At 35.8% G+C, this 125,440-nt stretch overlaps 4 protein-coding genes and 1 long non-coding RNA gene across 7 annotated transcripts; 3 read left to right on the top strand and 2 right to left on the bottom strand.

Moving 5' to 3' along the window:
* The first annotated feature begins 17,133 nt into the window (after positions 1 to 17,133).
* On the top strand, positions 17,134 to 25,788 carry LOC127861282 (uncharacterized). Of its 2 annotated transcripts, none has more exons than XM_052399731.1 (7): positions 17,134 to 18,681; positions 19,091 to 21,666; positions 21,998 to 22,114; positions 22,846 to 22,971; positions 23,400 to 23,486; positions 24,336 to 24,465; positions 25,265 to 25,788. In XM_052399731.1, the coding sequence occupies exons 2-7, from the start codon at positions 21,613 to 21,615 to the stop codon at positions 25,396 to 25,398; spliced, it is 648 nt and encodes a 215-aa protein (XP_052255691.1). In that variant the 5' UTR covers positions 17,134 to 18,681; positions 19,091 to 21,612; the 3' UTR covers positions 25,399 to 25,788. The 2 variants fall into 2 exon arrangements, with proteins under 2 accessions (XP_052255691.1, XP_052255690.1); XM_052399730.1 differs by having other exon boundaries at positions 17,144 to 18,681; positions 21,992 to 22,114.
* Positions 25,789 to 39,902: 14,114 nt separating this feature from the next.
* LOC127860538 (AP-4 complex subunit epsilon-1-like) lies at positions 39,903 to 61,621 on the top strand. The gene is made up of 19 exons (XM_052398646.1): positions 39,903 to 40,160; positions 42,261 to 42,332; positions 42,542 to 42,665; positions 43,216 to 43,289; positions 43,594 to 43,715; positions 44,577 to 44,736; positions 44,992 to 45,158; positions 45,623 to 45,696; positions 46,015 to 46,137; positions 49,794 to 49,903; positions 51,287 to 51,426; positions 53,230 to 53,342; positions 54,767 to 54,879; positions 55,308 to 55,529; positions 55,939 to 56,104; positions 56,761 to 56,896; positions 60,256 to 60,346; positions 60,525 to 60,608; positions 60,999 to 61,621. Exons 1-19 carry the CDS (start codon positions 40,032 to 40,034, stop codon positions 61,563 to 61,565), a joined length of 2,787 nt encoding a protein of 928 aa, XP_052254606.1. The 5' UTR covers positions 39,903 to 40,031; the 3' UTR covers positions 61,566 to 61,621.
* An 8,068-nt stretch (positions 61,622 to 69,689) lies between these two features.
* Positions 69,690 to 80,521, bottom strand: LOC127859754 (60S ribosomal protein L35-like). The gene is made up of 3 exons (XM_052397263.1): positions 80,516 to 80,521; positions 79,625 to 79,686; positions 69,690 to 69,953 (listed from the first exon to the last, which is right to left on the bottom strand). The coding sequence occupies exons 1-3, from the start codon at positions 80,519 to 80,521 to the stop codon at positions 69,722 to 69,724; spliced, it is 300 nt and encodes a 99-aa protein (XP_052253223.1). The 3' UTR covers positions 69,690 to 69,721.
* A 1,373-nt stretch (positions 80,522 to 81,894) lies between these two features.
* On the top strand, positions 81,895 to 91,812 carry LOC127860646 (uncharacterized). Its single transcript, XR_008039874.1, has 3 exons — positions 81,895 to 82,016; positions 87,248 to 87,402; positions 88,790 to 91,812. It is a non-coding gene; the product is annotated as an uncharacterized LOC127860646 (long non-coding RNA).
* Positions 91,813 to 93,718: 1,906 nt separating this feature from the next.
* On the bottom strand, positions 93,719 to 120,588 carry LOC127860091 (uncharacterized). Of its 2 annotated transcripts, none has more exons than XM_052397892.1 (11): positions 120,300 to 120,588; positions 116,984 to 117,237; positions 113,929 to 115,607; positions 112,449 to 112,554; positions 111,467 to 111,670; positions 110,699 to 110,802; positions 107,989 to 108,122; positions 106,518 to 106,689; positions 105,147 to 105,497; positions 101,100 to 101,216; positions 93,719 to 100,650 (listed from the first exon to the last, which is right to left on the bottom strand). In XM_052397892.1, exons 2-11 carry the CDS (start codon positions 117,199 to 117,201, stop codon positions 99,035 to 99,037), a joined length of 4,701 nt encoding a protein of 1,566 aa, XP_052253852.1. In that variant the 5' UTR covers positions 117,202 to 117,237; positions 120,300 to 120,588; the 3' UTR covers positions 93,719 to 99,034. The 2 variants fall into 2 exon arrangements, with proteins under 2 accessions (XP_052253852.1, XP_052253853.1); XM_052397893.1 differs by lacking the exon at positions 120,300 to 120,588 and adding an exon at positions 119,969 to 120,188.
* Positions 120,589 to 125,440: the final 4,852 nt, after the last annotated feature.

Consider the following 125,440-nt stretch of genomic DNA (forward strand, 5'->3'; position numbering starts at 1 on the left):
TTTGAATTAATGAAGAAATTATCAGAAACGTACCTGAAGCGATGGTTTGCTGACATCCGATTGTCCCACACATAGCCGAAAAAGTCACGTGGTACAGACACCTTGCTTTAGAATATCTACTATCTCCCCAAAACACTGTTCTTACGCTCCAGCAGTTTCGAATCTATTTCTAACAGTGTTGTGAGGGGTTGCGTGGGTGTGTATGTGTTCGCACACATGCGTGCGTGCATGTGTGTGCATGTATGAGAGGCTGCGTTATGAGAGTACATAGAATTTTGTCCCTGTGCTTCTGTCCTATTTCCTTACATACTCACGAGGATTGGTATTTATTTTCAATTGAATATGTTGCGATTTCCATGTATTTGCTGTAGTTTGGTTTAGTGACAGGCTTATCAGAAGCCCGCTTTGACTCCCTTATTGAGCGAGTCCCATTTCCAGACAGAAGCCCGCTTTGACTCCCTTATTGAGCGAGTCCCATTTCCAGACAGAAGCCCGCTTTGACTCCCTTATTGAGCGAGTCCCATTTCCAGACAGAAGCCCGCTTTGACTCCCTTATTGAGCGAGTCCCATTTCCAGATATCCACTGACAAAATCGTTTCGCTGATGGCTATGTTTAAATAATGCAAGCTTGTTTTAACTTAAATTAACAGCTCATCTTTATACACCCTTGCCTAATTAAAACCAAAATGTTTGAACCGTATTAAATTAATTTGTAAAATAATGTTTTTTAAAATCATATGTTGAACTCTGCCGAAAAGAACCAATTTAAAATCAGTTTTTTGTTTCAAAATTCATTATTCTTAAATCAGACATAACAATTGGTAACAAAAGTGTATTTTTCAAGTCATGAATTGAAAAAGGTGTTCATTTTGTCGGTGACTTGATGCACAGCGCTGAAGATTTAACCTTGTACAATTATGACGATTTTTGCAAAATATTTTACTTCAATCCGAACTACTTACTATTCTTATGAGTTATTAATGCAGTTAAAAGGTACATGAAGCTCAAAAACTCTAATGAAACTTGCCTTACAAAGCCTTTTATTCCCAATAGCCTAAGGTCTATCTTAGTCAACACAAAAGGTACAAAACCGATGTACGAAATAATTGCCAAAGATGAGTCTTTGCCGATGTGCACAAATAAATGGTCGATTTTATTTTTATTTTATTGAAACAAAATAATGGCGACATATTTTTGCAATGCCTTTCCTTATTACACAGGATACGAGTTTGCAGTGGTTTCAGAATAGAATTATACATAGAATCATAGTTACAAACTCTTTTTTATTAAGAATAGGATATGTAACATCAGCAAACTGTTTTTTGTTAAACTGGATGTGAAACTATCGAACATTTATTTTGGGAAAGTAAGTACGTCAATAAATAAATAGTGGATTTTTTTTCTGAATGTAATCGTTTTCTTTTGTTTGTATGCCTTCCTTTATAATAGGACATGCACATACAATTGGACCCATAAATCTATGTTTATAATACTATAATAAACAAAACTAGAACCACACTTCAAGCGGCTAAATCATACCTGTCCTTGAATTTCAATTTACTGAAGAAAATTAACTAGGTTAATGATATGCGTCAAAGTATTGAATGGGAACTTCTATTACCCCTTTGTCGGTAGGTGTGGTAAAAGAAGTCATGCTTTCATTAAATTTTTCTTTGCCAAATATAGATTGTATTGTTATGTAAAAGTTAATATTGTTAAAATGTACAATTTTGCGTTGTATTATGCATTTATTGATAGTTAACTCTTTACGGTGTGGAGTGGGATGTCCTCGATCCACACACACCTATTCACGAGGAGAATACAATATATTGAAACGGGAAAAAAAGGTAATTATTAATAAAATCAATATCCTAAGCTGTGATGTGATCTGATTAGATTAGCTTAATTTAGCTTTCTAAGAAGAGATGAATCAAGGTTTCTAAGAGGATCTTATAAACATATTTATCGGGGTATATACATCTTATTCAAATAAATGAGTACTGATATTACTGTGGTCACCGTTGTTGTGCCATGAAACCTTTCTGTCGTCGTTACCTGGAAAGGTTCAGAGTACCATAGCATGTACATTAAAGTGCGTATTTCGAAATGTAAAGGGTCCTTCCATGTATGGGGATGCATTTTGTTAGGACTCGAGTACAAAATTTACTTACAAGACTTAAGAAGGTTTGGACGAATTTTGTATTATTACCACAATAAAAGCTCTTTATTTTTACTGGCAGTTGTTCAATGTATGTACCGTTTTTATGAGTGTTGAAACGGAATATCCAAAGGAAGCCATAGTTGTCCTGTATTGTGACCACTACTAAGCTATCATGTGGGGTGGGCGGAGATTGAACCCTGGTCGCATAGTTCAAGAGCGCGTGTACAAATAACTGTGCTAACCGGAGAGCCACCTAAAGTGTGCATATGCTATAAATATAATACATGGTTGGTGACTTTGGAGAACATGTGATATCACACGAGACTATTATGGCGTAGGAAAAGGCGATGCTTGCCGAGCTTTTTCATACGCCATACTGGACGAGTCTGATATAATATAATATTAATAGTCACGTACCGTATATAATATTTATTACGCCACTATTTTTTTCTTCAAATTGTAATAAATAAACATATAAAATAAAACAAACCGAAATATTGAGATATTAACATTTAGGCGCAATATGCAAACGGGATAGTCTGGTGACAATAATATGGAAAGATGTGTGTATTGATCATTAAACACGCTAAAATAGAAAGATAAAATCATGAACAATTATACACTTCGTCTAGAGCGATTTCTGCCTAAACACAATTCCACCGTGAACAATTTTTCGTCAGCGTTGACAAGCACCGTGGTCTGAGCGTGGTCCCATCGTGATAGATCGCGATAACAGTGAGTGAGCACCGTGAACGTTATCGGGAAATCGATCTCACGGTGGTTCGCGGTGATTACATGTAAATGTATAGTTTCTGCATGACGTTTTAATTAATGTTTATTTAAAGAATTGGTTTATTAACATTTCGGAATTGTTCTCTCGTTTGTGTACAAATAGCTTGCCAATAATTGCACGTTAACATGTTTAATGTACATGTAATTTGTAATCAGACTACCGGTATTTTAGTTATTTCCTGTGTCTATTGTTACATGTACTGATTCGAATGTACATTCGGCATTAAGTATTTAATTCAGTGATATTTTAATGAAAACAAATCAGTTGTTATGTTGGCGAGTAACTATGTATATACTTGTTTTATTAGGTAACAAGTTCATTTCGTTCATTTTATTTATAAAGAAAAACGTATTAATCGAATGAATATTGTGATAAATATTGATGTATTTAATATCACAACTTTACATATGTATCGAAATCAGTGTATCGTTTTGTCGAGTGACCATTTAGAGTTGATTTTATTTAGTATAAAAGATCTGTCGGTTTGTAATTTGTGTATGTAAATGCCAAATTAGAGTTTCTTTACTTACCAATTAACCTACCATCAAAATATATCGCCGTCATAACGAGTAGATGAGAGTGTGAATATTTGTTGTGATTGTAATATTATGTACAGTCAGAAGTGAGAATAGACTTGCAAATACCATCTGTACAGGTCTGTTTTGTGTAAATGGATGTGAACATCAAATTCTCCATCATTTATTAGATATAGTTAAATGATGTTGACATCAAAATTTCCATCATTTTTTTTAGTAAAAAAATGTATTCGTATTTTAATACGGGACATGTACAATACAAATTTATGAACATGTATTAAAAACTCTGTTTGTAATATGATGTACTTTAATAAATGTTTATGATATAAATAAAAAAAATATCGTCATCGTTTTTATTACGTCCTTATTTTCCGGAAATCATATTCTTATTGCTCGATAACACCCGCGCTCGAGTTCTTGTCAACATATTTGATCGAGCCTGTCATCGCGATTTTCCACGGCGACATTACTGCGTTCCACGGTGTTCCACGATGTATAGCGGCAACGAAAGTAGTTGCCACGCTGGGCTGAATCACGGTGGCGGAAGGCAGAAGTAGCGCTATTTAACGCACGTTTTCGATATAAACAAAACAGAATAAAAACTGTTTACATGACATGAGATTAAACGAACGTTTGGGTTCAGAAGTGTTAAATGTAAACGCTAAAACAACACCAAATATGCAATCATACGGATCAAAATCATCACAACACGAGGGCATGACTAACAATGGGTTTTACATTGCGGAGAAGCATGAGGTCGTCTCGGTCAGGGGTAGACTACCACTTCAAAAAATTGCGTCAAAGTTTAAAACGTAATGGTGCACTAGCTGCATAATAAATTCCTGTATATCTTCCATCAACAGCTAACGGATCTACAAAGATCTTATTTGTTTAGAGGAAAATGTAGTTAGATGCATTAGTTTCTTGAGTTTTAGATCTGTCATTATATTTTACTGACGCATGTGCTATGGCAATTAGTTGTTGTAAATGACGACACACAAACTGAAAATAACTGTCTAGGCAAATGAAGTCATTGCTATGTTTTCTGGCCTTGGTACATAGGTCACAATACCATATATTTCTATCCGCATTTTTTCAACACGTGGTTTCAACCTCGGCACACAGATTGAGATCAGTTGTAGAATCTCCATCCTGCAGTGTCGGGACCAGAACACGTGCAAGCACGGGTCAGCCGAGGCATTGAACAAATGAAAGAGGTTAGCAAAGATAGTTGACTGAAAATGATTCTTTGTAATGTGTAAGAATACAAAAGTAATGCCCACTAACATCATTGACAGTGTAATCGATATGATGTAAAACAAAACCAACACAGTGGATCGACCAGGTGTTCCAAAAATGTCATCAAATCGTCACGGCCCATCGTTTATTTTCCCCATTTTTTTATTCTGAATATTATGAATATGTAAGCTGTGTACGAAACACCAATCACAATAAGACAAAGGACGCTGGTGTGGTACTTCATGTACGTAAAACAAGAATCCGAAAATTCGTATGAAAAGGGGTCACAGAAATAAACGTTTAGTGTAGAAATGAACGAACCAAACATGATCAAAACGCATATTGATGCATTTCTCGCCCTGCTGTATGTTATATACAGAATGTAGATCCTGTTGGCGGCAAAAAGGACCAGTCGATCTAGACTCATGAGACCCAATATGACAAATTTTACCGGCAGTAATATTCCATTCGCCGCCTGTAGTAAGCTTCTGGAGATAGTATCGTATAAACTTTGTTCTATTAAGAAACACAACGATGTCAGCACGTGACACAGTATTAGAAAGCGCGAATGAAACCCTAACACCAGTTTAGGTGTGCGCTTCGCTCGGTGGATGGCATAAAACGCTTCCGTGTTAAGAAGGAGCGGCACAGTGTTTGCGATTGCAAGCGGCAGATCACTATGAAGTCTGATGCCTGAAGAACCGACTTTCGTAAAATTCAATAAAGTTTCAGTTGTATTAACTGTTTCATTATTTTTAAGCATGTTTGGCACGGTTTTATGCTTTTATCATTGAACAAAATATCTCTCAAGTTGGAAAACACAGTTTGCGAGAAGATAATCATCCATCGTCTGTGTTTGGAACTGTCATTTTGGTCCCGAAAATTAAAATAATGGCACTGTGTTAATTGTCAGTGCCATACAGTCCATTTCAAGCTTTTACACAATATCTTCAACAAATACTGTGCAGTAATAAACAAATAAATATTTTCCAAAATGATGTTATTTGATAGCATTTAGAAACACATTCATTTCTATTGATAATGTCGGTAATAAGCACAGATCCACATACATCAAGGAAGAATTATCAAATGAGTTTCCCCTGTACACTTCTCTTCGTATACATCTCACGAATTTCAAATTATCACTGTAACAAGGTTCGATTATTTTAAAATATACATGTATATCCATCGAAACGAATGACAGGTTGCTATCCAGAGATCGCGGTTTATTGGTGCGTCGTGCTGCTCAGCTTAGTGAAGGTATAATCGGTCAGGGGTAGAAAAACACTGCGAAATATTGGTGTCGCGTTCTGAGAAAACTGGGCATAATGCATGTGCGTAAAGTGTCACCCCAGATTAGCCTGTAGTCCGCATAGGCTAATCAGGGACGACACTTTCCGCTTTTATGGTATTTTTAGTTTCAATGAAGTCCCTACTTACCGAAAATCAAGTGTAGGCGGAAAGTGTCGTCCCTGATTAGCCTGTGCGGAATGCACAGGCTAATCTGGGATAACACTTTACACACATTTGGATCAGAGTCTCAAACGTAGTAGTGCACTAGATGCATAATAAATTACTGTATATCTACCATCAACAGCTAACGGATCTACAAGATCTTATTTGTTTAGACGAAATTAAGTTAGATGCGTTAGTTTTTTTAGTTTTAACCGTCTGTTAATTAAATTTCACTTGCGCATATGCTATGTATATCCGTTGATGCAAAGGACGACACACACACTGAAATAACTGTCGAGGAAAATGAAGTCATTCCTATATTTTAATCCCCTGTTCCGACGGTCATTACAGTTGAGCACTTGTATCTTGCAAATCAGTGGGGGCATCAGAATGCAACGAGCACATTTAGAGTATCGCCATCATCATGCACGTGATCATATCGCTTCACTTCATCTTTTGTATGTTTGTTGTGATCTAGTTTGTCACGTGTTTCTCTGTTTAATAAATCATTAATTTTTGCATGATGCGGGTCTTTTGAGATATTTCTAATCACGAATCGATTAATGAATATTTAAAACAAAATTTGGTACGTTAGAACGATATTTGTATGCTTCAGTGAAAATAGTTAATTTCCAGTATCACGAGTATAGACCAAATGAATAATCTGCCCAAAACCAACATTTTTTTTATTTGGCTTTTACAACATTTTTATGATTAAAATTTAAACACATTTTAACCAGGGACCTATTTTAACTGAAGAATTTTGCTGGGCAAATGCCGTCATGAGGTAAAAACGATGCCGTTTCACAATTTAACTATTGTCGCATAATGATGTATTTATCTTGTTCACTATAATGCAAGCCCTGTGGCTACGTCAGTGTTGCTGGGGACCAATAAGTTGTTGACAGCAGATACACGCTTTCAACTGGCTACAGTCCGTTGTGATTATAGGTCGTGACCCGACTACATGATAAATGGGTGTTTGTTGTCATGCATGTGCAATTACCAGATAATAAATACGCCCGTATATGCATTTCAATAAATAGGTTTGACCCATCAAGTTGACATGTTTATGTAACGATACATGTATATAAACAATGCTTTTTTGGACACTAAAATCAATAAGGTTTTAACACATAGGAGGGACGCTAGAGGTTTATCTTCAGGGACCTCTTAGGGGTGGGGTCCTATCAGGATGGATTTGGACGGATTTATTCATGTCTTGGAAACGTTGTTAGTTACTTTGAGAATTACATGGACTTGGAAATATTGCATTAACAACTAATTTAAATAATTACATGGACCTGGAAACTTTATGTTAACAATTGAATAAAGAGCAAAGAACTATGCATCGAGTTTATTTATATATGTGTCACTACGGTACACCATGGGCGTTATTGATTCTTTGTATTGTTATATTAAAGTATTTTAACAATAAATTATCGTTGGTATATAAATCATATTTCCCTATATACTACCGAAAAGCTTCTACTAAAGGACAAACGTATACGGCATTCTCTTTCTGAAAATCATAAACATAAGTATTAAAAACCGATATTCTATGAAATGTCAAAGAACTATAGATAACACAGATTGGAAACTCTCCTCTTCGCGATAGCGATATGCGATAATATCTAACGGCGGACGCGGGTCACGTGACATTGATTTTAGAGATGCCGGTGTACCTGTAGATTCTTCCCTGTTCCAGCTACTGTCGGCCATTTTGTTATAAAGCAATCAATTATTCTTCGTAATTAGTCGTTAATATTTGTTGTCGTAGGGTATTCTGAGCATGATCTGGTAGTTTATATTATATTGATATTGTTAATAACAATATTAATGTGTTAATTAGTGTTTTTAGCGCTCGGTTGTCAGTTTGCAGAGCAATGAATGTCTGAAAGCGCAACGTTACGAACGTCGCGTAGTGAGCAAAGTCGGTTGCCGAAAAAAGACATATTGAATATTTTTTGTGTTAATAAAAATAATTATTTATTTTATGTGTTGATAATTCTTTAGGTTTTGGTAGTTGTTATTCTAAGTAATTATTAATTTATCGGAATTTGAAAGAGAACACTGCATTCGTTCATTTTCGATAATTTTTGAAAAATTGAAAGGCCCGAAGCATTTTTTTTTAAACATCTTCATTAAGCATCACATATTGATAACGTAAGATTTTTATGCTAGGTGAGATGTTAATCTATGTATGATTTATAAAAAGTAGACGAAAGTGTGGTATTTTAAAGGATTTTGCCTTTGTACAATTTGCACTATTTTATACTGTTATTCCATTCAATCATTTTTCACACCTGTCGCCAAAGTGGTTTGTTTCTTTTTGACTAACTTTGCTAGTTCTCATCCCATATCGTTGAAGTAAGATTTTTTATGCTAGGCAAGATGTTAATCTAAGTATAGATTTAAACAAACCAGAAGAAAATAATCAATTTAAAGTATATGGCCTTATAAAATGTTGGTACAATTTTAAGCTTTTTTCTTCCGTTGAACAAGATTGCTGTCAAACGTGTTTTTGTTCTTTTTGATAAACTTTTTCATTTTTCATTCCAAATAGATTAAGTCAGACTTTTATGCCTGGTGATATGTTAATCTAGGTATGAATAAACTAAACTGGAGGAAAATGTTCATTTTAAAGGCTTTTGGCCTTGTACAAAGATGGTACAATTTTAAGCTCATTTACCCTATTATACACACATGTCGTCAAAGGTGCTTTGGTTCATTGTGAAAAACTTCGTCATTATTCACCTCAAATCGAAGAAATAAGATTTTTATTCTGGGTAATATGTTTATCTTGGTATGAAAAAAAAGATGAAAGTAAAATGTATGGGTTTAAATTCTCATTTAATATCTTTTATTAGTATTACCAGTTTTCCTGTCAATGTTACACATGCAAGTTAATATACAAACATATTTTATCAGATAGCTGCGAGATTACTATTAAAACACAAACAAAAGCTGTGAGATGACTATAATTCGCCGGCCGCAGCCACTGATCACTCAATTAAAATTAATCAACAACGCAAACTGATAATTGAAGTTAGGATCCCTTCTTTTAATTAATTCTCAAGAATAAAAAAAAACACACAAAGCATCTTCTTCAGTTCGCTAATTGATCCGACGATTAACACGCGCGTGAAATGATGTTGTTTTTTTTCTTTCCGCGAAATCCTAGCCCACGATACTGAAAGCTTAATTTAATTACCAAAAGAAAAAAAAACTGGATTACAAACAAAACTTTAATAACCTACAACTTATGAATAAGATCTAAATAAAAAGAGAATTAAACAATTGAAAAAATCTACACAATCAATATTGAAATAAGTCTAATTAAACCGTTTTTGGATCGAACGATCATAGCATTTATTATACTGTAATGTTGTTTTAATCAGAGACCTAGATCTATGTGTCCACATATATCTATCCGTTTTGAAATAATAATATTTTATAAGGTTTAAACTGTTTGAAATACCAAATTATACAAGAATATTTTATCAGCAAAAGCCTTTCAAATAAACTATTCAACAGCATTCTCGCCGCGATTTGGAAGTTCTTAGCGCTATTTCTTCAACGATCGCGGCAGGGCCGTACCCAGGATTTTTTTTACAGGGGGGGGGGGGCCAACCGGGGAGGGTTTGGGAGGGGCCCCCCTCCATATATATATACTTTTGTTTATTTGGCACTTTGCAAGGTGAATTTTAATTCTTATAAAAAACGTATTTTGTGATATGAATTAATGGTAAATAACAAGTAAATCAGCACATTTCGGAAGTCTTAAGCTTTAAACATTGGTGTGAATTCACAACAATATTAAAAGCTTTAGATTTCCGAAACTTACAGGTTGAAACTGACGATTACCCACATCAAATCTCGTATTGCTTCCATCATTTTTTCACAAATCAATAACGTCACAGGTTTTTTAATCTGAATTTTTGGGAAAGACCTTGACATTTTTGAGGAAAAAATTGCGCGAAACGCCTAATTTTTGGGTGAAATAATGAAAGTCTTAAATAATCAATTTAACATATTTTACTGTTATCAAACAAATTGAAGGAAAGAGATAATTTAATTATACAATATTTTTCTACACTGGATCAGGTTAACTTATATAATGAGATCGATTTGTTGTTTCAATTTTCATTTTTTTACCAATGAGCCATTAATAAGTTGATATTACTCAATTCTCGGTACTCAATTATTTTAAATCTGAATTCTGCCAAATTTTATCTGTTGCTCGGCAAATTTATGAATCTGGTTTTCTTTTAAACAAACATGGTAACTATCTCATCGTAGTCTTTTTCAGTGATTTCCTTTCAAAAATTATAAAATTATAAATACTCAGTTTTAATACCTTTGTCAGTGTTTTTGTTCCGGTTCAAATTCAGGGCCCTATTCTCAATGCAAAAGGTATATATTGGGACTTAAACATTCCCAATAAAATGTTAAAAAAACAATTAAACTTTTAGAAGGGACAAACATGTCTGGGGCCTTTTCACAGAATGAAAAAAACTTGCGTCGGCAATTATCAGACCATAGTCTACGAACTCCTGTAGCAGTTGCTCCCATTCGCTGCACGTATCAAAATACATGTTACATCAACCATTGATAGATGAAGCATTCATGATCACAATGGGGGTCTGATCGGGGATGTGTACAAGGCGATAAGAAAACATTGCCTAGAGGCTTATCTCGATTGGCGAGAGTTTATCCCCTTGTTTATCAGGGACAATAAAACATAGATGCTCTTTTGTTTTGAGGGAAAGCGTACTGTGGGCCCTTGCACGAGAAAAAAAATTGCAGTGGGCCGATTATTAAAAAAAAAATCATAGTTCGACAGCCAGCTTGGGGGGGGGGGGGGCCGGGCCACTGGGCCCATGGCCTGGGTACGGGCCTGCGCGGCATTATAAATTCTTATTGTAGGTAAATAAAATCGAGATTTTATAAAAAACAAAAAACAAACATAATTACTCATGTTTCTATGAAACTTTATTTTATAAAAATCGGATCATTATTGACCAAGTTACAGCCGCCTTTCATAGCGCCGTAACATTTTCGCATAACTTTGCTCGATAATCGTAGCCGTTGCTACTGACGCGTCGCTATTTTATCGCAATCGTGATACACCGGCTATCTTCGGACTACACCGATTGATTCATGGAATAAATCGTCTGCTGATCCTCAGTGTACTTATCGGTTTCTCGACCACGTGACCCCGCCGAGAGATAGCCCGATAAGGCGCGAAGTTTCCAATCTGTGTTATCTAGGTCTTTGGAAATGTGTGTAAGACTAAAATATTATTTTATATGTAGAACTATATCGAATATGTTATTACTATAATCACACAAGTAGAAACTCAAAGTGCAACAGGTGGTGAGATCATTTGATCAATTAAGTCCCTAACATCATTAAGGTGAGCAACGCGATTTAAGACGGCTGATTTATTGGAAAAAAGGGAAACAAACAGATGTGCAATCTCGCGATATCCCGTTACATCACGCACAAAAACAGGTGCGTGAGATTTGATAAACTCAATCAATTGAACGATTACTGTATCAATGATGCGTCTTAAAAACGAGTATATACTTAATTAACATCATACATGTAAATATAGATATTAAAAAACACATCAAATTGTAACGCAAAATGTTATTCAAAGAAGCAGATTGTTCTAAAAAACAAAAGATTGATATTAGTTTAATCTTGTTAATTATAGATATTAGCCGCATCGACTCTATAAGCCCAAACTAAACTTAGTTATATGGTTGAATCATAATTACGAATAATCTACGCCTTGTTTGTTTGTCAATCTGTAGATACATCGCCGACTTAATTGTTGAATATATTTTATTCAACGGACCGTATTTCTTCGAAATCTATAACTTAAAATCTATAACCTGCACGCGTTTTATAAGAAATTAATTTTGGCGGAGTGTGCGGTATGGCTTAATAATTGAATTTTGAATATATAATAAATCACAAAAATACTGTTGCGAAATGCGGAGATAACTTTGTGTTGAAATTCGCCGCAAGGTCCGGACGTGGTGTTGGTATATAAAGGCGACCACCGGCGTTTGTGTTTCATGCATGTCAGCACATAAGGTAGTTGTGAAGACTCGGCGATAATCTGTAAATAAACTTTGACATACACACACGTTTGTGTTTCACTCGTTCGTGTTGATGGTTGTTTCAAGTATCACATAGTGGAGCTATTACCTAATGTGGATGTAATCTTTTTTACATTTATATCGCTAGTGTTACTATTTATAACACCGCAAAAAGTTAAACCTCTATTCACACAATAGTCACTGTATTATTAATTGGTATTTATGTATGTGTATCGTCGTTGTTTCTTTGAGTGCATTTCAGATGGTCGTGACGTTGTATGAAATGTATTTGTAATCAATAGTCTCTTTTTTAAACAAATTTGCCGGAATTGTGGCATAGTCATTTTGAATAGTCAGATATGAGGTTGTTTAGTTTCAGAAAACTGAAACGCGCGGCTCTGCATCATGGTCTAAGAAATGCACGTGCATCATAGTTGATTTGGTCGCCATCATTTCCATAGCAACCGGTGCACTTATGACAATCCTAATCGCTTACGTAAGTGGCTTGTTAGGTATGAAAACTATCCTAAACAACGTGCGTTGCATTGCATTATGCGCATTTATGTGTTTTTTTCAAATGATGGTGTTGCTGGTGCTATTCATTATGATTATTACAACTCATAATTTTGATAATGTTGACGATTGCTTTTTCTTCATCTTCTTCTGATGATGATGATGATTTAGATGGCAACTTAAGGCGATAATTAACATTTATAATATTATGATAAGGTTTGTGTTGTTGTTGTTGTTGTTGTTGTTGTTGTTGTTGAATATGATGCTGATGACGATGACGATAACGATAACGATAAAGACGACGAGGACGACGATGATGATGATGATGATGATGATGATGATGATGATGATGAGGAGGAGGAGGAGGAGGAGGAGGAGGCTGATAATGATTATTATTATACATATTATAATTATTGTTAGTATTATTATTATTATACATATGATAATTATTGTTAGTATTATTATTATTAATACATATGATGATTAAGATGAGGATGATAATGATGGTTATTATGATATCCAGTGCAGTGTTTATCAAACACTGAGACGAATTTAAACTAAAAGACAAAATAAGAATATAGCATCTGTAGTAGAAATTCTTCTTGAACTGTACTCCGCCACATGACGGGGCTGTTGTCGATGAGCTTGTGGTCCTCAGAGGGGCGCTTACACTGATCATGGTCAGAGGTCAGGGGCTCATGATTATTGACCATGAACAGGTAAGTTTTAGCGGCAGACGGTGCCATAGGTTGAATAAGATTTATGTTTCACTTTAATTCCGCTTTCCGATGTTATGTGTTGTTTTTTTTTTCGTTTAAAAAGGTCCCTTCTGAACGAAAATCCCTTGTATCCCGAAAATGTTGTCCCTCATTAGACTTTAAAGGCTGGTCAGGGACGACGCTCTACGCACGTGCATAAAGCTCTGTTTTCCCATACGGAGGATCAAATATAATTCTTATTTGAATTTAAAAGCATTCATCACATCATGTTACAATGGAGATTATCGGTGGACAAACAACTCTTTGTTGTTCTGGTGCGTGTCTAGAAAACACTCGGACTACCTCCCTGCACCCGATTGTATAAACGCTGGTTAAAGTTACCGCTCGGCAACATTCAAACCTTGGTAAGTTGGCGGTTATTCAGGTTTAGTAACCTTCAAGGTAACTCGATTGTATAAACACGATATACCGCAAAGTAACCTAACCGCGCTTAGTGGAATTCAACCACCGGTTACTTTAACCAAAACATTCCCACAATGCATTTTCTAATGACGTAATTTTCGCGCGAAGTGTCACGCTAATAAACAGCGACATGTATTATTTTTTATCAAATTTATTTACAAATGAATTCACAATAAAATAAAGTGTACATTTTAACTATGAGTTCATCAAAATGACCAGGGACTAATTGATAATGATGTCGGGATTTGCATCATTTAGCGGAATCCCTGGTGCTTCCAAACTGCAAGTGAGTGCTTGCAAAGACGTCTTTTCTTCTAGTTGTTCTAGATGTAACATAAAAAGTATACATGGTCGTCGTTACATGCTAGCCTATTCTTCTAATTTGTCTTATATCCCGTTTTAATGACTGCGTTATAAAATAATACGGGAAATAATATTTTTCGCAAAATAACGGTTTTTACACATTCAAAGCACAAGCTGAGTATATCATTAACTTAAAATTACATCAGAAAATCACTCTGTCTGTAGTTCAATATTGCATATTGCAGTCGAAAAAAGTGCGAGTCTTTCTGACAATATATTATAAACGCAAATTATTTCACATGTAAATGTACTGCATAACGACATTTGAATTGTCAATTTATCACAATTTCCTTAATTCGTTCAATGTGCATTGTTTATAATCCGTGCATATACTTTTGACATTTTAGAATGTGCAACAAGCCATACAAATATCGCACAATTCATAAATAATCTGCACTATTTGCTTTCCGATTTAATTCACGTTAGGCATAGAGATGTGTAAAGTATAAGATGTTAAAAATAGCACCACACTGGAATTCGGAATGTCCCAATTTGTACACGAGTATAATGCATTCATTTATCTGTTGTGTAATGGGATGTTTTCCATTCTTTGTTTATTAAAATATTTAATTATTTTCTTGTACAATAAGAGAATTTACAAAAGACAAATTAAATATTGTTCAAGTTTAAATATATCTTCGTATGCAGAAATCTGCAAATGCAACTGAGTTCACCAACGGCCATTATTTGAGCCGCGTTCTGAGAAATCTTGGCTTAATGCATGTGCGTAAAGTGTCGTCCCAGATTAGTCTGTGCAGTCTACACAGCTAATTCAGGGACGACACTTTCCGCTGTTCTGGTATTTTTAGTTTCAAGGAAGTCCCTCCTGACCGAAAATCAAGTTAAGGCGGAAAGTGTCGTCCCTGATTAGCCTGTGCAGACTGCACAGGCTAATCTGGGATGACACTTTACGCACATGCATTAAGCCCAATTTTCTCAGAACAAGGCTCATTTGATAAACAGCTCCGGTTCATTTTAACAGCAGTAATGTACATAGAGTACATGACGTAGCGTGTGACGAAGAAGAAAGTTTATCGAGTTCATAAACTCATTTGAATAAAGTCTTCATTTAACTATGCTAAAATAATTATTAAAGACCCTAGATGCAAAATCGTCAATTATTGAATTAAATGGATTATTTATGTATTTTAAAGGATTATTTAAGGTAAGATACTAGTTCGAACGTGTTTTGTTTTTTGTTTGTACTTTTGTCGTTCCCTGTTCTCGGAGAAATGATTTTTACATGGGCGCCATTGATGCATCGGATCACACACGGCATACCCATAACAGAATATAATCAAAGTACTGGCAGTACTGGTGTGACGATGCTTTTGAAGAGTATGGATATAAAACATCAATTTAAGTTTATCTATATCACCACAATTGTGTATGTTGATACGAACATTTGGGTACGATAAAAAATTTGGGTACGAAAATTTTGGGTTGGAAAAAAAATTTAGTACGAAAAAAATTTGCGTACGAAACATTTTTGGTACGAAAAAAAGTTTAGGGGTACGGGGAAGTAGTACCCGTGGGTAACTTGACCCATTGAGCGAAGCTGGGAGGCGGGTCACATTCTTGTTCATTAAGTGTGGCAATACATTCATGATTCTCGAAAGTAGGTTTGAGCACATAGCCGGACCATGTGAGCTCAATCGTATGAGCACTTGACTATCCGAGTTCGCCCACGAACATATTGATAAGTTAACTAATAGCGAAATGGCCATATACTTGTATATGCTGAAATCTAACAATCGAACGAAATATCAAACATGGTATGTACACTTAGGTGGTTGTGTAATTTCTGTTAGAATATCGTATTCAATATGTAAATTTTAAATGATTGTGCCCGCACTTGAGCTTGTTGCCTTGTTTGAGTCTATACGCGCCTAGGCTGCACCCAGTGTGTGTATTTGTGTTTTTCCAAGGTAATGAGTTACCTCCGCGCTGAGGCTGCATAATGTTGGGACCCGGAGTGTGTCCAGCACTCCTACCTAATAAGATTAGATTGACGACAGTTGGGACGAATTTTGAATGATATTCAATTTCCAGCTATTTGTTTTGTACTGAAATACTTGTTAATTTTTTATATGGTCAAATGCTGCGGGGGGGGGGGATGAGATTTTCCGGAAAAAAACAACTGTCAGGAATGGTGACCACAAAACATACAAAATATAACATTGCGCCGGGAGCGTTAATCGAACCGGTGTCGTAAAGGTGAAGAAGCGAACTTCCTTACCACTGCGCTAGCGTGACGGACAATTACGCAAATAAATGTTGTTTTATCTATATATATCATAGCAGTGCAGCGTTTACAATTTGCAGGTTCGAAATCGTTCGCATTCTTTAGTTTTGTGATCACGTAAAAAGTTAATTTTACATGTTTTTATTCGCAATTTATTTACTAAATCGAGAACAAATATCAAACAAAATAGAGAAAATATATAGTTGTTTCATTGGTCCATAAAAATAAAATGGATGTAAAATTACTTATTTGCAATTAACATTCTGATACACTTATTGAATCTGTTTTCCCAGGATATGCTGTTCTATTAATATTTACCTTTATCAACACGAACGACAACTCTGCTAGGAGAATGTTATCAATGAAAATCAACGAGCAATCTCCTACGCAGTGGCGAATGCCAAGGGAAGTAACTGAAAAATCGAGTTATCTCAATCGGACTGGCTCGGTCTTTTACATATGTCGCCATTGTTAAGAATTTTTTTACTGGTTATCAAACCTTGGACGCTGCTGTTCCAGCATCGTCAAAAAACACGTTCTTTGCGTCCTTAAATTCGTCGTCCGAAGTAGGATCGTATTGTCCTGTAAATTAAGTCAAATAAAGTGTCAGTCGCTGCAATTTGTTGTTTACTCGTCGAAATTGTGAAGGTCGTCGATGGTAAGCTTTTTTAATGTCAAGCGCCGCGGCCATTTTGTGTAGGTTACCTCCCGGTTACTTGTACTTACCCACCTAGGGAAGCAGGGTATGTTTTAACTGGGCTTTAACCGATCGGTATAACTAACCAAATTTTATACAAACGCTTACCGATCAGTAACCAACAAGTTACCGACTTTTAACCGCCGGTATGTGTTTGACCGCCGGTTTAACCAATCGGGTGCTGGTGGTTCACATTTTCAGAGACTGAAAGTTCTCAGCTTTGACAACATTTAAGACGCGTGCTATGTGTATAAAATTGACCAAGCCGACAATGATCTGAACACAACGGTGAGTATTCATCAACATCTCTTCGTTGTGAAAATCGAAGCTTAACCCATGTATGCCTAGCGTCTAGAAAAAAGGCCTTGTATCATGCGGCGTCTCATCAGGGTCTGCGCTGCTTGCTTAAAGGAATTTCTGTAAGAAATATTATAAATATAGAAATAAATATACTAGACATTCCTAATTTTGGAAATAAATTGATACAATAAAGAAGAATGGGAGAGTCCACTCGGCATAAATGGGTTAAGATGCAAGTGCAGTTTAGAAGAGGATCCTGAATAGTATACACATCAGAATATAAAACACAGATTTACATTGTTCTTCCTTTCTAGATATAACCTCTTCAGTATATCCAGACTCATTTTTACCACAAGTGATGCATTTTAGTTTAAAGTTTTAGGTCTTGTCAAACAGATAAAGGCAACGTAACTTGGAGATTGAATATTTCCTGAGTAATTCAAGAATTGCGCCCTAGCAACCCTGTGGATTTTCATAAAATATTTCCAGTCGTCATTTTGATAGAAGCACACTAAAAATTTGTATAATTGTTACAAAAATTGTTATATAAACATGTGCATGTACTTTTTATTGAACACATGCTCAATAGGACCAATAAACACTGTCCTTATCATTTTGTGATAAAATTGTCACATCCACACAAAAATCCAAAAAGCAATTTTTGTGTGACGGAATTTTTAAAAATATGGAGACGGCTGAATCCAACGGTAAACCTACAGACAAGAATGATCTGAAGTATTGAAATCATATTCTTTTAATTGTGTCGTTATGTGTATAGTGGTATATGAAAATTTAATACGATGCATGTTTAATAAGAAGTTGTATTTGTGCTTTAGTAATTGTTCGCTTTTTAAAATGTACACATGTTCAAGAATTGAAACGGTGTTAATGTCAACGTGTGTTGATTTGATCGATATTTTTCGCATTCTATTAATGAAATATGCACCACACATAGGTTCTGGTGTCGGACCCGTCTAATACTGTGATGTACGTGGCCGGGAACCAGTCCTTTGAACCGGATATACTGTCAGGTTTTCTGCAGGGAGTCTGTAAAACAGCTTACTGGGTGCATGTGGATCTAAAAGGTATTCGCAATATACAAATTCCTGTATAGTAGAACACTAGAGCAATGCCATCATTATTTGTTATCCCGGATCTAACGCCATAATAAAGAGCACATTCTTTAGTGCTTCTATAGGACATTATGTCATTAAGAAGGACGCAACAGTATTTTCTGTGGTGACATATTTATCATGGGAACTCGCTTTATCAGGTTGGATTCCGTACTGTGAACGCGTATAAAAAACTTGCTCCTATTAGGAAAATGAACTCGAGTGCGTATCAATAAGCCATTGGCTTACTATGTAATAAAGCTTGTATAAAATTAGGTGTTAAATTATCAATTTGACTGATGAGATCGAAGACTATGAACATACATTTGTATATGAATACTGTTTTGTCGTCCATATAAATTGGCATCACGTTTATTTCCAGGCGAAGGATCACTGACTGCACGTGCCAAGCGGAGCTGTGGTAACTCGTGCATGATGGTTTGTACATCTATTGGAGAATGCAGTCGACATTGCGTGAAAAACCCTTGCCCTCAAACCGGACCTGTGTGGGTGTAACGAACTAAGGAATGATGTTTTCTTATTATTACTGAAGATTTTGTTTGCAAAACGGTTTATCTTTGATAATACGACAGGTTTTTATCACTTTTTAAGTTGCGGATACATTAAAGCGAGTATGCACGGTTTTTACATGTGTTAAAATGTAATATATTGATAAAAAATATGTTACAATAACACAAAATAGGCAAGAAATAATGATGAAAATGATGATGGCAATAATAATTGATAATAAATGTACTTCTAGCCTATATGATGTCTGATGTCATTATTTCATTCTTTCATATCAACAGACAATCACACAGCATAAACAAAAGAAAAAATACCCCAAAAAGGTACTTTAATCGATGCAATCCACATACACATCAAAACAAGTTTTGCGTTTGTAGCAACTGATTTTTAAAGTGCCCTTTAAAGGAAATAATTGTAGGTGCTTCTCTTATATTTATTGGAATCTTCCTTATATACATATATGCCGTTTTCATTCAAACGGGAGCGTTAGATGTTTATGCAAATGACTCTACCTATCATGTAGCTGATGTTGACATTAAAAACATTCAAAGTACTTTGCAAAATGACTTAGATATAATATCAAATTGGTGCTCTTTATACAATATGTTAATACATCCAAACATATGTGGTGGTCATATACATAATAAAGTGATAAGAAAAACGAACAAAAATCATTGTTCTAAAATATTCAAATGCATACAGATTCATGCTGTTATTTATAATGTTATTTCCTCTTACATGGTTATGGATATGAATAACATGTGTTATTTACGTAATGATTATTAAATAACTAGATGAATCAAATTCTCACACCGATAGAATGCTCAAAAATAATAATCAATCAGTTCAGCGGTTTTCTTGTGAATACAAAACAATACGTGATTACAAACTAATTGGCTGGTTAATTATCAAATGCACTTTATTTAGGAAATACATATGCATACTGTTTAGTTAAACAGGTAACAAAATGCGGTTATAATTTTTGTTGGGAGATGTGGAGAACAGAATGTGCTTAAATTAATGTTTATGGCACGTATTATCTTTGCTTGGTTGTAACGCTTGGATACATGTGAGACCAGATCGGCTCACCGTATAAAATGCATACGCCTTGCACGATAAACCATAGCCGTTCAACACGCTGACCACCTATTCTCTATCTAATTAATACCATATAATTACAACGTTTTCACTGAAATGTGCTCCCGGACTGTCAAGGACGCATTAGGACGCACAAGGACAATCAATACGTAAATACGGCTGTCCTCGGACCCTATACGGCACGTTGCCATCGTCCCGAATCTTCACGGATCAACACGGCAGTATTGAACTTCCCAAAACTGCCGTGTTGCCCTTCCGGAGCCCCTTTAGAATATCTTTTATCTCCTGAAAACCACTGTTCTAACGCTACAGCAGTTTCGAATCTATTTCTAACAGTGGTGTGAGGGGTTGCGTGCGCGGGCGTGTGTGTGTGTGTTTGTGTGCGCGCGCACGCGTTCATGCGTGTGTGCGTGTGCGCGTGCCTGTGTGTGTGCATGTGTGAAAGGTACATAGAATAAACTCACAATTGGTCATTATTTTAAAATGAATGTGTAGCAATTTCCATGTATTTGCTGTAGTTTAGTTTAGTGACACGCTTATCAGAAGCCCTTATAGACTCCCCTATTGGTCGAGTCCCATTTCTAGATATCCACAGACAAAATCGTTCGGCTGATGGGTATGTAACAATAATTCAAACTTGTTATAACTTATAATAACAGCTCATTTTATACATATCTGACAATAATATGTGCATAGTTAAAAATAAAATGGTTGGACCATATTACATTAATTTGTAAAATGCTGTAGTTAAAAAACGAGTGTATGCTAAATTTTATTCTAATTGTTATCATACATGTAAATTTAAAGAGTAAGATACACATCGAATTGCTTTGCAAAGTGTTATTCAAAGAAGCAGATTGTTCTAAAAAACGGTGTGTTTCCTTTTCCTTGAGTTGTATGGATGAAACATAATAACGATCAATCTACAAGGGGGTTTTTGACAAATTTTTCGCACGCATCGTCGACTTTATTGTTTAATATATTTTATGGACGGACCGTTTTTCTTCGAAATCTATAACTTAAAATCCCCTACACGGGTTTTTTGGTAATTAATGTTGGGCGGAGTGTGCGGCTAGGCTTAATAATGGACTTTTGAACATATAATAAATCACACAAAAATTGATGTTGCGAAATGCGGAGATATTTTTTTTTGTAATTTCGCAAGGTCCGGATGTGGTGTTGGTATAAAAAGGCTACCACCGTCGTTTATGTTTCACTCGTTGCAATCGTGTTCTGATGGTTGTTTCAAGTTTCACATAGTGGAGCTGTTATCTAAGGATGACAGCCGTGTCAGTTGCGATGGAGAAAAAGAATCCTGGTGTTTCGGAATCTGTAAGATGTAATCTTTTTTACTTTAATATCGCTAATGTTACTTTTTATAACACTGCAAAAAGTTAAACTTCTATTCACACTAAAGTCACTTTATTATTAATTGGTCTTTATGTATGTGTATCGTCGTTTATTCTTTGAGTGCATTTCAGATGATCGTGACGTTGTACGAAATGTATTTCTAATCAATAGTCTCTTTTTTTAAACAAATTTGCCGGGTAATGATTTGTCGCTTAGCCATTTTGACGCAATTTATTTGAATTATAATAAAAAGCTATATAACAACACAGCAACTGTTTGTGTAATAGTCAGATATGAGGTTGTTTAGTTTCAGAAAACTGAAACGCGCGGCTCTGCATCATGGTCTAAGAAATGCACGTGCATCATAGTTGTTTTGGTCGCCATCATTTCCATAGCAATCGGTGCACTCATGGCAATCCTCATCGCTAACGTAAGTGGGTTGTTAGATATGAAACTACCTTAAACAACGCGCGTTGCATTGCATTATGCGCATTTATGTTCCTTTTTTCAAATGGTGGTGTTGCTGGTGCTATTCATTATGATTATTACAACTTATAATTTTAATAATGTTGACGATTGCCTTTTCTTCTTTTTTTTTTTTTTTTCTTCTTCTTCTTCTTCTTCTTCTTCTTCTTCTTCTTCTTCTTCTTCTTCTTCTTCTTCTTCTTCTTCTTCTTCTTCTTCTGATGATGATGATGATGATGATGATGATGATGATGATGATGATGATGATGATGATGATGATGATGGTGATGATGATGATGGTGATGGTGATGATTAAGATGGCAACTTAAGGCGATAATTAATATTTATAATATTATGATAAGGGATGTGTTGTGGTTGTTGTTGTTGTTGTTGATGATGATGATGATGATGATGATGACGACAACACTGATGATAATGATGATGATGATGATGATGATGATGATGATGATGATAATGATGATGATGATGATGATGATGATGATGATGATGATGATGATGATGATGATGATGATGATGATACGTATGATACTTATTGTTATTAGTATTATTATTACACCTATGATGATAAAGATGAGGATGATAATGATGTTTATTATGATATCCAGTGCAATGTTTATCAAACACTAAGACGAATTTAAACAAAACGACAAAATAAGAATATAGCATCTGTTGTAGAAATTCTTCTTGAACTGTACTCCGCCACATGACGGGGCTGTTGTCGATGAGCTGGTGGTCCGCAGAGGGGCGCTTACACTGATCATGGTCAGAGGTCAGGGGCTCATGATTATTGACCATGAACAGGTAAGCTTTAGCGGCAGGCGGTGTCATAGGTTGAATAAGATTTATGTTTCACTTTAATTCCGCTTTCCGATGTTATGTGTTGTTTTTTCGTTTAAAAAGGTCTCTTCTGAACGAAAATCCCTTGTATCCTGAAAGTGTTGTCCCTCATAAGACTGTAAAGGCTGATCAGGGACGACACTTTACGCACGTGCATAAAGCCCAGTTATTCCATACGGAGGCTCAAATATAATTCTTATTTGAATTTAAAAGCATTCATCACATCATGTTACAATGGAGATTATCGGTGGATAAACAACTCTTTGTTGTTCTGGTGCGTGTCTAGAAAATACTCGGACTACCTCCCTGATGTTAATTGGAAAATATTTCTCAATGAAATTCGTGTCGAATACTTCATGTTTGTTAGATTTTCTAGTGGTTCACATTTTCAGAGACTGAAAGTTCTCAGCTTTGACCACATTAAAGACGCCTGCTATGTGTCTAAAATCGACCAAGACGACAATGATCTGAACACAACAGTGAGTATTCATCAACATCTCAACGTTGTGAAAATCAAAGCTTTTCCCATTTATGCCTAGCGTCTAAAAAAAGGCCTTGGCAAACAGAGAGGAACTAGATGAGACGCCGCATGATGCGGCGTCTCATCAGGGTATGTGCTGTTTGCTGAAAGTAATTTCTTTAAGAAATATCCTTAATATAGAAATAAATATACTCGACATCCCTAATTTTGGAAATAAATTGATCTTATTTAGAAGGGTGGGAGAGTCCACTAGGCATAAATGGGTTAAGATTCAAATGCAGTTTAGGAGAGGATCCTGATTAGTATACACATCAGAATATAAAAAAACATATGTACATTGTTCGTTCCTTTCTAGATATAACCTCTTCTCCTGTATATACAGACACAATCTACCACAAGTGATGCATTTTACTTTAAATTTTAGGTCTTGTCAAACATATAAATGAAACGTAACTTGGAGATCGGATATTTCCTTAGTAACTGAGTAATTCAAGAATTGCGCCCTAGCAACCCTGTGGATTTTCATAACATATTTCCAGTCGTCATTTTGATAGAAGCACACTAAAAATTGATTGTTACAAAAATTGGTATACATGTGCATGTACTTTTTATTGAACACATGCTCTATAGGACCAATAATCACTGTACTTATCATTTTGTGATAAAATTTTCTCATGCAACATCTAAAATTCACTTTTGTTTTAAATCCAAAAAGCAATATTTGTGTGACGGAATTTCAAAAATATGGAGATGGTTGAATCTAGAATTGAAACGGTGCTAATGTCAAAGTGTGTTGATTGGATCGACATTTGTCGCATACAATTAATGAAATATGCACCACACATAGGTTCAGGTGTCGGACCCGTCTACTACTGTGATGTACGTGGCCGGGAACCAGTCATTTGAACCGGAAATACTGTTAGGTTTCCTGCAGGGAGTCTGTAAAACAGCTTACTGGATGCATGTGGATCTAAAAGGTATTCGTAATATACAAATTGCTGTATAGTAGAACACTTGATCAATGTCAGTATTATTTGTTATCCCGGATCATACGCCATAATAATGAGCACATTCTTTAGTGCTTCTATAGGACATATGTCATTAACCCAATTATGCCTAGCGTCTAGGAAAAGGGCCTTGGCAAACAGCCTGAAAGTTCTCAGCTTTGACCACATTAAAGACGCCTGCTATGTGTCTAAAATCGACCAAGACGACAATGATCTGAACACAACAGTGAGTATTCATCAACATCTCAGCGTTGTGAAAATCAAAGCTTTTCCCATTTATGCCTAGCGTCTAAAAAGGCCTTGGCAAACAGAGATGACCCAGATGAGACGCCGTATGATGCGGCGTCTCATCAGGGTATGTGCTGTTTGCTTAAAGGAATTTCTGTTAGAAATATTCTAAATATAGAAATAAATATACTAGACATCCCTAATTTTGGAAATAAATTGATCCAATTGAGAAGGATGGGAGAGTCCACCAGGCATAAATGGATTAAGAAGGACGCAACAGTATTTTCTGTGGTGACATATTTATCATGGGAACTCGCTTTATCAGGTTGGATTCCGTACTGTGAACGCGTATAAAAAAAACTTTCTCCTATTAGAAAAATGAACTCGAGTGCGTATCAATAAGCCATTGGCTTTCTATGTAATAAAGCTTGTATAAAATTAGGTGTTAAATTATAAATTTGACTGATGAGATCGAAGACTATCAACACATATGAATACTGTTTTTGTCTTTCATATAAATTGGCATTACGTTTATTTCCAGGCGAAGGATCACTGACTGCACGTGCCAAGCGGAGCTGTGGTAACTCGTGCATTATGGTTTGTACATCTCCTGGACAATGTAGTCGGCAATGCGTGAAAAACCCTTGCCCTCGAACCGGACCTTTGTGGGTGTGACGTACTTCAGCCTTACGAACTAAGGAATGATGTTTTCTTATTATTACTGATGATTTTGTTTGCATTAAAATATATTGAGCCAGACTTAATTTGTTTCTCTCTCGAAAACGGATTCGAACTTGTTTCCAGCTTTCTGAATTTGATAGATACAGGCGGGTTGATGTTTGCCCGATTATTATGTGACTTGTTATACCGTTAATAATGAACTTCATATGCATGGACCATTTAGGGACTAAATCAGCATACATAAATTGCATAGCTTCTATTATAATCAACCTAAATATTAAAACTGCCATGTTTTTTTTAAAGATAAACATTAAAAAGTATTACGTTTTATTTTGGTTTATTTACATAAACGTGCATCTCTACTTATATTGATACATACCGGTAATCTGACTAAGTTTAAGTGGTAATAAACGTGTGAAGTACTCGGGATCTTTGTTGGAAGCATATGCATCCCTGTCGCTCTATATCGTTGTATTAATCACTGATCATGGTAAAGACGGCATGTAAACGTTGACAATATATAAATAAAGCATGTTAATATATTTTTAAAAAGCATTACAAAATAACACTTCAGAACGATAATGTTTGGAAATGTCGCCTTTCGGAAAGCTCGTTATAGCTGTAACAATGTTTATGTATATTTGAGACTGCGCGTTCATGCCTGTTAACACCGCCATCGAAGCTTGCGCGGAATGTCACTTCATCATTCATCATGAACATTTTAACCCATTTATGCCTAGTGGACTCTTCCATCCTTCTAAATTGGATCAATTTATTTCCAAAATTAGGGATGTGTAGTATATTTACTTATATGTTTAGAATATTTTTCTTAGATAAATTCATGCGGCGTCTCATCTGGGTCTACGCTGTTTGCCAAGGCATTTTTTCTAGACGTTAGGCATAAATGGGTTAAAATTACTGAAAAAAAGTTCACCATGCGTCTTCAAGACCAGTGTCCCTACTCAGAAGACAACGTAATACTTAGAGGTGAAAGGTCAAACATGGGAATGATGAAGCTTGTCCGCATTTTACTTTTAAAATTACTTATCGATCAGTTATAACATAACTTGAAACACATGGTCACCGATAAATAACAATCAGATGCGTGTCTGGCCTATGTGCCTATCTCAATTGTGACTGTCATAATGCCTGTTCATTGTGTTAATTGGAATTACATTTTTGATAACGGGATCGGCACGTTGCCGACATTCACATTTTATATACAAAAGCTTTATACATATATATAAATATAAATATACATATGCAAAGGAGGAAGACTGTTTCATCAATGTATCATTCAAGCTGAGGTCTTAATACAACGTACATATAAGTAATAGAGTGACAAGAAAAAAACAACAACAATTTTTCTAAAATATTGAAATGCATACAGCTTCTTGCTGTAATTAATAATATTATGCCCTCAAACATAGGTATGTATATGAATTACATGTGTTATTTACGTAATGATTGTTCAATAACTAGTTGAATTAATTTTCCACACCGATAGAATGCTCAAAAATGATAATCAATCATTCCTGCGGTTTTCTTGTGAAAACAAAACAATAGGTAATTACAAAATGATTGACTGGCCAAATAGTAAATGCGCTTCATTAAAGAAATAAATATGCATATTGTTTAGTTAAAAAGGTAACAACGTGTGGTTTTAATTTTTGATGGAAGGTGTGTAGAACAGAATGAGCGTAAATTAATGTTAATTGCACGTATTATCTTTGCTTGGTTTGTAACGCTTGGATTCATTTGAGTCCAGATCGGCTCACCGTATAAAACGCATACACCTTGCACGATAAACTAACCGTTCAACACGCTGACCACATATTCTCTATCTAATTAATACCATATTATTACAACGTTTTCACTTAAATGTGCTCCCGGACTCTCAATGACGCATAAGGACAATCAATACGTAAATACGGCTGTCCTCGGACGCTTTTCGGCGTCTGCATGTACGCTGATTATCCCGGATGTTGCCATCGTCCCGGATCGTCACGGATCAACACGGCAGATTTGAACTTCCCAAAACTGGCGTGGTGGCCTCCCGGAGCCCCAAGGTCATCCACGGTTGTTCAGGACCTACAAGGACCAACACGGAGCTATACGGTGGCTACACGGTTCACATTCCGAATCGTGCCGGATACGATCCGACATCTATATGGGATTGGGGCTTAAGCAATGTCAGACGTTGCCATAATAGATACAATGTGGGGCATTGGTACTTGCGGGCACTAGATCGGTTAAACATTCTAAAATTAACATGTGGCATATTATGAACACTCCATGTACCTCATGTATCTGTACATTTAAGTATACCTGTTACAATAAGATCGTCGGATATAATGGGCAATTGTATATATAAACTATACGATATGTTATTACATACATTTAATATCATTAATTCGGGTAAAAGGAAAATGGTTATTCCTGTCTTGGAGATTTGGTTAAACATATGCATCTATTAGTGTGGCGACACTTTATTGCATATTAAATGTACCTCCTTTTAACCCATTTATACCTAGTGTACTCTCCCATCCTCCTAAATTGGATCAATTTATTTTTAAAAAAAGGGGATTTCTAGTATATTTATTTCTATATTTATAATATTTCTTACAGAATTTTTTTAAGCAAACAGCGCTGACCCTTATGAGACGCCGCATCATACGTGTGCAAGTGCGTTAAGCCATGGAAAGCGACTCTCTGAAACACTGTTTTCATATAAAGCGACAAATATATCGAAACAGATTAACGGGAATGAAATCAAATTGATGAAATCAAAATAAAATACCCAACGCATGGTACTTTGTGTACCTAATGAATTTGAACTATTATTCCCCTTAGATAAATCTTACAAAAAATATATCATTTTTTATGCAGGGGTTACCGCCCTCCATGTTAACCGTTATCGTTGCAGTAACAAGTTATATCCTTCCAGATTCGTATGTCCTTAGTCTCCATGCGTTTGGTATTGTCAATGAAACATTATCAATCTTGACGCAGAGTTGTCGTTCCTTGCTCTCACAGGCAATCTCTGCCATCACAAGAAAATCGTACCAGATTTGGTAGGATTTTTTTTTTTTTTTTTAAGTATTATAATATGAAAAGTAGCGTCTTTTTCTCTTATATTTTGAAAAATAACAAATAACATAAATTTAAAAAAAGAGTAAAAATAACAATGGTTAAATTAGTGTAGGCTATCATCACCACGTGGTTGGCTATGAAGGCAGGCATTTGATCCAGCTATGCTGGTTTCAGTCAAATCTCTGCGCGGAGGTTGAAACAATATATTGATTCACGATGAATAGCAAAGGGAAGTCATTTTGAGGCATATCAACAGCAGATAAAGCAGAGCAGGGTCCTAAACAAAATCAAAGTACTGGCAGTACTGGTGTGACGATGCTTTTGAAGAGGATGGATATAAAACATCAATTTAAGTTTATCTATATCACCACAATTGTGTATGTTGATACGAACATTTGGGTACGATAAAAAATTTGGGTACGAAAATTTTGGGTACGAAAAAAAATTTGGTACGAAATAAATTTGCGTATGAAACATTTTTGGTACGAAAAAAAGTTTAGGGGTACGGGGAAGTAGTACCCGTGGGTAACTTGACCCATTGAGCGAAGCTGGGAGGCGGGTCACATTCTTGTTCATTAAGTATGGCAATACCTTCATGATGATTCTCGAAAGTAGGTATGAGCACATAGCCGGACGATGTGAGCTCAATCGTATGAGCACTTGACTATCCGAGTTCGCCCACGAACATATGGATAAGTTAACTAATAGCGAAATGACCTTATACATGTATATGCTGAAATCTAACAATCGAACGAAATATCAAACATGGTATGTACACTTAGGTGGTCGTGTAATTTCTGTTAGAATATCGTATTCAATACGTAAATTTTAAATGAATGTGCCCGCACTTAAGTTTGTTGCCTTGTTTGAGTCTATACGCGCCTAGGCTGCACCCAGTGTGTGTGTATTTGTGTTTTTCCAAGGTAATGAGTTACCTCCGCGCTGAGGCTGCATAATGTTGGGACCCGGAGTGTGTCCAGCACTCCTACCTAATAAGATTAGATTGACGACAGTTGGGACGAATTTTGAATGATAGCTGCAATTTCCAACTATTTGTTTTGTACTGAAATACTTGTTAATTTTTTATATGGTCAAATGCTGCGGGGGGGGGATGAGATTATCCGGAAAAAAAACACCTGTCCGGAATGGTGACCACAAAACACACAAAATATAACATTGCGCCGGGAGCGGGAATCGAACCGGTGTCGTAAAGGTGAAAAAGCGAACATCCTTACCACTGCGCTAGCGGGACAGACAATTTCGCAAATAAATGTTGTTTTATCTATATATATCATAGCAGTGCAGCGTTTACAATTTGCAGGTTCGAAATTGTTCGCATTCTTTAGTTTTATGATCACGTAAAAAGTTAATTTTACATGTTTTTATTCGCAATTTATTTACTAAATCGAGAACAAATATCAAACAAAATAGAGAAAATATATAGTTTTTTCATTGGTCCATAAACATAAAATGGAAGTAAAATTTGAAATTAACGTTCTGATACACTTATTGAATCTGTTTCCCCAGGATATGCTGTTCTATTAATATTTACCTTTATCAACACGAACGACAACTCTGCTAGGAGAATGTTATCAATGAAAATCAACGAGCAATCTCCTACGGGGTGGCGAATGCCAAGGGAAGTAACTGAAAAATCGAGTTATCTCAATCGGACTGGCTCGGTCTTTTACATAGGTCGCCATTGTGAAGATTTTTTTACTGGTTATCAAACCTTAGACGATGCTGTTCCAGCATCGTCAAAAAGGCCCCACGGTATAATGAATGAAACATAATAATTATTGCAAACTATCAATAATCAGCCCCGTTGTTGCATCAAATATTGATAGTATGACTGTTTTTATCATTCCTGAATAGGCTCATACCATTTATTTTAACTGTTAACCATTGCAAGTCGTTTAAAAACTGAGTGTGTTTGTTTTTGTCAATAAATAATTGTGCTATACATTTCGACCGCCATGTTTTGACGGCAATGTGGCTTTTCTGCTGCAAGTTTGGTTTATCGATGCATAAATGGCGGAGATAAGTAATCAGTTCATATCGATTACCAGTACGTATTCTTTCAGCTTCGCGACACACTTCACGTGTCAGCCGGATCTGTTCTCACACGTGCATAAAGGTGTGCACCCCGTCGGCCATATGCCGCGGGGAGTGTGTACGCACCCCATGCCAGCCGGGAAAAGCGATATGGGCCTAATGTGAACTGATGGAGATGGCGGACGTGTTTATCGTGTTTTCATGTTTGTTATTGTATGCTTTCCGGTGGTTTATAGAGAAATATCAGTGAATTAAAACTGATAATTAACTGTTTCAAACAGTCAAATACAAATAACAGTGAAAATTATCGATAATTTTCACTGTTTTACTGTGAAATGACGTCATTTTTTACGAAATGACGTTATAATTCCAGCAAAATTCTCCTGTAAAACTATTTTAAAATGTAAATAAACGGTGGACAAAATCATAAAATAAAAAGGAAATTTGTTGGATTCGGTGGAATGTCAATTTTAATCACTCGTGATAATAGAAAAAAAAATATTTCACTCGTGGTTGCGCCACTCATAAAAATATTATTTTCTATGATAACACGGGAAATAAAATCGATATTTCACCAAATCCAACAAATATCCTCTATATATTCAAATCGACCAGGGACCTATACAAACAAAGTTAGGTCCCTGTATCGACGCATGAAATATGAAACCATCATACACTGAGCAATTTATTATTCATTATGTCTTTATAAATATCTGACGAAAATGTATTTTAAACTTGAAGTTAACTCAATCCTACAAGGCGTCCGTTGTCTATCGATTTTGTAAGAAAAGAAGATTTGGTATCGATACGGAACGAATGGTGCAGTATAGCATTCATTAACGTAAACGATATCAACTTAAGACTAGTATAAAAATTCAAATACTAGTATGCAGGTCTTGTTAATGCATTTGAATGGTTATTTATGGTCATTTGAAAAAAGATGGCTATACTACGAGGATTTTTATATTCGACAAAAGTTCTTCAATATTTTAATTGTACGTGTTTTGGAAAAACACTTAAATATGTAATGTTAAGTATTTTTGTGACGTCGCTAATTTTATGTCTTAAATTAGCAACCAACTTTTCAGACATATATTTTCTTACACAACCTTTCAGCTCTTATAAACGGTGCAATATTAATTGTTCAGAGGAAAGGACGAGCGCCGGATACTTTCCAAAGCACGTGCATCAGATATTTTTCAATGCGGAAGGCCGAGGAATGCCGAAGAATTTCGAAGAAGGTTTACTTACGTGGCAGCGTGACCATAATTTGAAATACGCATTTACTTATACATTATGGAACTTGTCGATGGTCGAGAACCTGATATCAATAAATTACCCCTGGATGAAACGTACCTTCAATGGATATAGTCAGTGGGTGCAAAAAGTTGACCTTGCCAAGTACGTTATTTTGCACAAATATGGCGGTTTGTATGCTGATTTGGATATATCATCGAAGTCAAGAGACATTTCTGAGCTGTATGGGAAGGTATCCAAAGAAACAAATGTTATATTATATGAAACACAACCATTTGGCATCGGCGGTGACTTCTTTCTATCAAAACCTACGGACCCCTATTTCTGCGAGGTTCTGTGCGCCTTGCCGCAAGCGGATAAATGGTATGTCTTACCGTACGTAACAACAATGATGTCAACTGGTCCGCTGTACCTTACCGTGCGTTACCGTACATTCCATGACCAGCGCACAATCAAAGTGTTATCAAGCGACGAACTTGCTCCATTCATTCGACACACTAAAGGGGCAACTTGGCATCAACTAGACGGCACTATTATGTGGTGGATATTTTGCCATCGAAAAGATGTCTCAAGTTATTTGCAACAACATGCTTTGATTTTTTTATCCGTTGTACTATTTTTAGTTACGTTGTCAATGTGTTTAGTGTTTAAACGCAGGATTCATCTTATTATGAAAAGAAGGTGTTTCTCTCGGATATAAGTGCGATGTAGTACAATTTAAAGGTTCAATAGAGCATGGTTTATTACAGTTATCACTTTGATTTTATTGTGATTTTCTTTCTTTCTAAAGTGAACCTGTAAACACGATAAACATGTACCATAAATATACGTTTTATTCAATAAACTTTAAAACTTTTTAGTGAACACGATAGCTTTTGACCAGACAGCGCGGGTTCGCCGGCTGTTCTGTGACTACGCTGGCCTCATATTGCATAAGACCCATTTTGCATGCCGCGGCTAATTAACACACATGATAACTCTTAGTTCACGTGGATACGAAAATTATGGCCTTACAAGTCATAATGATGTTATTATTTAAATGATAGTCTTTTCTTGTTGTTCTTTATCTAAATAATCAAATAATCCTTCTGGCTATAATTTCTAAGTTTGCAAGCTGTAGTATAATTAACAAAAAAATGCAACGTTGAACATCACCAAAAGCCTATAAGTATAGCAAAATCCACCGGAATCGTATGGTCTTTTGAGTCATGTTCTGAGAGAATTGGGAAAAATGCATGTGCGTAAAGTGTCGGCCCAGATTAGCCTGTGCAGTCCGCAGTGGACTGCACACGCTAATCTGCGACGACAATTTACGCGCGTATGCATTATGCCCAGTTTTCTCAGAACACGACTCTTTTCATAACGCACAAAACACAAGTTGCGCCAATTGCTGGTATAAACACTTCCTAGTTTAAATTTGAGACATCTACACAATACCTTGTGGAGAGAAAGGCATACCAATGCAATTATATAAATTATACTTCAAACATTGCAAGATTAGTATGCAAATGTAAGTAAGTTTAAATGCAATTCACAGGATACAAAGAATCAAGATTGATATATTGCAACCGGATTACATGTAATTTAAAACCCATTTTGGAGACTAAAGTTTCTGCAAACCTGTTTTTGGTGAAATATCTATATATGAGAGACATTGTCCTCTTTAAAGCAAAAGCATTTCGCGATGAAACTCAATCCCCCTTTCAATTATGTATATTCAATGCAATTGCTAAACCTAAATATTCAAAAGGATGTAACATAATCTGCAGGTAAAAACATCAGACAGTCTAATGAGAATCGACTCGTGATTGCACGGCACTTGGGGTATAATTATACTTATGTTTGGTATGAACGCCGTTTATATTACATCCAAATTATCCGTATTGATAAACACGGCCGTTAATCACGCGCTCCACCTCTTTTTGAGAAGCATTAATAAACGAGCAACATTTACAGGGTGGTAAGGTTTTATATGGTGTTTTTTTTTCAACATAGTTCGCATTATTTTTTAAATCGGGCCATGTAGTTCGAATCAGCGAAGATTAATTCATCCAAATATGTACAGAAACATACATTATCAACCCATTTAAAACGTGAGAATCTTTTTAAGTTGTGGCATGGTGGAATTTTAAAGAGCATTTCAATGAATTTTTCATGTGTGACGAGAAAATTTCCATCCAATTAAATCGCTAACGGCATCAAACGATTGCGTACAACATAATAAGATGCTGAATGCACGAAACTATTAACTTCTTGCCGACGTAGTAGATAATTTTGCATTTTTCCAAAAGAGATATTACCTATGCTTAGGATATGGCGCTTATGACAGGAGGTGGCGCCAATGCAGGATGTATCAATTTACAGTCGTATCGCAATGACATTATCGCATGACGTATATTTGATAAATAATTTGTTATATTATATTTATTTTTCAACGTACACACGAAGGCCCAAATCTTTACAGAATATAAACAATTTCTATAATAAATAAGATGTAGTTTTGTTAATATATAAGTGATCAACTCAATTAAGAAACCACCAACATGAATAAAACATATTGTACGATACTAGTATATACCAAAAAAATTGTAATACTCAATAAAACCAATAACTTTATGTTCAACATTATCAAAATAATTCATCAACAGCAATAGTTGTATACAGTATGATATTCACGAAATAAATATAAGATTATACTTCTTCTTGAAACGATGATTTGTGTCCCTCAATCCAAATGCTTAATTTACTAAAAGACCAAGGTCAACGAATCTTAATTAGACTCATATATGTTGTTTCTTCCACTATCAACTCAAAAAAAAAGAGAAAATAGCGCGGTCTTTTTCCGTTAATTTTTTTGTATAACACATGTTAAATGTTCTTATCTTATAAAGACGAACGTTTTAATCCATCAATACATTATTAGAAAACAACTTTTCTAATTAAAAACGCACGCGACTCAAATGCGCTGAAGTAGTCAACTTACAAAAAATAATGTTAGTCCTGTAAACATAATAGAAACCATAACATAAAATAGTTCACTTTAAAAGAGCTATAAATGTGCATTGGCGCCACCTCCTATTCAGAGCGCCACCTCCTTGGCATTTGCCCCATCTCTTTTTGAAAAATGCAAATTTATCTATCAGATCGTCTAGAAGCCGATGTTTGTGTGCACGTATTCACTTGTACAGGTTCAAAGCAATCGTTTTATTTAATGAGCTATTCAAATGGCTGGGGATTTGCTTTTACGAATTCTACCATGCCACAACTTATAAAGATCCTCAGGTTTCCAAATGGGTTGGGATTTTGTGTTTCTGTACATCTTTGGATCAATTTATTTTCGTTGCATCGCAATACATTGGCCAATTAAAAAAAAATATGCGAAATATTTTGAGAAAAAGATATAAAGACTAATCACCCTGTTAAATTATCATTTAAATTTCAAAATATGCGCCACCTTGGAAGTAGCATTGGTTCATTTATCAATGCATCTCAAAAAAGAGGTGGCCCGCGTGATTAACGACCGTGATAAACGAACATCCTTTTTGATGATTTATTGAGAATGGATTAAATAATTCGTGCCATCTTCATAAGATGTTACGGCATAATTTAAAGATATGCACCAGATCTGAATCTGATGTGATAAAACATTGAAATGCACTTGGTCTTGATCAGATGTAAAAAAAGGAATTCAATGATAGGTGCTAGATCTTCAGCAGATGTGCAAATATGAATGCATAGGTACACGCAAAGTCTTCATTGGATGTGCAAATAGGAATGCATACGTACAGTCAAAGTCTTCATCAAATGTGCAACTATGAATGCATAGATGCACGCAAAGTCTTCATCAGATGTGCAAATAGGAAAGTATTGGTACACGCAAAGTCTTCATCAGATGTGCAAAAAGGAATGCATAGGTACACGCAAAGTCTTAATCAGATGTTCAAACAAGAAAGCATATGTGCACGCAAAGTCTTCATCAGATGTGCAAATATGAATGCATAGGTGCACGCAAAGTCCTTATCAGATGTGCAAACAGGAATGCATAGGTACACGCAAAGTCTTCATCAATGTGCAAATAGGAATGCCTAGGTACACGCAAAGTCTTCATCAGATGTGCAAATAGGAATGCATAGGTGCACGCAAAGTATTCATCAGATGTGCAAATATGAATGCATTGGTGCACGCAAAGTCCTTATCAGATGTGCAAACAGGAATGCATAGGTACACGCAAAGTCTTCATCAAATGTGCAAATAGGAATGCCTAGGTACACGCAAAGTCTTCATCAGATGTGCAAATAGGAATGCATAGGTGCACGCAAAGTATTCATCAGATGTGCAAATATGAATGCATTGGTGCACGCAAAGTCTTCATCAGATGTGCAAATAGGAATGCATTGGTAAACGCAAAGTCTTCATCAGATGTGCACATATGAATGCATATGTGCACGCAAAGTCTTCATCAGATGTGCAAACAGGAATGCATTGGTTCACGCAAAGTCTTCATCAAATGTGCAAATAGGAATGCATAGGTACACACAAAGTCTTCATCAGATGTGCAAATAGGAATGCGTAGGGGCACGCAAAGTCTTCATCAGATGTGCAAATAGGAATGCATTGTATTCATCAGATGTGCAAATATGAATGCATAGGTACACGCAAAGTCTTCATTGGATGTGCAAATAGGAATGCATACGTACAGTCAAAGTCTTCATCAAATGTGCAACTATAATGCATAGGTTCACGCAAAGTCTTCATTGGATGTGCAAATAGGAATGCATACGTACAGTCAAAGTCTTCATCAAATGTGCAACTATAATGCATAGGTTCACGCAAAGTCTTTATCAAATGTGCAAATAGGAATACATAGGTACACGCAAAGACTTCATCAGATGTGCAAATATGAATGCATAGATGCACGCAAAGTCTTCATCAGATGTGCAAATAGGAAAGTATTGGTACACGCAAAGTCTTCATCAGATGTGCAAAAAGGAATGCATAGGTACACGCAAAGTCTTAATCAGATGTTCAAACAAGAAAGCATATGTGCACGCAAAGTCTTCATCAGATGTGCAAATATGAATGCATAGGTGCACGCAAAGTCCTTATCAGATGTGCAAACAGGAATGCATAGGTACACGCAAAGTCTTCATCAAATGTGCAAATATGAATGCCTAGGTACACGCAAAGTCTTCATCAGATGTGCAAATAGGAATGCATAGGTGCACGCAAAGTATTCATCAGATGTGCAAATATGAATGCATTGGTAAACGCAAAGTCTTCATCAGATGTGCACATATGAATGCATATGTGCACGCAAAGTCTTCATCAGATGTGCAAACAGGAATGCATTGGTTCACGCAAAGTCTTCATCAAATGTGCAAATAGGAATGCATAGGTACACACAAAGTCTTCATCAGATGTGCAAATAGGAATGCGTAGGGGCACGCAAAGTCTTCATCAGATGTGCAAATAGGAATGCATTGTATTCATCAGATGTGCAAATATGAATGCATTGGTACACGCAAAGTCTTCATCAGATGTGCAAATAGGAATGCATAGGTACACGCAAAGTCTTCATCAGATGTGCAATACAGAATGCATGACTATACACAGACATAATGCTAAATTATACACTAGTTCTTCATCAGATGTCCAAATAGGAATGCATTCTGTAAACTTGATCATCATCATATGCCAAAGTAAGATATTCATCTGAGTTGTCAATACAAATGCGTAGGTAGGCTTTTGATCTTCATAACATGTGCAAATCTGAACTTACAGCTATATAATAGATGACAAAATTAGAAATCATTGTTATGCTCTAGATCTTCAACAGCTATGCAAAACAAAATGCATAGTTGGGCGAATCTCTTCATCAGATGTTAGTATCATAAAGCATATGAATGCACTTGAATGCGCTAGAAAATCAGATGACAAGATCAGAATGCATAGTTATGTATAAATCTTGATTGAATGTTTATTTCATAATCCATAAGTAGGTTAACAGATCTGCGTCAGATGTAAAAATAAATAAAAAATATAAATGCACCAGAGCTTCATCAGATGTTTAATATAAAATGCATAGGTATTCACGTGATCATCGCCGGGTGTTCAAATTATAATACACGGCTTTGAGCTAGATCTTAATCGGATTTTCAGCATAAATAGGATAGCTGCGTTAATAGATGTGCACATCAGGAAGTGTAGCTAAGCCATAGATCCTCAACAGATATTCAAAACAGAATGCATAGCTATGCGCATCAGATGTAAAGATCAAAATCATCGGACATGCACCGATCCTCATCAGATGTGCACAACAGAATGAAAAGCTATGCACTAGATCTTCAATCTATTCACCATCAAAACCAAGTCTTCACGCAATAAAATTCCCCAAAAGTCTCTTATTGAATGTCTAAATATTCATTAATGGGCTAATGGCTAATGAGGTACAAAATGATTTACACAAACTAAACAATTATACAAGAAAAATACACATTTCATTTAATTTTATGACATAACTTAACTCAGCAGCTATACACTCCCATGAATAAAAGCGGATGAGAAAATATTTAATCGAAACCGTTAATGTTATTGCAAAACATGGTCAGAATTTTGAAAACCATACAAACAAAGTTCAGTATAAATAACCCCAACAAATGCGGAGTCTTGTCGAGTCCTTCACATGTAGTCCGTCCACAGTCAGGAACTCTCCTTAATGCGCGATCGCAGGTACTTAGTCGTTTACATTGCAGAAGATCGTTCATGGCATGCTCCAGTAGCGGCGATTCAAGCGAGCATTTTCCTTACCTTTCTTGGAGGGAACCTTGAAAGCTGCTCACGCGATGCCAATGCTCAACCCTACTATACGCTCACATGGCCCATCCTTGAGTGCGCAGCCACAGAACATCAACTAGATTGAAGCTTTACATCGTCGTGCAGGAAGATGTGTCACTGGCAATGCCATGACCGTTTGACGACATGCAGTATTAACCAGATAATTTTAGACCTATTTATTATTTATTTATTTATAATCCAGATTATTTTAGACCTTGGCTGGCTGACACTTTAGTAACGCCAGACTGAAGCATAGTTCTTATGATGTCCATGTTTCTCGTACAACTAAATTAGAATACAGAATCCTTTGGGACTCTACCGGTCCATCACCACTACAAGAGGTCACTTTTCTGAATACCTAAAATTATCATGCAGAGGAATTGTCTACACGTTTTCCTTCTTTCAAGCATCGTTCTATGAAGCGTCTTGTTTGAGCATGCCGCCACATCCAGCACACCATGAATTGCTGCAATGGTCCGCTTGCAACTACAACGTAATGTGAGCTCTGTTTCAACCTTATTTTAAACATTTACATATCGAGGAATCAAAACTAGCATGTAAAATTCACCAGTGAACGATTATATCATATGAACGAAAGACAGTTATTTGGTGGAAGAAAAAGACATCAGGTATTGACAAAATACCAGTAGATTTATATGTATATGAACTTAAAGCGACGTGAATACGGAAAGTTGGAATTACAATTTTCATTATGTCACATATTAAAAAAACAACATGTTGGGCCTACACCAGGGAGCGAAAACAGTTATGATATAGGATTACATTTTCGTTTATGAATAATCATCTTAAAAAATATGTAAACATTTAAAGAGTTATAAACAGGCAGTTGAATAATTTGGATTGTTTCTGTTGATTTCCTTGTATTTGTGACAAAACATGAAATGCATAAACGAAGTGTAAAATGCAATAGGCCTACGCCACAAAGAGTCCGGATTGCTGAGTGGTTCAGCAAATATTAGCTTTTAAAGCCAATGTGGCGGTAAACTTTGTTTTTTATTCTTGTTATACTGGAGCTCTTTTGTTCTGATGTGTACATTTATCGATTAAAATCGCGAACTTAAAAAAACCTGTGATCAATTGTTAACATAAAAATAAACCAAAATCACAACTGTAGTAGACAATCGTGTTACATCGACTATCTCCTGAATCTTGATTTATTCAATAAATCGTCTGCTGATCCACAGTGCTGTAGTAGAATGTAGCCCATTCTTTAATTGCGATAATAACGACAAATCTTAAATTCGAGATGGTAAACAATTCCAAAAAGTGACAGATACTGAGATAGATATGACTGAACGATTTAGGGTTCAAAGTAACCATGCATTACAGCTAACCTAGCTCTTCAATTACAGACATTGTAGATCAGTATGTTTGGTAATCTATTTGGCAAGACGACAACCACTATAGCCACTGGGGGCAGTGACACAAGTGGTGATGCTGCTAGTGCAGGATTTACGACCTTTATAGGGAAAGTTAGCAGGGCGAATTCTAAAAGTGTGCGTACTACACAAATTATTAGCGTTACTTCATTTTCGTCACTAGATCTGTTTGTGTCATTGTACTTTCAATATTGTTTTAATCAGGGATTAAAAAAGACCAGTTTATTCAAGGATAACACATGAATTATGGAGGTTTCGGCGAAACACCAGTTCGGCGAATTGATTATAAATAGTAGGTGTTAAACCGGTTCGGCGAAATGATTTATAGTTGATCACGCCTTTACATAACTACTTAATAGGTGTGAATAGATCGATGTACGGCATTGCTATCACATCCAAATTGTATATTTTAATTAGCGATATTGTTTCACACTTATTATAAAGAACGCTTGGCTCAAGTGAGGCTGTCAAATTTCATCACCTGAAAACAGCTCACAGTTTGGTATCTAGTGATGAATGTCATATTATGCTGACTTCTATAAATGGTCGACATGGTCGCTTGATGAATCACTACCCGATCGACCACTTGATGATATCATTCCCAACGCGGTACCAACAACGTACGAAGTAGTGGAAAGTGGCAGTAAGCGTGGTGGTCGACTACTCGTGAGCAGTGACGGCAACACATACAACGCAAGGAAGACACACAGTGGAAGAACGTACTGGACATGTAGTGTGAGAAATAAACAAGTAACACGCTTCGCTAGTGTAAAACAGTTTGGCGACATGTTTACAGCCAGTCTAAATGAACATACACATCCCGCAGATCCAGGGGCATATAAAAAATCTAATATCAGAACAACTGATGCCATCCACGACGAAGATTGTTAAAAGCTATGCTCTCATGTATATTGAATTGTCTGTGTTGTATCATTTGCAAATTGATTGTCTTAGTACATGGTGAATTGCATAAGTAAATAAGGTAATTATGACTATTTTTTATGTATAATCACTTGCAAGTAAATTTGTGAATATGAACATGTTGAACAATCGTTAAAAGGTATTTCAATAAAATATTACACTGCACACTGTTTTTCCTTTGTTTTATTCAAACGATTAAATACTCATGCATACTGTTTAATTGCTCCTCGTGCGCTGATTTGAGCAATCAACTACAATAGTAATTGATCTGCTGATGGGCAACACAATGGTGTTTGCTAACTCTTCGCCGACAATTTGAATGTGATAGCAATGCTGTACATCGATCTATTCACACCTATTAAGTAGTTATGTAAAGGCGTGATCAACCATAAATCATTTCGCCGAACCGGTTTAACACCTACTATTTATAATCAATTCGCCGAACCGGTGTTTCGCCGAAACCTCCAGTAACCTAACACATTATCTTTCTGGAAACTGTTTGCAACCACCCCAGTGTCAGAGTGTTTGGGATCAGTTCTTCTTGCTACATTGATCTATTTACTGCTCTATCAGAAGTTCTTGATTATTGCCTTTATTCATGACTGTGTGATATACACGCTACAGCTTAAAACACTAAGAAATGGGCCCAAACTGAGCATTGAGATTAAACAGTTAAACCTGATTAAAGGGGCCTTTTCAAGTTTTGGTAAATTGATAAAATTAAAAAAAGTTTCAGTTTTGCAAATTCACGATTAAGTTATGATATTTGTGAGAAAACAGAAATACTGAACATTAACCATGATCTAATAGAGCAATTATATGTATCTTTTGACGATTTAAAAACCTGAAAATTATAAAGCGTTGCAACGCGAAACGATTGAATAATTTGGAGAGTTCTGTTGTTGTCGATATATTTTGTGTAACAACGAGGATTGCTTTCATATAGCATAGAATACATCTTTCATTGTATGCAGAAGGATGGTCGAGGGGTCTAAGTAGGAGACTTTTTACTTCAGGACTCCAGGGGTCAGTGGTTCGAGCCCTGTTCAGGCTTACTTTTTTTTTTTTTTTTTTAAATTTTTATTCTTGATTATTTACTGTAGCTTTTTAGAGCAAATGTTTACATTTATCAATAGAAAGAATTTAATGACAAACTTCAAAACATGCCAAAATCTGTGAAAAGGCCCATTTAAACAACTTCTGAAGTCAATCTGACACTTGTTTTACGGTATGTTACTAATGTAACCTCTTGTGCTTAACAATTGTAAAATATGTAAAAAGTTGGTATGTTTTCAGGATGAAGCTCACGTCGTTGCCACAGAGCTTAAGAATCTGGCAGCTAACATAGCAGCTCCAAATCAGTCGATGGTAAACCATGTTTATGCCTTTCCCTCTGAGTTTGTTAAGGTACAGATGGCATGCATAGACCAAACACAATTGGTTTGATGAATTTTTTACTTAATTTAATGAGCCATATTTGAATGTCTTTATTACTTCAATGCCTAAGGAAGCAGATAGGGATGCCCCTTATTTGTTTTGTGACATTGAGGAGTTAATGCCTGCTTAATGTTATTTAGGTACAGATGAGGGATTATCTGTGTCGTGTGGCGTACATCTGCATGATGGGATATGAGGTGGAGTTTGCCTGTATTCATGCGGTCAAACTGGCACAGCTGGGCACAAATTATGATAAAAGGATAGGTTTGTGCTGTAAATAACCTTTATAACTAATTTGTAGTGGAAAACAACCATTACACTTTCTGGAATCAAACAAATGTATACTAGTGACTTGATTGTTTATTTTATATTAACAAATCTCTTTTTATAAACATGTAATTGAAATATTATTATTAAATGCTAATCATCGATTTCTTTATAATAAGTGGTAAGTTTAAATTTGAATTTAAACACTAACTGTTATATTTTACTTTTATGTAGAAAAATATATTTTATGGCACATGTAAAAAATCTCAATACACAAACATGCTGTCTTTATTTAAGATGCTAATTATACACATTAAATAAAGCCTCATGAACTGGAGGCTTGAATATGAGCTGGTCCTGGGAAAACTGGGCTTAAAGCATGTGCGTAAAGTATCGTCCTATATTAGCCTACGCAGTCAGCGCAGGTTGATCAAGCACAACACTTTACGCTTTTATGTAATTTTATGTTTTAAAAAAGTCCTTTCTAAGAGAAAATCCTTTTTGGGCAGAATTTTGTGTAATCAAGATGAGGAACTAATTATTGCAGGATACCTGGCGTGTTGTCTGCTACTGCACAGAAATCATGACCTTATCCTACTGCTGATCAATACAATACAGAAGGTGTGGAGGTCCTTGATAGATACATTTACACAGAGTTCTCATCCATTAAACAAGTTGAATAATAAAACATGTACTGCATTACACTATTATTTACACTGGACTTGATGTACTTTTTTCTTGTTAAAATAAAATGAGATTAATGTTATTGTATAATACATGCAATATTTCAGGAAAAACAATACAAATAACCACTTAAGAGATTAGATCTACAGCATAATGTTACAATGTATGTATGTAAAGATCAAAGACAATCAGTATGTGAAATGCAATACAATGTCTGACCACCTGTTGTTGATATTTGCAGGATTTGAAGAGCAGCAACATCCTTGACAACCTGGCTGCCATGACAGCAGCCGCCCAGCTGGTACCTGCTGAGCTGATCCCCAGCCTTCTACCAATGATAGTGGCCAAACTTCAGCATCAGAGGTATCTCATGGTTTGGAATAGAAAAATTAGCCTCGCTTTGGGAAAACTGGGTTTAATGCATGAGCGAAAAGTGTCTTCCCAGAATAGCCTTTTGAGTATAAAGTGTCATCCCAGATTAGCCTGTGCATTAAGTGTCATACCAGATTAGCCTGTGCAGTTTGCATAGGCTAATCAGGGACAAAACATTCCGCCTACACTGAATATTTGTAAGGAAAGACTTTCTTAAAATGAAAAATTCTGTATAAGTGGAAAGTGCTGTCTCTGATTTGCCTAGATATTCATACATTTAGGCATACATTTTTGTACTGAAGTAAAAAAAAACTAACTAACTTGTACATGTAAAATCATGGACATATAAATGTACACCGCTTTTTTGTCTCCCATTTTTCATCCATCATCTTTTTAATAATTTGAAAAAGCTGAAAATTTTCGTTTTGTTAAGTAGATCAAGTTTTATTGTTAATTACAATTGATGCAACTTGAAGGTTCTAGGTGTTCTTTGATTCATAGACATTTAAAAAGAAGTTGGATGCATTGTTAAAAATAAGGTTGCAAGCTGAATACACATTAAATTTTATCATATCAGCTATCGTATGACAGCAAACTTTCCATCTTTAATATAGACTGATCTATGACAATTATATTGACAAATGCACAAGGGAACATATAGCATGGAATACAAAAAGGTCATTTTTTCCCAAAAGTACATAATTTCTTGACACTATATTCCACACTTTCCTTTATAGCATTTCCAAATTAGAGGAAAAAAGCTTCGCTATACGGAACTTAAATTTTGCTTTATGCTTGATATCTTTTTGTTTAAAAAAATGTATTTCGTTTTTTTTGTGGTTCTCACTACAGGGAGCTGGTACGTCAGAAGGCTGTTCTGTGCCTACACCAGTTTCAGTTCCTGGCCCCTGATCTGTTGGCTCACTGCAAGGAAAGCCTGGAGAGAGCCCTACTGGACAAAGACCCTGGTGTCATGGCCGTCGCAGTGCAGCTTGTGGCATACAGTATACAGGTAGTCAGTGACAAATGCTTTGTGTTATTTAAGCCATAATAACATTAAGGGTATAGTTTTGGTGTATTCAAAATTGTTTATTTACAAATTACATGATATCATTTAATGTTTAGTGTAGTTTACAACCGTTTTCTTTTGTTTTCTTTTGACATAAAGACAGAAAAGTGCAAAATGGGGTGGGGGAGGGGATCAATAAAATACTATGTTTTATGTTTTTATGTTCTTACTGTGTAAATTTCCTGTATGTGACTGTAGAGAAATGCTGCAGGCTGTATCCACCTGGGGGACCCGCTTGTGTCTGTGTTACAGCAGATTGTTGCCAGGAAGCTGTCGGACATTTTCAACTATCAGACCATTCCGTTCCCATGGTTACAGATACAGATAATCAAGTGTCTCTCAGCATTAGTGCCCCATAGTGAGGTGTAGGTGGACATATGAAGAATAGTGTTTATTGTTAGTGTCATAAGTTATTATTATAGCTCATGAATTCTTTTTTATTATCAATATCATTATAGTGGTGAATTTATATATTATGTTTAATGATCAGATGTGACAGACACCTGTGGTACCAAGACACATGTTTGGACATAAGCACCTACACATAAGAAATAGTCAACACAATCGCCTTATTGAGGCCTCCAACAGTTGGTTATAATATTACGAGATGCTTTGTTTGATGCAAAGTCCCCTTTGTGGGAATCTTGTTATGGTCAGTCTCGAATGACACGTAAGTTTTGTATTAGTTTCAGTTTAGTGAAGGAAACTGACTTTAAAGTGTTTCATTAAGCACGAGCTTTCCACTAAATAAAGGCTGTTATGAATCTGTCAATACTCAGTACAGAACATATTGTTTTCCATCTATCAGTGTATTATGTCATAATTTCAGATTGAAAACAAAGGTATCCAGTATTATCAGAGTAATTCTACAAAGAAACAGTATTAAAGAAAAAATGGCATTTGGTAAGTAATTACCATTAGAAAATTAAAGACCATGTGTGTTTATAGTGAATTTGTAGATAAAATTGTATTCAGTGTCATCTATCCTCTATATTATTGTTAAAAACGTTCCCTCTTTAAAAATCATTTATATTGTATGTGAACTTGTAGAAACTGTTAAATTTGTCAGTAACAAAAAAACCCATCTCCGCTTTTAGCAATACATGTACTATACAAGTGAAAACAGGGCATAGTGATAATTAAAATATATCTATACTTTCAGCTATGCTCTATGAGTGTGTTCAGTGCATAGTTATAAGTTACATAAATCTCCACTTTTAGCTATACTCTATGAGTGTATACAGTGCATAGTGAAGATGGCTCCTGAGAAAGATCTGCTGGATGAGTCAGCCCAGCATGTGAAGAGGTTCGTCAACTCCAGCAACCCCAACCTTCAGTACATTGGTATGTACAACCCCAACCTTCAGTACATTGGTATGTAAAACCCCAACCTTCAGTACATTGGTATATACTACCCCAACCTTCATTACATTGGCATGTACAACTCCAACCTTCAGTACATTGTTATGTACCACCCCCAACCTTCAGTACATTGGTATGCACAACTCCAACCTACAGTACATTGGTATGTACAACCCCAACCTTCAGTACATTGGTATATACAACACCAACCTTCAGTACATTGGTATGTACAACCCGAGCCTTCATTACATTGGTATGTACAAACCCAACCTTCAGTACATTGGTATGTACAACCCCAACCTTCAGTACATTGGTATGTACAACCCCAACCTTCAGTACGTTGGTATATACAACACCAACCTTCAGTACATTGGTATGTACAACCCGAGCCTTCATTACATTAGTATGTACAACCCAACCTTCAGTACATTGGTATGTACAACCCCAACCTTCAGTACATTGGTATGTACAACCCCAACATTCAGTACATTGGTATATACTACCCCAACCTTTAGTACATTGGTTATACAAACCCAATGTTCAGTACATTGGTATGTACTACCCCAACCTTCAGTACATTGGTATGTACAACCCCAACCTTCAGTACATTGGTATGTACAACCCGAACCTTCATAACATTGGTATGCACAAACCCAACCTTCAGTAGATTGGTATGTACTATCCCAACGTTCAGTACATTGGCATGTACAACCCCAACCTTCAGTACATTGGTATGTACTTCCCCAGCTTCAGTACATCGGTATATACTACCCAAACCTTCAGTACATTGGTATGTACCACCTCAACCTTCAGTCAGTCATTTGTTTGTGCAACTCCAACCTTCATCACATTGGTATATGCTACCCCAACCTTAATTTAATTGGTATGTTCAACCCCAACATTCAGTTCATTGGTATGTTCTTCCCCAACCTTCAGCACATTGGTATGTACTACCCCAACCTTCAGTACATTGGTATGTACAACCACAACCTTCAGTACAATGGTATGTACAACTCAAACATTCAGTATAATGTGCAACCTTCAGTACATTGGTATGCACTTCTCCAACCTTCAGTGCATTGATATGTTCTACCCCAACCTTCAGTACATTGGTATGTACTACCCCAACCTTCAGTACATTGGTATGTACAATCCCAACCTTCCGTACATTGGTATGTAAAACCTCAACCTTCAGTACATTGGTATATACTACCCAAACCTTCAGTACATTGGTATGTACCAACCCAACCTTCAGTACATTGGTATATATTACCCAAACCTTCAGTACATTTGGTATGTACTTCCCCAACCTTCAGTGCATTGATATGTTCTACCCCAACCTTCAGTACATTGGTATGTACTACCCCAACCTTCAGTACATTGGTATGTACAATCCCAACCTTCCGTACATTGATATGTAAAACCTCAACCTTCAGTACATTGGTATATACTACCCAAACCTTCAGTACATTGGTATGTACCACCCCAACCTTCAGTACATTGGTATGTACAAATCCAACCTTCAGTACATTGGTTTATACTACCCCAACCTTCATTAAATTAGTTTGTACAACCCCAACCTTCAGTACATTGGTATGTACAATCCCAACATTCAGTACATTGGTATGTACTACTTATACCTTCAGTACATTGGTATGTACAACCCCAACCTTTCAGTTCATTGGTATGTACTACCCCAACCTTCAGTACATTGGTATGTACAACCCCAACCTTCAGTACATTGGTATGTACAAACACAACCTTCAGTACAATGGTTTGTACAACCCCAACATTCAGTATAATGTGCAACCTTCAGTACATTGGTATGTACTACCCCAACCTTCAGTACATTGGTATGTACAATCCCAACCTTCCGTACATTGGTATGTAAAACCTCAACCTTCAGTACATTGGTATATACTACCCAAACCTTCAGTACATTGGTATGTACCAACCCAACCTTCAGTACATTGGTATATACTACCCAAACCTTCAGTACATTTGGTATGTACTTCCCCAACCTTCAGTGCATTGATATGTTCTACCCCAACCTTCAGTACATTGGTATGTACTAACCCAACCTTCAGTACATTGGTATGTACAATCCCAACCTTCCGTACATTGGTATGTAAAACCTCAACCTTCAGTACATTAGTATATACTACCCAAACCTTCAGTACATTGGTATGTACCACCCCAACCTTCAGTACATTGGTATGTACAACTCCAACCTTCAGTACATTGGTTTATACTACCCCAACCTTCATTAAATTAGTTTGTATAACCCCAACCTTCAGTACATTGGTATGTACAATCCCAACATTCAGTACATTGGTATGTACTACTTTAACCTTCAGTACATTGTATGTACAACCCCAACCTTTCAGTTCATTGGTATGTACTACCCCAACCTTCAGTACATTGGTATGTACAACCCCAACCTTCAATACATTGGTATGTACTACCCCAATCTTCAGTACATTGGTATGTACAACCCCAATCTTCAGTACATTGGTATGTAATACTGTAACTTTCTCTCCACTGTTACTGACTTCAACAAAACTCTTCATTGATTTGCAGATCCATTCAAATGTTTAACTATAGAAGTAAAAGCAGCAAATCACCAAAAGGTGGAGAATACAAATTGCTGATATATGTAGTACATTTGTATATATTCCACCTTAGTTTTGCTTTATATCTGTTTAAAAAATGTTAAATATGAGAACATTTACATTACACAAATGTGATAATGAATCTTTTGTAAGTTTTTATTTAACATTAATTCATTTTATGTTTGATTACATAGAGATGGGATAAATGTAGTAAATAATCCAATTATGTAATATAGCATTTACCTGCATGCAATGTCTTCCGGAGTAGATAAAAAAAGGTTGAAGTGTTTACGAATTTCTATTTTCAATCAGAAGTGTACATGTAAATTCAACACCTCCAGTACCAGACAGACCATACATTAAGTATTTTGAATGATGATACTGTCTATACAGTTAAAAACTTATTAACAAGCACATGTACATGTATGTGAACAGAATTGTGAGATAAATTTAATTTTGCTTTGCATGGCTTGAAGACACATGAGCTAGTTCATGCCAAAAAATGGGTCCTATGCCATTTGCAGCCAGTGTAGCTGCATACCAGCTTAACCCTTTCCCACTTAGAAGCAAAGTGAAAATGACTATGTGCAAACAGCATAAAACCAGAACAGCCTTACTTGCAGTCTGTTCAGGTTTTATTCTGTTTGATGCTCATCAATATCTAAGGGTTGGAAATGAAGCCTTTAAAACTTAAATCTAGTAAGAAAAGTCTTTAAGTCTTTAATTAAATTAAACTTTCTAAGGGACTACAAGTGTGTGAAGAGACGTTTCTAAGTGGTAAAGGGTAAAGCTTTCGAACAGTCTGGTCAGGAGCTTAATTTACCGCTAATGCGGCCACAAAACCTTGCATGATGTAATTCTTCAAATAGGACAGGGTAGCTCCAAGCCAGATTATGCAAATGTGCAAGCTGGTGTGGAGCTACACTAGTGGCATTTGACATAAGACCCATATTCGCATGGCATGGTTCATATCATACAATGATATTGAAAACTGCTATGTTCTAACGTTCCCGAATGTTTGTGAAGGAGTGAAGATGCTGGTGTCTTTAGTGGCTCTTAACCCTGCCTATGCCGTGGAGTATCAGGACATGATAGTGCAGTCACTGGAGCATAAGGACACTGTCATCCATAAAAAGGTAGAGGGTTGTGCATAACTGTATTTAATGACTTGTCATCCATAAAAAGGTAGAGGGTTGTGCATAACTTTATTTAATGACTTGTCATCCATTAAAAGGTTAAGGGTTATGCATAACTGTATTTAATGACTTGACTCAATTGTTAATTTACTGGCCAGAGTTTTTATTTGTTGAAAAGAAATGTATCTTTTTACTAATGAAAATAACCGTATCTTATACGGAAAGTACTTTGATCATTTACAGGGTGGAAAGCTCAACCAGTCTGAAGACAATTTTGTAATAATTTGTAAATTCATGTATTCCATCACCTTAGTATAAGATATTTTATTATTTTCATTTGCTTTTGAATATTTGCAAAAATATGATATACTAGTATTTAAAAAGTTTATTTTTAATGTTTTATTATGGATCAATCCCAAATAGGCCTTAGACCATATCCAAACATTGAAGCCCCAGATATGCCACTGCATCCAAAAGGAGTCATAATGGCTGCTTATGAGACCATTAAACAGTATGTGACTTTATAGCAGACATGACAGCTCCAATCCTTACTACATGAAATCGCAGGCTGGTCTAGAGTTAAGCTGCACACATATTGCGCAATACCCATTTTCCAACGCCAGACTAATATCTTAACAGTATTTATTAGTTTTTAGTCCTGTAGCCTCAAAGCACTTTTGATGTCCTTATTGTTTAAGTTGATGGCCTGTAGTAAACAATACTCATAGTAAATAATCTACATTTTCAAGTAAAATGTTTCTAAACAACTGTGTATCTGCTTTAAAATGATTGCTTTGCTAAAAACACACACATATTCTTTCATGTGTGTGAAAATGTGGTTCTTCTGTTAAGTGTTACAGGTCCAGATGGCAGTGTTAGCTGTGAGATTAAATATTTGTTTATCACTCGGAAAACTGGGCTTATATATATTGGTCAAGTGTGGCCCCAGATTAGTCTGTTTAGTAAGCACAGGTTAATCAGGTACAACATAGTCCGCTTAGACTGGATTTGTATTATGAAAAGTTAGACTGGATTTGTATTATGAAAAGTTAGACTGGATTTGTATTATGAAAAGTTAGACTGGATTTGTATTATGAAAAGTTAGACTGGATTTGTATTATGAAAAGTTAGACTGGATTTGTATTATGAAAAGATAGACTGGATTTCTATTATGAAAAGTTAGACTGGATTTCTATTATGAAAAGGCTAATTAAAAAAAATATTAAAAGCATAAAGTATCATGTCACATTAGCTTTGCAGACTGAACAGTATAATCAAAGGCAACCCTAAATGCAGAGACATGAAGTGCATAGAGTGGGGCTCATATCTATTATATATATGATAAATTTATTTGTAAAGTTCTGCAGTGTATCTTTTCCACAGATGCATGGTGTGCTGTATGGTATAGCATGTGAAGCAAACGTGAAGGTGGTGTGCTCCAAACTGCTGCAGCAACTCAAGATCAGCTCGGACAGATTCTGGAAAGCTGAACTTGCTACAATGGTTGTAAGCCTAGTTTCAAGGTATTACAATTTCATCTTTAGGTTACATTATCAGAGTTTTAACCCTTACAGCTTTTCATTTGCTAGGATAAGTTTTTTTGAAAGTTACAGTATCATTATCAACTATAAGTATGAAACACTTTTTCACAATGTTTTGAACAATTAAAAAAAAAACTTTTGTTACTTTTGAGTGCATTGTTTTTATAGATGTCCACTTCTATTACTGGTTACTGTCTTTATGCAGTTTCTGAATTTAGTAGTCTGTAAAGACTTTATAATTAAGTAGATTCATTCATGTTGAAAAAGTAGTGTCATTAATGTAGCCGTTTCCTGTGAAAATAAATGTATATATTGGTTGTAGGGCTCACATGGGTAAAAAAAAGTCTTCGGGTCGGTCGGCGGGTCAATATTTAAATACCCAAGAAAATTCAGGTCGGGTCGGGTCAGATAATACATAAGTTAATTAAAATAAAACTACATTAATTTTCAAAGCATGTTTTAGCTTCTTAAATATTTAACTGTTTGTCAAGTATATTGTTTAGAATATTATACTTTTTATTGGTTTGATTTATTTAATTATGAATGAAATACCAAACTGCACATAACTATTTATTAGTTGTTGAACCTAATCAGCAAATGTTAGTATTACGTGGAAAAGCGATTAACAGTGCATGTATAAGAAAAACAACCTGTCAAGCAAACATTAAGCTTCTCTTATTTTGTGGGAAGAAGCCAAAATAACTTTCATGGTAAGCTCTAACTGCCTTTTTTACTTTGAAGTCAATAAAATTATATTGTATTATACAGGTTTCGTTTTTTTAACGTGGCCGTTTTGGGATGTGAATAGCAAATGAAACTCGAAGTTAATGCTTTTGGTGCGTCACTTCTATATATTTATGACTGTTTGTAATAACAACACTACTTAAAATGATGTGATTTTACTTCACTTGTTTAAAGGAGATGATTTGACAACACCTTCAACATGTAATCTTGTACTTCGTAGCTGGCAACCCGAACTGGTATGGTTCGCAAAAACTTTGACCCGGATCCACGGGTATTATTTTGACCCGTGGATTCATGTTTTTTTGGGGTACCCGTTTGAGCACGAAGTGGTTAGTTTTCTGTTCTTAATCTTCCACTGCATTTTGAATAAACGCTTGGAAAAACTTTTAAATTGAGAAATAAATTGCCTGTTGTCCAAGTATGTGTCACTGTTGCAGCATTGTTGTTCCATGGCTGTTGCTATTCTACTGGCAGGTGAATGTTTGACCTACTGGCAGGTGAATGTTTGACCTACTGGCAGGTGAATGTTTGACCTACTGGCAGGTGAATGTTTGACCTACTGGCAGGTCAATGTTTGACCTAGTGGCAGGTGAATGTTTAACCTATTGACAGGTAAATGTCTGACCTTTTAGCAGGTGATGTTTAACCTACTGGCAGGTCAATGTTTAACCTATCGACAGGATGTCTGACCTTTTAGCAGGTGAATGTTTAGCTTACTGGCAGGTGAATGTTTGACCTACTGGCAGGTGAATGTTTAACCTACATGCAGGTCAATGTTTGACTTAGTCGCAGGTGAATGTTTAATCTATGGACAGGTGAATGTCTGACCTTTAAGGAGGTGAATGTATAAACTACTGGCAGGTGAATGTTTAACCTATCAACAGGTGAATGTCTGACCTTTTAGCAGGTGAATGTTTAACCTACTGGCAGGTGAATGTTTAACCTATCAACAAGTGAATGTCTGACCTTTTAGCAGGTGAATGTTTAACCTACAGACTGGTGAATGTTTGACTTCTGTTTACTGGTTTCCTCTGTTGACAGGTTTCCTGTGGAGCCTCAATGGCAGATCAACAGTCTATTTAACACATTGTGGTGTAGCTCAGGGGATTTGGACAGAACTATGTTGAAAGACATCAAGCAGCTCATTGGAGATAGTAATGTCTTCTTTTGTTTAATAGACACAATTTTAAGAAGAAATATGTTGATAGTTAAGAAACCGTATTTAGTTTTACCTTTCGTAGTTTTTTTTGTTCCCTACCGGTTTCACTGGAGGGGACTTATGGTTTGCGCTCTGTGCGTCTGTCAGTCTGTCTGTCACACTTTTCTGGATTTTGCGATAACTTTAAAAGTTCTTAATATTTTTTCATGAAACTTGAAACATGGATAAATGGCAATAAGGACATTATGCACATCATTTCATTTTGTTCCTACGTCAAAAATTCTGGTTGCTATCGCAACAACAAAAAATTATTTCTGACAATGGTGGAGCCGATAGGGGACATATATTGCTTGGCAATAGTCTTGTTTCTCATAATTTGTGCTACTTAATACCATTCCAATCTTGAAGCTTTCTCAACATCTGAATTTCTGGTGATTTTATAGCTCATTCATGTAAACAAATATGTGTGGATATTTTAAGGATACTTTTAAAGCAGGTTGTTTTATCAATGTATGATGAGAAAAATGTTTAATTTTATAAAGTAACTTGTTCGCTGAATATTTTGTAACAAATACTTGATCAATTGTCTTCAATGTCTCACCTGCATAATAATCTGCATTAATTGTTTTTATGCTCCCCCAAAAATGTTTGGGGGGAGCATATAGTCGCCGCCTCGTCTGTCCGTCCTTCCGTCTGTGTGTCCGTCCGTGCCAAAAAAATTCTAGGCTATTTCTCAGCAGCTAATGACCGGAATTCAATGAAACTTTATGGGAAGCTTCACTTCCAAGAGGAGATGTGCACATTATCAGCGGGTTTTGGTCGGATGATTTTTCACAGAGTTATGGCCCTTTGAAATTTTCCAATAACTGTACATATAGTGCAATTCTTGTCCGGGCTATTTCTCAGCAACTAATGACCGGAATTCAATGAAACTTTATGGGAAGCTTCACTACCAAGAGGGGATGTGTACATTATCAGCGGGTTCTGGTCGGATGATTTGTCACAGAGTTATGGCCCTTTGAAATTTTCCATGAACTGTACATATAATGCAATTCTTGTCCGGGCTATTTCTCAGCAACTAATGACCAGAATTCAATGAAACTTTATGGGAAGCTTCACTACCAAGAGGAGATGTGCATATTATCAGCGGGTTCTGGTCGGATGATTTTTCACAGAGTTATGGCCCTTTGAAATTTTATATAAAAAAATTCTTGTCCCCCCAACTACTGTGCCCTCAAGACTTTTCCTTTATCTGAATATATAGTGCAATGTTGTGACCAAAAAAAATCTTTGAGGAGCATCACCCGTCTCCGACGGTTTCTTGTCTTTTACCAGGTAACGTTATTTTTGTCAAGAATCCATTTCTAAAAAACTATCCAAGGTATATATCTGAAACTTACAATGCTTGATTTCATGTAGGATTCTTGTCTAAAGACTGTGATCCCCAGTGTCAGCAGTACCTGCTTCAGAAATGTATATCAGCCCTCGTGTCCGACAAGACAGCCATACCTTTGCTGCAGATTGCATTATGGGTAAATATGGGATGTAGTTTTATATATGCATTGGAAAATAAAGAGGCAAATGTTGTGAATATTTGCATGACATTATAAGTATATTATGTTATCATAAATTCTAGGTACTCATTGTTACAAATTGTTTACCCTTTTTTATGAAAAATACCAAGATATATGTTCTACCAAAACCAGGAAAGGAAAGCTAACTTAAATCCAAGTGAATAATATTTAGTTTTAATGTTTGCAGTATTTCTATTTTACAATACTTACCTGATTTTATTAGATATCAATAAAGTGATGGACCTACAAGTTTGACTTTGCCTGAGTAGCTTAGTAAAGCTGTGCCCAGATCCATCAGACATTTGAAATGTTCTTGTACAGCATTAAAATATGTGTCAATAATAAGAATGTTTATTCAGAAAAAAGTTTTTTTTCTTTTTCTGCAGATTGTTGGTTCACTGTGCTCATTTCTAAAAAACATGGAGGATGACAAAGTTCTAATGTTGTTCACAAATCTCCTCCTGCAAGAAAACATGCCCTTCTCCATCCAGAGTGCTGTAATTACCTGTATACACAAACTGGTGGCCATGGGGATAGTGGAGCAGGTTTCCATGGCAACGAAATTGACTGAATGTCTGTCACATGAATTACCTCTTGTTATTAAACAGGTACTTATCCTAACTGTTTATGCCAGTACTAAATGAACTAAATTAAATGATTGACTTTAATAAAGCATACATTAAAAAAATAAACATGCCTCAAAGCATACATTAAAAAAAATAAACATGCCATAATTTGTATGTACTTTAAGGAAATAAAATATTTTGGGTTCAAATTATTAAGTCTTACTGCTATCCTCTTGGGGTATGTAAACTGCAAATGTCCCATGGGTCAGATATATGAGAGAAATTTAGCTATGCTATATGCACATGTTAAGCAGCTCATAATATTGCATGACAATGAATGTCTGTATGCTACTTTTCCTTGATAATATATTGTGCTAAGAATTAACAAAAGTGCTTTTATTTATTTAATTTGTTATAACAGTTGCGATAAAGTAATTGATTTCTTTTTCAGCAATTAAATATTATTATCAAGATGTGTTCATTGAAGTTAAAAGTGGATCCAAGTGATACTGTTGTCATGGATTTGACTTTGACCTTTCTGGATGACCTTGTGTGCGCCAGACTGGAGGCAGGGGCAGAGCCATACAGGCCGTCACACCTTAGACATTCACTCCCAGGTTAATTGCTACACATGTAATTGTGCTCAGCTGGGCGCAGTTTCATCAATATTTAAAAAAAAAATTTGGTCATAATTTTTTAATGTAATATCAATGTATATGCGTACACTTGGACATATATTCCGTTTCATGAAACACAACATTCATCTCTGCATACACAGATATATATATAACTGCTATATGCAGTATTGATTTTATGTATGAAATGTGCGTAGTCTGACTTTGATGACACAATTTCAGTGGAATGCTAATTTATGGAAGTCATAGAGTAATACTGGAAGAAAACTTTTGATGAAACAGTTCCCAGTTCTGTATACATAGTAATTTATGGCATGAGCATATTATTTAGTGGACTTTAAAATGCTGTTTCAATGATTTAAAGTGATCTGACTTCGGTACCAGTATTCATGCTCTTATGAACTTACTCTACCCACATAAACATGAATATTCATGCACAATCTGTAGGTACAAGCATACTTATACATTTCAAGTTTGATTGTTCCCTTTATTTTAAGTTTATATTTCTGATGCTACATTTAACTTATTTTCGTATAAAAATGTCTTATCATTGCTAAAATAACTTATAAAACGCCTAACAAACCAAAATTATACCATACTTACCTGCTAATAAACAATACCTTATCAATGTGCTGCAGGTCAGCACATTATACTCACTTCGCAGTCCCCTGCAGCCCCTAGTTCAGGGCTGGAGGTAGAGGAGGTGGATGAGTCCATGATAGGGGACAGGGCCACTGTGGACAGCTCTTCATCCCCCAAGACTGACACAGAGAGGTACAGTACACATTAAGGGTGTCCTGTTGTATTTTCTGAGTCAAATTTTTCTTGGTCATTCTTTTAAATGTTGGATCAATTGATTCTTCAGTGATGCTTTTTGTTATTTAGTTGTTTTTTTTATATAGATGTTTCTCTATCGTGATCAGTCCCTGTCCAAATTGTGCTTATTCCTGTGTGTTTGTCATTACCACTCTAGAGGCCTTCTTTTTTGGACAATCTTGATGAAACTTGGTCAAAATCTTTATCTTTACAATATCTTAACCAATTTTGAAATTGTGTACGGTTAGGTATTAAATAGGTCACCTTATCATGAAAATAAGAGGGTCAATGGCCCTTAGGCACTCGCCTTTCAAAGGACTTTTGTTCTCATGGTTTTAAAACAAAATCCCCAAATTTACAAATTCTTGACAGCCATGTTTTTAACAATCCCCAATCATTTTTAATCCAGTCCAGATGCAACAAGCAAATTTGTTGAATTGATATCCCCCGCCTATATGCTTCTTGACACTAAGGCTTATATTTGACACTGAAAAAAGCATTTTTTCAATATACAAAGGGCCATAACTCTGTAATTAACAGATGGTGTACAATGTCATTTGGCATGCAGCATCCTCTTATCCATATATATACTCATACAAAGTTTCAATGAAATCCGCCAAAGCTCTTCCAAGATATGGCTCCAGACACAAAAGTGCCTATAGTAAAAAGCATTTTTTAAAGATACAAAGGGCCATAACTCTGTTTTTAACAGGTGGTATACAATGCCATTTGGCGTGCATCATCCTCTTATGCATATATATACTCATACCAAGTTTCAACGAAATCCGCCAAAACACTCCCAAGATATGGCTCCGGACACAAAAGTGCCTATAGTAAAAAGCATTTTTTCAAGATACAAAGGGCCATAACTCTGTTTTTAACAGATGGTGTACAATGCCATTTGGCGTGCATCATCCTCTTATGCATATATATACTCATACGAAGTTTCAACGAAATCCGCCAAAACACTCCCAAGATATGGCTCCGGACACAAAAGTGCCTATAGTAAAAAGCATTTTTTCAAGATACAAAGGGCCATAACTCTGTTTTTAACAGGTAGTATACAATGCCATTTGGCGTGCATCATCCTCTTATGCATATATATACTCATACCAAGATTCAAAGAAATCCGCCAAAGCACTTCCAAGATATGACTCCGGACACAAAAGTGCCTATAGTAAAAAGCATTTTTTCAAGATACAAAGGCCCATAACTCTGTTTTTAACAGATGGTGTACATGCCATTTGGCGTGCATCATCCTCTTATGCATATATATACTCATACCAAGTTTCAATGAAATCTGCCAAAGCACTTCCAAGATATGGCTCTGGACACAAAAGTGCCGGATGGACGGACAGACGGACGGACAACGCCAAAACAATATCCCTCCGCCTCTGGCGGGGGATAATAACATCACATTTGTTTATATTCCAAGCAAGTTTCATGAAGAGTAGAGAAATTATGACAACTTATGTTCAGAACATGTTGGGGTTTTTAATAGACCAGTGACCAAGTTTAAAACTAAATTCTAGGCAAGTTTCGTTATGGATCTAAAGTGTTTACAAGCTTTTTTATGTCCCCCAACACTATAGTGGGGGACATATTCTTTTTGCCCTGTCTGTTGGTTTGTTTGTGTGTTTTTTGCTCCGACTTTAACATTTTGCCATAACTTTTGCAATATTGAAGATAGCAACTTCATATTTGGCATGCATGTGTATCTCATGGAGCTGCACATTTTGAGTGGTGAAAGGTCAAGGTCATCCTTCAAGGTCAAAGATTTAGCTTCAAAGCGGCGCAAAAGGGGACATAGTGTTTCTGACAAACACATATCTTGTTTAAAATTTGTCTTACTAAACCAGTTTATGACCCCACATTACCCAATTTTGATTTCAGCTGAAATATCAGTTTGAAAATTGGTCTAACCAAGTTTCATAAGGATTGGGCAATTAATCTGGCCAATGTTTTGCTCACACATTTTTAAAAATAAAATTGATTTTAATTTGTTGATCGCTTGTGACTTAATCTTGAATTCGATCAAAATTTTATTGGTAATAATGTTTTGACTAAGTTGCATAAAAAATGCGCAATAATTTTGACCTCTAGAGTGATAACGAGCATTTTCTGTAATTTCACCTAGTTACCTAGATTTTGAACTTAGTTGATACATCATTATGATAAATTTTCAGAGCTAGTTTAATGAAGATAGGGATATAAATGTCACCTCTAGTGTACAGAAGGTTTAACTATAACCTTAAGAGGAGAACTGTCCTGCCCCTGGTGGCAATGTTTTTCAACAGACCAGATGCATTTTCAAACTTGATCAAGATATAAAAGAACAAATGACCAATGTGATGTATAGAGTTTCCTATAAACAAAATAACAGGAATACTGCACCACCTGCAGGCACCCATGTTCTTCAATTGACAGAAACCGATTTGAAATCAGCCAAGATAGCATTGGGACAAATGTTGTGATCAAGTTTCTCGGATATTGGCCAATAAATGTTGCCCCTTGAGTGTAATTCACATGCTTTTTCTCTCATCTGGACTAGTTATTGATCCCACAAGATCCATTTTTGACCTGGGCTGAGATGTAATTGAAAACAATATCTGACCAAGTTTCACGAAGATTCAGCAATAAATGTGGCCTCTTAAGATATCAAAGGCAAAATGTTGATGAAGGACTAGAGGTTATCAAAAAATGCTCACCATGAGGAAGTTGACACTGTATGAAATCTTACCTCAGTTCAGCAATGGATTCATTGGATGATTTGCTGCATTTGATAATTAACCAAAAAAAAACTATATTTCTCAGGTGAGCTGTATAGAGCTTGTTCGATTGAGAAATATTTGTATGCCCCTGGATCGATAGATCGGGGGTATATTGTTTTTGTCCTGTCTGTCATTCTGTCCCAAAACTTTAACCTTGGTTAAAGTTTGATAACTGTTGCAATATTGAACATACCAACTTGATATTTACCATGCATTTGTATCTCACGGTGCTTCACATTTTAAGTGGTGAAAAGTCAAGGTCCAGGTCATCCTGCAAGGTCATAGGTCAAATATCATTGTAAACTTTAACCTTCATTAAAATTTGGTCATAACTTTTTGAATATTGAAGATAGCAACTTGATATTTGGCATGCATGTGTATCTCATGGAGCTGCACATTTTGAGTGGTGAAAGGTCAAGGTCATCCTTCAAGGTCAAAGATATGACTTCAAAGCGGCGCAATAGGGGTCATTGTGTTTCTGACAAACACATCTCTTGTTATAACATGAAATGTAAAAGAAGTAACATTAATTTGATGGAATTTTAGGGACAGTAGTTTGATTCAGCCAGATATAAAACGTGTGTGGGGAAAACAGGGTCGTTTAGATGCCTCAAAAGAAAAGAAATCAACTCCCAAGGTAAATTTTACTCAGATATTCGTTTAATCAGTTTTATACTTTTCTTTTCCAGAATTACAGCAAAAACTTGTGTTTTAAGTATTTTATGAGTTTAACACACATGTAAATGTTCTTATTATTAGCTTGATTCGGAACACTTTAGAAAATATATATTTCTACATCATAACATATTTTTAAGAATTTAACTGGCCAAAAGAGAACGAGTAGTGAGCAAGACAATCTGGCAAAAGCTCTCTTTGGAGGATTGCAGAAAAACGAAAAGGTAAGAACTGATGTTGGTAAAAAGCTTTTTGATTGCTTTATGACTATGCATTTCATTTAACATAGCCTTCTTATATGTTAATAAACAACTTTCTTGTGTACAATCAGCAGAGGAATACAAGTTATGTTTTTGTGTTGTTGATGTATTTCTCAACTGAATTGAAACTAGATTCCGTTTTGCAACACATTAAGCCTGTTGCCAAGAATGCCATTCATGTTGTGTTACTTTTGAATATGACAGTGACAACATACATGCAACATGTTCTTGACAAATACCTTTTAATATCTTTAAAATGAAGTTATTTGAACGTTGGTTGTCTTTGTGTTACTTATTAGACAGTATCCTGTTCAATATCATATTCAACTTTATTTAATCAATGTTTAATTTTAGGCTTCCTTGAAAGTTTTTACTGGCTTTGAGGATGATGACCAATATGACGACTATCTCAATAATTTCAAGACAGATTTGCCAGGACCGTGGAGCAATAGACTGAGAAGTTCAATACCAGAAAATGTCAATGTCGAAACTATGAGTATACGAAACACTGGCATAATACAAGAAAGTTTCAATGTTTTAAACCAATTTGCAATGTCTAATGAAAGTACTAAAACCCCCAAAGAAAATGAAATTGATTATTTACAACTTCAAGGTGATATTAATCTGAAGAAAGATGCTTCCAATGAGAACAATGGGGAGCAGATATCAGAAGGCAGTTTGTACAATGACCTTAATAATAAACTTGCTGGTGCCGAGGTTGACTTTGACGCGCAACTTTCACAGTTGCTAGAAGCCAGTGTTACTTCAGGTGATGTCCATTGTCTTCACCGTACCGACGGTTTCTTCAAAGAGGATCCTGTGTCTAAAACAGCAGTTAGTGAAATTGCATTGGAAAATGATGGTTTTTTGGATGTGGAAAGCTGTAGGATTAAGCATTCTATATACACAGACAGTGACTAGTTATTGTGGTGTGTTTTAAGGTGATGTAATGAAAACAAATAAATGCTTTTACTTTATTTTGTCATTTTCTTATACTTAATTTAACATGTAATTAATTGTTTAGTGGACACCAACTTACGCATATGGCAAATTTGGACACATTGTTCGATGAATATCATTTGCATATGCTTTCTTTAAGAACCATGTAAAAGCTATGTTTACTGATTTTCTTGGGAAATAATGCCATCTCCAAAAAACTAGTATTTGGCATAATGTAAATAAATATTATAGAAGTTTAGATGAAAAGATAAATTCAACATTCAATCTATGGAGGTAGATTTTAACACTGTACATTTTTACAGTAACATATATTTTCAAAATGATACCAAATATTTTGATAACTGAAAAAGTTATCGTCATCCTCTTGCACAGATCACAGGCTATCGGCATAAGCTGCTTCCCCCCCCCCCCCTCAAAATTGTCCATGTGCTATACACAATATTAAAACAAAAAGTGTGTCCCATTTTTTTGTACTTCTATATATGTAAGTAAAAATAATAAATTTTGACTCACTTTTTTGTTGTGTTATTGTGTATAACAAATGGACAATTTTGAGGATTTGGGATGGCTTAGCAGCTGGGGTAAGGTAGCAGCTAATTCTGAGTGCCTGTGGTGCAAATTGTATCTTGAAAACTACTAAATGGACTTGAAAAAACTATGTACAGAGTTGTTTCCCTTCTTTCATTTTATTGTGCACTCAAATTCATTCTTATTGAAGACTATGATCACGCTTTATAGATCTACATATAACATTATAGGTAAGTGCACAGTGGAAGAACTTATAACTCTTTCTTCAATGTTTTTGCCCTTGGTATTTTTCATCTGCAGTGACCTAATTCATGGCCATTACCTCTTTTTTGCAATGCAACAATACTTCGTCCTAGGTGGCACTTAGACCGGATGTTTTGAAATTACACGGATAATTATTCAGGGTGAGTAGGTTTTATGTGTTCCCCCCCCCCCCCATTATTTGCATTATTAAAAAAAAATCGGGCAATGTAGTGTGATTCACCGATGATTTCTTCATCAACAATTGTACAGAAACATACAATCACAACCCATTGGAAACGTGAGGACCTTTAAAAGTTGTGGCATGGTGGAGTTTTAACAAGCAAATCTAAGTATTTTGTCTGTGTGACGAGCGAATTTCCACCCGAGCAATTTGCTAACGACATAAAACTAAACAATTACATTCAACATAAACTAGTTGCTACATTAACAAAAACACTGGCTTCTAGAAGTGCTATATTAGTTATATATTTTTTTTGTATTTTTCCAAAAGAGATGGAGCCAAAGCCAAGGAGGTGGCGCTAAGAACAGGAGGTGACGCCAATGCACGATAGATGAATCATCACAAGACTTGCATTTGATGGATAATTTTCCTTTTTTGTAAAAAGATTTTAAACAAAAATAAGTTAACACAAATCTAAACAGAACATTTACAAATTCTATAATAAACAAAAGTAAATATATGCGTACAAATAATGTAAGATTTCTCAATTAAGAAGTAAGCAATCTTAATAAAACATTTATAATATAAACCAACAATACATAACACAATAAATCCAATGACTAAATTCTCAATATTCTCAAAATATTTTTCTACAACAAATGTGTTTTTACAGTAAGATAATTCACAAAATAATTAAAAATGTTACTTCTGTTCGAAACCAGGAGTTTTGTCCGCTTGTCAAAATGCTTTATTCCCTAACAGGCAAATGTTAATAAGGCTTAAATATGTTGTTTGTTCCCACTATCCTGTCAAACATGAGTTCTGCAGTCTGAGACATATGCCCCACACACAGGGCTTTGACCTAGTGACCCCAATTTTAATAGGGGTCATCTACTGTCCAAGGCCAATGCACATGTGAAGTATCAAGCCAATGTCGTTAACAAGTTATCTATCAGAAACAATTTTCCCTCTGACCGTGACCATGACCTAGTGACCCCAATGTCAATAGGGGTTATCTACTGTCCAAGTCTAATGCACATCAAGCCAATCTGTCAGTTTGTTGACGGAGTTATTGATCGGAAACAATTTTCACACTTATTGTGACAGCGACCTTAACCTAGTGACCCCAAATACAAATAGAGGTCATCTACTGTCCAAAGCCAATGCCCATGTGAAGTATCAAGCCAATCAGTCAATTCGTTGATGTCAATTCGTTGATGAGTTATTGATCGGAAATGATTTTCACACTTATTGTGACAGTGACCTTTTACCAATTGACCCCAATTTCAAACGGGGTCATTTACTGTCCAAGGCCAATGCACATGTGAAGTATCGAGCCAATCGGTCCATTCTTTGGCAAGTTTTGATCAGAAACGATTTTCACTTATTGTGACAGTGACCTAGTGACCCCAATTTCAATAGGGGTCATCCACTGTACAAGGCCAATGCACATTTACACATCAAGCCAAACAGTCAATAGTTGAGGAGTTATTGATCTGAAACGATTTTCAAACTTATTGTGAAAATGACCTTGTGACCCCAATTTCAATAGAGGTTATCTACTGTCCTAGGCAAATGCACATGTTAAGTACGAAGTCAATTGGTCTATTTGTTGACAAGTTATTGATAGGAAACAAACTGGTCTACCGACAGACATCCAGCAAATCAATATACCCCCTCTTCTTTGAGGGGGGGCATAAAAATAAGGATAGCTTCATCTTTAATTGTTTACCTTTTTACACTAAAGTTTCTTTACACTTTTATAGTATATTCAAGGACAGAAGTCTTCTAAATGTCTTACCAACACGTTTGTTCGTAATAATGTAGACTTTCCTTTTTGATTGAATACTCAACTTGGAATACTTGCGTGGTCTGCACCGAAAAATAAAATAGCTGAAAACAAGCATTGGCACCACCTCCTTGGCTCCATCCCTTTTGCAACAATAAAAAATATCTATTAGATCAATAAGAAGCCAATGTTTGTGTGCAACACATTTTACATGTTCAATGTAATTACTACTGTTTTGATGTAGTAAGCGAATTCAATGGTTGGATTTTCGCCCATATGGCATCATAATACATCGATTTTCTTTTTTTTTTTAACCACCATACCACAACTTAATAAGATCATTACTTTTTTTAATGAGTTGTTTACATATGTTTCTTTACATTTGTAGATGAATAAAGTTTTGCCAAATTGCACTACATTGCCCGATTGTTGTAAACAAGAGGGCCAAGATGGCCCTAGTTCGCTCACCTGAGAGGAGTCGGTTCATTCAATCTTTACCAAACGTCAAACTTCACCTAGATATTGTCCAGACAATCAATAAAACCAATGTTTTGACCAACTTTCATGATGATTGGGCAAAAATTGTGACTTCTAGAGCGTTTACAAGGTTTCTCTATAGCCAAATAAGGAAAACTGCCCCGCCCTCTGGCGACCATGTTTTTCAACGGACCGGAACCACTTTTGAACTCAACCAACATATCATTAAGACAAACATCTTGACAAAGTTACATGAAAATTGGGCATGAAATGTGACTTTACAGTGTTTACAAGTTTTTTTCTTTTTTTTTACGTAGTGATCTAGTTTTTGACCCGGCACGACCCAGTTTCGAACTCGACCGAGATTTCATTGGGACGAATCTTCTGACCAAGTTTCATGAAGATCGGGCAATAAATGTGGCCTCTAGAGTGTTTACGAACAAATGTGGACAGACGGACGGACAAAGACCGGTCACAAAAGCTCACCTGAGCAATCAGGTGAGCTAAAAATGCAAAATATGTTAGAACAAGGGACAAAATTGTCACAAAACCAGGTTTTCAGTTGAAAAAAAGTCTGATAAAGGGAGACAATTCAAAATGTGTATTGTTAACCCTCTTGTGTAAAATTGACCTTGATTTCATTTAGAAAACAATGGCTGTTTGTAAAACATGCATGCCCCCCATATGGGCTGTCAGTTGTAGTGGAATCCATTGTGTGAATACGTTTTTAGTCACTGTGACCTTGACCTTTGACCTAGTGACCTGAAAATCAATAGGGGTCATCTGCCAGTCATGAGAAACGTACCTATGAAGTTTCATGATCCTAGGCCTAATTATTCTTTAGTTATCATCCGGAAACCATTTTACTGTTTCGAGTCACTGTGACCTTGACCTTTGACCTAGTGACCTGAAAATTGATATGGGTCATCTGCCAGTCATGATAAATGTACCTATGAAGTTTCATGATCTTAGGTGTAAGCATTCTTGAGTTATCACCTGGAAACCATTTTACTGTTTCGAGTCACTGTGACCTTTGACCTAGTGACCTGAAAATCGATAGGGGTCATCTGCCAGTCATGATCAAAGTTCCTATGAATTTTCATGATCCTTGACGTAAGCATTCTTGAGTTATTATCCGCAAACCATTTTACTGTTTCGAGTCACTGTGTGACCTTGACCTTTGACCTAGTGACCTGAAAATCAATAGGGGTCATCTGCCAGTCATGATCAATGTTCCTATGAAGTTTCATGATCCTAGGCGTAAGCATTCTTGAGTATAATCCGGTAACCATTTTACTATTTCAAGTCACTGTGACCTTGACCTAGTGACCTGAAAATCAATAGGGGTCATCTTCCAGTCATGATCAATATACATATGAAGTTTCATGATCCTAGACCTAAGCGTTCTTGAGTTATCATCCGCAAACCATTTTACTATTTAAAGTCACTGTGACCTTGACCTTTGACCTAGTGATCTGAAAATCAATAGGGGTCATCTGCCAGTCATGATCAATGTACCTCTGAAGTTTCATGATCCTAGGCCTAAGCGTTCTTGAGTTATCCTTCATAGTTACATAGTTGTTTCAAAATCAATCTATTTTAGTTGTGGCAACCTTGACCTTGGAGATATTGACGTAATTCTTTCGTGCGACACACTGTCCAATAATGGTGAACAAATATGCAAAATGATTATAAAATTTCACAATGAATGACATAGTAATGGCCCAGACAAGCTCATTTATGGCCATTTTTGACCTTCAAACTCAAATTGTGACCTTGACCTTGGAGATATTGACTTGATTCTTTCGGGCAACATACCATCTAATGATGGTGAACAAATGTGCCAAATAATTTTAAAATCTCACAATAAATCACAAAGTAATGGCCAGACAAGCTCATTTATGGCCATTTTTGACCTTCAAACTCAAATTGTGACCTTGACCTTGGAGATATCGACGTAATTCTTTCGCGCGACACACCGTCTAATGATGGTGAACAAATGTGCCAAATGATTTTAAAATCTGACAATGAACGACAAAGTTTTGGCCCGTACAAGCTCATTTATGGCCATTTTTTACCTTCAAACTCAAATTGTGACCTTAACCTTGGAGATAGAAACGTAATTCTTTCGGCGACACACTGTCTTATGATGGTTAACAATTGTGCCAAATGATTTTAAAATCTGACAATGAACGACAGAGTTATGGCCCGGACAAGCTTGTTCCGCCCGCCCGCCAGCCGACATTCGCCAATCTAATAACCAGTTTTTTTCTTCGACAAACCTGGTTAAAAACATATAAACCTACTCAACCTGAATAATTATCCATGGAATTTCAAAACATCCAGTCCTCAGCGCCACATCTGAAGTAGCATTGGCTCATTTATTATGCATCGCAAAAAGAGGTGGCACCTGTGTAATTTTCTATTGAAGATACATGTACTAAATTAATAAGAATTAGACTTCAATCAAAACTTCAGATAATAATAAGGTACTTTGAGAGGCAGTAAGTGATACAAGAATGAGAACTCTATTTTTATATTGACCGAGTTGCCCTGGTTTTGATTCTAGTAAACATTCATACATCAATAAAGGACATAGAGATTTCTGTTTTTCACTCATATATTACTTATCTGATTTCCTAACTTTGAAGTTCAAGATCACACGTTTAGATCAAAACAGTACTTGGGGGTCATTCAGCACTTTCAGTGATAACACATGTATTTTGTGTTCACGAAGTTAACTTTATAGAGGATATTTGTTGATTTGGTGGACTATAGATTTTAATTCATGATTGTTCATAATACCGGTAAATATATTCTTTCTATGATCACGAGTTAATAACAAGGGCTGTTTGTAAAACATGCATGCCCCCCATATGGGCTCTCCGTTGTAGTGACAGCCATTGTGTGAATATGTTTTTTGTCACTGTGACCTTAACCTTTGACCTAGTGACCTGAAAATCAATAGGGGTCATCTGCCAGTCATGATCAATCTACCTATGAAGTTTCATGATCCTAGCCAAAAGCGTTCTTGAGTTATCATCCGGAAACCATTTTACTATTTCGGGTCACCGTGACCTTGACCTTTGACCTAGTGATCTGAAAATCAATAGGGGTCATCTGCGAGTCATGATCAATCTACCTATCAAGTTTCATGATCCTAGGAATAAGCGTTCTTGAGTTATCATCCCGAAACCATTTTACTATTTTGGGTAACCATGACCTTGACCTTTAACCTAGTGGCCTCAAAATCAATACGGGTCATTTGCAAGTCATGATCAATGTACCTGTGAAGTTTCATGATCATAGCCATTAGCGTTCTTGAGTTATCATCCGGAAACCATTTTACTATTTCAGGTCACCGTGACCTTGACCGTTGATAAAGTGACCTGAAAATCAATAGGGGTCAACTTTGAGTCATGATCAATCTACCTATCAAGTTTCATGATCCTAGGCATAAGCGTTCTTGAGTTATCATCAGGAAACCATTTTACTATTTCGGGTCACCGTGACCTTGACCTTTAACCTAGTGACCTCAAAATCAATAGGGGTCATCTGCAAGTCATGATCAATGTACCTGTGAAGTTTCATGATCATAGCCATTAGCGTTCCTGAGTTATCATCCGGAAACCATTTTACTATTTCAGGTCACCGTGACCTTGACCGTTGATAGTGACCTGAAAATCAATAGGGGTCAACTTTGAGTCATGATCAATCTACCTATCAAGTTTCATGATCCTAGGCATAAGCGTTCTTGAGTTATCATCAGGAAACCATTTTACTATTTCGGGTCACCGTGACCTTTACCTTTGACCTAGTGACATGAAAATCAATAGGGGTCATCTGCGAGTCATGATCAATGTACCTTTGAAGTTTCATGATCCTAGGCATAAGCGTTCTTGAGTTATCATCCGGAAAACATTTTACTATTTCGGGTCATCGTGACCTTGACCTTTGACCTAGTGACCTGAAAATCAATAGGGGTTATTTGCCAGCCATTATCAATCTACCTACGAAGTTTCATGATCCTAGGCATAAGCGTTCTTGAGTTATCATCCGGAAACCATTTTACTATTTCGGGTCACTGTGACCTTGACCTTTGACCTAGTGACCTGAAAATCAATAGGGGTCATCTGCGGGTCATGATCAATCTACCTATCAAGTTTCATGATCCTAGGCCTAAGCGTTCTTGAGTTATCATCCGGAAACCATTTTACTATTTCGGGTCACTGTGACCTTGACCTTTGACCTAGTGACCTGAAAATCAATAGGGGTCATCTGCGAGTCCTGATCAATATACCTATCAAGTTTCATGATCCTAGGCCTAAGCGTTCTTGAGTTATCATCCGGAAACCATTTTACTATTTCGGGTCACCGTGACCTTGACCTTTGACCTAGTGACCTCAAAATCAATAGTGGTCATCTGCGAGTCATGATCAATGTACCTATGAAGTTTCATGATCCTAGGCCCAAGCGTTCTTGAGTTACTATCCGGAAACCACCTGGTGGACGGACCGACCGACCGACATGTGCAAAGCAATATACCCCCTCTTCTTTGAAGGGGGGCCTTAATATTGATATTCCACCAAATCCAACCAATTTTCTTTTTATTTTATGCTTACAAATGAATATTTTCGCCATTCTGGACTATATAATTTCCCGTTTGGCACCCCAAAATGTTATTACATGTATGTTCAAGGGAAGCTTATCCGTATGTTTTTATAAACACTCAAACACTGCGGAGTAGTTGCCCTTAGTAACATTGGGGGTCACATAGGAAAACCAAAGATATCTCATAATTTCATTCCAATAGCAATCTGCTCTTGATTAAGGTAACCGTTACTGCAATCAATAACAAACCAATGAGTTGTATTTTTTTCTCTTTTATGCAAGTCACAACTACGCTTTGACAGCAAAATTCCTCATTGGGTACAGACGTTCTTTTCTCTGCTGTTTAGCAGTCTTAATTAACAACTGGAACGGGTTAAAGGCACGCCTCAAAGCGCATGTCTTCTTGGGGCGGAGGTCCTTGGGCTTGTGGGGCTTGTCCCTGTAGTATTTACAGAGGTTCTCCTTCTGGGTCTGGTGGATCACTGTCAGGACTCGGGCGATAGACTTGCGCAGCACTCGGCTGAAATAAACACCAAAATGGCTTGTCTGGTGTAGGAATAGCATTAAAGCAACACAGAATAATGTAGTTGTTTTTATTGCGTTTGAACATTATGATCAGTGAGTAATAGTGGACCATAATTTACTTGCTTTGCCTTGCCATAAATCTATTTCAATAAAGGATTTTAAAGACTGTTCTTGAGAACATATCAAAACAGACATGCATTTAATATTTGCTATGGCATTAGAACATGAAAACAATATATAATACTGTAAAGGTAAAGATATAGCAATAGGATGCCGTTAAATGGTTTGTAGTGTTTAAATTATTTTCGACCAGTTTGTCTACCTTAAAAACATCTCTGTTCGCCACATCAGTCTTATCGATCCAAAATGAAACAAATCTTCATGAAATTTCAGATAAAGTTTGCATCATTTGTGGCAAATCAGAAACATAGAATTGCGAGTATTTAATTAAACTAAATTTCACTACATACACCATGAAGACTTTGGTATATAAATATGGTCAGTTAATCCTAATTATTCATTAGGATTATATTAAATATTAAGTTACATTTCTTAAAACCTTCGCACCAACATTTTGTATAGGTTAATTAATACCATACCATATCTTAAAGCAAATTAATGACATTAGAATTCTTACTGATTCAATAATAATGACAAAAGATGAACCACCTGTCCTTTTAAGTCATATACACCCCATTCTATATGCTATCCCCCCCCCCCCCCAAAAAAAAGTTCAAGACACAACATTATGGGACTATATACTTCCATGAAGTTTAGCCAAAATTGGCATTTACATCAAGACTTTGCAAGTCAAATATACACCCCTCTTGAGGTTACTAATGGCTTGGAGCTTTCAGGTTTGGGTGTATTTATCACTTAATGTCTTTACTTCCCTCAAGTTTAACATGTGTCGTTACAAATAAACATGTACTTTAATTGTTATATTGTATTTTGATTCTTTTTCAACCAAGGGATGGAATTTTACATTATGGTTTGCATTTATAAAAAGTTATTTTAAAATCGATCAATATATGGCAAAGTTGTGGGAGACACAGGAATATTCAAACCATTTTATAGTCAAATGTGACCTTTGACTTAATGTATTATTGACCTTTTAGTTCCGAAGAGGCTGTTACACTTTTTAAAGTGTCTGATGTCACATGATAAAATGATATTGTATGACTATAAAATGAAAGTTAATTAAGCTTAAGACCTGAAAACATCTAAAAGCCATATCTATTCTTGGAAATATCAAGGGTCATAACTCGAAAATGCCTAAGAAGCTTTATATGGTTATTCAACTTACGATTCCATTTTTGCTAATAAACATTTTAGAGAGCGAAAACCAAAAAGTGATGGCCCACTGACTGACCAACAATGAATGAACAATATGCCTCCCTTTGGGAAAATAGAAATCATTAATAACTAGACTATTGCCAAGCAATAAAAGTCCCCTACCGGCTTCACCATTGTCAGAAATTCCACCATTGTCAGATTTTTTTTTATTTGTTGCCATAGCAACCAGAATTTTAGACGTAGGAACAAAATGAAATGACGTGCATAATGTCCATATTGCCATCTATCCATGTTCCAAGTTTCATGAAAAAATATTAAGAACTTTTAAAGTTATCACAGGATCCAGAAAAACACCATTTTCAGCAGTATTTCTAGTCTATTTGTTGCCATAGCAACCATAATTTTAGACGAAAGATCAAAATGAAATGATGTGCATAATGTCCATATTGCCATCTATCCATGTTTCAAGTTTCATGAAAAAATATTTAGAACTTTTAAAGTTATCGCAGGATCCAGAAAAAAAACACCATTTTCAGCAGTATTTCTAGTCTATTTGTTGCCATAGCAACCAGAAATTTTCATGTAGGAACAAAATGAAATGACGTGCATAATGTCTATATTGCCATCTATCCATGTTTCAAGTTTCATGAAAAAATATTTAGAACTTTTAAAGTTATCGCAGGATCCAGAAAAAAAAAACATTTTCAGCAGTATTTCTAGTCTATTTGTTGCCATAGCAACCACAATTTTTGACGTAGGAACAAAATGAAATGACGTGCAAAATGTCCATATTGCCATCTTTTCATATTCAAAGTTTCATTTAAAAAATATGAAGAACTTTTAGAGTTATCGCAGGATCCAGAAAAAAAACACCATTTTCAGCAGTATTTCTAGTCTATTTGCTGCCATAGCAACCACAATTTTTGACGTAAGAACAAAATGAAATAACATGCATAATTTCCATATTGCCATCTATCCATATTCCAAGTTTCATGAAAAAATATTAAGAACTTTTAGAGTTATCCCAGGATCCAGAAAATAAAACATGTTCAGCAGTATTTCTAGTCTATTTGTTGCCATAGCAACCACAATTTTTGACGTAGGAACAAAATGAAATGACGTGCATTATGTCCATATTGCCATCTATCCACATTCCAAGTTTCATGAAAAAATATTAAGAACTTTTAGAGTTATCGCAGGATCCAGAAAAGTGTGACGGACTGACGGACGGACTGACAGACGGATACAAAACCACAAGACCCCTCTGGTGAAACCGGTAGGGGACTAATAATTCTGAAATGGTTAGCAGGGTGATTATGTGTTGCTCCCTAATTCAAAACTACCCAAGTTTGTTTGCCACATCAGTCCTATCGATCCAAAATGTAATGAATCTTCATGAACTGTCAGAGACATTTTACATCATTTGTGACAAGGGAAGCATTAATATTGTAAATACTGTGAATTTGAATATCACTTCATAGTCTTCATCTAACCACTAGCTTCACGGCCTAGGGCTAGCGAAAAGAAATTGGGTCTCTTAGAAATTTAGATATGTATATGAAAAGTTTCACCCATTACAATTGCATTGAGAGTTGGTTTCCTTGATTATAACAATTATTTTGAACACTTGACAAAGCAGTGTTTAATATTCAAATTTAGGCATGGCATAGGTACTGACACTCATTGCCAAATGAAAAAAATATGGGAGGCAAAAATTCCCTCAAAATAATTTTGAAAATATACAAGGGCTGTTTGTAAAACATGCATGCTCCCCATATGGGCTGTCCGTTGTACTGGCAGCCATTGTGTGAATATGTTTTTTGTCACTGTGACCTTGACCTTTGACCTAGTGACCTGAAAATCAATAGGGGTCATCTGCAAGTCACGATCAATGTACCTATGAAGTGTCATGATCCTAGGCAAAAGCGTTCTTGAGTTATGATCCGAAAATCATTTTACTATTTTGGGTCACCGTGACCTTGACCTTTGACCTTGTGACCTCAAAATCTATAGGGGTCATCTGCGAGTCATGATCAATCTACCTATGAAGTTTCATGATCCTAGGCATATGCGTTCTTCAGTTATCATCCGAAAATCATTTTACTATTTCGGGTCACCGTGACCTTGTCCTTTGACCTAGTGACCTAAAAGTCAATAGGGGTCATCTGCGAGTCATGATCAATCTACCTATACAGTTTCATGATCCTAGGCATATACGTTCTTGAATTATAATCCGAAAATCATTTTACTATTTCGGGTCACCGTGACCTTGACCTTCGACCTAGTGACCTCAAAATCAATAGGGGTCATCTGCGAGTCATGATCAATCTACCCATGAAGTTTCATGATCCTAGGCGTATGCGTTCTTGAGTTATCATCCGGAAACCATTTAACTATTTCGGGTCACCGTGACCTTAACCTTTGACCTAGTGACCTCAAAATTAATAGGAGTCATCTGCGAGTCATGATCAATCTACCCATGAAGTTTCATGATCCTAGGCGTATGGGTTCTTGAGTTCATCCGAAAATCATTTTACTATTTCGGGTCACCGTGACCTTGACCTTTGACCTAGTGACCTCAAAATCACTAGGGGTCATCTGCGAGTCATGATCAATCTACCCATGAAGTTTCATGATCCTAGGCGTATGCGTTCTTGAGTTATCATCCGGAAACCATTTTACTATTTCGGGTCACTGTGACCTTGACCTTTGCCCTAGTGACCTCATAATCAATAGGGGTCATCTGCAAGTCATGATCAATGTACCTATGAAGTTTCATTATCCTAGGCCCAAGCGTTCTTGAGTTATCGTCTGACAACCACCTGGTGGACGGACCGACCGACCTACCAACATGAGCAAAGCAATATACCCCCTCTTCTACGAAGGGGGGCATAATAAATATATATAAAACAAGGGACAAAATTGTCACAAAACCAGGTTTTCAATTTGAAAAAAAGTCTGATAAAGGGAGACAACTCAAACTGAACTAATTGTTTATAATTAACCCCCTTTGTTTCAAAATAAATGTATTTTTAGTCGTGGCAACCTTGACCTTAGAGATATTGACACAATTCTTTTGTGTGACACTCCGTCAAATGATGGTAAACAAATGTGGCAAATAATTTTAAAATCTCACAATGAATGATATAGTTATGGCCCGGACAAGCTCATTAATGGCCTTTTTTGACCTTTGAACTCAAAGTGTGACCTTGACCTTGGAGATATCGACGTAATTCTTTTGTGCGACACACCGTCTAATGATTGTGAACAAATGTGCCCAAAAGTGGTTAAAACAAGAGACGTGTTTGTCAGAAACACAAAGCCCCCTATTGCGCCACTTTAAAAATAAAATTTCAATGTATCAGTTGACAGGTTTAGAAATTATCTCCCTTTTAAAGCTTATTACTTACCTTGGATTGTATTTTTTGACTTTTGACCTTGAAGGATTTCTTTGACCTTTCACCACTCAAAATGTGCAGCTTCATAAGATGCACATGCATTCCAAATATCAAGGTGCTATCTTCGATATTGCAAAAGTTATGGCCGATGTTTAAGTTTTCAGATGGACACACAGACAGACAAACGGACTGACAGTTCAAGTTTAACTGCTATATGCCACCCTACCGGGGGCATACAAAAAACAAGAGGGCCATGATGGCCCTGAATCGCTCGCCTGACTAACCTTGCTTCATGAACTTAAATTTTATTAAACCCATATACAATCCCAAGCAAAATTTCATTAATTAATACATTCTGACAAAAATTCATTAAGACGTGATGAAAACTGTGACCTCTTTCATCTACAGAAGGTTTTACTAGAATTGGCCCGGTGACCTAATTTTTGACCCCAGATGACCCATATACGATCCAAAATCAGATATTATCAAGATAAACATTCTGACCATATTTCATTAAGATCATATGAAAACTATGACCTCTTTTGTCTTCACAAAGTTTTTCTATGATTTGACCTAGTTTTTGACCCCAGATGACCCTACTACAATCCCAACCCAGATTTTATCAAGATTAATATTCTGGCCAAATTTCATAAAGATTTAATGAAACTGTGACCTCTACTGTCTACAAATTTATTTTTTTAATCTGCCTAGTTTTTGACCCTAGATGACCCAAATTCAATCCCAACCCAGATTTTAACAAGACAAACATTCTGACTATATTTCATTAAGGTCTGATGAAAACTGTGACCTCCATAGTCTATACAAGGTTTTTCGATTATTTGACCTATTGCCTAGTTGCTGACCCCAGATGACCCAAATACAATCCAAACAGGGCTCCCAAAAATTTCTGTGGCCAACATTTTAGCCAAATGGAATTTTGTGTAGCCAAATTTTAGAAACTGTAGCCGAAGTTTTAGTAAAGCATTTGCAGGGGTCAAAGTTGGATATTTTGAAAATCCTGAACTTAAAGCTGGGGGCCAGGGGGGGGGGGGGGGCGCAGGGCCCTCTGTGGTTCCAGGGGACAAGCGGGCCAGAGGCCCCCGGAAGCTCCTGGATTCAACGCATTTAAACGGTGCCTGTACCTGTTCTGGTGATTCTATTTTCTAAAAAAAAACATACACATATATTTAAAAATCTTCATGTATTAATTGTATTTGATAAGGAACACACAAAAGTTAGTCAAAAGGCAATTCATTCACATGCACTCTCTGTCTGGCATGGACTCGACTGCAGGTGTTGCTTTTGAAGAACCCGATAAAACCTGGAACAGTCGTTACAAATTATTATATTTTTCACACATACTTTAATAAGTCAACAGTACATGTTTAATAAATGCAGAATCAAATGTTTGTCACCATTTATATTCACAGAATCATGCTGCCAGAAGCCTCCACATACACCTAAGAAAATTGGGTATGGTGGCTTCTGCTCAACAGTTAAAATTGAAAATTTCAGCATGGGTTCCCCTAGTTTTTATCCCAATAATTTTGTTTGAATGCTAAATAATTGTATCCCAGTGTGACCCAAATTCGACGATGTAACGGTTACATGAAGCAATATTTAGCTAATAAAGAAATAATTTAATGTTTAATAGCACAAAATAACAAGTTTAAACTCGGCTGTATTACTTTGAAATGACTCCAAGACAATAATCATCCATTTAATCGATAAAAATAGAACATCGTCGAATTTAGGTGTCGTCGAATTTGGGTTACGGTAGGTTGCCCATATTTGATTTACAAAAAGTAAAAAGCTGCTGGGCTCATATGTTGGGGACAATAAAACATTTTATTTTAATAAAAAAGACCTGTCCCAGTCCATTCTATACATAAATGGTGACGTCACTACGTTATTGTCTTTAGGTCATAATACACCAAATAGTTTCCCTATATAATTCAATGTAAAAGCGACAACTTTGAGCGAAAATAAATGCAACATTTTGCACATAGAGACCCCCATAACCATACCTTTTCTTAAAGGCCATTCTAAGCGGAATCGATTTATGCAATAAAAAAGATATGTTATGTACAATGCAAGAAAGAACTTGACACAAATCACAATCGACTGTTTTTGCAACTTTTTTTTTCGGCCGTTTCTTAGTGGAATGTAACCTTTTCTAGTGCAATGGTTTACTATAGTCTTCAAGTGTATCATATTTCAGGGATTCAGTAGTGAACACCTATTCATGCCCTACCATTATCTCCGCAAGATAACACCTGAATAATGGTAAAAAGTGTAAAACATGCCTTCCTGTTAACTATGATATTTTTTTAGAGAGTACAGCCCTACATGAAGCGTTCATTTAGTGTATTGTAACCTATAAGACAACGTTTACTGTTAACATCGCGAAAAATAAGCACTTCTCGATACTTATAAACCTATTTTCTATGTGCATGCCAATTTTCAGACCGATCTTTCACGTAGAAATGCTTGAAAATGCATTTTATTATAACGCCTGATAAGCCATGTGGCTTTCGCGTTCGGAGCTTTGATTTATAACGGGCGTTCAGGCGTAAAACGATTACCCTAAATATTTACAATCGGTCAAAATACTGGAATATTGTTACAAGCTTTGTAGAAAAAGAAGTAAACAACTATTAAAACGTGTTCATGAGCTCTTTCAGCACAAATTGTTGCGATTTGAGATGCTCAAGACGAGTTTTTGTACATTTTTTTTCTTATTTTCCTCTGAAAACGTATTTTTTTCTTAAAAACTCACGATGCTCCTTAAATTCGTGAAACAAACGCATTTATTCCGTGAAATTTGCCAAAACGCATAATATCTCACTAAAAAAAATGATGATTTTCTGTAAATACAGCTTCTTTGTGACTAGGCCTGGTTTTGCGTTTAGGTCATAATACACCAAATAGTTTCCCTATATAATTCAATGTAAAAGCGACAACTTTGAGCGAAAATAAATGCAACATTTTGCACATAGAGACCCCCATAACCATACCTTTTCTTAAAGGCCATTCTAAGCGGAATCGATTTATGCAATAAAAAAGATATGTTATGTACAATGCAAGAAAGAACTTGACACAAATCAAAATCGACTGTTTTTGCAACTTTTTTTTTCGGCCGTTTCTTAGTGGAATGTAACCTTTTCTAGTGCAATGGTTTACTATAGTCTTCAAGTGTATCATATTTCAGGGATTCAGTAGTGAACACCTATTCATGCCCTACCATTATCTCCGCAAGATAACACCTGAATAATGGTAAAAAGTGTAAAACATGCCTTCCTGTTAACTATGATATTTTTTTAGAGAGTACAGCCCTACATGAAGCGTTCATTTAGTGTATTGTAACCTATAAGACAACGTTTACTGTTAACATCGCGAAAAATAAGCACTTCTCGATACTTATAAACCTATTTTCTATGTGCATGCCAATTTTCAGACCGATCTTTCACGTAGAAATGCTTGAAAATGCATTTTATTATAACGCCTGATAAGCCATGTGGCTTTCGCGTTCGGAGCTTTGATTTATAACGGGCGTTCAGGCGTAAAACGATTACCCTAAATATTTACAATCGGTCAAAATACTGGAATATTGTTACAAGCTTTGTAGAAAAAGAAGTAAACAACTATTAAAACGTGTTCATGAGCTCTTTCAGCACAAATTGTTGCGATTTGAGATGCTCAAGACGAGTTTTTGTACATTTTTTTTCTTATTTTCCTCTGAAAACGTATTTTTTTCTTAAAAACTCACGATGCTCCTTAAATTCGTGAAACAAACGCATTTATTCCGTGAAATTTGCCAAAACGCATAATATCTCACTAAAAAAAATGATGATTTTCTGTAAATACAGCTTCTTTGTGACTAGGCCTGGTTTTGCGTTTAGGTCATAATACACCAAATAATTTCCCTATATAATTCAATGTAAAAGCGACAACTTTGAGCGAAAATAAATGCAACATTTTGCACATAGAGACCCCCATAACCATACCTTTTCTTAAAGGCCATTCTAAGCGGAATCGATTTATGCAATAAAAAAGATATGTTATGTACAATGCAAGAAAGAACTTGACACAAATCAAAATCGACTGTTTTTGCAACTTTTTTTTTCGGCCGTTTCTTAGTGGAATGTAACCTTTTCTAGTGCAATGGTTTACTATAGTCTTCAAGTGTATCATATTTCAGGGATTCAGTAGTGAACACCTATTCATGCCCTACCATTATCTCCGCAAGATAACACCTGAATAATGGTAAAAAGTGTAAAACATGCCTTCCTGTTAACTATGATATTTTTTAAGAGAGTACAGCCCTACATGAAGCGTTCATTTAGTGTATTGTAACCAGTAAGACCGGTGTGACACAATGGTCCCAGTCAGCAAAAATGGCGTATTTGATCGTATTTTCAATTACTGTTAAAATTCTTTTCCTGTTTTATGCTTTATTCAAAGGTCAAAATGTTTTAAAAGCTCACAATCAATGAATCATACGTTATTAATAAAAAAAATTGGCAAATTTTTTAGATCTATCTTGCCAATTTTTGATGCAAAACAACCTAAACAGTAAACTTTAGCAACAGAAAATACGACCAAATTCGGGGTGTTAGCTTAAAAAAATAAAAACCCTACCTGGTTGCAATCCCAACCCAGATTTCATCAAGATAAACATTCTGACCAAATTTCATAAAGATTGGATGAAAACTGTGACCTCTACTGTCTACACAAGCAAATTATTGACGGACGGACGCACACACACACACGCACGCACATACGGACATCACACGGTCACATAAGCTCACCAGGTCACTTCGTAACAGGTGAGCTGAAAAAACTAGAAAGGCTGGATGGTTCCAACACTTTATAAACATTAAATTTGGTCTGTAATATTTACAACGCCTGAAATTTCATTGATACTTGCTGGAAAAATTCTTATACTTATATTTCATTTTTTTGAACTTACATTCTTGATAGCTTGGAAGCAGCTCCACCAGTGACCTTGGCAACTTGGGCAGTTCCCAATTCCTAACAAAAGTAACACAGCAATTAGTAAAATTTTGAATAATAAATGAGAAAAGTGGACCTAAACACAAAACTCAACCGGATGCCGATGCTCAGGTGAGGACAATAGCTCATTTTTTCCCCTAAAAAAATAGATGAGCTAAAAATGTGAAAAAAAAACAACAACACTGAAAACTATAACTTAAGTTTAAACTTATTTTTTTTTAGCTCGATTGCATAGAAAGTCTTAGGCTTATTTGAAACGCTCTCGAGTCCGTTTCCTGATCTTGAACCAGTACTTGGTGTCTATCACTAAAACTAAAGAACGCTCCCTCAGTAGGGATTGAACCCGTGACCTCCTGGTCGCTAGGCGGACACCACACCCATTACTCCATGGCACTGAGAACTATAAAAGATTAAATTCTCTCTAAATTCCAAGACCTCATATTAGCATAACAATCAATGATGTTTTTGAAAATTGTTTGTAAGCATAACTGCTTAAGAATTCACAATCCAGGGCTTTCCACAGGCTATTTAACAATCCCTCACCGGGGCGCTTGAATTTCGAAATCAGAGTCCCCGGGGCGCTTGAAATTTTCCGATCAGCGTATTTTTCAGTAAAGAAAGTGGAGATTGTCAAACAAAATCAATGTTTCTCTATCAGTGTATCAATATTCCCTGTTTTAAAAGAGCACTCGGTACCTACTTTCACAAGAAATCGCCATAAACACCACATGGGGTAACGGATAATCCACTGATAAGACGCGCGTATCCATTATTCTAGCCTGTGTGTGTGTATCAGAGTTTATTTACAGGTCCTACCGGCCTCTTCGTGAGGTCTTTGAGGTCCCACCTGCATTATTCTAGCCACATAACACAGTACGTCATTTAAATGCTGACAAGGATGTATCAGGTTACTTTCCAGTCGTCAAACTGTGATGTTCATCGTCCAATCGGTTACGCGAATGCTTATGAGGGCGGGGTTAACTAACGACCATTATTTTTTATTGACGTCGGACACGAAGTTAGAGTTTATCGCAGTTTGATTAGTTAGCAAGAAGTTAAACCATTTACGTAATATAACACCGGTAACTAGTACAGGTACAGTACATTAAAGACGGTTTCGGGCACCATCACACCTTTTTACTGTAAACAAGTGTTACCTATGACTAAAAATTAATACGAGAAATTAATTGCAAGTAGTAAACAATTTATTTGAAACTATAGAAAAAATGGCAAGGTTTTTGTTTAAGAAATAATTGAGAGCCTTTATCGTAAATTTTTACCAGAAAGTGATATAAAAATGGAATAAACGGGATTATCGGGTAATAAATAGAAACTGGAAAAGTAGTAAGTATACAGTAATAGAGTCGGGTCAAAACGGATCCACTGGGGAATCGTTCGTCAACTTCGAGTCGGGATTTTACTATCGGTGCTGTGAAAGTTTAAAACAGTTAAACAATATAAAAAAATGTATATATTTTTTGATGACTGGCGCATTTTCTTGAAGAGTCATAGCGCACCAAATGACGTCTTTTGACGCTGTTTTTCTTTGAGTTATAACGCACCACAGAACGTGAATTGAAACGTTAAATTTTAAAAAATCAACGTCGGGAGGGGACATCCCTCCCGAACCACCCCTATCAGCCCCGGGGCGCCTGACAAAATGCCTGTGGAAAGCACTGCAATCTTAAAACTTTAAATTTATATCAAACACTTGAACCAATTTCACTACAACACGAGTTATATTAATGCATTACAAAACATTAAAAACTGAAAATGAATCAAAACACATTTGATTCCACAAACAAACTTAAAGTCTTCAGATCGAAGAGCTGCTTGTGCAAGTCTTCATTTTTCTTGCCTCGAAGTTCCTTCGCCTTTACTTTTGTTGTGGCCTAAAACAATGGATTTATAATGTTCAGCAGTTCTAAAATATTCAATGATAATATCAACCTATTTCCCCTTAAAGATAAATAAGAATACACATTTCATCAATCCTTATTCCAAATTACTTTAATTTTTCATCATAGTTTTTGCAACTTTTTTTTCGGCCGTTTCTTAGTGGAATGTAACTTTTTTCAGTTCAAGGCTTTACTTTAGTCTCCAAGTAAAGCATATTTCAGGGATTCGGTCATGAACACATATTTATGCCCTAATATTATCTCCGAAAGATAAAACCCGAACAATAGTTTAAAGTGTAAAACATGCCTTCGAGTAAAAGATGATTTTTTTTAGAGAGTACATGAAACGATTATTTAGTATACTGTAACCTATAGCGAATTCAACATTCACTAATGACATTCAACGGAACGAAATAAAGAAATAAACAACAGGGCGACTTGAGTCTAAAGGTGTTATGTCATTAAGACATATTCATGTTATCACGTTCAAATATCTTTTACCAAAGTTTAATAATAAAAACTAGTATTCATTTATATCGCATTAACCAATTATATTGTTTCAAAATTGTACTTGCTTAGTATTCGGTCATGAAATCATTTCGGATACTATGATATTACGTAACCGTTATTAGTCTTATTGCATATTTAAAGGCATTTACAAAGAACAATTCTTTATATGGCAGATATGCACTAAAATTTAAGGTATTCACTTTTTAGGCGAAAAATATCTGATCATGCAATGGTATCCGCACAAATGGCACCCAGACAACCCACCGGGATCTTAATTTTTTTTTACATACTATTCTCCAATTACCTTAAGTCAAGTGGTTAATGAAACAACTAAAATAATTTCTTAACTAATTCAAACAATGCCGCAATAAACTTTGTATCTAAATAGATTTATTGCATTCCCGTTTAATCCATGTCAAAATGTTTATCTACAGCGTGTTTAACCACGCAAAGCCGATAGTTCCATACACACCCGCAAATGACATACACTATGCGCCTTGTTTACCTTGAGTTGAGAGGTGACATCCGGAAAGCGAAAGTACTCAATTGCAATAAGCATAAGGTCAACAAAACTTCTAAAATTATATTCACTGAACAAATTAAGAAAAACTGAAAGATTAATTTAACTTTTTGTATAACTTCTGTTTACCATTTTACAAGTTTCTGTTTTCGGGTTCCTGGTTTTTTTTGCGTTTCCAGACAATCAACACCTCGTAAATTTGTCAACCTGGACAATCGGAACCCCATCAAATTTTCCACTCGGAAAATCTGCACCAAATGAAAGGCTATGACGCATTAAAGGTTTTTTTGCCAAGACATTTTAGTTGATTTGACTGCTTTGCTGTGAAAATTATTTTTTTGAAAGGAGTCGATTGATAAAGCCTGTCAACACTTGGTATATGAAATGATGAATAAATTCTGTCAACAAACTAATTCGTTATCAAATAATTTAAGTATGAACTGATCTGCAAATTGGTTTAATAACACCTGTAAACAATTTAATTAAGTGTTTTTGTCTATTATTAGCTATGCTGTTTTTCTGAGAAAACCCGGGCTATTGTATCGTCCGCCGGCGTCGTGCTAAAACCTTAACATTGGCTCTGAAATCAAAGTGCTTCCACCTACAATTTTGAAACTTCACATGTAGATGCACCTTGATGAGTTCTACACGCCATGCCCATTTTTGGGTCACTAGGTCAAAGATCAAGGTCACTGTGACCTCTAAAAAAAAATTAAAAAAAAATTCTGACAAGCTTTGGCAGACGAGCATGGCACCCGTTATGTGGTGCTCTTGTTAATTAATTAGTTTGCAGATTTTTATTTCCTTTCATAAATTTCTGGTTCATATTAGATTATTGGTAAATGTTCTGTTCATCTTTGAACGTTGGTAAAAGTACAGACTGAATGTAACTTTCTGTATAAAAATAGAATGTGTTCAATTATTTTTAATAAAGTGCAAATATTTATATAAAAGTAATTTATACTATTCTACTTGGTATCACCAAGCAGGTGATATTAGTTATTGACACCATAGACGCTATACTTATTGCATACCCATATCCGATGCAATATGACTATGCACTATATTTAGAGTGTCTCTTCGTTTTCTGACACCTTAATTTTTTGTCTCATAATTTAAGGACACCTGTAGCGATTGAATATTTTTTTGTATCTAATGTTTTGAACAACAATAATTTTATAAATGTCAGAAAACTTAGAGTAATTACGGTAATCAGTCTGACCAAGTCCAACAAAATGTTTATTGGCTTTATCAATCACTTCCTTTCAAAGATTGTATTTTGCAGCCATTTGGGTGCCGTTTGACCAGGTAGAAAATTTAATTGGTGCCAATTGTCCTGGTCGATAAATTTAAGATGTCCGGGAATGCATAAAAACGCAGAGTGCCGATTGTCCGGGTGCCGTTTGGCCTACAATCACATGTATCATTACAATTCCAAACTGTATTCAAATATGTACATTTTAGTTTAAACCTATTTACTTTATCTTGATTATGTACATTTTAATTTAAAGTTATTTATTTTAGCTTGATTGCATCGAAAGCCTTAGGCTTATTTAAAGGCTCTTGAGTCAGTTTCCTGGGTATAACCAGTACTTAGTGTCTATGGAGGGAGATCTCAAGAATGCTCCCACCTTGGGGATCGAACCATTGACCTCCCTTATTGCTAAATAGACAACATATCCAATACATAAATGATCTTATGTACATTTTTAATGCACAGGTCCTTTCTTTCTTCCAGTCTGTTAATGTCATTTTCTGTTTTTTTATAACCATACATTTAATTGTTTTTTTAGGTTGTTTTGTTCATCTATTGAATTGGTTAATAGGAAGTTATTTGGAAGTTTTCAGGGCATGTTTTGTTAAATTTGCACATCATTGAACCATATATTTCTTCAGTTAGACCATACGTTCATGATTAAGGAATAGTTTCTTTCCAAATATAGTGCTTTTTTAGCTCATCTTTTTTTTGAAAAAAAATTATGAGCTATTGTTATCACCATGGCGTCGGCGTTTGCTATTGCATTCAAACTTGGTACACTTACTTAAATAACTTGCTTGCATTTTGACAGAATTATGTGCCCTTTTTATATTTAGAAAATTGAAAATTTTGGTTAAGTTTTTGTGTTTAGGTCCATTTTATTCATTAAGTATCAAAGTTATTGCTTTCATACTTGCAACACTTACTAACTATCATAAGGGGACTGTGCAGGCAAAGTTATGTAACTCTGACTGGCATTTACAGAATGATGTTCCTTTTTTTTTACTTAGAAAATTGAAAATTTGGTTAAGTTTTGTGTTTAGGTCCATTTTTTTCCTAAAGTTTCAAAGCTATTGCTTTCATACTTGCAACACTAACTGACTATCGTAAGGGGACTGTGCAGGCAAAGTTATGTAACTCTGACTGGCATTTTGACGGAATTATGGGCCCTTTATACTTGAAAATTTGGTTAAGTTTTGTGTTTTGGTCCACTCAACCCCTAAAGTATCATAGATATTGCTTTCATACTTGCAACACTCGCATACTATCATAAGGGGACAGTAAAGGACAAGTTGCATAACTCTGGTTGTCATTTTTACGGAATTATGGCCCTTTTTTGACTAAGTAACTTTGAATATATGGTTACATTTTGTGTTTAGATCCACTTTACTTCTAATGTATCAAGGCTATTGCTTTTAAACTTCAAATACTTTCATTCTATCATGAGGGTACTGTACCTGGCAAGTTGAATTTTACCTTGACCTTTGAATGACCTTGACTCTCAAGGTCAAATTATTAAATTTTGCTAAAATTGCCATAACTTCTTTATTTATGATTAGATTCGAATGATACTTTGACAAAACAACTCTTACCTGACATACCACAATAGACTCCACCCAAACCATCGCCCACGCCCCCCGAATCCCCCCACCCCCGAATCTCCACTCAATCCCCCCCCCCATTATTATTTTGTTTAATTAAAGATCATCTTATAAGTGACCACCACACCCTCACACTATACCCCATACCACCTAAAAAAAAGTCAGTCTGTCGGTCCCTCCGAAAAAAACTTTAACATTGGCCATAACTTGTTCTTTTTTGAAGATAGCAACTTGATATTTGGCATGCATGTGTATGTCATGGAGCTGCACATTTTGAGTGGTGAAAGGTCAAGGTCATCCTTCAAGGTCAAATGTCAAATTTATGGTGTCTGTCCATCCGAAAACTTTAACATTGGCTATAACTTTTTCAATATTGAAGATAGCAACTTGATATTTGGCATGCATGTGTATCTCATGGAGCTGAACATGTTGAGTGGTGAAAAGTGAAGGTCAAGGTCATCCTTCAAGGTCAAATGTCAAATATATGGCATCTGTCCGTCTGAAAACTTTATAATTGGCCATAACTTTTTTAATATTGAAGATAGCAACTTGATATTTGGCATGCATGTATATCTCATGAAGCTGCACATTTTGAGTGGTGGAAGTTCAAGGTCAAGGTCATCCTTCAATGTCAAGGTCATCCTTCAAGGTCAAAGGTCAAAAAAAATAATTTCAAAGCGGCGTTCTCATGAAGCTTCACATTTTGAGTGGTGGAAGTTCAAGGTCAAGGTCATTCTTCAAGGTCAGGGTCATCCTTCAAGGTAAAAAAATAATAAAATTTCAAAGCGGCATTATCATAAAGCTGCACATTTTGAGTGGTGGAAGTTCAAGGTCAAGGTCATCCTTCAAGGTCAAGGTCATCCTTCAAGGTCAAAGGTAAAAAAAAAAAAATCAAAGCGGCGTTATCATGAAGCTGCACATTTTGAGTGGTGGAAGTTCAAGGTCAAGGTTTTCCTTCAAGGTCAAAAAAAAAAAAAAAAAAAATCAAAGCGGCGTTCTCATGAAGCTGCAGATTTTGAGTGGTGGAAGTTCAAGGTCAAGGTTATCGGTCAAGGTCATCCTCCAAGGTCAAGGTCATCCTTCAAGGTCAAAGGTCAATTTTTTTAATTTTTTTTAATTTCAAAGCGGCGTTGTCACGAAGCTGCACATTTTGAGTGGTGGAAGTTCAAGGTCAATGTCATCCTTCAAGGTCAAAGGTCAAAAACAAAAATTCAAAGCGGCGTTATCATGAAGCTGCACATTTTGAGTGGTGGAAGGTCAAGGTCATCCTTCAAGGTCAAGGTCATCCTTCAAGGTCAAAGGTCATAAAAAAATATTTCAAAGCGGCGTTCTCATAAAAAAGCTGCAGATTTTGAGTGGTGGAAGTTCAAGGTCAAGGTCATCCTCCAAGGTCAAAGGAAAAAATAATAATAATTTCAAAGCGGCTCAATTGGGGGCATTGTGTTTCTGACAAACACATCTCTTTTTTTTCAAACATGGTAAAAAAACACAAATATTTATTTTTATTATTTTATTTTTGAAATACCGTCCAACCATCCCACCCAAGAATCCCCAATTTTTTTATTATTTTTTTTGCATTTTTTTGCATATTTGGAAGATAATGTAATAAATGATCACACCCCCACACTATACACCCCTCTCCACTCCACCCCTCCCTCCTTTGTGATTGAAATTGAGATAGGTGCCTACACCTTTAAAAAGAAAAATAGATGAGCGGGCTGCACCCGTAAGGCGGTGCTCTTGTCATAAACTTCTGCTCTTAATGTGCTTAAGGTTTTTTGTATGCTTTCAGAAAGATGACATCATGGTTAAGGTCAACGTTTCGAAAACTGCCTCACAAATATGTGATATATGACTATGTGCAGAGAGGAATTGTATATTCTGTTATTTATGTTCTCTCCATTACAACAATTCGATATGGCATAGAACTTCGGCACCACTTTAAAGGTAACATATTCAGATTTTTACTGGTGATTAGTAAGTACCGGTATAAATTTATCCTTTCTTCAACTAAGTCATCAGATTTCAATAAGAGGAGTATTTTAACCATTCTGGCTCAAAGCTTATCTGAATAAATGAAAGCAGTTGGACACAAATCTGCAAATCGGAATAGAACAAATTTATAGTACAAATCATGGTCAACATGATCATAGTAAGTTAATGGCTTCATTGATGATTTAAATCTTGATTTTATTAGTCTGTGTTGAAGAACATAGCTTTTAGTTGGTTTTAATTAAACCAACATTTTGTTTGTGGAAACACAAGGATTGATGACAAATGAAATTGAACGAAACTAATGGCGTAGGATTCTTTTTATGCCCCCCGGTACGAATGGTCGGGCGTATATTGTTTTTGGTCTGTCATTGTGTGTGTCTGTCTGTCCCAAAACTTTAACCTTGGTTAAAGTTTTTCAATAACTTGTGCAATATTGAAGATAGCAACTTGATATTTGGCATGCATGTGTATCTCATGGAGCTGCACATTTTGAGTGGTGAAAAGTCAAGGTTATCCTTCAAGGTCAAAGGTAAAAAAAATCCAAGGGAAGTGATAAGTTTTAATGGGAGATAATTATCTGCACCTTCCAAATGAAAAAAAAAATCAAAGTGCCGCATAAGGGGGGAATTTTGTTTCTAACAAACACATCTCTTGTTTATTACAAAATTTCGATACTTTACATCACATCTGTTAATTGAGGGCAACGCCTCTTTTTTTGTGATGCATAGATAAGCCAATGCTACTTAGAGTTGGAGCTTAGGTCCGGATTTATTAAATTTATTGCAATTCAGCTAAAATGTATCCACAAGTTTTTTTTTACAGAAAATCAATGTAATTCCCCTTAGTGACATGCACATTTCCACCTAATGAAATGGCTTACAACATCAAATCATTGCTTTTAAAATGTACAAGTTGTTGCATGCACAAAACATTTGCTTCCTGTCAATCTAAAAGATAATACCTTGGGTCAATTTCATGTTAAAATATTTTGCCATTTTTCGAGTAATTGAATTCTCGTCCCTATCAATATTTTGAATGTATAAAACCTGCCTGTTGAACTTTGTGACTCAAGATTGCTGTTGCAGGTGAAGATGAGCTGCGTTATGCCATATTCTGCCAGCCTAGCTCTAGACCAGTCTGTGCATCAGCGCAGTCTAGTCAGGGGCTGCGGAGTCTTTTATATAGTAACACATGGTTAGGTGGTCACATTCCCCGACAGGGTCTCTTTTTACAAGACTGTGCAACTCAGCATGCTGTTCTGGAATTACGCTAGCTGCAAATGGCATAAGAAGCATTGTGGCATGCATTTGGTAAAATGTTGTATTATTTACAATTTCAGTTAGAAAACCTATCATCGAAGAAAAGAAAAGGGCCCTCAAGGAATATGAATTTGAAAGGCTACAAGCTGAGAGGGAATTTGAACTCAGTAAAGCAGCATCACTCCAAGCAGAAGCTGATAATATTAAACCTTAGATATGATACACATTAGACTTCTGAGAAGAAGAGACACTGGACTATGTGAAATGACAGGAGTTTCATTTTGCTTCACCTGGATGAAATGAAATGTAGGTGTCTGTGCATCTCGTTGATTTGAGGACATCTTGCAAAACATGTTCACATTCTCAAACAAGTAGACCATTTGCCTCTTGTCAATCCCTTTACCACTTTTTAACGTTTTGAAGTCCTTTAGAAAACCAAATTATATTTAAGTCCTTTCTTAATATATTAAAGTTTGAATTACTTGATTTCCAACCCTTAGATATAGATAAAGAAGAGTAGCAAGCAGCATAAAACCTGAACAGACTGCGAGTTTCTCGCAGGCTGTTCTGAATTTATGCTGGTTGCAAAGGCCATTTTCACTTAACTTCTGAGTGGGAAAGTGTTAAGAATTTCATGTCACAAAATATAACGTTCTGTGTGTAACATTGTGCCAATTATGAAGGTAAATATATTCTTTGCAATAATTGACCTTGTTTTTCTGACACTGAAATATTCAGACATTTGTTTTATGTGCAAATGATTTTTTACATACACGTAGTACTTTGAACACTTATATATAAAAAAATAGATTAGGATTTTGACATACAAATCTGTTACTGTTATCAGGTTTGTTTTGTTATTAAGTCTATAAAAAAATCTATATTAAATTTATCCTCACTTGCTTCAATATGATTTGTTTACCAAAGTTCATGTCAGGTACAGGCAGATGTTAGACTTCTTTCCCTGTAATCTGATGACAATGGGGTATGTTTGCTTCTCAGATTCACATACTTCAAAATTGTTCTTTTTTTAAATCTATGTACATGTATATGGTAATCAAACGTCTACACTATGAGTGTTAGAAGTTTAAGTATAGGTAATATAAATAATATTACATTTCATATTTGTAATGAACCTAACCTTCTCATCTTTATGAGTCGCGTTCTGAGAAAACTGGACTTAATGCTTGTGATTAAAGTGTCGTTCTAGATTAGCCTGTGCAGTCTGCACAGGCTAATCAGGGACGACATTTTCAGCTTTTATGGTATCTTTAGTTTCAAGGAAGTTCCTTTCTTATGGAAAATCAAGTTAAGGCGTTAAGTGTCGTCCCTGATTAGCCTGTGCGGACTGCACAATCTGGAACGACACTTTAAGCACAAGCATTAAGTCCAGTTTTCTCAGAACAAGGCTCATATTACCCGTATACGTGCGCTTATAAGACGCATTTTTGAGACTTAAATTAATAAGTTACAGTTGGGGTCGCGTCTTATAAGCGAGATACTGGTGAAAATAAACACAAAATTTCAAAATATCGAGTTTACTGGGCTTATGCTAGCCAAGTTGGACACTTGTCAGTTGTTTTGAATCATCGCGGCAGCCATTTGCATTTTCTCTAAAGTCTGTATTGGCCTGTACCGTGTATCGGAACGCTATGTTCAGTTACTGATTTATTTGTTATAAAATGTATTGTTACTGATTTTGTTGTCTATTATTTTTGATTTGAATTTTGTTATTTTTGGGGCGTAAGACGTTATATTGTCCGTGATTATTCTTGAAAAGTTTTTATCACCCGATTGTCTGCGCGCGACGTCGTTAAATGCCATATAAATTGGCCATTATAGTATACATGTGTAAGCGGCTACACGATGCCAACAATATGCTAAAAACAACAGCAAAATCAATTCTCAGTTTGAAACTGTCAATTGTTTAATAAACACGCTGCCGGTTACAAATGCTATTTGACAAGTTTGTATCACCTGATCGTCTTTGTTCCACGTCGTTAATTTTCAATTAAGACATTATTGGCAATTAAGGTATCCTCTGAAATAAGTTACCAGTTTGCAACTGTCAATTGTTAAATAAACATGTTTATTCAGACGACCCACTAATGCCGATGACACATTATTTATTAGGGGCCAACAACGAAGGGAGCAAAGAGCGACCGCATGCAATTATCTGCATATGGCTTTCTTCTTGACACGTGATTTCGATCTGCGCTTCGGAGTCTATCACTCTATCACGCGATTGGCTATTTTTATGAAAGTAGGCGTTACCTATTGTTGATAGACAATGGGCATAACATTTGCATAATCTAGGTAATAAAACTAAACGCTTTCAAAATATCTGCCTATTAGATTTCAATACCTGTCAAACAATACAATTAAGATGACTGACACAATCAATTTTGCTTGTGCATTGATATTAAGAACGTAATATGTTTGCAATTGTTAGGGCAAATGATTAATGCGCAATTGTTAGAAATTGTGTCAATTTGATAATTATTTTCATTGCATGAATAATACTTGAAAATAAATTAAAACCCACTAATTTATCATAAAATAAAAAAATATTATTTACTTTGTTGTTTGATTGTTTTATTTTTCAGACTTGCGTGAATTACTAATTGTATGCAGCGCGAGTTTGAAAAATTCTCAATGTTTTACTAATTGATGATTTTCTTTAACATTCTGCCATTTTTCGTCCATTTTCCGGCCGATGAATACGGCACAATTTGACCGCGTCTTACACGCGGGTCAGTCTGAAATCCACCCATAAAAAGTCCGAAGTCGGGGTGCGTCTTATAAGCGAGGGCGTCTTATAAGCGCACGTATACGGTATGGTTATTGTTCTTATCAAATGCTAAAGATTTGTTGTTTTAATCCTGTTGAAATTATCAACATTATACATATATTAATAGCAAGCGAATAATAATTTATATTAGGGTTTTTGTTGTAGTTATTAAGGAAATAAACTCCTTAGCAAGTGTAATTGTAAACTATTTCAGAAGATATGAGTTATTTTTATATTTAGTGATTAAACATTAATTTTGTTGTAATTCAATAATGCATTTTGTAATAAAATTGTACATGAGTGTACATTTAATCATGTTTTTTATTTTTTAACTTGTCCTACATTCAGGTATTATTTATCTGTTATATGAGCTCATGTTTTGCTGACATGCATTCCTCCCAACTTGAATGAAAACTCAAGAAGAGGAGGTTTGTTGCTTTGTATCTGCCTATTGGTTAGTAGGATGGTTCATAGACCTTAAATTGCAGGGTGATCGTTACTTTGGAGGAAAGGTAGCCGTGATCATATTGATTTTTAGGTAAATGTCAAAGGTCACAGTGGATTGTCACAAAACATAAAAGATACACGTTATCTTCAGAATTGTTTCACCTTATATGATACACATTGGTAAAGTGGTTGTTTGGTCCGGCATTTTTGTAATCATAGATCTTCAGTCATGCAAATGGGTTTACATGTAGTGGTTACATGGCAGGAAAAAAATATGCATTTTGATTTTAAGGACAATATGGTTAACATGTCCAATGTCAAGTTATGAGTAGGCATCAAGAAATTTGTTTCTCCATGCTACGTAGAGAATGCTTGACCTAAGATTAGTATGCTTGTTACTCTGGAGGAAAGTGAAGCGTCCTGATTGGTATTCAATTTTTCAGTTCAGTCTGATAACTTCTGCCAAAAATAAATCAGTGCTGGACACAGTTATGCTTCAAAATTGTTTAGCTCGATTAAATAAAAAGCCTTTGGCTTATTTGAAATGCTCTCGAGTCCGTTTCCTGGGTTAAGAATCAATACTTGGTGTCTATGGGGGAAATCTAAAGAACCCACAGTGGGGATCGAACCCGTAGCCTCCCGGTCGCTGGACGGACACCATATCCATTATGAATTGGTCCAAAATTAGGGTAATGGCAAGGTCAAGAGGAGGTCAGGTTAAATAGTGTGTTTAATAAAGGGTAGTAGATAGCATCTATGTAAATATCAAAGCTTTGTAAGAAGCAATATTTACTTTAGACGAAACAGCCACATTATATGCTATGGAATGTCAGCCGTGTAACTTCTATTATGTTCAATATATGATGATGATGATCATCACTTCTTGTAATTAAGAACAATCCTAGCAAGTTTGAATGTTGTATGTTGACAAGAGTAGGAGAACTTCTCAGGACATATAGAAAATATTTCTTGGGTTTGGTTGAATTTCGATTTTAATTCACGAGTGATCATACAAAATAATGCATTCACGAGTGGCACAGCAAAAATATATTTGTTTCTATGATCACAAGTGCATTTAAAGCAATATGCCAACAAACCCAACAAATTTTATTTTTATTTTATGCTTACAAATGATTATTTTTGCTGAAATAATGACACTGTAATGTCATGAAATATACGTCATTTCACAGTACAACAGTGAACATTATCGATAATTTTCAGTTTTTGATACTGTGAATTATCAGCTCTAATTCCCTGATATTTCTCTTTAAACCACCAGAATGTATGAAATAAAGGTGTGTAAACCGACAGAGACAAGTCCATGATGATACCAGTGCTCTCCTTTACTTCATATTGATATGATTAAAATATTGATGAAGTGCTCACTCACATACAATACTTTGTGTTTGTACCCTAATGCTGGTATTTATAACAAGAGCACCGCATAACAGGTGCCAACGCTCGGCTGCCGGTGCAGTTTTGGAATAAATAAAAGCTTGTCAGAATTGTATTATTATTAATTATATTTTTTTTATAGGTCACTGACCTTTGACCTAGTGACCCAAAAATGGGTGTGGCCTGTGGAACTCATCAAGGTGCAACTACATATTAAGCTTCAAAGTTGTAGGTTGAAGCACTTTGATTTTAGAGCCAATGTTAAGGTTTTAGCACGGCGGAAAACGAGCTGGCTATGACAATACCTCGGGTTTTCTCCGAAAACAGCCGAGCTAAAAATAATTTTACAAACATTTCAAATTACAAGCGAAATAGCTTATGTTTAATTTTTTATTGACATTATATATAATGCATATTGCACAAAACATGCTGCATTTTTACCACAAATATTACTTAATCAAAACACTACATAATATTAGTTCATTTTTCAAATTTGAAATTAAAATGTATCCATGATTTAGTCATTATATGACTGGATTAGTAAAATAGATTCTATTACTTGACAACCGAATACAATATAAAACTGTCTATGAACTATAAAATATCTAACATTTTACATCAAATTTCAACAAACAACAAATTAAAATGATAACACTACAAAAAGTACAGCAACAACTACAATGAAAACATGAATAAAGGAAATATAACCGTTCCATAATTTCAAATAATAGCATTTCAAAACATTATTTGTTCGTGCAATTGTACTTTTTAATATACACAGCCTTTTTTTATCAACATAAACACCTGAAAGTGTTTATCTAAAGCAAGCGTAAAACATGTAAACTACCGTATTATAGTAATGACCTTCATTGCGTGAAAATAGCTTTTCTGCCATATGCCAGTGAAGCTCGAGTCCAGCCTCTGCGGAGCTTAACAGTCCAATAATGTGCTAACCACACTGCGCTGTTGCGCAAGCTTTGCTGGAGTTTGGCTGTCTGCATGTGGCCATTTTATCATGACTGGTCAAACGGTGATACTCATTTAAAGGAAACTTATTGATTTTTCCCCTTGTTCTTGAAATGTAACTAATAATATTCATATGGTTACACAGGTACTAAAACAATTGACAAGATTTTGGGCTTTATAAAAATCATTATTTTCAACAACTAACAAGATACCAACAACAAAAAAGTCGAGACTTGATCATGAACATATTCAATGTGATCTACACTAGATAACATTAACAATACAGCAAAGATTTGAAAAAGGCCTTGCTTCTTTTCAATTTCATCAGAATCGTTATTATGGGATCGTTCTATTTTTACGCACTACAGGACAGAGAAGCTCCTAACCAGACGCTAGCTGCATATAGCAGAATACCCATTTTTCATGACCGGGTTAAATTGGTTCAGTGTAGAAATACAAGATTTAAAAGTTGATGATAGAAATTGAGATTCAATTTCAGTATGGTATTTTATATTTACACCTATGAGGGCTGCAGCTATAGCTGTTCGCTGCTCTACTAAGTTCATAGATATATCACATCATCTTGACCCAACTTTGTTGTATATCACAGACACTAGTACATGATACACATGTGGTAAATGTGATAGCCAGATGAACATGAAATACGATCCACAAGTATGACGATACATGTAAATACTGAAGCAATAATGTTGTGTACCGGGTATTTAGCCCACACATAGGATCATTATTATTACATTCATTATGATAATTCATCAATGCATTCTATAGATGAACAACTTACTATAGCAAATGTCTTCATGTAACCCCATCATTAAAAATATAAAATTTGATTGTTCAGCATACAACATAACAGAGAACTCAGGGTTATTAACTAACATTTTGCCACAGAAGTTCACTTCCTGATGTACATGTATATCCTTTGTACTTTTTCTCAGTTTCCGTAGAAAACAATTAAGACTTAAAAAACAACGAAGATTAACTAGACTATTGCCAAGCAATACATGTCCCCTACCAGCTCCACCATTGTCAGATTTTTTTATATTTGTTGCCATAGCAACCAGAATTTTTGATGTAGGAACAAAATGAAATGATGTGCATAGTGTCCATATTGCCATCTATCCATGTTTCAAGTTTCATGAAAAAATATTAAGATCCAGAAAATCACCATTTCAGCAGTATTTCGAGTCTATTTGTTATCGCAGGATCCAGAAAAGTGTGACAGACAAACTGACTGACTGACTGACAGACGGAGCGAAAACCATAAGTCCCCTCCGGTGAAACCGGTAGGGGACTAATAAACAACGTGCATTGGCACATTTAAGCTGTTTTTGCTGTGGTTAAAATGTCCATGTTATTATTGTCACAATCTTATATTAAGTATTAATTAATTGTGTGAGAGACGCATTCCAGTTTTTTTGCAATACAGACATAATTATGATCAGTTGCTAAGACATCCGGCCACATCATTAATGAAGATATAAACTTAGATAAAATATTTTTCCTGAAAAGAATTATATTTTACCATCAATTTTATTTTGAAAAAAGGCTGCTTTTTAAAATTAACAATAAATTAAAAAGAAACAATATGTACATCAAAATAATCATATTTGTTCAATTCTTTACAATTAACTATTTTTATGTCACCTGTAATAAATTCTATATTGTTAATATTATACCTAATTTTAACAGTTATATCTATGCACATATAATACAAAATCAGTTTATTGAACAGATCTATACAACAGTTGGCAAAAAACATCCATACATGTCAATTATATAAATATAACAGTAAAGAGTAAGACTTCATTATACATCATCAGGGGTCGGCCTATGGTCAAATTTTAGTGAGATGTCACCCCTCTCTCTCTCTATCTCTCTCTGGACTGACATTTTAGAAATTTAGAAAACTTATATTTTTTTGTTTTATCTCATATCTCTTGTAATAAATTGCATTATTTTACCATTTGAAATCACTGAATAGAACAGGTAAATTGTGAAACCTGCTTACAAAATTATCTTATTAGTTGAATTAAAAATCTAGTAAAAAAACAGCAACATAATCACTCATTAAAGCATTCTAGTGTGCTTTAAAGTTCTTCATATATTTACTTCAACACCCAACCTACCAAGTAAACAAACATACATATTAACATATTTTATCTTCATTTTATTATTTAAGTTTTCTAAACAAAAATGGGGGGGGGGGTGTAGGGGGATATATTTTGGTTATTTAATATATAATTATTTTTGTTCAAAGCAAAACATTATAGTAACCTTTTAATAATATTTCCAGTTGAAACAACAATCCAGTTTAATATACAAGTCTTCTACAATACCAAAAGTATTGCGGAAGGACATCAATAGAACCTATTCAGCAAAAATCTGGAAACTGTTAAAACACTTAAAAATGTGACTATTTAAAAAAGGAGATTTTACAGCCTTGGATTAATTACATTTAAAATTGGTGTGAAAACAATAAATTGTGTTTACTAGAATATGGAGGTTGCTTTACAGGTAAAGTTTGTCTTGAAAATAAGGGCGAACATAATTTCTCCTAGCTCTTAAAGACAAAGTGAAATAAGCTTACTTTCTGCAAATTTTTGCCCAAGATTCGCCCGTTTTGGCCGACCCTGACATCATGGAAGAAAAACAATTGACATGTGCTGATGATGTCTGCCTTAACTTTTGCCTTCGTATGATACAGAAAAAATATGCAGTTATGTTAATCGCTTATTGCAGTTATTTTTAAAGAGTTGCAGCAATTACCTCTTACCAGTCACAACAAAAAGATATATGCAGTCATGTATTCAGATTTTGTTATAACTATTTTGCAAAAAAATACAACATTGTAAATAAATTTTAAACTTTAACTTCTCCACATGATTGTTTCCTTGTCCCGTGGATGTATTGTTACTTGTCTATAACTTTGGGCAACACTATACCGGTACTGTTTAGATATAAACTGAGGCTCTTTTACACAAAATAATAATGCTAAAATGTATACAATATTTTAGTTCATGTCATACAAGCAAACAGTCATTAAAGATTCAAACAGCATATCAAATACATAAAAGTATATACCTAAAACGAAAATAAGAGACCTTAAAACATGTTTACTCTTGTTGCCATGATTCTTAAACCATATTTAACTTTTATTTGCTCATTAAAAAATTACCTTACATGATTGCAAAAACAAAGTTTACAAATTCACAATAACAATTTAATATAGCACCTAACAATGGTCTCACTCATTCTCTTCATAACAACATTGCAATACCAGTAATTGGCCCATGTTGTGTAAAAATGGATATTGGGGATATCCAAGAGTAGCTCCAGATAAATACAACGTAAAGGAGCAGGTTGGTCTGGAGCTACGCTTTATGCACAAGGCAAAATAACCATTTTCACATGCTGCTGCTCAATTATGGCGAGTTCATTTAACCCAGTTATGCCTAGTGGACTCTCCCATCCTTCAAAATTGGATCAATTTATTTCCAAAATTAGGGATGTCTAGTATTTTTATTTCTATATTTAGAATAATTCTTACAGAAATCCCTTTAAAGCAAACAGCGCAAACCCTGATGAGACGCTTCATCATGCGGCGTCTCATCAGGGTCTTCGCTGTTTACTATGGCCTTTTTCCTAGACGCTAGGCATACATGGGTTAAAGCTGCATAATGTAACACTGAACTATAACAAACCTTAAATGCAATATCTAATCTGAAAACTGTTACAATGTGTACATAGAATGGACAGTTATCATGCATTAACCATTACAGACGTCACCATACAATTGATAAATCCTTACATACACACATTATCTTTTGTCCGGCAAAAGTATGAACCAATAAATCATTCATGTACTAGAAATTTGTTAAATACCTAATAAAATAAGTAAATTTGTTCATTATCATACCTAAATAATGATTCATGCGTTTCCATTCAGAACAAAAAAGCATTCTTATAGTATTTCCTTTTACATCAATCTTTGAAATGAAATTAGTCTGAAGTAGAACTTGTCACAGTTATGATGATGAATTATCCAGCCACAGCATGTGGTAAGGTAATATGTAAATAACTTAATATAAGTTCACTTAATATAATAAGGACTAATGAATGGAAGTTTGAAAGTTCAAGATTCAAAGGTGTAGGAGTACACTGTTAGACAAGCTGGAGTCTACATAAGGACAGATGTCTTGTGATGACTTCATAATACCTCCCTTCCTTAACTACACTGTGGGAGATTTGTTAGTGTGGAACATTACACAAATCCATGCCTTGATGAAATACAATTACTATAGTCAAATGTAAATGTATGATTTTGAGCTTTTTGTTTCCAGTGTAAAATCCATGATGCCACTAGAAGCTGCATTTTAGTGTGGGATATGGAATCTATCTTTTAAAGCACACATTGAATAATGTATGGATAAAATAAATACAGCACTTGACAATACATCAGACCTCAGATTAGAAAACCAATATAATAAATTGAAAAAAAATCCTTATTACAACCCTCCAATATGCAATGAGAATCCACAAGTTTAATTATACATTGATATTTGTTTCAAGCTACTGTCTATATTGCACAATCTGACATAAGTAGTGATGCATTGAACAGAGTTTAGCACATACAATTTTGTTATTTTCTTTACAATTTTTGTTATTTTCTTTACAATAAAAAAACTACCTGTCATTTAAATTCATGTCAGGACATAGCAGTATCCGAGGTAACTGCTGGTGATGGAACAGGGTAGCTAGGTGGTGGCTGCGTTTTACCCATAACAACCTGAGTTGCCTCATAGGACGGTGGATCCGAATCCGTCAGATCTATAAATGTCTCCTTTAGAGAGGACCCACTACTTGGCAACAATGTAGCGATCTTCAAATTCGTAGAATTGGTATTTTTCTGCTGTGGCGCCGGTCTCGGGACCCCGTTCTGAGTGGTTATGGTTACATTGGGAGGCGATGTCCACAAGATGTTTGTGGAGGGTATGCCAGACTGGCTGCTGCCTGATTGAGAGGTAGAGTTGCTGCTATGTCTCGTTACTTGGCCAGATATGGGCACAGCCTGCACCAGACTGGCACTCATAGTCCCCAGCTGACCAATCTGACCCTGCTGAAGGATAGTGGAGAAACCCAGATTCTGAGCCGAGGGAAGGGTAACGCGTAACGGTCCACAATTCAGAGCTGCGATTCTTTGCTGTAGAATCTGTTGCGCAAGTAGCTGCTGCTGCTGCCCCAGTTGCTCCTGCTGTCGTGTTAAATGCTGAATCAGATTTTCCTGGCCTGAATGTTTGTTTGGAACGGCTTGCCCAGCACTCGAAACTGCAGTGAAAGCTATGGGAACAGTCTTCATCTCTCCTACTGGGATCACTATAGAAGCTGCTGAGGAGGAAACCATTACTGGTCGTATTGCTATCTGAGTGAGTTGCTGTTGTGTTGCCATGTTGCTGTTGGTCAGGGTTTGTTGGCGAGGTTTATACGGTGGCAAGGGAGGTAAATGTGCTGCAGCCTGCTGAACCAGGGCTGATAACTGCTGAGCAGTCAATTGCTGGGAACCAGGAAGGGTGATTGTTCCTGATGACTGGTTCCCAGTCACTGTTGCATTTCCAATTGTCACTGTCTGTGAAAATGGGGTCAGGCCCGGTTTTCTGTTGGCCATGTTAATATCTGACACATTGGGAATATGTGTTGTGATTATGCCTTGAGGAGTCACAGTGACATTCTGAGGTATAACACTGACCTGCGTGTGACCCGGGAACACCTGAGGTACAGTAACCTTGGAAACATCCACACCCAAAGTCACACTGGCATTGCCTATACTCACATTAGAGGAGGACATGGGAATATTCTGAACAGAAACATTCGGAGGAAAATACTCCAAGGTGTTATAGGACGGCAAGGAACTGGATCGCCCGTACTGGTTCACGCCGTACGAATGTGCCCCAAACAAGTCATGATCCTGCGACTTCTGCTTGGCTTCTGCAGCTAACATCATGCCAGTGTTTGAAAGACTGCGAGCGATTGCCTTTATGCTCTCCTCTGCATCACCGTTGCACATGGAATCCCCAAGATGGGAGCCAATGTCTGGACCAAGATTCTGCTGGAGCACTTCCTCTGCTATCTGTCGTGTGAGGTCGTCCTCCAATATGGCCGCTGTGGGAGCCCTCCGACCGCCCGTACGGGTTGTCTGCAGATGAGTGCTGGATGGGGGCAGAAGCCCATGTGAGTCTTTGCCTGCATTCATCTCTCTGTTGGCCAGGGCTAGTGAGTCTTCAAAGGCCTGCAGATCATCTGTGCTGGTTAGACTACCAGCTTTGCCTGTGAAAATGATATGTATAAGATATTATTGCATTGGTTTGTACAAATTGTAACAAGCAAACTTTCTGCCATGTCCAACATGTGCACATTGTGTAAAAAAAGTTTATATAACATGATCTTAAATTTTAATGTCAATTTTTTATTGGCTTGTAGTGTTTGGAATTTATGATAAACACACCACAATTACCACAAGATTTTCAATTCATTAGAGCATTCCGCACCATAACATAATATCAAACACTTGACATTGTTGTTAAGCCTTTGAATGAAACACGGACCAATGATTACATGAAGCTTATAATAATAAAAGACTGTTTTGAAAATGCTTCCAATTTGCCCAACGTTCAGACTGCAAAATGTGCTCAAACATTACATGCACCCAATACAACTGAAATGCTTTCATAAAATATGAAATACACAAAAAATGAATATCAACTACAGTAACTTACTGGAAAATATGTCAAAGGCTTCATCAGGCAGTTTATTGAACACATCCTGGAAATCATTCATTTCCAAAAGCTTTGAAGCCGTGTCCAACTCTCCAAACATCCGAACATTCTCCAGTTCTGAAATATATATCAATATGCAATACATTTCATTGTACACATATTTCTGAAAATGTTTGTTGTCATGATTTATACATTGAAATGTTAAGAGTAACATTGATAAACTGACAATATCAGACCTATAACAAGACAGCCCAAGAGTTATATCCCCCACCCATGATTTGTTTGCCCATTAAATGGTGATCTTGATTTTGAGCCAGCAAGACTGCCTCAGGCCTTTTGAACATCGAGTCATCGTGAACTATTTGGACAAAAATTCTTCAGCTTGCATAGGAGATATGGACCTGACACCAAAAAAGCTAAAACTTTTGACATTCATGAAAAACTTTGGACATTCATGAAAATCCTTCATTGGATGAAAAAACAACAACGTGGATTAGACATGACAATAGCGGTTCAAACATTTGACCTTAAAGAATGACACTGACATTGAATGTCAATGACATGGTAGACTCATGCCTTCTGCACATTGTTTCAATGACCTTTACATTGAAGCTATATGTTATGAAAATCCTTATTCCTACCATTGAGATATGAGACACAAAAATATTTACAATTTGTGCCTTCTGTAGATTGTCAACATTTCAGCCGAGTTTCATGATAAAGGATCTAATTTTTATTATGTAGCGTACACGAAAATAAAGGCTCAAACCTTTACACCTTAAGTGCAAACTTGACCTTTAGCTGTCATAAAATATGTGTGGTTGTCTCACAAAATTTAATTTTACAAAGAACAAATGTATTGTTACAGTGTTTTTTTCCACTTATAGGGGAATGGTGGGGGGCCCGTCCAAAGGGAAAAAAAATGCGTCGTTTTTTAGGAAAAGGGGAAAATTAAAAAATTCACTTGTTTATATGTAATGATATTTATTATATTAATACACATGTTTGTAGGAATATTATATTCACAGCTGAATTTCTTTGTCCTTTTTCTTAAAATTAAAATATATATCAATGATTTTTTCAACATTTAAGTTTTAGACAGTTCAGCCTTCATGCACAGTCTTAGTTTTCTAAGCCATTTTGAGTCTAATTGGGATCTTATAAATCGATAAAATGGCAAATTTGAGCATTTTTTATCAATAAAATGGACCAAATTGGAATGATTTTATTAACAAATATTGACACAATATAAATACATCAGGCCTTTTCTTTGCCATTTTGGGCGAAAAATGCAATTAATGTGAAAAGTCCACTGATTTGGAAAAAACTATTTAATACAACTCTTTATAATAATTCAAAATAATATAAATTATGGCTATAATCTTTTTTAGTTGTTTATGAAATACATTTGAGATATATTTATCATGATTATGAGACATTTCTTTCTAAAAAAAAAAAAAAAATTATATTTTTTTACTTCTGGAGGGGATTTTTTTTACAAAATGGGGGAAAAATACATACTCTTTTTTGAGGGGAATGGGGCCGAATATCGGCCCCGAAATTGCCATAAAAAAAAACACTGTGTTAACAAGCAAATTTGTAGAATTGATATCCCCCTCAAATATACTTCTGGACACAAAAGTTTTCTGGACTGATGGACAACCCCAACGTGCATCATCCTCTTATCCATATATATACTCATACCAAGTTTCAATGAAAACCGTCAAAGCACTTCCAAGATATGGCTCCAGACACAAACAAGAGCACTGCCTTGCGGGTGCAGACCGCTCATCTATTTTCTTTTTAAAGGTGAAGGGACTATCATTTTCAATCACAAAGGAGGGAGGGGTGGATAGAAGAGGGGTGCATTGTGTGGGGGTGTGGACATTTATTACATTATCTTCCAAAAATGCGAAAAAAAGGAAAAAAAAATCAGGGAGGGGGGGGGTGGTGGGGGGGGGGTGGGGGTGGGGATTCTTTGGTGCGATGGTTGGACGGTATTTCAAACATAAAATAATAAAAATAAATATTTGTGTTTTGTAACCGTTTCAAAAAACATAAATTGGGGGGGGGGGGGGGGTGAGGTGGGGGGGGGGGGGGGGTATAGTGTGAGGGTGTGGCGGTAATTTGTGAGATGATCTTAAAAAAAAAAAAAAAAAAAAATTGGGGGGGGGGGGGATTTGGGTGGGGGGTGGGGGGAGGGGGGGGTGGGGGGGGTGTTTCTTGGGTGCGATGGTTGGATGGTATTTCAAACATAAAATAATCAAAATAAATAGTTTAGTTTTTTAACTGTTAAAAAAAAATGGGGGGGGGGGAGGGGGGGGGCACGGGCGATGGTTTGGGTGGAGTCTATTATGGTATGTCAGGTAAGAGTAGTTTTGTCAAAGTATCAATCAAATCTAATCATAAACAAAGAAGTTATGGCAATTTTAGCAAAATTTAATAATTTGACCTTGAGAGTCAAGGTCATTCAAAGGTCAAGGTAAAATTCAACTTGCCAGGTACAGTAACCTCAAGATAGCATGAAAGTATTTGAAGTTTGAAAGCAATAGCCTTGATACTTAAGAAGTAAAGTGGATCGAAACACAAAATTTAACCATATATTCAAAGTTACTAAGTCAAAAAAGGGCCATAATTCCGTAAAAATGACATCCAGAGTTATGCAACTTGTCCTTTTACTGTACCCTTATGATAGTTTGCGAGTGTTCCAAGTATGAAAGCAATGTCTATAATACTTTAGGGGTAAAGTGGACCAAAACACAAAACTTAACCAAACTTTCAATTTTCTAAGTATAAAGGGCCCATAATTCCGTCCAAATGCCAGTCAGAGTTACATAACTTTGCCTGCACAGTCCCCTTACGATAGTTAATAATGGTTGCAAGTATGAAAGCAATAGCTTTGATACTGTAGGAATAAAGTGGACCTAAACACAAAACATCACCAAATTTTCAATTTTCTAAGTATAAAAAGGGCACATAATTCTGTCAAAATGCCAGTCAGAGTTACATTACTTTGCCTGCACAGGCCCATTATGATAGTTAGTAAGTGTTTCAAGTATGAAAGCAATAGCTTTGATACTTAAGGAAAAAAATGGACCTAAACACAAAACTTAACCAAAATTTTCAATTTTTTAAGTATAAAAAGGGCACATAATTCTGTCAAAATGCATGCCAGAGTTATCTAACTTTGCCTGCCCAGTCCCCTCATGATAGTAAGAGTGTACCAAGTTTGAATGCAATAGCATTGATACTTTCTGAAAAAAGTGGACCTAAACGCAAAACTTAACCAAAATTTTCAATTTTCTAAGTATAAAAAGGGCACATAATTCAGTCAAAATGCACGCCAGAGTTATCTAACTTTGCCTGTCCAGTCCCCTCATGATAGTAAGTAAGTGTACCAAGTTTGAATGCAATAGCATTGATACTTTCTGAGAAAAGTGGACCTAAACGCAAAACTTAACCGGACGCCGACGCAGACGCAGACGCCGACGCCAAGGTGATGACAATAGCTCATAATTTTTTTTCAAAAAATAGATGAGCTAAAAAAAGGCTTTTTTTTTTCAAGATACAAAGGGCCATAACTCTCTTATTATCCAATGGCGTACAATGCCATTTGGCGTGCATCATCCTCTTATCCATATATATATACTTGTACAAGTTTCAATGAAATCCGCCAAAGCATTTTCAAGATATGGCTCCCGACACCAAAAAACATTTTTTCATTAACAAAGGGCCATAACTCCGTTATTAACAGATGGTGTACAATGCCATTTGGCATGCATCATTCTCTTATCATTATATATACTCATACCAAATTTCATTGAAATCCGCCAAAGCACTTCCAAGATATGCCTCCGGACACATAAGTGCCAGACGGACGAACAGACAACGCCAAAACAATATCCCTCCGCATATGGCGGGGGATAATAATGCTACTCATACCGACACTCAATAATTATGGTGTCCCTTTAAATGAGTATGAAGTCTTAACCTTTAAATGAGTATGAAGTCTTGATGGCACACACAAAATCAGATTATTTTGTTTACCTAACCCTGCCAGCTGGTCCAGCTCCTCAAGCTGACCAAATGCAGCCGCATGAGTCTTCAGCTGACCAGTCTTGACTTCCTGACTGACCCCTTGACCAGCTAGAGCCGCAGCCATGTCAGGAACCTTCACCTTCTTCAATGAGTCTGAGACCATGTGAGAGGCTGTGGAATCCAGGCCTACAAAGCTGGCTGTTGTATTGACCACCACTGATGACCGAGTTTGAGCCATTGTTGCTGCTATGGTGGTGGCCTGTGGTAATGGTGGGCGCTCTTGTTTGTGCCTGTAGTTGGACTGTGGTCTAGCATCGTTCTCAAGTTGAGGCATGTTCTCTTCTGAGCTCTCTAGCACATCTGCAAAAACAAATGACAAAAAAATTGCTATCAATTCTACCCAGATAATTGACCATATACTTCATCAGGGATGGAAACTAACGTTTTACAATTGGTTGCCCCACACGGGCAACCATCTTTACTATTTTGGTTGCCCAGCTAAAGACTAACGAGCCCAGTACAATGTACATGTAGTGTCATTCTATCTAATACTTTCTTTAAATAAAAGATAACTGAACAAAATTGCTTACAGTACACTCTTTCTGTGTATAATGTCTTATTATGAGTCTGAGTTGAATAATTTCCTTGGTCTTTATGAATAAATATTATTAAAAATTTTAATCAACAGTCGCCAATTTTATTAAATGTTTAATTGTACTTGAATGTTTCAAGCTTAAAAAAGCTAGTTGCCCGGCTTGACTACCAACATTTGAATTTAAGTTGCCCAGGCTAAAATCTACTTGCCCCGGGCTCACGGGCAACCACTAATTTTCATCCCTGTTCATAAGGATTATTGACACCAATTATTGGTTAAAATATTTTCAATGGTAACGGTAAGTGCCTGTTTGCATAATCCAATTATTTTACTTCAAATCCATGTACAAATAACCTTAAAATGAAAACACCTTGGGGGTGTAAATACCATGGTCCAGGGTTCACAAAACTCTAAATGTTGAAAGAGATAGGTAAAGTTTAGAAATCTTTGAAAAACAATACTTACATTCAAAAGTGAGGAAATCGTTTAAAAGGAAATCACACCTTTTTTAAGACAAACAGAAATGACGCTTCGGGGCTCTAACAGGATTTTGCCATAAGGCACACTGACATTCAGGGCTTCCCTTACCCAAAATTTCTTTAGCTACCCGTAAATTTGTCTCTTTTTGGCGAAATTTTACTTATTTTGGTTATTTATAAAAGAAAGTATCAAAATTTTCTTTAGCATTGGCTATTACGGCAAATGTAAGAGTAAGCTCTGGCAATGACAACACTTGGGTACAGGTGGGGTCATTTGCAGGTCTGTGTCTGTCAGCGGTCTCTCACCAGTATCAGCAGCATCCTCACTGAGTTGAACAACCTCCTGCTCTTGAGGGACCTTCCTCTGATTCTTCTTCTTCTTGCCTTTCTTTGGGGGGCGAGTGAGAGCCGAGGGCTTCGTCTTCTTTCGTGGCTTCTTTGGCTTTGGCTCGAGGTCCTGAGACTTCAAGAAATTGTCCTGCAATAAGTCAGTTTTGTTTTTTATGGGTTTATAGTAGGGATGCAATAGTTTAACCAGTTCAACTACCGAAACAAATCAATTAAGCGGTTACATAATTGGCAAAAGGTAAAACTGAAATACTTTTTTTATTATGTTTTTTTCATGGAATAATTAAAATTGTACATGTGACATACTGCCAACTTGCAGTAGTGACTAGTTAGAACAACATAATGCACCATCGACAGTTATATATAACATGTCAACAAACAAAGTAATAAAGCAATCAACCAGTTCCTATGTGGTTACAAACACGGGATACGTTTTGATAATTGGCGCTTTCTTTTAACTGGCAAAAATTTAACTAGCAAACTGCGGGGAGTGGGGGCTATTAGTGAAGGCGTAATTGACACATTTATCTACCTCGTGATAAAAATCAGTTGGGAATTGGACGGCTTATTTTGATGTTTTGTTAACCAAAATCCAACACAGATTACTTGCGAAAAAAACGCATTAAAAAGTAACAATTTAATCAATTTAATTTCCTTTGTAGTTAAAAACTATAAATTAGACTTTATACTTAAGAGTATGAACAAGGTTTTACTATAGCCATATAAGGAAAAAAGAACACCCCCTGGCAGCCACGCTTTCAAAAGACCGTAACCATTTTAGAACTTATAAGTTTCTAACCCCATCTGAATCAGATTCCTATTTAAGTCTAGATATTATTCAGAAAAATATTCTGAAAAATCAAGATTGAGTCATAAATGTGGCTTCTGGAGTGGAAACAAAGCTTTCCAAAGAATTGACTTAGTGACCTGATTTTTGAATCCACTTGACCCAGATTTATATCTTGCCTTGGGCCTGTATTCACCAACCGATTCTTAGACTAAGAATAAAGAATAGACTTAAAACAAGAAAAATATGCTCAGTGTTTGAGTCTTTACAGTCAGCCACTGGTGATTTCGCCATAAACAAAGCATTCTTCTAGAAGAATGATGTAGATAGAGGTTATTAATGCCAAGTTTGACTCAGAAATAAAGCAGCTCTTGAATATCCAAGTTAAAGAATATTCTTTATTCTTAGACTGAATGGTTGGTGAATACAGGCCTAGATATTTTTAGGTTAAACATTCTGACCAAAGTCTGTCACTGCTGATTCATAAATGTGGCTTCCAGAATGGTGACAGGGTCTTTCTAATTTGACCTGGTGACCTATTATTAACAACTTTACCCACATTTAAATTGACATGGAAAGCGACAGAAATTCAATTTTTTATTGGGAATAAGTTCATAAAAGTATTTAAACACAAACTCTTACAGCTTTCCGCCCATGTTCAATACAGAGAGGTAGTTCGTGTTTGACATCAATGACAGGTCGACAGCATTGAGTATTGTCAGCAAACTTGGCCGTACAGTACTCAAACAGCTGTTGGTCCACATTATACATCACATCTATCACACTTGTTAAGGAAATCAATTCTCTGTTATAAAAAACATTTGAGTGGCACTCAACAATTTGTGTAAAATGTCAGTTCAGCCTGTTAGCAATTTTGCACAGCCTAAGCAGGGATGACACTTTCTGCTTTAGTGGAATAATTTGATAACAAGAGTTCCGCGGTCGGAGATGACCGCATTGAAGCCGGATTTTTGATTTAAATGACAGGAAAGTACCTTTCGTGTTTTTGTCAATGCAATACTTAAATTACTGAAATATTGTTCAAAGGTCAAAATGAAATGTAAGTACTTTTCAAGGCATGAGCAAACCTTGTGTTATGTTTTGAATGCATGCATATACATAACAATTTTAACATTTTAACATTGAAGGTCACAGTGACCTTGACCTTCAAATGAATGACATTGAAATGAGCAGTGGTGATCTTCTAGTACTGGCCAACCTTTATGTCAAGTTTGAAGACTCTAGGTACAAGCATACCAAAGTTATAACATGGAATAAGAACTTTAACATTTTTACCTACCAAAGTTATAAGAACTTTAACATTTTTACATTCAAGGTCACAGTGACCTTGACCTTAGAATGAATGACCTTGAAATGACCAGTGGTCATCTAAGTGTGCTTGCAAACCTTCATGTCAAGTTTGAAGACTCTATGTCCAAGCATACCAAAGTTATAACAATTTTTACATTTTAACATTTAAGGTCACAGTGACCTTGACCTTCAAATGAATGACATTGAAATGACCAGTGGTCATCTTCTAGTACTGGCCAATCTTTATTTCAAGTTTGAAGACTCTAGGTACAAGCATACCAAAGTTATAACATGAAATAAGAACTTTAACATTTTTACATTCAAGGTCACAGTGACCTTGACCTTCAAATGAATGACCTTGAAATGTCCAGTGGTTACTTACTAGTTCTGGCCAACCTTCATGTCAAGTTTCAAGACTCTAGGTCCAAGCATACCAAAGTTATAACAACTTTAACATTTTTACATTCAAGGTCACAGTGACCTTGACCTTCAAATGAATGACCTTGAAATGTCCAGTGGTTACTTACTAGTTCTGGCCAACCTTCATGTCAAGTTTCAAGACTCTAGGTCCAAGCATACCAAAGTTATAACAACTTTAACATTTTTATATTGAAGGTCACAGTGACCTTCACCTTCAAATGAATGACCTTGAAATGACCAGTGGTCATCTGTTAATCCTGGCCAACCTTCATGTCAAGTTTGAAGACTCTAGGTCCAAGCATACCAAAGTTATACCATGAAATAAGAACTTTAACATTTTTACATTCAAGGTCACAGTGACCTTGACCTTCAAATGAATGACCTTGAAATGACCAGTGGTTACTAACTAGTTATGGCCAACCTTCATGTCAAGTTTCAAGACTCTAGGTCCAAGCATACCAAAGTTATAAGAACTTTAACATTTTTTATATTGAAGGTCACAGTGACCTTGACCTTCAAATGAATGACCTTGAAATGACCAGTGGTCATCTGTTAATCCTGGCCAACCTTCATGTCAAGTTTGAAGACTCTAGGTCCAAGCATACCAAAGTTATACCATGAAATAAGAACTTTAACATTTTTTATATTGAAGGTCACAGTGACCTTGACCTTCAAATGAATGACCTTGAAATGACCAGTGGTCATCTGTTAATCCTGGCCAACCTTCATGTCAAGTTTGAAGACTCTAGGTCCAAGCATACCAAAGTTATACCATGAAATAAGAACTTTAACATTTTCGAGCACGCCGCCACCCCGCCACCCCGCCACCCCGCCACCCCGCCCGCCCCGCCCGCCCGCCCGCCCGACAACATCAATCTATAAGCCGAGATTTTTTCGAAAAAAATCCGGCTAAAAAGGTATCTTCTTAGAAAAATCAAGTGAAGGCGGAAACAGTTGTTCTTCCCATAGTCTAATCTGGAAAGACACCTAACGCACATATATTAAACTGTTTACCCAGACCAAATCTCATTTATTGAGTATTTTGATTCCTGAACACACATTTCTATTTTACACCTGTATTATTTTATCAAAGTAATCCATACAAGATCTCTTTTATTTTTTATTTTAGCAACTGAATGGATCTACTCAATTTACATTACAATAACTCAAGTACTTTTCAAACTATATTTTTCTAGATATCTTTAAGAGAGCCATGGGCCTAAATTGTTCAAGGTAGGGTCTCTCAAGGTTTTTCTTTCAAACTGAACATTGTTTAACCCTTTATCACATAGATACGTATTTTGAGGCATTTGTAGTCCCTTTGAAAGTTACATTTAATTACATACCTTTCTTACTACATTCAAGTTTTAAAAGCTTCATTTCTAACCCTTAGTTACTGATGAGCAGCAAACAGCAAAATACCTGAACAAACTGCGAGTGACTTGCAGGCTGTTCTGGTTTTATGCTGATTCCAATATCCATTTTCACTTTGCTTCTTACGGGGAAAGGGTTAAATAAGAATTTGGAGTTGAGTCAACAATATGGCATAATCTCAACATTTTGTGTTATGCTAATCACACATCACACTACAATAAATCAACCAAGACAACTAGAAGGATACGTCTGTTACAGTGGTTTGTGTATGGAACCACCACATTCTTGCATTGAATGTCATCACTGTCCCTGTATAAGCATCTTCGTTTCTGCAGGGAAGTTCTAGTGTGCCTTCAAACATAATGAAAATCATGTTTATGCATTTTGCAACAAATATTTTTTATTAAGATGTTAGCAATTTGAACCATGTTTAAAGATATCTAAGATGTTCAATAAAACATGCATGCATCAACTGCATGTTATTTTACCAGCTTCTTTTTTAACGGGCTATATATCAAAATGTTGCACTCCACTGTTTACGTACAGCATGTCAAGAATGTTTATTTGCATTTTGTGTTGTATTCAGGCTCAGCAGTATTTTAGTCCTATAATGGCAGTTATTTAAACTACCCACACTTTAGTTTAGTTTACCAGCACTAAAAGAGCCATGAGATATGATCGAGTCAAGCAAGATTTTGTGGTCTCATTACCATTGAGTGAACAGTATAGCTCCTGAGGAGACTGCCCTAGTCAACAGTCTGGTCTGGAGCAACGTTGTCCACATATGGCATACATTCCATTTAAGCATCACACAGGTCAAAAACTTCTCCCACTAACAGACAGCTGTCCTATTTAAATCTAAAGACCAATCTTCACAAAGCTTAAGTAGCCAAGCTAGAAATTAAAACTGCAATTTTCAGATTTTGTATCTGAACACTCTTCACAAATGAGCTTCCTTGCATGGCCAATATAGAAAGAAGATAACAGGTATTTTTAATAATACATTCACACATACCGCTCTACAGATTTCTTGCGTTTGCCAGCTATCTCTTTCAGGCAGAGTACTGATGACCGTACAGACTCCCTGGCAGCCTTTACCAGACACAGGACATCGTCTTCATGTGAATCCTGTCGCATTGAGTGACGCGCTTGGAAACACTGACGTCGACGTCTAGCACGTCCTATAGCCAACTTCGCAGTTCTTAATGTATAATCATTACTGGAAGACAAAGACATGTCATTGAACATTTATAGTTAATAGAGACATATATGATATATCAAGAAAATACTTTTTAAGTCAACTTCCTAGAAAATGTTTAAGAACATATTGTTTTTTATGTAATTCAAATTGGAGAATAACAAAGAACTGACAGGTCACATTGATTATTAATGTATTGAACTAAAATTCAGTAGTCTCAAATTCCAGGATCTATATGTCCTTAAAATTAGCGCATAAGGCCTGTTCAAGACTCAAATTCTTAATATAGCTCTAGTTGTAAAAATTATGTATAAAATATTGCACAAAAGAATGGAAGCCTTTTAATTGAGCACTTGATTCCCAGTATTTTGGGCCATTTTACGGCTATTTTAATGGTCAACCAGGCACTTAAATTTGAGCATTTTTGTGTGCATTTTATGAATTTTAGCTTTTTTAACTTTATACAAAAGATAAATGGAAAAAGCGCTTTATACTTTTGTAAAATTTTAACTCAACATGTCATGAACAGAACGTCAAAATATTTTACAGCTTTTTTAAACAATTCCAATATACGCCTTTTCATTATTGTTGTTGTAATGCGTCAAGGGAGATAATGAAGCGACGTCTTTGCTTAATAGCAAATTGGAGTAAAATTACCAAAAGACAAGCTTATTTCGAGAAGTCAATTGCCGATTTTCCAAATCTAAGCGATTTTCAACCAGCCAAAATATGATTTCAAACGGCCGATTTGGCCGGCGGCCAGCTCTTATTGAGAACCCTGCAAGGTGAACTGACTTACTCCTCATCATCAACTGGTTCTTCATCTGATGAAGGTGTCAACCAGTCAAATTGCCATGGTAACATATCACAGTCGGAAACATCACTGTCATCAGAGCTCACAACTCCTGAAAGAAACACTAGCAGTGCATTCCTCGTTATAGTGCCTGGGCATTCAGATGTCTCCATACAATATCAAGATAACTTGGGCAAAAGATTGCTACACAAATGCCAAACAAACTCCAATTCATCAGCAATGCTCTTAGATAAAAAAGTTTAATAGTAACATGCATAAAAGATCAAATGTTTAACATTGTGCAGGCTGTTTACATGAATCCCCAAGATTTTTCTAGACAAATAAGCATAGACCTGCAGTTTGGCATCTGGGTAGTTAAAGCTATTTATATTACTTCACACAAAATTAACACCATCAAAATAGGGTTTACAGCATTCTAGATAAGCTGCGTATCAGCGTAATATACGCATTAGAAATTTCAAGATATGCTTAATTTATCATTTCCGTGCGTACATTTAAGCAAGCCAACCTGGATTTACGCAAATGATGTAAATTCTCTGCGTACAACGTAAACAAAAAAATAAACAGCCGATTGTATTTCGCCAAAATATGAGACTGGTTATCGTAAAAATAAGAGCTAATTTGTGCACTGGATTGTAGAAATAGTTAGCCAGTATGTATACTCTGTATCATCTAGACGCATGATTAATTTAGTATTGATTTTTTAACAGACAGTCAAGTGCTTATGTTTTTATTTACATGAAGAGGTCAGCATGGCTTCTTTGAAGCCAAAACAAATTACTTCTCAAAGTAAAATTGATTCTTTTTATACGGAAAAAGTTGTATCGAGTAAAAACATTGTGCCAATACTGAATGATTTAATTTCCTCTGTTTTCAAATAAAAAAGGACACACTTAAACGCTAAGAAAATAACTGTTGAAAGTTAGCAAAAAAGTTTTCCGTGACACGGCCTATAAACCAAGGACAGTTAAAAAACACACAAGAAACCTACTATTATAAAGGAATACACATAGTTAACATGATTAAAGTAGTATGTGTGTACCCCGGCTATATTCTTGTTTTACTTTAAGCAAATTGCCCTTCAAGCAAGGCAAAATTTGACCATTTACCCCCATGCTTTAAAAAGTGGGGGTATTTACCCCGATGGGTCAAAAATTATTTATAACGCTGGTTTTGCAAGGCCGAAATGTCACTCTTTGTTGTATTTGATTTTGAGGCTGCTGCTATCAGATGCCAATTTAATGTGAAATCCTGCTTTTGTGTGGTTCACTTCTGCATCAAAATGGGTTTGGAATTTAAAGCAAAACTATGCTTGGCCTTAAGGCACTTGGGGAAATGCCTGCTTTGAAGGTTCTTGATATTCAATAAATGGTGATCAATATGTATCAGCAGCCTGTGATATTTTTAGTGTCTGTAGAAAAAGCATGAACAGGCCCAAATTATCTCGAAACACACACTGACTCACCTGAATAGATCATGTGATGATGATCAATGCTTCTTTTGATATTTCTCTCATAGAGATCTCTAGCATTTTTCTTCATCATTTTCTTGTCATGTTCATCTAACACTTTTCTCAGTTTTCGTGGCTTTACCATAGTCATTGACATTGTAAACATTGGCACTGACCGTTTTACTGCTGGTACTGCTGAAGAATTTCGAGATTTAGTTTTAGCTTTCACAGGTCTCGGCTTTGCTGGCGATGTAGGAAGACTTTGTAATGTAGGCTTCACGGTATCGCAAGATTTTGTCACCACTTGGTTACTATTTGCAATCACAGTACTTGATGGCTGAGAAGTTGTCAAAAGGGTCAATTTTGGATGCATTGTTGATGCAAATGAAAATGCAGATGTCAAAGACGACAAAGTGGGCAAAGAAGATAATGCTGATGAGGTAACACTGGGTAGTGGCACTGACATGCTAACAGCTTGCGGAACAGATGAAAAGAGCTGTCTAGTCACAAGGGGAACAGGAACTGTGGAGAAGTTTCCACTGGCAGTTGGGACCGCTTGAACTCCTATTGCTGGGTCAGCTTTTACTGGGCTGTTGGTCAATGTTGCTGATGCGGTGTGCATCACAATCGGGGAAGGTTTATGATGTACACCAGAATATGGAGGTGGAGGTCCAGACAAGTGAGGGAAGTTTGGTAAAGATGCTGGAGGAACTATTGGCTGTATAAATTCAGTACCAACAGTTTGCTTAAATGGCTGTGAAGCTTTTTCATCTGTTTGAGTTGTTCCCTCCAATGAAATGTTGGCAGCTTTGGCCAACTGTTTTAATGTTTGTTCAATATCACTTACTGATGGCACTGGCAAACCTAGCTGTTCTAAACTCAGATTCAATGACTGAAGATTCAATCCATTTAATATATTAAAGTTTGAAAGACTTGGTAATGCTGAAGATGAACTTATTTGATTTTTGGTACTTTGCAACAACTGTGATGAATTCCTGCCATCATGTGACACAGGGCTCTCTATTGTTAGAAGTCTCTCATTATTTGTGGAAAGATGCTGTACCACATGATTTGGAGAGCTTGTATTTACATGATACCCAGGAGAACTGGACAGGAAACTATGACTAGGTGACTGAGATTGGGACGAAGTATTGGACGAACTTTGAGTTCTTTTCAGTTTATCCTTGATTTTGTTTTGTGCTATTTTGGTCTGTAAACTGTTCATTGTTCGTGAAATCTTCCCCTTCGCTTTAACTTTTGTATCAATTTTTGGTTTAATTTTTTCCAGTTTTTCTGCAAGCTCTGGGTATATTTTCGCAAGGGAAGATGTCCCTGAACTGCTGTCATTGTTTGATTTCACAGAAGCACCATAACTAACATTTCCAGGGCCCACAATGGAAACACTTTGGTTGTTCAACAGGGCAGTAAACTCTCTTGTACTTTTGTCACTATCCGCTGGAAAAGCATATATATCATCTATGTCTTCATTCCCAGCTGTAATTCTATGCCCTACCATACTGCTTTTCAAGACCATATCTTCTGAATTATGACTCAGTTTCAATTTGTTCTGCAACAGACCAGGGTCTGACATAGCACCTACATGGCCGCATGCAATTTGAGAAGACTTGGATAACTTTGGCTTTCTTTCTTTCTTCGGCAACATCCCCAGAACCTGCATATGGTTGTTGCAGTAACTGGAGGAACAAAAAAAACACTTGGCTAGATTTACTGTCAAAATAAACCAATTTTCTCTAAGCCAGATAGAAGAAGAAACATGTTTGAGACCATTAAAGTTATAACCTTTTTACCCGTAAGTGTAGAAAATGGTATTGAACAAAACTAAAACATAAATTCAAAAAGATACATGTTCAGTGCTCCAGCTAGGATTTGAAAAGGGCAGGGGGCTTTTTTGTCAAAAGGGCACTTTCGACGCGCAGTATTTTGTCAAAAGGGCACTTTTGATGCGCAGTATTTTGTAAAAAGGGCACGTTCGAGCGCGCGGGTGTTTCTGGAATGCTTCTTATTGCATGTTAATTTATATGTTATAAATAATTGTATTATTCTCATTTTTATTAAACCATTCAAATATAATGTCTACAATGAGGATTAAACTAATTACAATGTAATAAGAGATTTATGAATTATCATAATGTAAAAAAAAAAAAAAAAAAAAAATTTTTTTTTTTTTTTAGGGTGGGGGGGGGGGGGGCAGGGCGGAGGTTCGGGGGGGCAGGGCGGAGGTTCGGGAGGGCAGGGCGCGGCGCCCTTCGATTTAGGCCTAGCTGGAGCACTGCATGTTTTCCAAATTTAGTTTCTCTGCAATTAACACTATTTATACAGAAGTTTCTTTTGATATGACTACATCAAATTCATCGCTATCATTTTGAATCATTGAAGGTGTTCAATATCTAGAATATATTTAAACTCAGATTAGTTGTATATGCTTATTCAAATAGTCATTTCAAACAAATATTGTAAGGATTTTTATAATGGCAAAATATTGATTGTAGTATAAAATAAGTATTTTAAGGTACTAATTGCTGCTAAAAAGCATATATAATGTTCTGTAACCTGATAATCTATAATAAATTGATTCCAACTCCATTAAAATATATATCAACAAGGGCTGTTTGTAAAACATGCATGCCCCCAATATGGGCTGTCAGTTGTAATGGCAGCCATTGTGTGAATAGTTTATTTGTCACTGTGACCTTGACCTTTGACCTAGTGACCTGAAAATCAATAGGGGTCATCTGCCAGTCATGATCAATGTACCTATGAAGTTTCATGATCCTAGGCCTAATTATCCTTGTGTTATCATCAGGAAACCATTTTACTGTTTCGAGTCACTGTGACATTGACCTTTGACCTAGTGACCTGAACATTAATAGGGGTCATCTGCCAGTCATGATCAATGTACCTATAATGTTCCGGAAACCATCTGGTTGACGGACAGACAGACCGACGGACCAACCGACCGACCAAAATGTGCAAAACAATATACCCCCTCTTCTTCGAAGGGGGGCATAAATATAGTTAAATTCACGCATTGATATAGACCAATACTCACAGCCTTTCTTCAGTCTTGGGTATGGGCTGAGTACATGTCTGTCTGCTAGATTTAGCAACATATGCACATCTTTTGAAGGGTGCCGACGAGTCTTCAAGGATATGCCGCACACAGAAGCCATAGTTATTTAATCGACGCTGGTTACATATTTTTCCACTGAATGAACACAATGGTTTCTGGTCTGTTTGTGAGAAGTGGATATGCTTTCCTTCAAACATGGCCTTTCACGTTCGCCACACGAGTCCATGGAATCCCTGAAATTAATATACTTTTATTAATTTATACAAAACAGAAGAGCTTTAATGTGTTACTGCATTTATTATTTTAATTAAAAAAGAGCACCGCATAGCGGGTGCAAATGCTCGGCTGCAGGCAGGGCCCTCAATCCATTTTAGGGGAAGTGGGTCGCTACCCATAGCAGGGGGATTTTTCACGGCGTTTCCCTTTTTGGTTTTTTTTTTAACTTACTCTCAAATAATTACATTTGTACATATTTGCACTATATTCATTCCTTTTTTATAATTAAGTATGTTTGACAATATTAAATTAAAATAAAATTGAGATATAATAATCATGAGACACATCTATCTATCAAAAAAAAAGGGGGGAGAATAGTTTTCAGGTCGGGGAATGTGGCCGAATTTCAACCTTGAATTTGACAGATTGAGGGCCCTGGCAGGTGCAGTTTGAATAAATGAAAGCTTGTCAGAAGTTTTATATTAGAGGTCACACTGACAGTGACCTTGACCTTTGACCTAGTGACCCAAAAATGGTTGGGGCGTGTGGAACTCATCGAGGGGCAGCTACATATGTTGTTGGTGGCAGCACTTAGATTTTAGAGCCAATGTTAAGGTTCTAGCACAGCGGACAACGAGCTGGCTATGAAAATACCTCGAGTTTCTCCGAAAACAGCTTAGCTAAAAATTATTGTTATCATTATTACTATTATTATTATAATCACTATTATCACAAAAGTGTCAATCTGTCTTAAGAGTAATTTTTTAAGCATTATAAATGTTTATGTAGGAACACTTATCATGCAAATCTAAACCCCCATTCTTTATTGTACATGTGTTTCATGTATATATTGAGCAATTTTTGCTAAAATAGACATATAATTGGATTATTATGCTGTTGTGAGGCAATTATGCACTTTGTAGCGCTTTAGCAATATTTAATTACTCATACAAAAAATGTAGTACTGTTAAACACCTTAAGATACAATGAACATTATTTCTTTAAAATAATATTTTTATAATGCCCATACTTCAACTCTTCAAATAACATGATAGGTTTCATAGTTTGTATTACCAAAATGAAGTGGAAAATAAGTAGAGGGCTCACAGTCAGTTAAACCACTTGTAACAAATAACATTGCCAAACAAGAGATGTGTTTGTCAGAAACACAATGTCCCCTAATGCACCGCTTTGCTTTTTTTTTTAACTTTGACCTTGAAGGATGACCTTGACCTTTCCCACTCAAAATGTGCAGCTCCATGAGATACACATGCATGCCAAATATCAAGTTGCTATATTCAATATTTCAAAAGTTATTGCAAAACTTTACTATATTAGTTTTAAATTTTCGACCTTTGACCTTGAAGAATGACCTTGACCTTTCACCACTCAAAATGTGCAGCTCCATGAGATACACATGCATGCCAAATATTAAGTTGCTATGTTCAATATTTCAAAAGTTATTGCAAAACTTTATTATATTAAAGTTTAAAATTTTTTGCCATTGACCTTGAAGGATGACCTTGACCTTGCACCACTCAAAATGTGCAGCTCCATGAGATACACATGCATGCCAAATATCAAGTTGCTATGTTCAATATTTCAAAAGTTTTTGCAAAACTTTACTGTAACCTTAAAGTTTTGGGACAGAATGACAGACAGACAGGCCAAAAACAATATACCCCCGATCTATCGATTTGGGGGCATAAAAAATATGGTAGGTACAAGTATGATGATTGAACTTATTTTTTGTCATTTACTTTTTATTAATTCCAAATTTAATGAGAATGTCTAATGACATCTCCAGAATCTATATTTATAATTATTTTATTTATTTAAAATCATTTTTATACTTCTTACCTTCATATAAAGTTAATTAAGCAAATATGATAAAATGAAGCATAGTGATAGCAAACTCAATAGATGTTTTAGTATATTTAGTGAACTTTTTTTTTAAATGACCTAGGAAGCAACCAACAAGTTAACAGTTGGTACAACATTGGTTCTGTCAGTCAGGAAAGTGGAAACATACATCTTGTTCTTTTACGAGTACGTCTGAACAAAATTTGCATGAATGATTCAAGGGCCTTGAGTTACAGAACAAAACACTCATCAAAACATTGCCAAAATAATTATCATATGAGTATGTTGTTGTGTTTTCTTTACTTATAATTGATGTTTTGGTAAAACTTAATCATACAGATATGGCATGGAAAGCATAATTTACCCACAGTTGTTAACTTCATTAATGTTCGGTATGTTGGGACATGAAGTGGTCAGGTCAGAGTCCATGTTAATAGCGTACCAACATGATAGCAACTTTTAATTCAAGCACAAAGGCCAAAGACGGGATGTTTAAAAAAAACTTAAATATATATTTCTTTAAAATACTGAAAATGATAATTAACTGAAGAATAACCATTGTTTTGGTATTATTAGTTATTGTATAAGGAAAGACCGACTTCAAAGCATATCAATAAAAAGGAAAGTTAATTTTCGAGTTGATATATCACCCTAATGACAAACACCGATTGATGAGAGCTTTTTGAGACAAAAAGTAAGTAAATAACACAAAAATCAAAACCCTTTAATTCGAAACAAATATTGCATCATTTGTTTGTAAACTGTGTTAACACGTTTCCAAAAATAGAAAGCAACGAACGGTATGACCCAAATACACTGCAGGATATTACTACCAGATATATCATTTCAAAACTATAGTTTTAAGCAAAAAATAACTGAAATTACCATTACGTATCACAATGTAAACAATATGGCTGCCATTTTGTTTTATTAGAGGCGATTTTCACGTTTTTTCGCGTTTGTTAATTTGATAAAAAAATAAAAGCATTTAATCCATCGATATATACATGTGTGGAACGCAATTAAGAAACCGTCTTTATAACATTTAATGGGGAAAAGTGCCAGATATACTATAGCATTAATGTTTTAACTTCGATTTTAAGTAAAATCGCCACATGGGTTCTTGCGCCGAAATAGGTCGCCGTTTTCATCAACATTGTTGGCCATGTTTGTAACAAAATGCTGCCATTTTGGAAAATATTCACATAATATCTACCTCAAATCGTAGTGGAAACCTTTCAAGTGAATATAGATGTGTGATAAGCGTTGTTAGTTGCCTGTAAGTAGTACCGACAAAGCCTCATAGGCCCATGGACGAGTACTTGCAAACCCTGAATAATCTACGCTTTACCAAAGTTCTAAAAATAGTAACATGGCCATGTTGATAGGTTGTCTTAAAAACAACAAAATTTTACATGTTTCCATCTATTTTATTCTAAGTAACCGATTTTAATCAATAGAATAGATATGTCTGAAAAGTTTGATAACATGTGTTTACATTAATTTTGGTGCATGTTATATTTTTTCGATTGCCAAATGATGGAATTCTGCACAATTATTTTATTTCGACAGCGATGTCAAACAACAACCCGATGTAAACGTTTCTGATTGGTTGTTTTTATGTCCTTGGACGAAATAGCTAAAGCCCATTGGACAAATACGCGCACCTGCTTACACGCTTCATTGAAGTGCAGGCTACATGTGCAGATTTGCATCAGCTGTTCGCATGATATTTCAACATCAACTATATTTTTTTGGATACAATTTATATATTTTTTTAGGTATAGTTATTGTTGCTTAAACCAACTGGCATATTTGTCCCAATATCCAGAACTAATATAACGTCTATAATTGCAAGAACAGAGCTTAATCAAACGAACTCACTAGCATATTTATAATATTTTAATTATAGATCGTTGCAGCATATGCGACACATTAGATAAATTTATATACTATTTTCTGTTAATAATAAATATCTTTGCGTATAGTACAATGGCGACACTCCAATTAAAAAACTGACATCCAATGCGAAGAAGCAGAATTTACATTACATATATACCTTCTGTGTAACGTTGAACTTTGTTCACGCCACCTTCGAAGAAGGTCTCATATAATGCAGTTGCACAGTGTGCTAAGAGTCTTTTCTCAGCCATAATAATGATATATATAAAAAGTAAAAACACGTGTCTGGGATTTTAAATATATATTGATTTAGCCAACGCGTTTCGTTGATTGATATATATATCAATATATATTTAAAATCCCAGACACGTGTTTTTACTTTTATTATATAATATTCACAATCTGGATTATTACATTTTACTTATATAACTATATATATATATATATATATATATATTGATGGATTTTGAAGAAAAAAGTAAACCATGTTATGGCGACCTGCCGTCTGCAACACCCTTCTCGTTACCTCAAAGGTTAAGGTCAAAATTAGTCTTCAGATGTGAAAATTGGCAATACTATTGATAGAAAATTCCTGTATCAGCCAAACAATTGCCAAACATTTATGTTTTTTTTTTCGGCGTAGCTGTATTAAGCCAGCTTTTCACCTTACCTGACCTTTGTAACTTTGTAAAATTCAAATAAAATTTCCCGCGGCTAGGTCAGAATGAATACACTTCATTTATCCCATAGGCTGATTTGAGCATACGACCAGAACTTTGGAAACATGTCCGCGTCTTTGTAACACTGTTTTACTGCGTGTTCAGCATGAAACAATTTTATCTCTAATAAAAAGGCTTAATAGATACAACAGCTTTACACTCGACATCAATACAGTTTGTGCGTGCACCTTTTATTTTCAGAGGAATTCCAGCGCGAAAGTTTGTACTTTAAAGGCTATGTTCTCATATTGAGTACTAAAAAAAACTTCCATATTCCTGTCAACATGCTAACATGTAAAAGTATAAAGAGCAGTGGAAGCGAGGCCTCACTTTAATGCATTGAATTTCAACCCGCGAGGTATCAGGGTAAGATACAGGTCATCGCTTCATCTTCACGGCTACCTAATGTGCTGACCGAAGTTCGCGGCGAGTAAAAAAATCGTTATATAATAAGACGCTATAGCATGAACTAGGTGAACTGGAATTTTCTTTAGACCAGAAAGATGTTAAATGAAGATATCCTGCGATATAATTATGGTATGTCAATAATAGATTCTTAATGTGTTTTCAACAATACCATGATAACTATTAGTTTTAATTAATTTAACAATAATTATTCCACCATATTGACTAATGTATTAAGCATGAGCGCGATGATTCTCGATACTGTTAATAATCGAATCACATAGCAATGCCCGACAAACCACTAAAACAGGTTTGTTCGAAGAACGCGCGTATAAATATTTAAAATGTTTACTGATACTTCGCGTGTGGCCGGTTGACTCATATGTTTTAATTTCACTTCCATTTTTAACGATGCTGCGAAGCATCGTCTAAGTTATCATATCATGAAAAAATTCTTCACAATGGCAACCTATGTAAAAGACCGAGCCAGTCCGATTGAGATAGCTCGATTTTTCTAATCGGCATACCTCGCTGATTATCATTGATAAAGGTATAGGAAGCTCAGCCATAAATAGGACAGCATATTCTGGGAAAAGATTTTATAATAGTTTGAAAACGTTAATTTCAAATCACTTATATTCAATCTTTATATGTTTATAGATCAATGTAACAACTATGCATTTTCTGTATTGTATTTGACATTTGTCGTGATTCAGTAAATAAATTGCGAATTAAAACATGTATTATTAACTTTCAACGCGATCATGAGTGTAAAGAAAACGTATTATTTCGAACCTGACATTTGTAAACGTTGTAGCGACTAGTGACTATGGTATATAAACAGCATAATAGCCGTATCATATCTGTGATACTCGCTCTTCTGCGTGTTTTCTCATTTTGCATATTTAATAAACTTTTCAAACATAAATTACAGAGCCACATCAGTGCACATACTATGTTTGACAATTAATTCGTTTGTTGGATATTGTTTGCTGTTTTAAACACATATTAGGTCATATCGCGGAGATTTAGTTAACGTTACCATGTGTTCATGGGCGAACTCACGTATTCAAGTGCTCTTAAGACTATGTGCTCATACCCACTTTCGATCGGGAATCATCATGAAATTATTGCCGTACTTAACGAACAAACATGCCTAAGCTTATTGAATTAGAGAAAAAGAACAATAATCAAAAGAGAAAAAGTATATGTTCATGCACATGGGATTGTGAAATCACGTCCGTACACATAGCATCATTAACTTAGGAAAGGAAACAACGAAATATAAAGTTTGGTATGATATACATGTGAAATTAAAGAGCACGGTGCAATTAAAGAGCATGTCAAGTTTTAAATTTATATGCTGAAACGTAATGTTATAACCCACACACGTTTTACTGTAACAGACAGTTTTTTAAGATAAGTAGTACAGAAAATACAAGTCGAATACCTTTTTAAGGATATTTCTTGTTATATTTGATCGAGAATGTAACCCGCCTCCCAGTTTCGCTGAAAGGATCAAGTTCCCCACGGGTACTACTTCCACGTACCCCAATTTTTTTTCGTACCCTACATTTTTCGTACCCAATATTTTTTTCGTACCCAAATTTTTGCTCGTAACCAATTTTTTTTCCTACCAAATTGTTTTCCTACCAAATTTTTTTCGTAACCAAATCTTTTTACGTACTTAATTTTTTTTTGCATAATTTTTGTACCCAAAATTTTTGTACCCATTTTTTCCTAACCAAAATTTTCGTACCCACATACACAATTGTGGTAATGTAGATAAACTTAAATAGAAGCTTTTATATCAATCCTCTTCAAAAGCATCGTCACACCAGTACTGTCAGTACTTTGATTCTTTTGGTGACTGTTTTGTATGTATAGGTTTATGACCAGCAATATGTAATAATGTAAAATAAGCCGTGAAAACTCCGCGTAACATCCCGTACTGCGTGTGATGCAGCTAAGAACTGCACAGAAAAAAGACATTCGCTATTCGTAATCTCATTCATTGAACTCTTAACCTTTCATAAACTCCAACCACAATCAACGCCGTATATCTTTTTTAAAGATATTTCTTGTATAAATATGTACAAATGTAAACCATTTTTAACGACCTATCACATGTAACAACAGTGTCATTACATCCGAGGTTAAAGGTCGACTTTGTTAATGAAACAACTTGGACATTCCTGTATCAGGATTATGTTTATGCCCCCCGAAGGAAGGCATATAGTGATCGCACTGTCCGTCCGTCTGTCCGTCACACTTTGCGTTTAGGTTTTAAAAAATGCTCATAACTTCTGTGTCGCTTCAGATGTAACATTCATATTTGGTATGCATGTGTATATGGACAAGGCTTTTCCATACGCACACACATTTTGACCCGTTTGACCTTGAACTTGGGGTCCGCGTTTAGGTTTCGAAAAATGCGTTTTTGTTTCGAAAAATGCTCATAACTTCTATCAAAGCGTTTATCGGAGGCATATGTCATCCTATGGAGAGAGCTCTTGTTCTATATATTGAATGATTAATATAACCAGGCATAAATGGAATCAATCACATTCCAACCTCTCAACTGTGACATTTTTCCCCTACCGTAAAGGTGAACGGTCAAACTTGAAACTGTGTATAAAAATAGTTTGTCTGGACTGTAACTTGTTCTTTTAAGGGATCTTTTCACGCTTTGGTAAATTGACAAAATTGAAAAAAGTTGTTTCAGATTCGCAAATTTTCGTTTTAGTTATGATATTTGTGAGGAAACAGTAATACTGAACATTTACCATGGTCCAATATAGCCATTATATGCATCTTTTGACGATTTTAAAACCAAAAAATTATAAAGCGTTGCAACGCGAAACGATTGAATAATTTGGAGAGTTCTGTTTTTGTCGTTAAATTTTGTGAAACTACGAAGATTGCTTATATAAGGTATAAAATACATACAGTATGTGTACTCGGCGGAATAGCGCAGTAGTCTAAAGCGTTTTTACTTCAGGACTCTGGCAGGACTCGAGAGGTCACTGGTTCGAAACCCGGTCCGGGCAATGTTCTTTTCCTTTTTTTAATTTTATTCTTGATTTTTTACTGATGGCTTTTACGATCCAATGTTTACATTTATCGATATAAAGCATTTAATGAATAAGTTAAAAAATGCCAAAATCTGTGAAAAGGCCCCTTTAGTTTGCAATTTAACGTTGCATCTATAATGACCAAATCAGCATTGCTGTGTTGAGCCTTTATCCTAACCTCCGAGGTCAAGGTCACAATTAAGATATCACAAGTCAATTTTGTCCCTTAAATAGATTACCAGGGCTGTCAATTAGTC

This window comes from Dreissena polymorpha, chromosome 15 (genome assembly GCF_020536995.1).
Source record: "Dreissena polymorpha isolate Duluth1 chromosome 15, UMN_Dpol_1.0, whole genome shotgun sequence".
Taxonomy (NCBI): domain Eukaryota; kingdom Metazoa; phylum Mollusca; class Bivalvia; order Myida; family Dreissenidae; genus Dreissena; species Dreissena polymorpha.

What these genes read in the sequence shown, in the direction of transcription:
- LOC127860091 (XM_052397892.1), bottom strand. Translation starts at nt 117,201, where the DNA reads ATGTTTGAAGGAAAGCATATCCACTTCTCACAAACAGACCAGAAACCA. An exon ending in GAACCAGTTGATGATGAGGA is followed by an intron (nt 111,671 to 112,448) that starts GTAAGTCAGTTC and finishes TTTGTCTTCCAG; the next exon opens with TAATGATTATACATTAAGAA. An exon ending in AGCCTTTGACATATTTTCCA is followed by an intron (nt 100,651 to 101,099) that starts GTAAGTTACTGT and finishes TCATTTTCACAG; the next exon opens with GCAAAGCTGGTAGTCTAACC.
- LOC127860538 (XM_052398646.1), top strand. Translation starts at nt 40,032, where the DNA reads ATGTTTGGTAATCTATTTGGCAAGACGACAACCACTATAGCCACTGGG. An exon ending in GCAGGGCGAATTCTAAAAGT is followed by an intron (nt 40,161 to 42,260) that starts GTGCGTACTACA and finishes GTATGTTTTCAG; the next exon opens with GATGAAGCTCACGTCGTTGC. An exon ending in TAAAGAAAAAATGGCATTTG is followed by an intron (nt 45,697 to 46,014) that starts GTAAGTAATTAC and finishes CTCCACTTTTAG; the next exon opens with CTATACTCTATGAGTGTATA.
- LOC127859754 (XM_052397263.1), bottom strand. An exon ending in GCTTCCAAGCTATCAAGAAT is followed by an intron (nt 69,954 to 79,624) that starts GTAAGTTCAAAA and finishes TGTTTATTTCAG; the next exon opens with CCGAGTGCTGCGCAAGTCTA.
- LOC127861282 (XM_052399730.1), top strand. Translation starts at nt 21,613, where the DNA reads ATGACAGCCGTGTCAGTTGCGATGGAGAAAAAGAATCCTGGTGTTTCG. An exon ending in ACAATGATCTGAACACAACA is followed by an intron (nt 23,487 to 24,335) that starts GTGAGTATTCAT and finishes CACCACACATAG; the next exon opens with GTTCAGGTGTCGGACCCGTC. An exon ending in GATGCATGTGGATCTAAAAG is followed by an intron (nt 24,466 to 25,264) that starts GTATTCGTAATA and finishes GTTTATTTCCAG; the next exon opens with GCGAAGGATCACTGACTGCA.